The 144179-nt window shown below is 34.1% G+C and overlaps 1 protein-coding gene across 3 annotated transcripts; it reads right to left on the reverse strand.

Moving 5' to 3' along the window:
* Window positions 1-49479: 49479 nt before the first annotated feature.
* LOC105466320 (butyrylcholinesterase) lies at window positions 49480-118428 on the reverse strand. 3 transcript variants are annotated; one of them, XM_011715303.2, is made up of 4 exons: window positions 118311-118428; window positions 110643-112167; window positions 62636-62802; window positions 49480-50086 (listed from the first exon to the last, which is right to left on the reverse strand). In XM_011715303.2, the coding sequence occupies exons 2-4, from the start codon at window positions 112157-112159 to the stop codon at window positions 49962-49964; spliced, it is 1809 nt and encodes a 602-aa protein (XP_011713605.1). In that variant the 5' UTR covers window positions 112160-112167; window positions 118311-118428; the 3' UTR covers window positions 49480-49961. The 3 variants fall into 3 exon arrangements, with proteins under 3 accessions (XP_011713605.1, XP_011713610.1, XP_070947299.1); XM_011715308.2 differs by lacking the exon at window positions 62636-62802 and having other exon boundaries at window positions 49959-50086; window positions 118311-118426; XM_071091198.1 differs by lacking the exons at window positions 49480-50086; window positions 62636-62802 and adding an exon at window positions 80420-81181 and having other exon boundaries at window positions 118311-118426.
* Between the last annotated feature and the right edge of the window lie 25751 nt (window positions 118429-144179).

Here is a 144179-nt window from a genome sequence, read left to right on the forward strand (position 1 = left end):
TGAAACATATTACTATGACTATATGTGATTGTCTCATAACAATGGTTATTCAGTTACCTAGTAGGTAAGGATTAGTTATATAGTCTACCACTGCTACATCATCAACCACCCAAAACTCAATATCTTAGCAAACAAATTATTTATTTACATGAAATCTGCAGGTTCCCAGAGAGTCTACTGATACAGGCTACGCTTGGATAGGTGGTTCTGCTTCAAGTTGTGGGTCTGGTTGGGCTTAACTGGAACAGGTCTACTTTAGTTCATTCTGTGGAGGTAGTAGCTACCTAGTCATGCTGGTTAATTTTATGTGTCAACCACTTCTGGGCCATGGGATGCCAACTATTTGGTCAAACATTGTGAGTGTGTCTGTGAGGGTATTTGTGTAGAACATTAACATTTAAATGCATAAACCAATTACAATGGAGTGCCCTCCTTAACATGTGTGGGCCTGATCCAATTAGTTGAAGGCCTGATTAAAACATGAAGGCTGATTCTTCCACAAGTAAGAGGGAACTCCTCCTGCCTGACTGCCTTGAACTGACAATTGTCTTTTTCTACCATTGAACTAAAATGAAACATTGACTCTTCTTCGGTCTTGGGCCTGCTGGCTTTCAGACTGGAAAGACATGATCAGCTCTCCTGGATCTCTGGCTTGCCAAATGCAGATTTTGGTACTTCTCACCTTCCATAATCCTATAAGCCAATTCCTTATAATAAATCTCTATTTCTCACTTTGTCTTTCTCTCTGTTTCTCTATTCATTTCTCTCTCTATCTCTCTCCACACACACACACACACACACACACACACACACAGAGAGAGAGAGAGAGAAAGAGAGAGAGAGAGAGAGGGATTGACCCTTTAGTTTCTGTTTCTCTGGAGAACCCAGAATCACTTCACAAGATGATGGCAGGAAGATAAGAAAGAATTTAAAAAAAGAAACATATGAGTTTTATTAAGTCATAAGCACACTGTTACTTCCATCTGCATTGAATTCACCAGAACAATCACATGTTCAAACCTGAAGTCAAAGGGCAAGGAAAGACATGATAAGTATTATATGGCCAAGGCAAGGGTGAAAGTTTGAGGTAACTTATTTATTATCATAATAGAGCCAAAATTTTACTATGAATATTCTCATGAGCTTTGATTTAATGTGTGTGTGTTTTTTAAAATTAGCTTCTTTGTTAATCAAGATGATAAACCTGTGAAATATACTTTCTTCATATAAAATGTAAGAATCAGAAGCACAATTCAGAAAATCATACTGTAAATGCCATTTATCTTCAAAATTTAGAATTCAGTCTTAAAATCACATAGATAAAAAATTACTGTAAAATTAAGAGACAGTAGATGCATTGGAGAAGTAGAACACCTTAAACTTGGGGTTTAGTTTTAGTGGATATTTTCAACATGCCATTTGACTATAGCTACCAGTAGTATATATTCAGATTCTAGTTAAACCTGGAAAATAAAATTTTGCATTGGCCTTCACTTAAATCTCAAAACACACATGAAAAATACTTAAATATGAAAGATGTAGACAATGAAAGAGACACAAAAAAAATTTCAAAAGTTTTACTTTATACTGTCAAAGAAAGTAAATACATGGCATGCAAAAACAAGGATTAGACTATCACAAAAAATGGGCATTTAGAGAACAAGAATGAGATTTTAGGAGCTTAAATGATTATGGAGAAATAAAAAATTCCATGTAAGACTTGAAAAATAATTTGAGCAAAGCTTCTGGAAAACAGAACAACAACAACAACAAAAAGAGATGGAAAACAGAAACTTAGAACATTTAAAGCATTGACCCAGGAAATCCAATATAATCTACCAAGATTTCCAGAAGGGAAGAACATAGAAAACAGAAAGAAAGCCATTGTTAAATGATTAATATTTAATACAAGAATATTTCTGCCTCTTTTCCCTACAATTTTATTTTGGCCTTGTGAGACACAGGGCAGGGGACACATCCATGCCATGGCAGCCTTCTCACTTACGAAAACTGTGAGATAATAAACAGCTGCTGCTTAAAGCTGCTAAATTCATAGTAACTTGTTTATAGGAATAGAAAACTAATACACTAAATTAATGCTTATAATTATTGTGGTTTTGTTCTGAGACAACACTTAAATGTTAAGAACTTTTAATCCCATAAAATATAATTTATATTGAATTAAATAAATTTAATGATATGTTTAATTAAGGAGGTGTAATAATGATATTACATTTACTTTTAAGTGAAAGCATAATCAGTGCATGAGCAGTGTGAAAATTTGCCTCTATGTTTAAAGAGGTTTTGCGTAGTAATAGAAAAAGCACTCAAATATCAGTCAAAATAGCTGACTTCAAGTCCTATGCTAGCTGTGGAACGCAGAGCAAATCTCCAATTTTTTCTGTGTGCTGTATTTCTCATGTTTAAAATGGGATTTATGCTACTTCTCTTTCTCTCATGTAGTATTGTGAAATTCTAATGCAATAATGTGTATAAATGCACTTTGTAAAGTATAAAACAGTATGTAAAAGTGAGTTATGATTCTTACTAGACTATTGCTAAGAGAAATATTGTTTATGTTTTGTTAATTCAGAATCTTTTCATAATTTTACAGTAATTAGGTTTCATAATCTAATATAGCTTTCTCAAAAAGATAAGTGTATTCATGAATGGATAGAGGAATAGATAGTTGAAGACATATTTATTTACCATAGAAATAATTCTGTTCTAGGAAAGATTTTAAATATATTTAGAAAACTTCTCTTTCTGCATAAATGATATTACAGGGTTAATATCAATGCAGGCACCTCAACTCATTAAAAACCACGATGTAATTTATATACATTTTAAAGGTAAAGTTGCTCAACCAGCAAATTCAAAGTGACAAGGCTGTTTATATCATATATGTGACATTATTAATTTTGCAGCATCTCCAAGAGATGCTAAAAATAGTATGTCATTAAGTCATAGTTATCCACAGAGTTTGCTGAGGTCTAGCTACTCACAAGTCTAAACTTACAAGGAAAAGATGAAGGTATTAAATAGCTCATTAATATAAATAATAGAGTGAACAAAACAGATTTTGCTTCAGGCAGTACAATTATTGGTCAATAACTTCTTATTGGCTGTTATGTTTCCCCTGCTTTATTTTAATATTTGCTTCTTATCCTTTGATCTAGTAATTCCCCTTTTACATCCTGGGCCCTTTTGTTAATTTCTGGCAAGCAAACTGACCTAGTAAGATTCAACCTAATCAATCTACACTTAAGAAATTTTAGTAAATACTTATATGTAATGATATTGAAATCCTTTGTTTTAATAATACTAGTGGCAACAATGATGGCTAACACTATTGTGCGCTTTGTCTTTGAAGTACTATTCTAAACATTTAAATGTTTTGACACACTTCTTATGTAATAATTGCAAAAGGTACATGTAATTATCATCCTCATTTTAACAAGGAGGAAAGTTGGGTAAAATGAGTTAGATGACACACTGTAGGATTAAAGAGATGGAAAATTTGGAAAGTAAAAGTGACTTAAACTAGGCCCCTCAATTTAATCTACATTTTTTTATTCAGAAAATACTGAGCAGTTACTAGATGCCACATACTCTGCTAGTATTAAGGACAAAAAGAGACCTGATTCATACTTTCAATGTCTCGGTATAGTAGAGACAACTCTGGAAATAAATTGTAGCAATAATTACAGAAAGTAAGCTATGTCCAAGGACCAGAAGAAATATTTAAAAGTTATTATATTTATTTATATCTCAAAATTACTACCCTGAAATTGAAACACATAAAAAAGTAGAGAAAAAGGAGTTAAAGTCACCAAGAACAATTAAGCAAAACACGGACTTAAAGACAGGAACATTTTGGAAGAAATTTGAGTGATGTAAATTTTCCTATTATTCTGGTGCCTGACTGAATTTACTTATTTTCAAATGTATTTTTTGTTGAAATATTTGTACTTCTACATAAAAGAGAAATTTAGAAAATGTAAATTTCACTTAGAAAATTAGTTTGAATAAGAAATCTAACATTTTAGTGTTTCTGAAAATGAGGAGTTTCTCTGAAAATTATTTGGCATATATAACTATGCCAATTATTTTATCACAACAAAAACATATAACAAAACATCTACTAACAAACACATGTGACCCTTACAAAGTCCAAATATTTGTTTAAAATAATTTAATTAATATCAGCTATTCAGTAAAAAAAAAAAAATGTTAAGAATATAGATATAACTCAAAGTAAAAGAAAAAATGACAACTCTACTAGAGATGCTTTTACAGGATTCCTCTGGGGCTACTTTGCCAGTCAGAAATCTCTGCAGTCGCTGCTGCCTAAGCCTGGGCCTTGCTTGGGGCCCACTAGTCTTCTTCTGCCTGCTTGACCCAGTAGGTTGTGCTTGGCTGATGTCCTGGCTTCCTTCCCGCACCAGCTCTGCTCTCAGTCTAAGGCTGGACTGCATGTGCTGTGAGCAGTCTCCAACTTGGGTGCCAGCATCTAGATGAGGGGAACTCAGTGGCACCTGAAAACTTGGAGATGCCAGCAATCACAGAGCCCCACGGGATGTTAGAGGTCTTGCTCATGGAGTCCTGAGGTCTTAACCCCCAAGAGATGTCACAGCACTTCACTCCCATAACTTGGCACCTGGTAGCTGTTATAGCTGTCTCTCCTGTAGGCTGCCAAGTGTTATAGCTCACCTTTATTCCCATCATCCACAGCTTGGCATGTTCTGGGTTCATATCCTGTGACCAAGAGGAATAAGGTGCCTGGACACTGAAGAGTGAGTTAGGCAGAGACGAATTTTATTGAGGGACAGAAGGAAAGCTCTCAGAGTGAGAGAGAATCTGAGAGTGGGTAGCCATCTGTGTGGCTGAGTCCAGGGTTTTTATGGGCTTAGAATGGGTGTGCCGATTGGTCCATGGGTGGTCATTGGAAAAGACACCATCTAATTGGTTAAAAGTCATCCAGAAGAACCAATCGAGAAAGAAAGGGTAAGATGGGGATAGAAGTTCTGTGTCTGCCATTGTATTAGACAGGGTTCTCTAGAGGGACAGAACTAACAGGTTAGATGTATATATAAAGAGGAGTTTATTAAGGAGTATTGACTCACAGGATCAAAAAGTGAAGTCCCACAACAGGCTGTCTTCAAGCTGAGGAGTAAGGAAGCCAGTCGAAGTCCCAAAACCACAAAAGTAAGGAAGCTGAGTGTGCAGTCTGCACTCTGTGGCCAAAGGTGGAAGAGCCCCTGGGAAACCACTGATCTAAGTCCAAGAGTCCAAAAGCTGATGAAGTTGGAGTCCAATGTTGGATGGAAGGAAGCATCCAACATGGGAAAAAGATGAATCCCAGAAGACTCAGCCAGTCTTCTCTTTCCATCTTCTTCTGCGTGCTTCATCTGCCTGGCAGCTGATTAGATGGTACTCATCCAGATTGAGGGTGGGTCTGCCTATCCCAATTCACGGACTCAGATGTTAATCTGCTTTGGTAACACTCTTACAGACATACGCAGGAACAATACTTTACATCCTTCAATCCAATCAAGTTGACACTCAGTATTAACCATTACAGTCACGGACTCTATCTAGAACTGGCGTTTCAGCTTTCAGGCTTCAGGCTGTTTTTGGCTTTAAGGTTGGGTTTTACTGGGGACCTGTCTCTCTCTGCCTAAGTGTTTGCTTGTCTCCTATTGCTCTCAATGCTCAAAATCACATATAATAAGATAATAAGAAAATTCAAATTTAAACTCAAACTACCTTAACACAATTTTTAAAACTATTTGACTCACAAAATTTCCAATGGTTATGACATATAGTGTTGTATTAAAACACGCATTTTCATATAATGATGATGGAAATATTTACTGCTATAATCCCTATGGAAGGAAATTTGGCAGTAGCTATCAAAGTTACAAGATATGAACAGAAAGATATGAACAGAAAAGACGAGAACTGCAGTAATAATATAAGAATATAACATACAAACCTTAGTCCAAGATATGTCAAAATATATGAAGTGAACAAAATATATACATAGATATAACAGACCTAAATAACTGAACTAACAAGGTCAGTCATATATATATTTATGACTATAGTCTACATATATATATAGAAAGAATATGTATGTATATATATAGAGAAAAAGAGATATATAAATATTGATATAGATAAATATAATTTTTTAAACATGAAATAGAATATTTTTCTCAACTATGCATGAAATATTCACAAAAAATGGCAATATACTATGTCATAAATAAGTTCCACAAAGTAAAATGTGACAAACAATATTCTCTTGTTACAAAGTAATAACATTTCAGTACTCTGATTCTACATACTAAATGTAATATATTCTAGTAAGAATAATTTCTGCAAAGAAATTTTGAGATTATTCTGATTGAATTTGTTTTAGATCATGGTATTGAGACTTTGTATGTATTGAATAAATGCATGGCTGTATATTTATATTGCTGGTAAGCACAGTTCTCAATGTGAGAGAAATACAAATATGAAATAGGAGAAGGAAGGTTTCGTGATGCAGGATTTGAACTAAGTATAATTATAAATTTATTTAATAAAATTTATTTTTTTCGAGAAATAATTTAAGTATAACAAGCTCACCACTTCAAAGTGTACCATTCAATGAGTTTTGAGAAACGTATGTAGTCTTATAACAGAATCACAAATATGATGTAGAAAATATTCATAATCATAGTGTATCTCTCCGTGCTATTTAACATGCTAATAAACAACTGTATATTTAACTGTTTTTAAATTTCTCTCAGTAGTATTTTGAAATTTTCAGTTTCTAAGCATTGCACATAGTTTGCTAAAGTCTTTAATCCAATATACTTCGTATACATTAAAGCTATGGCATGTTGTATTTTTAACTTTCAATTTTCAATTTTTTGATTTTACCGTAGTAAAATACAATTGATGTTTATTTATTGGCCTTGTATATTGTGATCTGGCTAAAGTCAATGATTATTTCTGTTGCCATGTGTGGTATACTGTTTAGAATTTTTCACTGGATGTGAATAATGTTTTCCTTGTTTCTTTCTGATCTGTCCCTCCCTACCATCTTTTCTACCTCCTTTTCTTCCCCTCTTGCTGTCTTTCTTTTCCTCTCTTCTGTTTTTTTCTTTCTTTCCTTTCTGACCTTCAATACGATGTGGAACAGTAAAATGTTGAAGAAGTAAATCATGAGATTACACATCCTCATCCTTTTCTTGAGGGAAAAACATTCAGACATTTATAGTATCCTGAAAATTTTTATTAAAGAATTTTTATTTTTGTCAAATATATTTTCTGCATCTATTGAGATAATCCATGGTTTTGTTTCTAATACGCTAATCCAGTGATACATTTTCAAATAATAAGCTACTCTCATCTTCGTAGAATAAATTACATTGTTTTTGATATATTATCCTTTTAATATGGTGCTATTTGTCTATTTTATCTAGATTTTCATATTCTCTGGCATAGAGTTATTCTAATATTTATTATCCTGTTAGAGTCTGTGGAATTTGTAGCATATCCCCTATTTCTTGCTATTGGTAGACTGTGTCTTCTATATTTCTGTTTCTCATTCATCAGTGTGGTAAGAGGATTTTCAATTGTATTGATCTTTTCAAATAGCCAGCTTTTGCTTTATTTATTTTTCTTTATTTATTACCACTTTTATACTTAATTGGTTTCTATTATCTGTATTGTCCTTCCTCTGGTGCTAGACTTTGATTGTAATTTACATTTTCTTTACTTTCTTTATGAAGTAAAACTTTATTTACTTAAGGCTTTTTCTTCTAATATAGGCTCTAAATCAAACTTGTCCAACCTGTGGCCCATGGATTGCATGTGGTCCAGGATGGCTTTGAATGTGGCCCAATATACATTCATAAACTTTCTTAGAATATTATAAATTTTTTTGTGATTTTTTTTTTTAGCTCATTGTTAGTATATTTTATGTGTGGTCCAAGACAATTTTTATTTTTCCAGTGTGGCCTAAGGAAGCAAAAAATTAGACACCCCTGCTCTACATTTTTATTTAAGCCTTATGAATATGTCAAATGTTAGTATGTTGGTCTTCCTTCCCCTTCAATTCAAAAACAAAATCTCTAAATTTCTTGTGATTTCTTCTTTGAGCCAAGTTACTTATAGGTATGTTGTTTAATTTCAAGAATTGAGGTTTTTACATATATCTTTGTATTATTGATTTAAGTTTATTTGTATTGTATTTAGACATCATATTTTATTTCAAGCCTATTAAATTGATTGGGACTTAATTTATGTCCATAATATGTTATATGTTATAATAATTTTTGAGTATTTTTGAAAAGTGAATGTGTAGTTGGTTGTTGTTGAGTGAAGTGTTCTATAAATGTCAACTTGATCAAGTTGGTTAATTGTATTATTCCAGTCTCATACATCATTATTTATTTCTGTCCATTTATTCTATCAATTATTTGAAAAAGAGTTTTGAAATCTTGAAAAATTGCTTTTTCTATCTAATTTTCTTCATGTATTTTGAAGCTTTCTTGTTATGTATATATTTATTTAAGAATGTTACATCCTACTAATGAATTTTGCACTTTGTCCTCATGAGATGATCTTTAGTAGCATTCCTTTTTATGAAGTCTTTTTCTGATAATAATGCAGCTATTCCAACCTTCTCTTGATGAATGTTCACATGATATATTTTTCACCCTTTTAAAATCATATCTTTTTATTTTTTATGTTAATAGAGTGTTTTGTGGATAACTTTTTTTTATATTTTGACAATATTTGCCTCAGTAGAAGCATTTAAATTATATACATTTAAAGTAAACATTGATGTGAGTGGATTTAAATCTACTATATTATGGTTTTGCTTTATTTTTGTAACACATTTTCATTGTTTAATTCCTTATTTCTGTCTATTTTCTGGAGTAATTGAGTCTTTAAAAAGTAATTGCAATTCATTTCCATTATTGATAGTTTAGTTACATTACATTATTTGATTTTATAGTTGTTGCCATAAGTTTGTAGCTTCAAGTGTGACAGTCTATTGTGTCACTTCAAGCATATAATAATAATATTAATAACTGTATATATTTTCATTTCTACTCTTCTCATTTGCCTTATATGTTCATTTGTTGTCAAGTATTTTACTTCAATGTAAATTTTAAAATTACACATTGTTACTTTTGTTTAAGAGTCCCTTAATTTTAAAGACATTAAGATGTGAGGAAATATCCACATATTTACCATTCTCTGCTTACTTTCAGTGGATTCAAATTTTCATCTGATATCATTTTTTCTTGTTAATTAACATTCTTTATAGAACAAATCTGCTTTGACTTTTGAGATACATTTTTTTAGTATAAATTTCTAGGATTAATGTCATTTTCTCTCACCTTTTCCCAATTATTTTTTAAATGAGTACTTTCTGTGGAGAAGTCTGCTGTCATACTGATTTCTTCTCCTTCTGTGTCTTTGATCTCTGTCTGCTATTAAGATGCTTTTTCTTCTTTTTCAGTGCTTTTCAAAAATTTGACTATGATGTGCACTGATGTGTTTTCATTATATTTATTCTCATTTGATTTATTGAATTTCTTTTATTTGTTAGTTCACAATTTTCATCAAATCAGTGTATTCCTTGGTTAATATTTTTTCAAGTATTTTTTTCTCCCATTTAATCCTTATTCTCATTGTTGCCATGTTTTCAAGCACACTGATCTTTTATTTCTGTTTGTTTGTTTGTTTTTAATTTCTGGTATTTTTATTTCTGGTGTTCCAGTAATTTACATCAGTAGAACCATTCCCATAGAATGAGTTATGGGTAGAAATGAAACTACTCTTGAACTCCTTTAAAAATAATAATAATAGTTTTGCAGATATGAATGTAAGGAAGCAGATAACTTGAAAAAGAAAGACAATATAACATCTGCAAATGAAAACAATAATTCCTCCAGCAGAAGATCCCACTCAAAAAGAAACCCACATGACCCTCCAAAAATTCAAAATCATGATACTAAAGAAGCTCAATGACAAGAGAATTCCAAAAAGCAATAATATAAAATATAAAAAACTTCAGGATATAAATGAGAAACTTAACAAAGAGATATGATTTAAAAAATGGAAATTTTGTAACTAAAGAATTCACTGAATAAATACAGGATATGCTATAATACTTCAACAATAGACCAGATCAAGCAGAGGAAAGAATCTTGGAACTTAAACATAGGTCTTTTGAAATAACCCAGTCATAAAATGATACAAATTAAAAATTAAAAAGGAACGAAGTCTTTGAAATATACGGAACACCATAAAGAGAATAAATATATAAATTATCTGTTTCATTTAAGGCAAAGAGAGGATGAAAGAGTTTGAAAATCTATTTAACAAAATAATAGATGAAAACTTCTCAAGTCTAGCATGAGATTTAGACATTAGATACAGTAGGCCCAGTGATTCCTCGATTCAATTCAAAATTTTTTTCTCTTACAGCATATTGTAGTCAAACTGTCTAAGGTCAATAACAGACTAAAAAATTATAAAAACAGCAAAAGAAAAGTGTCTAGTTACCTATAAAAGAGTCTCCATCAGACTAATAGAGGATTTCTCAGCAGAAATTTTACAGACCAGAAGAGAATTGGATGATATGTTCAAAGTGCCAAAAAAAAAAAAAGATCCACATCCTGCCACTCATGGATACTCCATCCACAACAACCTTCCTTTGGAAAAGAAGAAATAAATTCTTTCCCAGACAAGCAAATGATGAGGGAATTTGTTATTACTAAATAGGTCTTGCAAGAAATGCCCAAGGGAGCCCTAAACCTGGGCATGAAAGATGACATTTACCACTATGAAAACACATGAAAGTATAAAACCTACTGATAAAACAAACACACAAATGTGGAAAAGTGTCAAGTAATACTACCACAGAAAATCAGCAAACCACAATGACTAACAATGAAGGAAAAAGAAAGGAACAAGAACATGTAAAAAGCAACCGGAAAACAAATAAGAATATGATAGAAACAAACCTCCCATTTTAATAATAACCTTGAGTGTAAAAATAATAGATTATCTATTTAAAAGATACAGTCTGGCTGAATGGTTTTAAAAAATGTGACCCAACTATGTGCTGCCTAAAAGAAACACACTTTACCTGTAAATATATACTGAAAATAAAAAGATGAAAAATGATATTCTACACAAACAAAAACCAGAAGCAAACAGGAGTAAGTATGATGATATCAGATAAAACAGACTTTGAGTCAAAAAATGGTATTTAAAAAAGAATGAAGGTCATTCTATAATGATAAATAGATTAATCCAAAAGGAAGATATAACAACTTTAAATACATATGCACCCAATACTGGAGGACACAGATTCATAAAGCAAACATGACTATAATAGATCTAAAGAAAGAGATAGACTCTTAATACAATAATAATGGGGAACCCAATACCACATTCTTAGCCTTAGAAAAATCATATAGAGAGAAAATAAACAAAGAAACATTGAACTTAAGTGGGTTTTTGACTAAATGTACCTAAGAGACATTTGCAACATTTTTTATTAAATAATTGCAGAATACACATTCTTCTCATCAGTAGATGAGACATTCTCCAGCAATGGCCATATGTTAGGCCACAAAACAAACCTCAACAAAATTTTAAGTATCAAAATCATACCAAGTATCTTCTTAGACCAAATAGAATAAAAGTAGAAATCAACAGCCAGAGGAACTTTGGAAATTGCGTAAATACAAGGAAATTAAACAAAATGTTTCTGAATAATCATTGGCACATAAAAAATTTAAGGCAGAAATTAAAAAAAATTCTTGAAACAAATTAACAATTCAACATACCAAATCCTGTGAGACACAACAAAAACAGTCATAAGGAGGAAATTAATAGCAATAGGCATCTATATCAAAAAACCAGAAAGATTTCAAACAAACAATGCAATGATACACGTCAAGCAAATATAAAAGCAAAAAACAAAAACAAAAAACAAAACAAAACAAAAAAACACCCAAACCCCAAATTAGCTGAAAAAAAGAAATAAAGATCAGAGTAGAACTAAACAAAATAGACTTAAAAGCAACATAAGGAATATATGAACTGAAAAGTTGGTTCTGTGAATAGATAAACAAAATTAATAAGTCAGCAACTAGACTAAACAAGAGAAGAGAGAAGATACAAATAAACAGAATCAGAAATAAAAAAGGAGACATTACAACTGATATTACAGAAATAGAAATGATTATTAGAGACTATTATGAACAACTGTATACTAACAAACTGGAAAATCTAGAGGAAATGGCTAAATATGTGGAAACATACAACCTACCAAGACTGAATTAGGAAGAATTAGAAAACCTAATAGACCAATAATGATTAGTCAGATTGAGTCAATAATATAAAGCCTGCCAACAGCAACAACAAAAAAGCTCAGTACTAACGGCAGAATACTACTAAACATATAAAGAAAGATTAATACTAATCTGTTTGAAACTATTCCAAAAAATTAAAAAGTAAGGAATTCTCTTTAACTCATTCTATGAGGCCAGCATTACCCTGGCCGCAACCGGATTACAAAGACGCAACCAAAAAAAAACATTGCAGTGCAATATCCCTGATGAACGTAGATGCAAAAATCCTCAATAAAATACTAGCAAACTGAATCCAACAACGCATTAAAAAGATGATATAGCATGATCAAGTGGGATCTATATAAAGGATGCAAGGATATTTTCATACATGCAAATCAATAAATATCATATATTACATCAACAGAATAAAGGATAGAAACCACAAAATCATCTCAATAGACACAGAAAAAAATTGATAACATTTATTACCCCTTCATGATGAAAAGTGTCAACAAACTAGGCATAGAAGGAACATACATCAAAAGACAAACCCACAGGTGAGATCATACTAGAAAAAAAAAAGTCAAAAGTCTTTCCTCTAAGAACTTCTAAAAGACAAGGATGCCCCTGCTTTCACCACTTTTATTCAACATAGTACTGGAACTCCTATCCAGAGCAATTAGATAAGTTAAAGAAAGAAAAGGAGTTCGCATTTGAAAAGTGGGACTGAAATTGTTCCTTTTTACAGATAGCATGACCTTATGTTTAAACAAACAGACAAACAAAAGACTTCACCAAAAAACTTTTAGAACTGATAAACTAAGTAAATTTGCAAGATACTATGTTGACATTCAAACATTGGTACAGTTTTTGTAAAACCATAATGAAATAACAGAAAAAGAAATAGACAAGGGAATCTCATTTACAATTGCTATGTGAAAAATAAAATACCTATGGATAAATTTAATCAAAGAGGTAAAATATCTCTACAAGGAAAACTACAAAACAGTGATGAAATAAATTTTAGAAAACATAGACAAATGGATTGAGCCTGGTGACTCATGCCTGTAATCCCAGCATTTTGGGAGGCCGAGGTGGGTGGATCACGTGAGGTCAGGAATTTGAAACCAGCCTGGCCAACATAGTGAAACCACATCTCTACCAAAAATACAGAAATTAGCCAGGCATGGTGGCTTGCATCTGTAGTCCCAGCTCCTCTGGAGGCTGAGGCAAGAGAAAGAGAATCACTTGAATGCAGGAAGAGGATGTTGCAGTGAGCTGAGATCATGCCACTGCACTCCAGCCTGGTCAACAGAGTGAGACTCCATCTCAAAAAAATAAAATAAAATAGAAAAAAAAGAAAACCATGGAAAAATGGAAAGACATCCTATACTCATAGATCAAAAGAATTAATATCATTAAAATGACTATACTTCTGAAAGCACTCTACAGATTTAATGCAATTCCTATCATAATACCAACCTCATTTTTCACAGGAAAATAAAGATTATACCTAAAGTTTATATGGAACCAAAAAGAGGCTGAATAACAAAAGCTATCCAGAGCAAAAAGAACAAAGCTAGAGGCATCACAGTAAGTGATTTCAAAACATAGTACAAGACTATAGTAACCAAAACAGCATGTTATTGGTATAAAAATAGACACATGGATCAAAAGAACAGAGTCAGAAATAAATACAAATATTTACAACTGACTGACCTTAACAAAGCTGCTAAAAACATACTTTGGGGAAAGGACACCCTCTTCAGTAAATGGTGCTGGGAAAACTGAGTAATCACATGTAGAAGAATAAAACAACTCCTATCTCTCACTATATGCAAAAGTCAACTCAAGGTGGATAAAAACCTAAATGTAAGACCAAAGACTACACATAAAAGTGGTAGACATTCAAGGTGATGGATACCCAACAAACTCTGACTTAAATGTTATACATTCTACACATGTAACAAACAGTCACATGTACTACATAAATACGTAAAATATTACTTATTAATAAAAGAAAAAAACTGTCTTTTTTCTATCCCATTCTACTGAATAGGTCCAGATGTAATGACGTATTGTAGATATAAGAATACCAGTACCCAGGGCTGTGCTCCAAATGCTGCTAACCACTAAAATGAACCAGAACTTCTTGGAGCAATGACTGATTTCAGAAACGAGACAGGAAAAGTAAAAAATCAGCCTAGAAATTTTTGCTACACTGAAAAGAGGAAAAAAAGCTAAAATTTTGATGAAGGCATATCAAAATTTTACAGGTGTCTACACAACTTAGATAGACAATATTTGAACAATTTGAGTATCACAACAATAATGACAGTTAAAATTTTTATAAATTGTGTAGAAAGAAAAAGAATCCTTGAAACTACAATTATTCATAAAATTGTGAAGTGATGAAAATGCTTTTTATAAAAAAAGTTATTTTTAATTATTATGGAAAAAATAGATAAATATTGAAGGAACCATAGAATTAGAATATTACCAAATTGCAATTACTTTTGTAATAATTATAATCCCCCAGGTAAGAAACATCAATGGATAATTTGGTGGAAATTAAGGTGTGTGTTTGTGTGAATTTGCAGATAAGTAATTAATTACAAAGGAAAAATCAATGCTAGTATAAAATGGAAAACAATATGATGAAACCATCTTAAGTGATCAGATTCAGGATCAAAGAGCTTAACTACAAAGAACCACTTGAAAAGCAACAGCTGTAATGGTAAAATATCTGACCAGAGAATTAGCAGCTTCTCAGTCTTAGAAAGTCAGAATTTGAAACTTAAGTTCTGTGCAGTTGGCACATCTTGACAAGCACTTCGGGAGCTCCAACGAAATAAAGGCAGGCCAATGTTTTAGGAGTAAGGGCCTTTCTCTCAATGTAGAGCTACGTTGTAGGTATAATACAGCAAATATAGATTTACCCTAATAAATTCTGAAACAAAGCCTTCACAGTGTAAAGGAGATTCACCAATAATTTAACTTGCAAGTAGAAAAATTCTACACTCTTAAGATGAAGGTACAATCAAGACTTCCTACAACAGATTATCTATAACATTTAGCATATAATTAAAACTTACTAGATATATGAGGAAGCAGAAAAACATAATCCACATCAAAGAAGAAAACAAATGAATAGAAAAAGATACTCAGATACCATGTTCATTGAAATTGATAGACAAAGACTTTAAAATAGCCATGATAAATATGCTAAATAATGTATCAATAAATGAACATAATAGTGAAGACATATGGAATTTCAGGAGAGAGATTAAATATCTTTAAAAACTACCAAACAGAAATCTTAAAACTAAAAAGGAAAAATATTTAAAAGAAAATTGTTCAATGGGATAGATGGCAGATAGGGCATCTCAGAGAAAAGAATCTGTGTTCTTAGAGACGAGTTAACAGAAGTTGTTTAATCTGAAGTATCATGTGATGGTTAATTTATCAACTTGACTGGATTCGGGATACCTAAGTAGCTGGTAAAGCATTATTTCTGGGTGCGTCTATGACCTTGTTACCAGAGGAATCTAGCGTTTGAGTTAGTGGACCAAGTGGAGAAGATCTGCCTTTAATGAAGGTAGGCACAATCCAATTGACTGAGAGCCTGGATGGAACACAAAATCAGAAGGAAGGTGAATTTTCTCTCTCTGTCTTCTGAAACTGGGACACCCTTCTCCTGCCCTTGCACATCAGAACTCCAGGATTTCTGGCCTTTAACTCTGAGACTAGAATCAGCAACACCCACGATTCTCAGGCCTTGGACTTTGGAATGAGAGTTATACCATCAGCTCCACTGGTTCTGAGGTCTTCATACTAAGACCGAGCCACACTACTGGCCTCATTGTTTTTCCGGCTTGTAGACAGCTTATCATGGGACTTCCCAGCCGTCATAATTATGTGATCTAATTTTCCTAATAAGTCCCCTATCTATCTATCTATCTATCTATCTATCTATCTATCTATCTTTTTTTTTTTTTTTTGAGACGGAGTCTTGCTCTGTTGCCCAGGCTAGAGTGCAGTGGCCGGACCCTAATATACATTTTATTTTGATACCAGAAGTGGTTCTAAAAGAACCTAATTTTAAAAGTGAGTGTTTGCAATTCATTTTGGTGTTTCTTGAGTTTATTTTCTAATCTTATTAGACTTTAAAATACCAAAAAAAAAAAAAACTGCTTCCAATGGTACTGATAATCTGTGGCATGCCTATTAATAGAGATACACAAAATGCCTGCATTGAATACCTAAACAGCACTTGTAAGTGGCAAGGAATTTGATGACTCTGTAAATGGAACTTTCAAACATTTAGGAAAAACTAAGGAATATAATGATTTTAGTTGTTTCTAATGTCATTCCACAAATTGATGGAAAAAAAAGGACAGCTCAGATAATCAAATTTCCCATCACATCAGTAGCCTAAAAGCTTCTATGTGTCCTAAGGGAGAATCTCTTTTCCTGTAGCCACAGGGTCAAAATAAGCCTTAATCATGCAATTGGCAGAATTACAATGAAAATTAAGCTCTTAGCCTAGCAGGTGTCTACTATTCAAGACAGGGCATTGGTTGGATAAAAAAGTGATATCTTATAAGTTGAAATGAGATGTGAAAAGACCCTGATGAAGCTTGGAACAATAAATTCCTAAATTCTGATGGCTTTTTTTTTTTTTTTGTCAGTGAAAGTGGCAAAAAAAAAAAAAAAAAAAAATTTCTACCCACAGCAGGAATAACTTCCGCATACACAATGATATCAGCCTTTCCACATCTGTCCTTTGGGATTATATCTGTGTTGCCTGAGGAAATAGGAAGGGCCTTCCCTAAGGCAGTTGACAAGAAAGATAATGCTGATTTTCCTCAGGACCCACTAACATCACCCCTGTTTGCTTCTCTACCTGTAACTAGATTCAAGTCCTAGCAGGTTCCTAAAAGTGAAATACAAAGTGTGACTTATGAAGAAGTGCATAACACTTGAAAAATAAACACTTGAATTTTCTAATTTATGCAAGCAGAAATGGGGGGAACATGTGTGGAAATGGGTATTACAAGTGTGAAATAATAGTGGAAGGAACATAAAGTAGGACCAGGCTGAATTAATTGAAAGAAGCCCACTAAGCAAGAATTCTGCATTTAATTTTGCAGCTCAAGTCATTAGAAACGATGCTAACAGTTTGTTTGGTTGGTTGGTTGGTTAATTGGCTAAAACATGGATGAAAAAATGACGTACTACGAGCAAGGAGAAGATACACAATCTCCTTTGATTTAACGTAGAGAAAGAGATGACAAGGCTTAGGGAGATTGGAATGAAAGAATACAGTTTTCACTTCAAGCCTAGTTACCACACTGGGAAGCTCCAAAAGGCATACTTTTCACCATTACATTAAAAAGTAGATTTCTGAGGGGAACCCCAGAACTCTGTGATTGCTATTCTCCTTAGGCCAGAGTTACAGTGAGAACTGAAGTCACTCAACTGGAAAACTTAAATGCAATGTGAATAATTGTATACCAGGGTGCCAGCAAGCAAGTGGCAGCTTGCCAAATGCAAGGTGGGCATAGTTACCATAATGAAGAGCAAAGGCAAAGCCACAATTAGACAAGATTGACTCACATAGACTTCTTGCATTGGCAAGTTACTCACGGTGCTCCTAAATAGTGAAATAGATAGAAAACCCATTAAATCCTTACTTGATCTGTGTAGCAGCAACCTTTAAGTCAAATGAACAAAAGTCTAACTCAAATCATAAAAATGAAGAATCATAGCCCCTCAAAGAATCCCCTGACTTGAGCAAGTTTTCCAAGTCACAATCTCTTAAATGAAGAAGAAGGTGAGTCCTCTAGAGGAATAAATTTTTGATAGCACACAAGTCAGAATAGGGGGCTATAAAGGGCAGGTCGGCAATGGATTTTTACCTCAGGTATGACTCATTGTGTGTACAATGTTTATTTATCCAATTTCAAAATGCACAATTGTGATAGACCTACTAAGCAGCTGTCAGTTGTCAGTATTCCTACATTTGTTCCCTAACCTGTGGGATGAGGGTTATTATGTTGCAAAAAGCCAAATAGAAGCCATTAGAGCTTTCTCTACCCAGTAAAATAGTAAATCAAAAGCAATATGGCATTCCTGGAGCGATTGCAGAGATCAGTGCTGCCATCAGGAATTTGAAAGGTGCAGGGGTGGGGATTCCCACCACTTCTTCATTCCATCTCCTATTTGGCTTGTGCCAAAGACAGATCGATTCTGAAGAATGGCCTGATTATCAAGAGTTTAACCAAGTAATGACTCTAACTGCAGCTCTGTACCAATTGTGGTTTCATTGCTTGAGCAAATTAACATATCTCTTGGTACCTGGAATGCAATTATTGGTCTGGCAAATGTTTTTCTGTTTGTTTGTTTTTTCCTCCATACCTGTCTGTAAGGTCCACCAGAAGCAGTTTTCTCTCATCTGGCATGGCCAGCAATACCCCTTTACTGTCCTCCCCTAGAGGTATATTAACTCTCCAGCCCTATTATAATTTAATTAACAGGGATTTTGATCATTTTTTCCCTTCCACAGGATTTCACACCAGTTCATTAAGTTGATGCCCTTAGGCTGATTGAACCTAATGAGCAAAATATAGCAATCACTATGGACTTACTAGTAATACATTTGCATGTCAGAGGGTGGGAAAAAAATCTGACTAAAATTCAGGGGCTATCAATTTCACTGAAATTTCTAGGGGTTCAGTGGTGAAATTTTTAGGGGCATGTCAAGATATACCTTCTAAGGTGAAGGTTAAATTGTTACATTTGGCCCCTTCTACAACCAAGAGGCACCTGCCTAGTGGGCCTATTTGGATTTTGGAGGCAACACATTTCTCACTTGTGTGTGTTGCTCTGCCTCATTTATTGACTGAGCAGAAGAACTGCTAGTTTTGTCTAGAGTCCAGAACAGAAGAGGGCTCTGCAACAGGTCCAGGTTGCTGTGCAACCTGCTGTGCCATTTGGGCCATCTAATCCAGCAGATTCAGTGATATTTTAAGTATCACTGGCAGATAAGGATGCTGTTTGGACTCTTTATCAAGTCTCAGTAGATAAATTGCAGGACAGGCCTCTAGGATTTTGGAGCAAGGCCTTCTTTATTTGCCAATAACTACTCTCCTTTTGAAAGGCAGCTCTTGGGCCTGTTACTGGGTCTTAGTAGAAACTAAACACTTAACCACGGATCGCCAGGTTACCAGGCAACCTGAGTTTCTTGTTATAAATTGAGTGTTATGTGGCTCACCAAGCCGTCAAGTTGGGTGTGCACAGTATCATTTCATCATCAAATGTAAATGGCATATCTGTGATTGGGTCTGAGCAGGTCCTGAAGATACAAGTAAGTTACATGAAGAAATGGCCCAAATGCCAATGGTTCCTACCCAAACTACACTACCTTCTCTCCCAGCCTGCACCTAGGCCTCATAGGGAGTATCCTATGATCAGTTGAGAGAGGAAGAAAAGACTAAGGCCTAGATTACATATGGTTCTTTACAATGTTCAGGCACTACCCAAAAATGGACAGCTGCAGCATTACAGCCTCTTTCTGGAATCTCTCTGAAGGACAATGGTGAAAAAGAATATTTTCAGTGGACAGGAGGACTTTGGGCAGTGTCCCTGGCTGTGTACCTTGCTTGGAAGGAAAAATGGTCAGATGTGTGATTATATACCAATTCATGGGTGGTAACCAATGGTTTGGCTAGATGATCAGGAATTTGGAACAAACACACTAGAAAATTGTTGACAAAGAAATGTGGGAAGAGCTCTCTCTCTTTACCCTACTGGTTTTGTCTTTCTGGAGAGCCTTGACCAATAAACACAAATAGAAAGAAACATTGAAAGAAATGTACAGAGCCTGAATGAATTAGAGGATAATAACAAGAAGGTTAAAGTACATGATTTTTGAAAAGGAGAGGAGAAAATGGGGGAAATATTAACACTGGCTAAAATTTTCAAAAATTTTTAAAAACATTTACTCACACATTTAAGGAGAAAGAAAACTCAATTAAATAAATAAAATAAAAATCATGTGAAGGTCACTACATAGTCAAACTACTAATAATAAGACATAAACTTGCATCGGGTTCACTATTTACCATTTTTGGGGGAGTATCACAGGAAGAGCACAGTTACACCACTTTAGACTGTATGTGTAACAGGTCACAACCTACTCTTGTGTGTTTAGATGTGTATGGAACAGCTGTGTATGTTAGTGAAAGCTGTTTGCTGTAACAAAAGGGAAAACAAGATTCCTTACATCTGGGCCCTCTACGGATCACTAAAGAAGTTCCTGTCACTTGCTTTCTCTATGCATGCATCTGTCTACTTGGCTAACTTTTAACATGTATATTTTTAGGTTATGTAAATTCTTAACTGGCTTGTCTCATTGAGATTGTATGCATCATTATATGTGACATTATTGTAACTACTGTGTGATCAGTACAATTCCTATAAGAAATACTGCTTTAAAAATATAAGTAGGTGGGCCGGGCGCGGTGGCTCAAGCCTGTAATCCCAGCACTTTGGGAGGCCGAGACGGGCGGATCACGAGGTCAGGAGATCGAGACCATCCTGGCTATCCCGGTGAAACCCCGTCTCTACTTAAAAATACAAAAAATTAGCCGGGCGCGGTGGCGGGCGCCTGTAGTCCCAGCTACTCGGGAGGCTGAGGCAGGAGAATGGCGTGAACCCGGGAGGCGGAGCTTGCAGTGAGCTGAGATCCGGCCATTGCACTCCAGCCTGGGCGGCAGAGCGAGACTCCGTCTTAAAAAAAAAAAAAAAAAAAAAAAAAAAAAAATATATATATATATATATATATTTTTACCTACATATATATATATATATATATATATATGTAGGTAACATGCTGACCGGTGACCTATATCCCACGTTAGTGTGCGGGTGGTCACTTTATTTATAGAATCTTTAAAACAACTATGTCTTTATGTATGTGCGTGTGTGTGTGTGTGTGTGTGTGTGTGTGTGTGTGTGTATAGAGAGAGAGAGAGAGAGAGAGAGAGATGGAGTTTAACTCTTGTAGCCCAGGATGGAGTTCAATGGCGCCATCTCGGCTCACTGCAACTTCCACATCCTGGGTTCAAGCAATTCTCCTGGTCAACCTCCCGAGTAGCTGGGATTACAGGTGCCTGCCACAATGCTTGGCTTTTTTTTTTTTTTTTTCTATTTTTAATAGAGACAGGATTTCACAATGTTGTCCAGGCTGGCCTCGAACTCCTGACCTCAGGTGATCCACCCGCCTTGGCCTTCCAAAGTTCTGAGATTATAGGTGTGAGACACCATGCCCAGTCAAAACAAGTATATTTTTAACAAATTAAACTGAATAAAGGCACAATAAAAAACTGCCAAAAAATAAAACAAATAAAAACTGTCAAATAGAAGAAAGCATCTTAAAGGAGCCAGTAAAAAAAAGTAAGATAATGCATGCAGTGAAAAAACAATAAACATTTCCCACGAGAAGTAATGAAAGGCAGAAACCAATGAAATGATATATTAAAATACTTTCAAAAATGGGAAACAAACCCATCTACTTTGAATATTTTAATAGTAAAAGTATCCTTCAAAATGAAGGTGACATGGAAAAACTTTAGATTAAAAAGCCCACAAGAATTTGTTACTAACTGACCAGCAGTCTAAGAGCCACTACAGGAAGTTAATCAGGTTGAAGAAAGTGAGACTGAAAACAATTCTGAGATATAAAGTTCTTGCATTGTATGTGAAGTGGTAGGTATTAATTCAAGGTAGATTAAAAGTTAAGGAAGCATATTATAATTTTTAAAATAAGCATGATAAAACTAACTGAAAGAGTTAATAAAATTCCATTTAGGAGGTAAAATGGAATGATAACAATAGTCTATTATTTTAAAATAAAGCAAATAAAAGGAGGAAAAATGAGACAAAGTACAGAGATAAAAAAATAGAAGACAAATAACAAGAGAGTCTAATTAAACCCAAACATATCAACAATTATGTTATTATAAGTAGACTTACTGATACAATTAGGAGTCAGAGATTCTCAAATTGAATAAATAAGGCAAACTCATTTAAAGGCAGTTTATAAGAGATGCATTTTAACTATGCAAACACAGGAAAGTTGAAAGTAAAAACATGAGAAAAGACATACTATGTAAATACAGAGCATAATAAAGCTGATATTACTGTGCTAATAGCAGACAAAGTAGGTTTCAAGACATGGGTTAATATCAGATATTAGGACCATCTTAATGATATCAGTCCGTTTAACACAAGGGTCTAAAAATACTAAATTTTGTATGTGCTGAATAACAGAGCTTCAGCAAAACATGAAGCAATAGCAGGCAGAACTAAAACAAAAAACTAAATAAATCTACAATTATTGTTTGAGGAACACACTGTACAGTTTTATTTACATAACTTTCTAGAACATCAAATATTTATTTAATCTGAGGGAAATCCCAATAGTGGTTGCTCCTAATAGGGGTTTGACTCTAAAGGGACAAATAATATTTTCTCAGGGTAATGCAAATTTTGTTTGGTTTTGATCAGGATGGTGGTTTTGTGGGTCTACAAATTTGTCAAACTCCTCAGGCTATAGATTTATCTGTGAGTTTTAGAGCATGAAAATTCTATCTCAATGTAACCTCAAAGCACTGCTCAGTGTTCTATATAATACCATTTTGTCAGTCACCACATCAATATTGGATTACCTATATATTTGTACGTATAAGTTCTTCTGTTGAAATTTTAGAATCCTGCCAGAGTTACTTATTTACTTTTACAATTCTGCAGTGCCTGGCTTGATTTAGATAATAAGTATCAATTAAGCAAATAAAAATAAACTATAAATATTAAATTAAACATTTGCAATATCATCAACTTTATTTTGTGTTTTAGAGTGAGGTTGGCAAACAATGGTCTGGGGCTAAACTCAGCCCACTGACTGTTTTTGGATGACCCACAGCTGAGTGTGGTTTTTTACATTTTTAATTATTGTGAAAAAAATCAAAAGAGGAAAATATTGTATGGTGTGAAAAATTATATGAAATTCCTACTTAACGTCTATAAACAGTATTTTATTAGAATACAGGATAGTTGAAAATAAATGGATGAGAGAAGTTATACTATGCCAACACTGAGCATGATAAGGACGATATGGTTATACCAGTATCACATAAATATGGGGAAGTTACAAAGGTAAAATTTGAAAGTTCTGCTGACAGTGGTGGGATAGAGCCCAGGAATCTGGATGGTAGCAAGCCCTCAGGTCCTCTGTAACTAAAGAAGAAAAAAACTGCTGTAGAGTAATTGGAATAACAAAGTAATTCCTAATTATGACCCATAAATATAATTAGCTATTTCATAAAATACAATGATCGATGGGGGGGAGTCACACATGGGATTAGCAGGAGGAATATAAGTGATCATTCAGGCTACAAGAGTCGATAGAATTTGGAAGGCTCTGAGATAAAGTGATAACTGATTTCTGCCTACAAGGTTTCAGCAGCTCTGCAAAGATGAGATTTATAAATACTTTATAAATTAAAGAAATTAACTGCAGCATTGCTAAACTGAAAGTGCCACCTACACTACTTGCACAGTTTTCTATTAATAGTGCTTGAAGTATGAGCTGCCAAGGCCTTGGAATAAATTATTATGGGATTAGAGCTCACAGAGATAAGTTATTGCCTCTTCTACGCACATTACTTGTAGCAAGAAAATGCCATATTTGGAGTCAATCTTTTGTAGAGTACAAAAGCTACGTACAGTTACAATGACATAAGAGCTTAGATATACAGTCTTATTAATGTTTTATAGAAACAGGGTGGAGAAGATAAAATGGATAATAATTTAAATAAAGAAGAGATGGTTCTTCTGTACTTCTTGCTTCTTTTTTGAGCTCACATCTATTTCTAAAAGTAGAAGCAGGTATTCCTTGCTTTAAAAGAAAGTGATTATTCGATGGCATTATTTATTAAGAAGGGAATACATTTAGCATTAATTACATGAAACATTATTGTTGAAATACGTTGAGGTCCACATTTAATAAATTCAGATATATTTCTGCAATGCAGGGTAAAGGGAAGTTTAAGATCAGGATTATCTAGCAATAATTAATATAATGATTATAACTCAAACTGGCAAATAACAAACCCACTGGAAATTGCCTAATCAAAAGGCTTTTTTTTTTTTTTCTTTTTTTTTTTTGAGACGGAGCATCACTCTATTACCCAGGCTGGAGTGCAGTGGCCCCATCTTGGCTTTCTGCAACCTCCATCTCTCAGGTTGAAATGTTTCTCCTGCCTCTGCCTCCTGAATAGTTTGGATTAAAGGTGTATGCCATTATGTCTGGCAAATTTTTTGTATTTTTTTTTAGTAGAGATGGGGTTTCACCATATTGGCCATGTTGGTCTTGAACTCCTGGCCTCAAGTGATCTGCCCGCCTCAGTCTCTGAAAGTGCTGGGATTACAGATGTGAGCCACCACTCCTGGCCTAAAAGGACAGTTTATGACTAGAGTGGAATATAAGGGTACTTCATAGTTCATGAGGGCCTCCTGTGGCCAGGACTCAGAAAAATAAGTGGAACCGCTGATATGATTGTCATCAGTTTTTTCTCTACAATTATTACCTGGGCCTGTTCAGTCTTACTGATGACCAATTTCCTCTGGTAGCTGAAAAAAACTGCCTTCAGCTTTCAAGTTTAGAATCCTTTATAGTAGAGGGGTGTCATAACAGAGATTAAATGTCTAGAATCCTTGCTAAGGAACTATTTGGCCTACACCATCCCTAATCTAACCTCAACAGGTTTCACATCCCTTCTACTGTGTCCAGATGGAGAGGTCTTACTGTTCTCATTTGACAGGAACTCACTAGTTAAACTAGAACAAATTCACAAAGCATTAGCTCTCTAAATAAGGTTCCTTCATCCATAAATTAAGAATATTTGATGACCCTGTGGGAAATAATAATATATCTACATAGATATTGGTCTCTGCCCCCAGTCCTTGGCACAGAGCTCCTAAAATTCGTAATTTCCTGAATGATAGAAGTGCTAAGCAGGGTCTTTTTCTCTAATGTTTGGTCTTTAATCCCCCCAATTCCTACACAGAGCTTCTGAGTCCCTTGGAATTTCCTGGATAATAAGAGCATATCTCATTCAAATGGAGCAAATCTTGGTGAGCTCTTGGATATGGGTTTGTTACCAGAAAGACCAAGCCATGATGTGAAGCTTGGAGGTCCCCATTCTCTGGAGAGGGGAGAGTGGCTAGAAAATTAGTTAATAATCAATCATGCCTAAGTGATGAAACCTCAAAAAATCTTTGAAACATGGTATTCAGAGAGTTTCCAGGTTGACAAATACATCTGCATGACAGAAGAGTGACTCACCCCAACCACATGGGAGCAGAAGCTGCTGTGTTTGGGACCCTTTCATACTGTGCCGTATGTATTTCTTCATCTGGCTATTCATCTGTATCCTTTATTAATTCCTTCTTTATTAAACTAGTAAACATTTCACAGAGTTCTGGGAGCCATCATACCAAATTAGTGAAACCCAGGAAGACAGTTTTGAGAATTCCAATTTATAGCTGATAGGTCAGAAGTATAGGTGACAAATATCTCCATGTCAGAACTGAATTATAGGACACATAGCTGGTGTCTGCTGGAGACTCTGCTGTCAAAAGTATTGTGTTGAGTGGTCTGTGAGAATAAGAAAAGTACTTTGCTCTTTTCCCTATCTCTATAACCCCTAGATGCATTTGTCAAGATTCATTGAAAGCAGCACTAAAGATTTATGCATTTAACTTGATGTGCAATTTACCTCAAAAACAACAATGACAAAGTCACTGAAAACAAATATTGAACTCTGGTTAATATATACATGTTGAAGTACGTGTAAATGATATGGACAGGAGGCAGGGAAATATTTGGTAGAAGAGGGTAGACCCCAGTGAGGGCTACACCTTCAAGCCTGGGACCATGACCCAAAGTGAGAACACGAATTCCTGTTTTCCCACTTGAATGCTGTTTTTGGCCTGCCCTGCCTGCATCCTGTACACATAAAAACTCCGGGCCCCACTGGCAGAGTGGTAGAGTGGCAGAGAAGGAGAGAAGAGAAAAAGCAACCAGATGTAAGAGAGAAGCAGCTTGACTTCAGGGGGACAGCTTGAAGGTAGGAATTTGGGGGAGAGTTTGGTGGGGGATGGCCAAACTGTAGGGTAGACCACTTTCCCGCTCCATTCCCTTTCCAGATCTCCATCCCACTGAGAGCCACTTTTATGAGCAATAAAATCCCCTGCATTTACCATCTTCAATTCGTTTGTGCAACCTGATTCTTCCTGGACGCTGAACAAGAGCCCAGGATACAGAGAGCTGTCACACTGAGCTGTTAAATACTCAGCCGTCCGCGGACAGCAAAACTAAGAGAGTGCACTATAACACTCCCTCCAAGGCATCAGGGGTCATGGGTACCCCCCTAGATGTTGCCGCGGGGCCAGCACGGGGTTCCTTCCTGCCGGTACCCAAAGGCACTCACCCCAGCTCTTTTACCTGTTCACCTGCGTGCTTCCCCTCCTGTGAGGGGCTGAAAACTGTGGGCTGAGTAAATGAACCACCCTGTTCACAAGTCCCATGAAGTGGTTAGGGGAACTCTCTCATTTCAAAAATACGTAGACTGATATCTGTAGATTTCTTTGAAATGCATCAAAAATAAAATAAATACATTGTTCCTTAGAGGCATGTTTAGATACATCAAGATGAAGAGATATCTGATAAAAGTAAATACATTAAATGTTAATTGCAGAGTTGACAGTGTATATATGAATTTTTAGTGTGAAATTATTTCAACATTTCTATATTAAAAATATTCTAACGAAATGTTAGAAAACATGAACACCTTTTGAATCAGCACAATCTAACATGAAGAATGCATTTTCTCAGTGAATATTTCTATGCACTTGAGAATTTGGAAGAATCTATTCTTATTAGTTTTATGAAAGTATTTTACATTGCTTTAAATTAATTTAACTTCAGATCTCTAGTTCGATGTATACCTTGATAATTGTTTATAGTGGGCAATCTTAAATGTGCCTTTCAGGTTTTTTTTTGTTTTTTTTTTTTTATTTCACTGTGAATAGGTAGGAATTTTAAAATACAGAGGAGCAAAATTCTGAAATATAAATTATCTGTGTACTCACTACTCTGAGATATTTAGGATAAATTTTTATGAATTTGTTTTAGAAATGCCCTTTTAAAAGTTGAAGAGACTAAAGCAAATATATGGAAAGCATTTATTATCTTTGTCATTTAATTGATTTGGTCAGAAATTTTGCTTCTTAAAATACAAATTTATCATTTTTCACCTGAACTTTATTGTGACAAATATTTGTTTTTATCCTTCATATTTCTCATTGGCCTATTCCATGGGTATTTTGTGTTCTATTGATTTTCTCAGCTAGTATAATATTGTACATGTAGTTTATAATATAATAATATTGGATTGTACTGTCTCCATAGCTTAGAGACTGAAATGTTTATTAAGTACTATTTGTTAGGTACCACTATGAATAGAGCCAGAAAAAAAAAAAAAGATAAAGAGAAATAAAACTTACTTTAAAACATATTAAAGGGCCGGGCGCGGTGGCTCAAGCCTGTAATCCCAGCACTTTGGGAGGCCGAGACGGGCGGATCACGAGGTCAGGAGATCGAGACCATCCTGGCTAACACAGTGAAACCCCGTCTCTACTAAAAATACAAAAACTTAGCCGGGCGAGGTGGCGGGCGCCTGTAGTCCCAGCTACTCGGGAGGCTGAGGCAGGAGAATGGCGTGAACCCGGGAGGCGGAGCTTGCAGTGAGCTGAGATCCGGCCACTGCACTCCAGCCTGGGTGACAGAGCGAGACTCCGTCTCAAAAAAAAAAAAAAAAAAAAAAATATTAAATAGGTCATTTTGTTGAATGGTTGAGATAGGTAACTTCTCTGAGCCCCAGCCCGTTTTCTAACTTTAACAGCTTTAAGAGGCTTAAAATAAAATACTTGTAACACCTCAACTAACATGTGCTCAGTAAATCTAAGTGGTAGTTGCTGTTGTATATTATATGTAATTTATACATTGTTAGGATATTGACAGACAAAAATGTACAATAAAAGCCTTTAAAATAAGTTTTAACATTTTCCCATAAATATTTTTACAGTTATATTTTTTTTAAGTCTCTTTTCACTGATAATGCAATATTGATATTTTCAGCTCAGACAAGTTCTGACTCAAAAACAATTTTTGTTGAGTCTCGGTTAATGAAAACTTTGTTACTTAAGAATCTAAAATAATAAAACTCACCTAATGTTTTGGATTGTTTGGTAAGACATCATTCTTTTACCCCTTTACTGGACTAGGTAATCCAATTGTGTGTAACAAGTCATTAATGAAAGCAAAGGCTAAGTTCCTCAAATTACAGATTTTTTTTAGTTTCTTTTTAAACTAAAAGTTTTCCTTTTGTCACATAATAGCCATTACTAATCTATTCTGTTATTTGTAAAATCCTCACTTTCTTTATTTTTTTCAATCACAAAGAACAAATGATACATTAATTTTACTGTCCTTCTTATCTAATGGAATTTCCCTTCCAATTCACTTTATGTGAGTCATCTGACATGTGGCAAGTACCAGTCTCACAGATGGATCAGTAGTAGCAATCAAACAATTGCTGAGTTTTGCAACACAGGTGCTTGGATTGACTTTGCTTGCCTGCCAGCAATATACAGATTTTTGGCAGACTCCTACAGCTGTAAAAAGAATCAGAGGGAGAGCACATACTCATTTAGTTGGCACTCATCCTTCTCACAGTTGAGCCAAACCCACTGCTATCATTGCCTCTTAGTTTTTGAATTACTATTAGATTCTTGACCCATATCTGCAAGTTCGGAAAAAACATTGTGGTTTAATTACAAATATGTAAATTTAGAATGGAAATAGTTGTTCTTTCATACAATATCTACTAGTAGCAAAGTAGTGGGAACTGACAAAAGTTGAAGATAGTACTTTAACTTCTTCAACCAAAATTAAATGTTTTTTAACAAAAATAAAAAGATACTTATAAAAGATTTGCTTTGAGAAAAGTCGTATTTTTACTCATAGTTTTCAAATCATACCTTTGGTTTTTCAACTATACCTTTGACTTTCCTGCTTGAAGATGTATCTAGGAAGAGTGATTACTATTTTTATATGTGGTGGAACTGAAAATGCTGCTTGTGAGCTATTTTTCAGCATTAGTTCATAGAAAAGATGGCTTTTTGTAAGACTTTATATGCTGAGCTAGTTTCCAGAAATTTTTATATGAATTAAATATTGACTCACTCTTCATACCTTCTATTAGAATGTATAGATAAAGTGAAAGATTGCTGCTAGAGAGAAGCAATTGTGCCTGGTAAGTGTCATGGAAAGCTGAAGAAATAAACTGACATATGCTTACTATACAGGACATGTAATATTCCATTGGGAAAGTATGCAGATGTAAGTAATTCAAAAGAAAACAAAATAACAGTTGATTTTAGAAGATATGGTTTAAGTATCTTTATTGGGATTAACTAGGGAGGTGGTTGGAGAGAGATTCTGGATCAAAATTGAAGATCTAATAATTTATCCTAAGAAGTATGAGGTTTATTTTAATATAAGCAATGCAAATTATAAGCATGTCCAGAACAGAACACTTGAATTACACACTCAGCTAACAGATTTGTTCCACTTCCTGAACTTCCCCATCTCAGCTTCTCTATCTCATCTCACCACAATATCCACCACAATATGCAGTTAATCAAACCAAAAATCTTAGTCATTCTCAAGTACTCATTTCCTTCACACTCCATATTTAATACTTTAAAAATCTTTGATGATTTCACCTTCAAAGCATATTTTATTTCTCTTATCTGAAACTTAACTACTATTCTCTTTCAAGCCACAATTATTTCAGCCCAAGTCATTTCCTATATAGACTATTTCAATAGCCTCTTTATTGGTCTCCTGTTTCTGCCAGGGCTACCTTTCCCAAGAATCTATTTGTCACATAGAGTCACAGTGATCTTTTTGAATCTATGTCAGATCATGTTATTACCATGCTCATTATCCTTCCAATATCTCCACTGAACTTAAAATAAAATAACAAAGCCTAATGCTCTTATACGACCCTACATTATTCAACTTCATCTCCTATGGCTTTTCTGTTTTTCTCCAAATTCCAATTTTTTCTTAAAACACAATAAGTTTATTTTTGTCTTTGTGTTTTTGCACTAGCCTAGAAAGGCTCTTCCTCAGATCTTTGCATGACGGTCTCATTATTGCCATCTTCATCTCAGATTTCAGTGTTACTGACTCCTGACCACCCAACCTAAGGATGTCCTCTAGGTATATGCTATCGCAGTGCCTTTCTAAGTAAGCTCTTTCTGAGCACTGCAGCTGGAAATGGAAATAAGAAATGGGAGCCACAATGTAAAACAAGACACCACTTTCTTTATTGAGAAAGACTTGCTGTATTAGAAAAAAGGCAAATATAATATCTTTTGTGTAACAGTCATACTTCCTTTATTCATAAACTACAGAAGCCACTATGGTGAAAATTCTACAGAGAGTCAGATCTATCTTGATCAGAAAACAGATCTGAGAATCTGATAAAGAACCTGACTGGGCATGTTATTCTGTTTTTTTGCTCTTTGTTATTATTGCCCCTTATTATCTTAATGGAAAAAAGAAGGGAGTCTATGTAAGTAGTATGAAGTTTAAAGGAATTCTGTCTGGATATGGTTATGACACCAAAATTTTGGTGCCTCTTATGAAGTGGGGAAATGACATGGGCTTTAGGCAGGTCCTCACGTCCATTTTGTCTATATTCCAGCAACCTAGGGTATACATAGGTTCAGATATTGATGGGAGAAAACTGTACTTAACATGTTAACATTCCATTATGTAAATTGAAGAATATAAATTGTATTTGTAGTTAAGGGTCCTATTGATTATTTCTCTTTCTTGTGAAAGACCCAGTGCTTTAGTTGAGATCCCAGAGTTCTATACCATAGAGCATGGAAGAGACATATTTCCCTGGAAATGTTGCCAATTATTGGGGAACTTTAGCAAAACCCTTGCCAAATGTGTGATTTTAGGTACCACTGTCTTCATGGGTCCTTCAGGATTAGTTAGCAATGAAGTGCTATTCCTAGTATTTGAAGGCATTAACATGTTGGAAGGAATTATTTAACATTATCTTTTAAAATGCTGAAAAATACCTCCTAAAAGGAACAGTATGGATATTCAGTTGTTGTTGTAATTTTTCCCCTGAGAAAAATTAAACAGGTTTGGCAGCCGTTTTAAAGTTAAATTTCATTATTTGTTTTGAATAGGTAATATATACACATGCTACAAACTCTAAAAAGTACTCAAATAGAGAACATGAGAAATCATTCTCAGTCTCATATGTGTATCACGGCCATCCCATTCGCTACCCACAGGTATTTGTTGTTATGTTATGCTTTTTAAATGTGTGCCTCTAGAGATAATATATGCATTTTTGAGCATATAAATCATGTATATTTTTTAAAATAGAAAGCAAAATACATAAATAATACATAAATATGTACATTGATTTGTTCTAATTTAAGAAAAATCATTGAGATTTTTTCATATTAGCACATAAAGAGTTACCTCATCTAACTGCTGCATGATACATCATTTTATGAGTAAATCAAATTAACTTGAATTCTTTTTCTATTGGTAGACGCTTAGGTTGTTTTCTAATCTTTCTAATAAAGTAGAGTTTAAAGCTTAGTAGAGTTTCTAAAATTTATGTGCTACTATAACACTTTTTTTCCCTTGAGAAATAATGCTCTTTTTAAACTTACAAATAAAAGTTTCCTTTAATACACTTTTTTCTTTAATTACATCTTTATTTTATTTTATTTTTTTGTCCTGCAATTTCAGTTTTCAGATTTTAGTGTGCTGATTTTATTGGATTTTCTTTAAAAATCTTTTATACATATTTTATCTGTTTTTTTTAAACTTTTTTCCTTTTATTTTATTTACTTTACTTTTCAGTCCTGTTATATTTTCATTCTATTTTTATTCATGATTGTTCTAATTTATGTTGCCCCTAATGTTGACTTCATAACTGAGAGTTTTTTTTTTTTTTTTTTCTTTGATGTCTTTCCTATGTTCTGCTAACTCATGCACTGTCACTGGAATCTAATGCCTCTTTCCTAAATTCTTATTTCTGGGCTTTGAATTGCTGATTTATGTCACTTCTTGTTGCATTATTATTTTCTTATTGAATAACAACATATTTGGTCACAATTTATATCTGCTCCTTTAAATCATTTTTCATTTTTCTTTTTCTACTGTGTGTTTTTTTTGTGTTCATCACTTATTTTCCTGTTTCCTTTCTCACCCCAGTATTTTCCTGTACATCTTCCGCCAGTTTCCAAATTTATGTTGAGTTCTAGGACCAACATTTTACAGAAACATTGTGTGAGACAGAAATTTTTTTAGGGTATTATTAAATTAAGACATAATTTCCTAACTTTACTATTGAAATAAATTATTATATTCACAATACACTTTTATATTTAGGTATATGTCTTAAAATCTCTTAGCTTAGTGATCCCACTTGTTCAACTTGACCTTTATCAACCAATGCTATCCTTAAGATAATAAAAAGAAGAGGCATTTGAATATATCAGAGAAAAAAGAACTGATTTGTTGCAATGCAGGGTTAGAACTACCCTTTTTAACTCAATTAAAAAATACTTAAATGAATAATAAAGGCAGTCTTTAAATGCTACTGAACATATAAACATGTTATAAGAAAATAGGTCAGAGTTATTCTGTCTGTTACAAAGAAATAAAATCCTTGGATCCTTGGTAGAAGTACTAGTTGAACTGAAAACTGGGGTAATGTGATTCAGTAAAAATAGTTTTAGAATTCTAACTATTATGTGATTGCGCTAACGTGTATTTTTGGATGCCCCTTTTATTTTTTATTTATTTATTTTTTTGAGACGGAGTCTCGCTCTGTCGCCCAGGCTGGAGTGCAGTGGCGCGATCTCGGCTCACTGCAAGCTCCCCCTCCCGGGTTCACGCCATTCTCCTGCCTCAGCCTCCCGAGTAGCTGGGACTACAGGCGCCAGCCACCGCGCCCGGCTAATTTTTTGTATTTTTAGTAGAGAGGGGGTTTCACCGTGATCTCGATCTCCTGACCTCGTGATCCACCCGCCTCGGCCTCCCAAAGTGCTGGAATTACAGACGTGAGCCACCGCGCCCGGCCTGGATGCCTCTTTTAATAGAACAATTAATACCAATATTATGATTACCTGTTTATATCAATGTAGCCGTATTACTTACTTTTTTTGTGGGGGATATTGCCCTTTGAGATTCTGAAGTAAGACCTCTGACACATTGATTCACCCAAACTTTTTGAGGATATACAGGTTGTATTACTTTTTCCAAGACAGGAATTTCTGCACCAAGTCACACATAATCCCAACATATGTTGCTTCACATTTTTAAGATGTAAAAAAATCTATACCACTGCAGTCAGAAGCTTTTGGACTCTACCATTTAAACTAATAATTTTCCTGTTACTGAAAAGGGAGTTAGGCAAAGAGCAAACAGACCTTGATGGTGATCCCAATGACCATGTTCATTTGAGGCTAAAATAACATGAAATAAAATAAATAATAAAAAATAAAAACCAAAATGAAATGCAGCATTGCTAATGCAATTTTCTGTCTCTCTCACCTGTTTTGGGAAAGAACTCTCTAGAATCCATATAAATGTCTCCTCTGTGGGAGGGCACTCCACTGGGATTTCCTTTAAACACTGCAAGATACTGGATTTCCACACTGATAAATCAGTCATATTAAATATAATCTTTCTCTTCTTCCTTTGCTTGTGCCTGGAGATTTTGACCAAGAAGCCCCAACAATTTTTGCCAAAACTCATCTCAACCTCTATAATAGTGTTAGCATAGGCCTATGAAAAAATCCTTTATTTAAAAGGAATGAATAAAACCTGCCATTTCTCACAGCTATGACCTAAGTTAGGCCACACCATCTTCTCTTGTCTAGAATAGTTAAATAGCTTCCTCCAATCTCACACTTACCCTGCTAGTCTCCAAGGAGCCAGAGTGACCCTTCTGAAGTAACATATAATTCTGATCCTGTTGCTCATCTGATCAAAGCCCTGTAATGGTTTCCTATCTGCCCCTCTCCCCACTTCCTATCCTCATCTCCTACCAGCCTCCCTTGTTTTCTCCAGCAGTATGCCTCCTTGCAATTTTCTTTTATCTTTTTTTTTTTTTTTTTTTTTTTTTTTTTTGAGGCTGAGCCTCGCTCTGTCGCCCAGGCTGGTGTGCAGTGGTGCGATCTTGGCTCACTGCAAGCTTCGCCTCCCGGGATCACGCCATTCTCCTGCCTCAGCCTCCGGAGTAGCTGGGACTACAGGCAGCCGCCACCGTGCCCGGCTTTTTTTTTTTCTTTTTTTTCTTTTTTGTATTTTTAGTAGAGACGGGGTTTCACCGTGTTAGCCAGGATGGTCTGGATCTCCTGACCTCGTGATCCGCCCGCCTCGACCTCCCAAAGTGCTGGGATTACAGGCGTGAGACACCGCCCCCAGCCGCTTGCCTTCTTGAAAGTTTCTAAACACCATGTATGAGAAGAGGCCTCCTAGAGCCTTCTCATTTATTTCTTCTGTTGGAACTGATATTCCCCAAGATATTTACATGGTTTGCTGCCTCATTTCCTTCAGGTTTGGCTGACATATCTGTTATCAAACAGGCTTTGCCCGATTGTACATCTTTATTTTCTTACTCCGCTATATTTTATTCTTGGCCCTCACATTATGCACTTTTACTGCTTCTTGTTTATTGTTTCATTGTGTATCCTATACCAGTAGAATGTCAGTTCCACGAGAGAAGATTTTTCTATTTTGAACACTGCCATATCACAAGTGCCTAAAACTATACTTGGACAATAATAATAATAGCTGCTAAATTGTAAATAAAAACATGTATATATGTCCCAGTATATCCTGAGAAATATTTTGATATGTATATATAATATATATGTATGCAGCTTTACAAAATATAAAAGTTCATTAATACATGCACGTGGGAATATATCATAAAAATAGAGATTATCTCTAATCAGTATAATTCCATTTTTTCATATTTCTAAGATTTTTTTAATGCACACATTTTTAAAATAAGGACATATCTTAGTAACATTTTCTAGAGATAAATGAAAAAGAAAAATATAGGATAATTAATTGGAACATGAATATACAACCATCAAATTGTTTTGAAGATAGAGGACCTAGGATACCTGACCTCTTATACTTTATCAAGGAGTCCTTCTCTAAGGCTGCTTTTAAAATCTGTTCAGTAGGAACACCTTAGATGGAAAAATGAAATGGACACCCTATGCATTGCAGTGGTAATAGTGTTATGATCCATCAAATACTTTTCATTAGGAGTTTAGCATATAATAGTTTGAGTTTTTTTCCTTTCAAGGGGTAGTGGCAGTTAAAAAAGAGATTGAATAAATAGAAGAAGTACTAGAAAAAGTTAGAAAAGTTAGAATGTTTTTCAGGCAATGAAGAATGCATGCAAAATGGTAGAATTTTATATACCAGTGCAAACTGATAATCAAGAACCTTAGATTATTTGGAATTTGAAGCTTTCCTTGGTCACCTTCAATCCACTATAAGTAAATGACTACCTCTCTAACTGGCTGTTATACTATGAACTAGGAGGAAGGGCATGGTACTAACTTCCTGTCTTTGAGAGCTTACAAAATCTGAACAGAGAGAAGGAATAGTGTTCTGTTAGAATTGTCATTTAATATTTTGCACATGACTTCGAAGAGACAACTCCAAGGGAGATTATTAAAATTTTATCTTTCATGGTTATGAGAAAATGTTAATTCACTTACCAAAGAGAATATTATGCACACATTTAGTTTAATATTGAAATGCCACAGCAGATGTTAGCATTTGAGATTTTCATTCACTTATTACCTTGCACAAAGATAGTAACTTCAAAATTATCGTATTACGATGATGTAAAACAAAGATAGCACATTTCGAAAAAAGAAAACCAGGGAGATGGCTTTAAAAGCAATGGGAGAGGAAGCACCCTCTAGGACTAGAAGTGTTGTTTTGTATCTGAGACTATAAACTAAAGACAAATTCCTATTGATGTGTTGAAAAACAAGAGCTAAACCAAGTTTTATGCATCCTGAAACTCAGACTCTTTAAGGAACCCTCTTTAAGAAAAATAATATAAATTTACAAATATATAATTATAGACAGTGCCTTTGAAAGGGGTCTTTGCAAGTCATTATCTCTAAAACGTAAGTTATTTTAGCTTCCTGATAACTCTTTTTCTGGCAGAATGTTATTTTCCAGGGCCTGTTCCCAAAGGCCTAAGATATAATGGAAATTTGCATTACAGATGTAAGTGTAATCCTTTAAATCACCAGTGACTTTTAGACCATGACTCAAGCTCTCTAGCTACTCCTTTGCATTAATGGAAAAAGAAAGAAAAGAAACCCTTTATATAAAATAAAGTAATTAATTTGTTTAGAGTCATTCTGTCAGGAAAACAGTATAACCATGAAAACTTAGATTTCATATAGAAGGGAAGAAGAAGGAAAAAAAAACTCTGACAACATTAATAAATACTAAAAATGCAAATGCCAACAACTTGAGATTAACACAGGTATGCAAATTACTATCTGCCTAGGGTCTAAAAGATATTAGCAAAAGATTACACAAAAAGTAGGTATTCAAGACTGCTTATAAATTCAGGCTCTGCTACTCACTTCATTAGATTGTCAAGGGAATCCCTATTTCTAAAGGAATTCTGCTGTAGGCATATACTTTTATTCTCCTGATATGGTAATAGAAAATCGGTAAAATTTAGAGTGTGCCCTAGGCACTTTAAGAAGTGTTGGATTTTGGTTACTGTCAAAGTAAAAAATGCACCAGATAAAGTTAAACAGGCAAGGAAACTTTATTTAAAACTATTTCAATAGGGGAGAAAGACTGAACTCAACTTTACTGAAACAAAAAACATGGTTTTTAAGTGCTGAGGTGAGCTAGTGGAAAAGTACTAGAAGGCATTAGAAGAGGGTTGATCAATGGAATGTGTAGAGAACATTGAGTAATTCCTGAGTTTGCGAATGTTTTTCACTGTGATTGGGCCATCTGTGTTTGGAAATTGGTGCCCATTGAAGTTAGGTTTTTACCTTCATACTTACATTGGGAGAATGGAAACACTATCTCTTTTGACGTTAAATTTCCCCAGTCCTTGAGAAAAACCATAATATCCTGGATTATAAAACTGGTAAGAGGCTGGAAGAAGATTTCTTTTTGTTTCAAAGGGACAGATACAAAAGTTACAATTGCAAGTTCTCTACAGCAACTTCTCTTTAAGAAAAGAGAAGTCAAAGCCTATGGCCAGGGGGGAAAGAAAAAAAAAAAACCTGTCTAATCTTTGGTCATGTTGAAGAAAGTTAAGGCTATCTTGGTCAAGGCTAATAATTTTGAATTTTTATTTCATGTATAAATTGGTTTAGATATGTTAGTAACATTCTTTTGTGCTTTTTAAAAATCTTTTGCTGAAATTGGATCACTGCAACCTCTGCCTCCCAGGTACAAGTAGTTCTCCTGCCTCACCACCCTAGTAGCAGAAATTACGGGCATGCACCACCACGCACATTTTTTGGTAGAGACGAGGCTTTGCCATGTTGGCCAGGCTGGTCTCAAACTCCTGGTCTCAGGTGATCCGCCTGCCTCATCCTCCAAAAAGTGCTGGGATTACAGGTGTGAATCACTGGGCCCATCTAAAAATATAACTTTTTAGTGAATAAGTCATGGAAAAAAAAGTCTATACTATACATTTATTATAAATAATCAGTAAACTGTGTACATTTCTTTGTTCAGGGAGAAACAATTAGTTCACTAACAAGTTCATTTCTTTCTAGCATAAAATTTCAGGTTTTATAGCTGTGTGCTTGTGAGTACTCTAGCAATATGAATATTCCCCCAGTTCTTTAAATTAACTATCTAGAATGGGTCATTGGTTCCCCAACTTCATTGCATATTGGGACCAACTAGTGATCATTAAAAAATACTGATGCCTGACTCCTACTCTCACATTGTGATTTAATTAGGATGAGTTGTGGCACGAATATTGGAATTTTTAATAACTTCCCAGCTGATTCTAATATGTAACACATTTTGGAAACTACTGATCTAGGACCTATACTTGCCTCTCTGGAGAAAGCATTGCCATTAAACGTGTCATAAGAAATAGTGCTGTCATAGAAAAATAAAACAGAGTCATCTGGGAAACTTTAAAAAACAAATACCAATATCTAGGCTCTGTTCCCAGATATTCTCATTTACTTCGCTTAGTGTGCAGCAGGCCACAATTATCTCCAGGGATTCTAAAGTATGGTTAAGGTAGAAAATTAGGAATCACTGCGTTAAATGCCCCATAAATCTACATAAAATTACTCATTGTATATATCTCCATTTCCTTATCTATTATTTCTTCCATGCTGAAACTCTCAAATGCCTGGACAGCTCATTTGGAGAAACTCAGTTCCAAGTGGCTGCAGTGATATCTCTTCTCCTCTTCCACTACCTTCTACTACTCATTCTCCTCCATCTTCTCCTGTTCCTCCTGCTCCATCTTTTCCTTTCTTTCCTCCTCTTCCTTGGTTCCTCATATATCCTCTTGGCTTCCCAAAGGTTCGCAATGAAATTTTCTTCCCACATAGCAGAATGAAACTCTTTCATATATTATTCCATTCATCCACTTAATAAGCACCAAACACACTTATGGAAGCATTGGGCAAGCATTTAGTATCAACTAGATATCCAGAGATGAATCTCTTGCTATCAAGGCAGTGAAAGCTAACTGCTTTTAAAAGTTGTTTTTTGTTTTTTTTTTGGTTTGTTTTTTTTTTTTTGCCTTTAGAGTAACAATAAAGTATTAAACTAAGAAATTGGTTAATATATGAAAGAGAAATAAGCCTTCTTTTGGTGAGATATATGGGTTTCTGTTGTGCTCTATATATAGGGACATGAGGCAGAGAAATTCTGGCCAGAAGAGTATTGACCCCAAGTAAGGGCACCATCGTCAAGCTGAAAAGCCTGACACCTTGACCCAAAGTGAGAACTTACATCCCTATTGTCCTGCTCAAATGTTGCCTTTTCTAAAACCATTCAGGGCCCGTTCCCATCCCCATCTGGTGCACATAAAAACTCTAGACTCAGACGGCAGAGACAGGAGAAGCAGCTGGACATTGGAGACTATGGTTGGATGTTAGAAATAAGTGGCTTGACTTCAGAGGGTCAGCTTGATGATGTAGCTTCAGAGAGGAACAGACTTCAGGGGAATGTCACCTTACTGTCCTGCCCCCTTTTTAGCTCCCATTTCAACTGAGAGCTACGTTCCTTGGCAATAAAATCCCTTGCATTTACCATCTTCAACTCAGTTGTGCAATATCATTTCTCCTGCACTCTGAACAAGAACTCAGGCGCCATAAGTGTGGGTGCAAAAGGCTGTCACACTGACCCTCCACTGAGCTCTTAAGCCGTCTGCAGATGGCAAAGCTAAAAGAGCACTGTAACATTTCCTTTGGGGCTTCAGGGGTCACGGGCACCCTCTCCTAGATGCTTTTGTGGGGCCAGTACAGATTTTGCTATTACTGACTCCCAAAAGCTCTAGCCTTGGCTCCTGTGCCTGCTCACCTGCGCTCCCCATCCTGTAAAGGGTGGAGCAGCAAGTGAGTGGTGTTCACCCCTGCTGATGCCCATGCACCCCAGTTCCTGCCCATGAAGGGGTCAGGGAAATATCATGTTTCATATGTGTATCTATTTGTATTAGGATTCACTCTAAAACATTAGGCCACTTTTGTTGACTTATTATCTCACTTATTGGTAATTCTATTTTATTTTTTAATTTAAATATTTATTTTGATTTTTTGTGGATACATAGTAGATATATATTTATAGGATACCTTAGATGTTTTGATATCAGCATGCAATACATAATAATCATATTGTGGAGAATAAGGTGTTCATTCCCTCAAGCACTTATCCTTTGAGTTACAAATAATCCAATTATAGTCTTTTAGGTATTTTAAACATATAATTAAATTATTATTAACTACTGTCAACCTGTTGTGCTATCAAATAGTAGGTATTATTCATTCTGACAACTTTTTGGTTCTCATTAATCATCCACACATCCCCCCACACACAAGCCCTACTACCTTCCCAGCCTCTGGTAACAATGCTTCTTCTCTCACTCTCCACAAGTTCAATTGTATTAAGTTTTAAGATTCTACAAATAAGTGAGAACACGTAATGTTTTTATCTCCAATTCCATCCATGTTCTTATAAATGTCAGGATCTCATTCTTTTTATGGCTAAATAGTATATTGTTATGTATATGTACCATGTTTTCTTCATCTATTCATCTATTGCTTACAGTTAGATTGCTTCCAAATCCTGACTACTGTGAACAGTGCTGCAACAAATATAGAAATGCAGATATGTTTTTGATATACCAATTTCTTTTCTTTTGGGTATATGCTCATCAGTGAGATTGCTGGATCATGTGGTAATTCTTTTTTTTTTTTTTTTTTTTTTTTTTTTGAGGAACCTCCAAACTGTTCTCCATAGTGGTTGTACTAATTTCCATTCCCACTAACAGTGTATGAGGGTTCCCATTTCTCCACATCCTTGCCAGTTGTATTTTGTGTTTTCCTGTGTACTCACTATTACCAGTAAATTTTGTACCTCCAGGTGATTACTTATTGTTCATTAATGTCTTTTTCTTTCTGGTTGAAGTACTCCCTTTAGCATTTCTTACAGGACAGATCTGCTGTTGATGAAATCCCTTGGCATTTTGTTGTTGTTGTTGTTTGAGGAAGTCTATTTCTCCTTCACGTTTGACGGATATTTTTGTTGGATATACTATTCTAGGATAAAACTTCTTTTTTTTTTCCTTCAGCACTTTATGTCATGCCACTCTCTCCTGGCCTGTAAGGTATCTACTGCAAAGTCTGCTGCCGGATATATTGGAGCTCCAAAAGATGTTTTTTTGTTTTTTGTTTTTTGTTTTGTTTTGTTTTTGTGTATGTGGCTTTTTGTATCCTTTCTTTATCATTGGCCTTGGTAAGTTTGATTATTAAATGCCTTGAAGTAGTCTTCTTTGGGTTAAATCTGCTTGGTGTTCTATAATCTTCTTGTGCTTGGATTTTGCTATATTTTTCTAGGTTTGAGAAGTTCTTTGTTACTATCCTTTTGAATAAACTTTTTGCTCCTATCTCTTTCTTTAGTTTCTCTTTAAGGACAATAAGTCTTAGATTTGCCCCTTTGAGGCTATTTTCTAGGTTCTCTAGCCATGTTTTATTGCTTTCTTCTTTTTCCTTTTGTTTCTTCTGACTGTATTTCTAAATAATCTGTCTTTAAGCTCACTAATTTATTTTTCTGCTTGCTCAGTTCTGCTATTAAAAGACTTGGATGCATTTTCTTTTCTTTTTTTCTTTTTTGGACGCAGTCTCACTCTGTAGCCCAGGCTGGAGTGCAGTGACACTATCTCGGCTCACTGCAACCTCTGCCACCCAGGTTCAAACGATTCTCCTGCCTCAGCCTCCTCAGTAGCTGGGATTAGATGTGCCTGCCACTGCGCTCAGCTGATTTTTGTATTTTTAGTAGAGACGAGGTTTCACTATCTTGGCCAGGCTGGTCTTGAACTCCTGAACTCATGATCCACCCTCCTTGGCCTCCCAAAGTGTTGGGATTACAGGCGTGAGCCACCATGACCAGCCAACTCTGATGCATTTTCAATAGCCACCTGCATTTTTTAGCTTCAGAATTTCTCCTTGGTTCTTTTTAATCATTTCAGTCTCCTTGTTAAATGTATCTGATAGAATTCTGAGTTCCTTCTCTGTATTATCTTGAATTTCTTTGAGTTTCTTCAGCAAAGCTATTTTGAATTCTCTGTCTGAAACGTCACATATCTCTGTTTCTTTGGGATTAGTTCCTGCTGCCTCATTTAATTCATTTGGTGATATCATGTTGTCCTGGATTATTTTGATACTTGAAATGTTCTATTGTGTCTCTGCATTGAAGACTTGCATATTTATTATAATCTTTGCAGTCTGGGCTTATTTGTACCTGTTTGTCATGAGAAGGCTTTCCAGATATTTCAAATGACTTAGGTGTTGTGATCTAAGCTGTATCTGCTTTAGGGTGCACCCCAAGCTCAGTAACATTGTGGTTCTTATAGACTCACAGCATACCACATTAATAGTCTTGGACAAGATCCTGGAGGATTATCTGGATTACCAGGAAAAGCCTCATGTTCTCTTTCCTTACTTTCTCCCAGATAGTTTTTCCTCTCTGTTCTAGGGGTGGAGTGACACACCCCTGTGGCTACCACCACTGTGACTGCACTGGGTCAAACCTGAATCCAGCACAGTACTGGATCTTAGCCAAGACCTGTTGTAATCACTCCCTGGCAACTCCCTATGTTCATTCAAGGTCCTGGACCTCCACAAGAACTATTCAGGCCTGTGTTTTTCCTTTTCGAGTGGCAAGCTTTCCCAGGCCCTGGGCGAGTCCAGAGGTGTTGTCCAGGAGACAAGAACTAGAGTCAAAAACCTTAGAATTTGACCACTTGTTCTATTGTATTGTGAATCAGTTTGCACTCAAACCATAAGATAGAGTTTATTTTCACTTCTTCCTTCAGTTTACGAGGCAGGAGAGCCTGAACCTGTGGCCACTGCCACCACAGGACTATGGAGAGTATTGCCAGACTATTGCTGATGTTCCTTTAAGGCCCAAGGGTTCTTCAGTCAGCTTGTGCTGAGTTCCGCCTCATCTAGCACTCACTTTTTAGGGCAGTAGGCTCCCCTCTAGCTGAGGCCAGGTCCAGCATCACCATCTGAGAGGCAAGGCTTAAAATCAAGTACTTATTCCCCTTGGCTGAACTGGTACCTAATGAGCAAGACAAAAATCCCCTTTACTTTTTCCTGTGCTTATCTCAAATCTAAGTAGGCTCTCTCCATAGCCACCACAACTGGGAATGTGCTGAGTCTCATTTGAAGCCAGTAAGTCTCAGAGTCTCATCCAAGGCCCTCGACATAGTACCTGAGTATTGCTGCTGGTTATTCAGTACTCGAGGACTTTTCAGTTATCAGGAGATGTATACTGCCAGGACTTGGTCCTTCCCTTCAAGGCAGCAGGTTCCCTTCTGGCCCAGGGTGTGTCTGGAACTGTTGTCTAGACGATTGGCCATAGAAAGGCGGCCTCATGACTCTGACCTATGCCCTATCCTGCTGTGACTGAGCTGGTATTCAAATTGCAAGCCAAAGCCCTCCCTATTCTTGCTTCTCCTCTCCTTAACAGAAGGAAGGGGTATCTTTTGGAGTTATAAACTGTGCAACCTGAGGTTAGGGGAGAGGTAAGGCTAGCTCTCCTTTAGCTGCCTCTCCCCAGCCCCGCATCCCACCCCCGGCAACCAAGTTCACTGTCTCTTGACCCAGTACAGTACTAGGACTTTCCTAGGAGTTGCAGTTCTTGTGGCTTAAACTGCCTTTCAGGTTTATTTGAAGCATGAGAGCTCTTTAGCCTGTGATGGTGAGGCTTGCAAGAACTCAAGTTCCAACTACTGGAATTAGCAAGTCCCCTCTGGCTAGGGCTTGTTTGCTCTCTCTGTAGACAGGCATCAGATGTGCTTTAACTGCTTTTCCCTTCTGCTATAACAGAACAGCACTGAGTTCAATGCCTCACAATTGCTACACCCTCCCTCCCCCAGTGCACAGAAATGTTCCCCACACCATGTCACCGCTGCTGAGGAGTGTGGGAGGGGTGGTGTCTCTATTCAAGACTGTTTTTTTCTACCTCTTCAGAGTCATGTTTAGTTATACAAAACTAAAGCCAGGTACTGTGAGAACTCACCTGATTTTTGACTCTCATGGAAATGCTTTTGTTGTGTAGATGGTTGTTAAATTGCTGTCTTTGTGGGGGCAGGGGACGATCCTATAGTAACTCCTGTTCTGCCATCTTGCTCTGCCTCCTCTTTCTATTGCAAACTCTAATGGATTGATTTTAACTAGGTGAAAAACAGGTCAAGGTAAGTTAACCTCATTGAATCTGGGGGTTAATGGCTAACTGTAGAGGAAGATTTCTCGCTCATTCTCTCACTTTTCAAAAAATTCTGAATTATAGATATTGTTTACTTTGGATATACTATTAAATTTCAGTGTGGCTATATATTTTTATTATTTTTTCCTCCAGTAAAACAGTAATGCCTTCCTATTTTTGTTGATAATATTTTTTACTCAATTACTGACAATGTAATATAATTTTTCATTCAATTAATTTGTAAATAGAAATGTTTTCCAGTTACAGCTGCAGTTGAAAATGACAAATAAAAAATGATAACTGCCCCTAACATGTTATATTGTATACATTATGTATTTTAATTTTAAAATTATATATGTATATAAAATAATTTATATCATTTTACATTATTCCTTAATGTTTAATTAGATGACCTTCACATGATCACCACAGACTGTCCTTTTCTAGCATTCAAAATGTCCTTCTTTTATCCTTCTTTTGGAGACATTTATTGAATGGCTCCTTAAAAATAAAATGCAATTTTCATCACTGTAATCGTGTGTTGGACATTAACAGTCTCCTGTATGTATAAATTATGTAAGTATACATGTACATATGCATGTATACATTTATAAAACTGGTGTCCCAGTTTTATTCTTTTTCGATCTGAAGGTATCACCAAGATGGTGTTGATAAATAGTGCTTCTGATTTACATTTACATTAAGTATATTTAGTCCAAAAAAATCTAATTTTTTTCTTGATCATCTCATTTTAACATAAACTGTTTACAGAGTATATTGAATTTAGTAAGACTACAGCTACAACAAGAAATTGTACTGAGTTTTTCGCCCCTCTTCAGCAATCTCAGGAAAGTTCTATTTATTGGAATATTATTCATAAATGCCATAACTAAAATCATGTTAAAATTTATCTATGAAATTTAGTTTTGGATAGGCAAGAAATTAATTACCTTAACTTTAAAATTTATTCTCTTCAATATTGATTGGATCCAATATTGAAATGTGAAATCTCACGTGATATTGTAATCCTCAGTATTGGAAGTGAGGCCTGGTGGGAGGTAACTGGATCATGGGAGTGGAGTTCCTGTAACTGATTTAGTAACATCCCCCTTGGTACTATATAGTGAGTGAGTTCACACAAAATCTGGTTATTTAAAAATGTGTAAAACTTGCCCCTTGTTCTCTCTTCCTCCTGCTCTATCCATGTAAGATGTGCCTGCTTCCCCTTCACTTTCAACCATGATTGAAAACTTTCTGCATCCCTTCCAGAAGCCATCATACTTCCTGTACAACTTGTGGAACTGTGAGCCAATTAAACCTCTTTTCTTTATAAATTACCCATTCTCACATATTTCTTTAGAGTAGTGCAAGAATGGACTAGTATACTCTTCATGCCAATAACATTCAGCAGCCAATTTCTGGAAAAACACAACCAACTAATTTTTTTTTAAGGAATGTGACTTATGTTAATTTTATAATACTACCTAAATAGCAAATGATAAAGGACGATTACTTTCCAGTACTTAAAATACTGATTGGGCTAAATGCCCTGATACTGGTTGGATTTACTACACTTGTTCTTTTCTAAACTTAGAGCTAATTTTCTCTCACACTTCGAAGAAATATACCTAAAAAGTTTGTCAAAATTAGGTAATAGCCCCTGTGGCTTTGTATGGAATACAAATGCCCGTGGCTTTGTGTATTTATGCTAAGACAGCATCTCACCACAGTCCGTTCTGTAGGTAGGGTTTTATTCCCTTTGGTGTTTTAATACTTATACACTGTTAATGTCTAAATTCACCAAACTTTTTGTCATCTATGCGCCCAGTGAAGTACAAATTTCCAAGGGGAAGCCACAAATACTGACTTTCAAGTTTCTACCATCACTTGGGAGTCCCTGAGTTAGAATCCTCCCTCTAAACTGACCTTTAAGTGGTCATCTCAGTAAGGAAACTCACATAGACTCTGATATGCAACTTTTTTTGTGGGTTTCTTGCTGTTCTTATAACCTTAACCTAGATTTCTGCAACAGTGCTGGGAAAAGTAGCTTCACGTTAGCTTTTTATAGAACAAAAATGGAGAGGTTTACGTGTGGGCTGACACTTCTTGTTGCATTTGACCAAATGCTTTATAAGAAGTCAAGGAATTTCTAGATGTAATTCAAGAGCACACCAATTGTTTATCCAAGATGGGACAAAATAGTTCATGAGATCTTTTCATATGACTAGGACTTGTCATGATTGTGTCCGGAATTGGTGTGTTCTTGGTCTTGCTGACTTCAAGAATGAAGCTGCTGACCCTCGCGGTAAAAGTTACAGTTCTTAAAGATGGTGTGTCTTGGAGTCTGAAACTTCTTCCTTCTGGTGGGTTCATGGTCTCCCTGACAGCAGTGAAGCTGCAGACCTTGGCGGTGAGACTCACAGCTCTTAGAGGCAGCACGGACCCAAAAACTGCGCAGTAACAAGATTTCTTGCAAAGAGCAAAAAAACATATCTTCCACCCCAGTACAAAAACATCTGACGGGTTCCCGCTGGCTATCTCAGGCAGTCTGCTTTTATTCCCTTATCTGACCCCTCCCACATCCTGCTGATTGGTCCATTTTACAGAGAGCTGATTGGTCTATTTTACAGAGAGCGGATTGGTCCATTTTGACAGAGAGCTGATTGGTCTGTTTATAATCCTTGAGCTAGACGCAGAGTGCTAGAAGGACAAGTTCTCCAAGTCTGCACTAGGTTAGCTAGATACAGAGTACTGATTGGTGTATTTACAAACCTTGAGCTAGCCACAGAGTGATGATTGGTGTGTTTAGGATCCCTTAGCTAGACATAAAAGTTCTCCAAGTCCCCACTAGACTCAGGAGCCCAGCTGGCTTCACCTAGTGGATTCTGCACCAGAGCTGTAGGCGGAGCACCGGCCACCCCCAGCCACGCCTGCACTCCTCAGCCCTTGGACCCTTGATGGGACTGGGCGCCATGGAGCAGGAGGCGGCACCCCTCGGGGAGGCAGGGGCTGCTCGGGAGCCAACCACCGGGGCAGGCTCAGACATCATGGGCTGCAGGTCCCGAGCCCTGCCCCGCAGGGAGGCAGCTGAGGCCTGGTGAGAACTCGAACACAGTGCCAGCCCGCTGGCACCCTCTGCAGCTGCTGACCCTGGTGCTAAGCCCCTCACTGCCCTGGGCCAGCTGTGCCAGCCAGCCGCTCTGTGTGCGGGGCCGCTGAGCCCATGCCTGTGCCCACCAAAACTCACACTGGCCCACGAGCATGGCACGCAGTCCTTGTTCCCGGGGCCTCTCCCTATACACCTCCCTGCAAGCAGAGGGAGGAGGCTCCCACCTCGGCAAGCCCAGATAGGGGCTCCCACAGTGCTGGAGCAGGCTGAAGGGCTCCTTAAGCGCTGCCAGAGTGGACGCCGAGGCCGAGGAGGTGCCAAGAGCCAGGGTTGCTAGCACGTTGTCACCTTTCAATATCTAGCAGTTGTACATATGTTCTATGAACATCTGTTGTTTTCCTAATGATTAATCTTAAGTATATTTTTAAAGGATCTTTAATGGTGTTGAGCAGGTGTCTTCCTGTTGTTTTATATATCAGAGTATTCTACATCAAAAGGAGACTCAAGTGATTGAGAGAAACAGTGGAATCTGGAAAGAATGACACCTGAAACAAAGATGGTGGTGGAGAATTGAGAATCTAATAACCCATCTATCCTGCATGTGGTTGTTTTTTTCTCAGAATGAGGGAGAAATTATAAAGCAAATATCTTTGTTTACAGTAACCTCATAAGTAATATAAAAACTGGCTTGACTCTTATTATAACTGTATCTAGGGTACCATGAACTTTGAGTGACTGAGTGCTGATGACAGACACATACTATATCTAACTATAGACACTTTTTGACCAATAAACGATGGGGCATGCGGCAAGGCACAGTGGCTCACTCCTGTAATCCCAGCACTTTGGGAGGCCAAGGCAGGCAGATAACTTGAGGTCACGAGTTCGAGACCAGCATGGCCAGCATGGTGAAACCCTGTATCTACTAAAAATACAAAAATTAGCTGTGTGTGGTGGCGAACACCTGTAATCCCAGGTATTCAGAAGGCTGAGGCAGGATCAGGAGGATTGCTTGAATCTGGGAGGCGGAAGTTGCAGTGAGTTGAGATTGTGCCATTGCACTCCAGCCTGGGTGACAGAGGGAGACTCTGTCTCAAAAAAAAAAGAAAAAAAAAAAAGAAAAAGAAATGATAGGGCATGCTTTAACCGTCAGTATACAGACCTATAAATTCAATTTGTCCTATCCTGAGTGCAAATTTTCAATGCTTAATTAGCATAAATAATATACACTCCTTTGTTCTACAATTTAAAATGTCTTGACTTCTTTCCTTTAGTAAACTACTCAGTGAATTTATTCAATGGCATATATTCCCTTGCCAAGCATGCTAATAAATGCAGCTCTGTAATTTTTTTAATTGCAAAAATAAGATAGTTTGTCTACAGAAAGTACAACCATTTCTCTTCTGGAATTGAATAATTTTCCTACTAATATGTTAATATTTCTGGGTCCAGGCAAGGGTTGCCCTGTCCCCAGTGGTACACAACCTAACTTTAGACTTCTATGCATCCAGGTTTTTAAAATTTTTGAATTACAGGAAAGGTTATTCACATATGTACATGTTTGTGGATAGTTGAGAAAAGAGGTGGTGAGGGAGAGCAAGAGTCGAATGAAGAATATAATTTGAAGACATTACATAAATAATTACATTATTTTACATTTTGTTTCTTGGTAGCAGCATTCTGTTTCTATTATAAAGTGTTTTAAAGTGACTGAGCCTCTCATTTTAAGATTCTTTCTTGCCTTTATATAAAAAACAAAGAGACCAATGATTTTCTGTGCTTATTTTAATATCTCATATTGACATTAAATTCATATTTTAATTAGGAAACATAATATTGTAAACTATGGTGTACAGTGTTTCAAAATTTAATTCATTTAAAAAAGATACCTTTTTACAAGTGGTAATGAAAATACATGTGACTAAAAGCAGACCACTGATAATTTTGGGTGGAAAAAGCTTAAATTTATTAAGGAAAGAAATAAATTGAAGCAGGACATTGTTTTAATATGCATATAATTAATTGTACAACTGTATATTGTGAAATTTAATTAAACACGTTCTAGCCATTTGGATTTTGAAATGCTAGGTAAAATACTAAGTTAAAGATGTGAGGAATCGATATTATCCTTCCGGCATTTTTGTTTCAGCTATATAATAGCTTTCTTAGTAGGTGTGTAAGAAAGCTCCTGATATTTTTGCCTTGATCTAAAGGAAAATAAATGTTCTATAAAGGGTAAATCTATTAATTAGAGACCCACACAACTTTCTTTCTTGCTAGTGTAATCGTTAAATTGATTTTTCCAGTCCATCATGTAATTGCTCCAGCGATGGAATCCTGCTTTCCACTCCCATTCTGCTTCATCAATATTTCCTGTAAAACATAGAATAAGTTGTATTAATCTAAATTTTAATCTGTTTCATTAATTGAAAAACAATTTAGAATACAAAAGCCATTTTCTCTAACTACACTGTACAGCATTATTTTCTTTTTCCACTTATTCTTTATTATTAGCTCTCTGCCTGAGATTTTAATAAAATCTTTACAGATTATGTGAAAATGCAAACAATATATATAATTTATGTAAAGTGTAACATATAAAATGGAAAATGAGTTTATATATTGTATTATGCATAATTACATTACATATATTTTCTTTAGTTTTCAAGAAGATATGTAGATATTATGCTCTTCTCTTGACCCGTTTTAAAATAACATAAATTTAATTTAATGGTCTAATTTACATATAGAGTTATAAAACATAATTATTTCTGATGAAAATTATGTATGAATACAGTCATCCTTAGTATTTGTGGGGAGTTGGTTCTAGGACCTCTCAGGGATACCAAAATCCTCAAATACTCAAGTCCCTTATGTAAAATGGCATAATATTTTCATATAAGCTATGCACATCCCTAGATAATTTATACCTAATATAATGAAAGTGCTATGTAAATGTTTATTATATTATATTGTTTAGGGAATAATCATAAGAAAAAAACATCTGTATATGTTTAGTATAGATGCATTTATTTATCAAATGTTTTTGACTCATGGTTAGGTAAATCCATAGATGTGTAATCCATAAATACAAAGGGCATACTGTATTTATTAATGCATAAGGATAACTTTGTAATTGTCATTCCACATAGATTTTACCCTTATTATAATACATTATTTTATTATTATTTTTTGAGACAGAGTTTCACTCTTGCCACCCAGACTGGAGTGCAATGGCACCATCTCAGCTCACTGCAACCTCTGCCTCCTGGGTTCAAGAGATTCTCCCTCCTCAGACTCCTGAGTAGCTGGATTACAGATGCGTCTCCACCATGCTTGGCTAATTTTTGTATTTTTGGTAGAGATGGGGTTTCACCATGTTGGTTGGCCAGGCTGGTCTCGACCTCCTGACCCCAGGTGATCCGCCCGCCTCAGCCTCCCAAAGTGCTGGGAATACGGTCATGAGTCACCATCCCCGGTCAATACATTTTAATAGGAAACAATGTTTAGTCATTGTTTCAGCCACTTACTGTGAAAGCAGTTTATTAATTGCGTTGTAAAATAGAAAGATGAGTAAGATAATTTCTGTTTTCAAGTAGTTTGCGAAGTATATGCATGTGTTAGGAGAAAGGAGTTTGTAGGCAGGAATAGTGTGAGGTGGTGAACCACAAATGGTCTACATACTTCAAGAACTTTGAAATTCTGATTTATTTGGAAGTGTATTGTTAAAAAATACAGATTATGAACAGTAAAAACTATTAAATTACCATGTTTTAAGACACATATTTCTGTTCCTGATATAAAGGCATAATAAGCATTATATATAACTGTGGTTTTCTTACTTTTTAAACTTTTAGAATGCAAAGCTACCAAAAAATTTTAAGTAATTTCATGTATACTGAAAGTAGGGACTGGCAACTCTTCTAATACATACTTTTCAGTTAGAAATCTTTGAAATTAATTAAACTTTGTAAGATATTACTTTGGAGGAGAAAATGTAGTGACTCATTTTAAGCTAGTACAAAAATAAAAATACTTAAATATTTGTACAGACATTACAATATCCCTTGTAATTTAAGATATATTTAGGTTTGAAATGTTCATAATGCTTGGATATTGGAAAAATATTTGAAAGTTTACATAAAATGTTTCACTTTCATGTAAAATGGCTTTTAAAAAAGTCAATCACTATAATCACTTTTTTTGGTGTGTGAATAATAGAACTTCTATAAAGGGTCAAAAAAGATTACATGTGGAAGAAAGATGTTATGTATCACATCAAATCATCCACTTTTATGGTCTTTTAAAAAATAAATAAATGCTGTTTTCAATGTTACTTATATAAAATAAAAACTCTAAAGTCCAGAAAATCTTTTCTTGATAAATAAATTTTTGGTAATTTAAAATTTAGACCATGAATTTTAATCCTTATAGAAAGTGTCCTAGATCTGATTTTCTTTTCTTGTTCATGGAATAATACCAAATACACTGATTTATATAAATTTACATTTATTTCCTATGTGCCATAATCAAATGTCTATACAATTTAAATGCTTTTAAGTGCACAAATGCTCTATAAATCTAAATACTATTCTGCTTTAGAAATAGGGGGCATTGATTAAGACAATAAACTATGAAACATTTAATTATTTTCTAACAAAATCCAGAGAAAGCGAATATGCCATAAAAGTAAATACAATATTGAGTTTGAAATAAATCAAATTCAAAATTAAAAGTTTTCCTCTTTCATCTTCTTCTTTTTTAAGTCCTCCTCTCTTTCTTTTTTCTTCTTATTTCATATTGGCTTGTTTATTACTAAGATGACAAAATCTAGTCACAACTCAATTTTCATATTATTATCAACATCAGCAATATTCATGATTAAACACCATCTAACTTAAATGGTTGGAACATCATAATAAAAAAGTGAGGGCTGGCACATTATAAACAGAGATTAAACTTGATTAGCAAATTTTAACTTACTTAAAATTTGAGGGAATAAAGACCTTTATGGTCGACAATGTATTTGCTTTACAATTGATTAATTAAAACATAATTATATTGTAGAACGGTCATAATGCTCAAACAATGTAAGTTTCTTAGAATTGTAACCTCAACCAAAATGCAGGCTTCTAACTCAATGTACTTATTGTAAAGGAATCAATATATGTTTTGTATGAATTCAGAGATATAAAGGAAGAATAACGCTGCCACCGATGTTTCTTTTCATGCCTCATGGTGTCTGAAAGTCCATAAATGTAATGATAATAGCAACGTTGATTGTCATTCTCTAAGTATAAATATTTTTTATAAGAAAGGCAAAAATAATCAAATTCTGAATGAGAGAAGAAAAAGAAATGTGTAGAGAGAAAAAAAGTGGAGGCTTGATACTAAATTCACAGGTCAAATATTGATGTGATGTTTTCTTTAAAGAAGATAAAAATTAATTTTAGAAATAAAGAACCCTAACTTGTAGAAAGAGTTTTTTTTTATTATTTTCTCTTCTTTATAGTGGTAACATTTTGTGTTTTGGATACTGTGAACAAAATGGAAAGATTACCATAATATATTATGGTTTTAATTATATTTTATCAAGAAAAATGATGAATCAATTGATTGACCTTTCCAGATTCTTATGTAGAGAGTAAATATAAAGTCCTCTTTATGCATACTACAATGATCATACTATATAATAATATGTATAAAAAGTGTCTTAATTCATAATATCAACAATAGGTCACATAGTATTTATCCATTGACCTCAGCTGATGGCATTTAAATAATACATGTAAAATACAGTAATATAGAGGAGTGAAAATAAAAGAACAAGGGCAAATATATAGCAGAAATGTAAATAAAATAAACAAATCAGAGTTGGCAACATGTATAGCAGGTATGGTAACAATCAAGGCCAAAAAATAAATGCGTAAATAAGTATATATTAATAGGATTTTAAATCTTCAATATTGATAAAGCTTACAACTCTCATAATTATTTTTCAGAGAAATATCTTCATGATTGTAGAATTTCATGCATCTTTATTATTTCTTAAATAAAAATAGAGCAGAAATAATTAGGGACATTGAGGACCTTATTCATATAACTATGTAGTAAGAATATAGTTGATTTAAAGCATATGTAACCTTAGAGATAGATAGTTTACTTTTGTCAAAGAAAAAACAATGTGTTAAAAATAATGTGTTGTTACATTAATTATCACCCCCAATAGAACTTACTAAATTTGCATTTAATACATAAATATGTAAAATAGGAAACTGTATAATTTATTTTTTATAAAATAAATTTCATGTCAAGATGTCAAAAGATCAAATAGACATATCAGTTAAAAAGATTATCTAATACTTAAGACAGTTTGTGAATATTTATAACTTACACATATGTATAGAGATATTAAAAAACAAGTTTCTCCAAAGCAAATCTCTGTGTGCAAGGGCAAAGCAAATTTGCAAGTACAAATGTTTAAAAGAAAAAGTAAAAAATATACACACAGTTGACCTTGAACAACAGGAGTCTGAACTGCACAAATGCACTTATATGTGGATTTTCTTCCACCTCTGTCACTCCAGAGACAGCAAGACCAACACCTCCTTTCCCCTCCTCCTCCTCCTCCTCAGCCTACTCAATGTGAAGATGACAAGTATGAAAACTTTTATGATGATCAACTTCCACTCAATTTATCTTATGATTTTCATTTTCTTTACAACAGCTTACTTTATTATAATAATATAGCATATAATACAAATATTATTCATAATATATGGTAATCAAATGTTTATGTTATTGGTAAGGTCCAGTCAAGTAGGCTTAATTAGTCAACTTAATCAGCAGTTAAATTTTTGGGGATTCGAGAGTTACAGGCATATTTTCAACTGTGCAAGGGTTGGTGCCCCTAATCCCCAAGTTGTTTTCCAGAGTCAACTGTTTATGCAAACATAGATGATATTTCCAAATTTGCATTCAGAGGCAAATTTACTAGTAAGTCCTTTTCACTAAAACAAGAAAAAGCAATTTTAGATTAATTTTTAAAGCATAAATAAAATAAATATAAGAGAAGTGAATATATTCCTGATGCGAATGAACCAGCAAACAAAAGAAGCTATTTGGAAGAACGACCCTACCTCAGAAATGAAATTATCATGTTGATGCCATAATAGTCTTACATACTCTAAGAAGACAAAGGTAAAAAATAAAACTTGTGAATATAGTAAAAGCTTATACATTTATGAATCAATAACCAGAACATGTCAGTTTCCCATTTAAAATTACTAAATGGCTTTACTTAGGATATAATTTAAATTCCTAAGCATGATACACAAGACACTTCATCTCTGATTCCTGCTTATCCACTTTGCCTTCACATTGAGATTCAGTGCAGGTATCTTCTCTTCTTAAAAGCTTTTCATGGTCCTGGGCCCTGACTCCACTTCACTGTGAGTAAGCAGACCCTGTCATTTTCATCTGTGTAGCTCTAGCTGCTAGTGCAGTTCCTGGCTCACAGCAACAGTGTATAGGCTCTGTAAATGTTACCAAATTAGTTGACAAAAAAGATTTTTTAAAAGATAAATTATATTTCTAATAGGTATCTTGTTATACATCTGATAAGATGTCCTGAAAAACATTCAGAAACTAGTTAACTGTCAACTACCTAGGAAAGATGACCCATTTAAAACCACCACAGATGTCTACTTAGAATTTTTTTTTCTCTTTCCATTTTTTATATTTTCATGGATAATTGCTATTAGGAACACTTCACATTAGTTTTCATTAATAAATATTTTGCAAACCAGTCACCCTCCGAACCTGCAAAATGCTTGTGTTGGCTTTAAGAAAAATGTTAAGTGCTATTTTGGAGAGGGGATTATACCAGCATTACTCATACTCATTGTAATTTTGACAACATATTAATCTCGTACTATGGATGCGAGTACATTTTCCACTCTCTAGGAAAAGAAACTTCGAAAATTCTGCAAGGGAAATGGCCTTCGATAAAATTCAACATCCCCTCATGTTAAAAAGTCTCAACGAACTAGGTATTGATGGAACGTATCTCAAACTAATAAGATCTATTTATGACAAACTCATAGCCAATATCATATTAAATGGGCAAAAGCTGGAAACATTCCCTTTGAAAACCGGCACAAGACAAGAATGCCCTCTCTCACCACTCCTATTCACACAATATTGGAAGTTCTGGCCAGGGCAACCAGACAAGAGAAAGAAAGGGTATTCAAATAAAAAGAAAGGAAGTCAAGTTGTCTCTGTTTGTAGACAACATGATTCTATGTTTAGAAAACCCCATCATCTCAGCCTAAAACCTCCTGAAGCTGCTAAGCAAATTCAGCAAAGTCTTAGGATACAAAATCAATGTGCAGAAATCACAAGCATTCTTACATGCCAATAATAGACAAGCAGAGAGCCAAATCATGAATGAACTCCCATTCACAATTGCTACAAAGAGAATGAAATATGTAGGAACACAGCTAACAAAGGATGTGAAAGACCTCTTCAAGGAGAACTACAAACCACTACTCAAAGAACTAAAAGTACACAAATAAATGGAAAAAACATTTCATCCTCATGGATAGGAAGAGTCAATATCATGAAAATGGTCTTACTGCCCAAATTAATTTATAGATTCAATGCTACTCCTATTAAACTACCATTGAATTTCTTCACAGAATTAGAAAAATCTACTTTAAATTTAATATGGTACCAAAAAAGAGCCTGCATAGCCAAAACAATCTTAAATGAAAAGAACAAAGCTGTAGGTATCACGCTACATGACTTCAAACTATACAAGGCTACAATAACCAAAACAGCATGGTATTAGTACCAAAAGAGGCATATAGACCAATGACACAGAACAGAAACCTCAGAAATAACACCACATATCTACAACCATTTGTTCTTTGACAAACCTGAAAAAACAAGCAATAGAGAAAGGATTCCCTATCTAATAAATGGTGCTGAGAAAACTGGTTAGCCATATGCAGAAAACTGAAACTGAACCCCTTCCTTACACTTTATACAAAGATTAACTCAAGATGGATTAAAAACTTGATGGTAAAACCTCAAATAATAACAATTCTAGAAGAAAACCTAAGCAGTACCATTCAGGACAAAGGCATGGGCAAAGACTTCATGACAAAAATGCCAAAAGCAATTGCAGCCAAAGCCAAAATTGACAAATGTGGGTATAGTTAAACTGAAGAGCTTCTGCACAGCAAAATAAACTATCATCAGAGTGAATAGACAACCTACAGAATGAGAGAAAATTTTTGCAATCTATCCATCTGACAAAGGTCTAATATCCAGAATCTACAAGGAATTTAAACAAATTTATAAGAGAAAAGCAAAGAACCCCATCAAAATTGGGCAAATGATACGAACAGACACTTCTCAAAAGAAGACATTTATGCTGCCAAAAAACATACGAAAAAAGGCTTAACATCACTGATCATTAGAGAAATAAAAATCAAAACCACAATGAGATACCATCTCACACCAGTCAGAAAGGCAATTATTATAAAGTCAAGAAACAGTAGATACTGGTGAGGCTGTGGAGAAATAGGAATGCTTTTACACTATTGGTGGGAATGTAAATTAGTTCAACCATTGTGTAAGACAGTGTGGCAATTCCTCAAGGATCTAGAACCAGAAATACCATTTGACCCAGCAATCCCATTACTGGGTGTATACCCAAAGGAATATAAATTATCCAACTATAAACCATGCATGGCCAGGTGCAGTGGCTCACGCCTGTAAGCCCTGCACTTTGGGATGCCAAGGTAGGCAGATCACCTGAGGTCGGGAGTTCGAGATCAGCCTGACCAACATAGAGAAACCCCGTCTCTACTAAAAATACAAAATTAGCTTGGTGTGGTGGCATCTGCCTGCAATCCCAGTTACTCCAGAGGCTGAGGCAGGAAAATCGCTTGAACCCAGGAGATGGAGGTTGCAGTGAGCCGAGATCGCATCATTGTACTCCAGCCTAGGCAACAAGAGTGAAATTTTGTCTCAAATAAATAAATAAAGCCCACGCACATGTATGTTTATTGCAATACTATTTACAATAGTAAAGATATGAAACCAACCCAAAAACCTATCAATGACAGACTGGATAAAGAAAATGTGGTACATATATACCATGGAATACTATGCAGTCATAAAAAGGTATGAGATAATGTACTTTGCAGGGACATGGATGAAGCTGGAAGCCACCATCATCAGCAAACTAACACAACTAACACAGGAACAGAAAACCAAACACCGCCTGTTCTCACTCATAAGTGGGAGCTGAACAATGAGAACACATGGACACAGGGAGGGGAACAATACACACTGGGGCCAGTCGGGGATGAAGAGTGAGGAGAGGGAGAGCATTAGGACATACAGCTAATGGATGCGAGGCTTAAAACCTAGACGACGGGTTGATAGGCTCAACAAGCCGCCATGGCACACGTATACCTATGTAACAAAACTGCACGTTCTACACATGTATCCCAGAACTTAAAGTATATAAAAAAATAAAGAAAATTCTGCAAAAGACCAAATGGCTCAGTATGCATAAAACAGTTAAAAGCTGGCAGATTATAAATTTTTATGTGGTACGAAGAATAATAAAGTTTTTATTTTCTAAAAATAATTGCCTAATGGATGAGTGGTAAACACACACAGAAAATGTGAATTTGTATGATACAATGTGCATAACTAAATGTAGCTACTCATATTGTTGACCTGAGAATTCCTTGGAAAAAGGATAGTACTTTATACCTAGGCTAGTAGTTTTAGTATAAATTTTCAAAGCATATTAATAGGACATAAATCTAATAAGAAGTTAGAGGCTCTACATATAAGTATGAATACATTACATATATATATATTCACCTTGATACATATGACCTATTAATCTGTTATATTCTTATTCTTCAGTTTTCTATGCCCAATTTTAAATCAACAATAATATCCTTTTTAACCAACTCAGTAATATGAATGATTTCACTGCTTTAAAATTATTTCAAATGTCACCAAGTCTTGTGATTGTAAAACAGAGACAACTTGCTTTGTGTGTGTGGGTTTTGGGGCGATAGAAAAGATGGGAATCAGTTTTTTGTTTAATGTCTCACAGGGCAAAGAGAAGGGAAGAGTCATGGAAGGCAATTTGTGAAATAGTAAATTTATAAACATATTGGCATAATTTTTTTAGTTCACTTCTTTGTGATCTTTGTTTTGCATGTATTGTCTTATTTGAAAAAAAAAATTGTTTTCTCTCCTGTGAAAATAATACGTTTTTTTGTGTGTGTGGTGGTTGTGTTTTGTCTAGCCAAAAAGGACACTGAGTAAATTTTCACCAGAGCCAAGTCTATTTAATAAAGTCTAAGGAATTAGAAAATATTTTAGTCCATTCACACTGCCATAATAAAACATCATACACTGGGTAGCTTATGTACAACAGAAATTTATTTTTCACAGTTGAGGAGGCTTTCTAGCAGATTAGACTTCCATCTAAGATCAAGCAACAGTAGACTGGTGTCTGATGATGACCTGTTTTCTGGTTCATAGGTGGCAGTCTCATTGCTATGTTCTCACATGGAAGAATGGGGGAGTTCTCTCAGGATTTTTTTTTTTTTTTTTTTTTTTAGAGCATTAATCCCTTTGGAATGGGCTTTGTCTCCATGAACTCATGACCTCTCTAAGGATTTGCCTTCTAATACCAGCACCTTAGTGATTAGGATGTCAACATATGAATTTTAGGGGGACACAAACATTCAGACCCTAGCAGAAGAGAATGCAGAGGCGAATTAACCCATAATTGCTAGTGGACGTGAAGATAGAAGAGATTATACTGATATTTAATTATGTTTGCCATCATAATTAAGACACAACAACAACATTCTTCATGTATTTGAGTGTTCACTGAAAATCTCGTCTGTCTCCATCACATTATTATTTTTCTGTTTTTGATCAGTTATTAAACTTGTCACGGAATGCATACTTCTTTATGCAATAAATCTCAATCATTAATTGTTCTGTTGTAATTTTGAGTATGGGGTAAGATCATACAGTGAACCAGTATAAACTCAGGCTAGGCTTTGTGAAGACTTCATGTAATTTAAAGTGAAACAGTTAATTTAACTTGATTACTAAGTTATTTAAAGCCACTTGTTTATTTGTTTTGTTTTGCTTTTAATGAGGAATTTATAATTCAGGCATATTAAGACAATAAGCTAGTATCATTATTTTCTCAAAATCACCTTTGCACTCCCTCATCTTTGACTGACAGTCTTGCTGATTAGCAAATAGCAGTAAATGACTCTCAAAGTAACCAGTCCAAAGGGTATTTTGGCCCTTAAATTTACACGTGGTTTTTAGTGTTGGCAAGCACGATTTATTCAAAGGTCAAAGGAGGAATTACTGGATCTGTTTTTTCTTCATTGGGATAAAATGAAGGACTTTTGTTCTTTAAATAAATTTACCCTTCCACTTTTAGTGAAAAAAATATTATTATCCTTGACAATGGGTCATTTTTCTACTTCCTTTTCTTTTTTCAAATAGGTATGAGATTGTAATATTGAATAGTTATATTCTTGTGTAAATCTGAATTTGTAACATTTGAAATAAATATTGTGAATTTTATTTCTTGCAGGTGTATGCAATAACAGCATAGCCGTGTGCTGAAGTATGGTCTGAAAGTAAACGTTAGAATTTGTGTATTTAAGCACGTCTGAAGGATCATTTTATTTGAGAACATTTATTGCTCAAATGTAAACTACTGCTGAGGTGGTACTTACAAAGCTTATTGGGCTTCCATCTTGAGTAATGTAAACATTTTTCCTTTTAAGAAAGCCAGTTAGTAGTTATTCTTTGAAATTTTTCTTTACGTATAAAGTTGCTTTAAAAAAAATTACAAAAACTTTAGCCCAGGTCATCTGAATAACCCATTCTCAAAACATTAAAGATTAAAATATTTGAAGTTTTGTGACTTGAAAAATGTAAGGTATGGCAAGAACATGGGCCCTTAATCTTTTTAATCTGTCCAAACTATTTATTTATAAAACATAAATCCTTGTAACTTCAAACTGACTTTGTTCAAATGTAACATTTTTATTGCTAATGAATACATGTTACAATAATCCTATCATGCATTTACTTTAAAATTATAAAATATATCTAATATGAAAACCTTATTATAGGAGAATTAATTAGAAAAAATGGTATAATACAAAATTATATTTTCAAGACACACTGAACCCAACCTTATGCATGGTCCTAGACCACAGCTAGATAAATATTTCCATAGAGCTCAGTGTTACACAAGCTAGTAATTTGTTCAACATTGTATGGGAAATAGCGGCAGCTGGCCAAAAACTTTGGAGTTTGTTTATTTAATCTGCTTTCTGACAGGTAAGTACTTGGAAACAGAAATTTGTGAAGGATAGTTTTTAAAAATGCTGACATTCAAATTTTATTGTATCATCACATAAATTGCAATAGATCATATATGATTCAACCAGAATGGCTCAGCTTGGCTTATAATAAATAAGTCACTTAAAATAACCCACTATTTTTATCTCAAATTATAACCCTCTCATATAAAAATATTTTAAATAAAGATTAAGAATATGTAGTATGTGATACGATAAATCATAGTATCTCTTTGGGTCTCTTGGCAGATTAATGAGTTACCTCATCGTTATTTACACCCGGAGGACACAAGGACGGCACTGTTGCTCTGCCAAGAGAAGCAGAATCCCATCTCTAGTTATATATTATGTCACAGAACATTTGGTAATACGCAGAGCACTGGTGTATCAGAAACATTTCCTAAGCAGATGGAGTACATTATTATAATTTTGGTGAGTAATGTCTGATGATCCAAAGGCATATGAAACAATCAAATACAGCTCTGAGATGCCCATGTTTGCTGAAACTAGCCCCTAACTTATCTAAACAAGAAATGGAAAACATCTACTGTATTGTGATACCTAACGTATAGCCTGAAAATTACAGAGCATCATGATGAACAGAATAGCAAACTCTGAAGGACCTGACCAGCAATATGTCTGATGGCTGAAAATTACTTTTAGAAAGTACACTTAAGGAACCACATGGATTATAAACAACAGAAATTTTAAAAATTAGACAGTGAGTTGGATATATGTCATATTTGTCAGAGAAGATCAAACTAAGGTGACACATGTTTGATCACTCAAGTGGATTGAATATTTTCTTAATAATGAATATTGAGATAATAAATGAACAAATTTTGATAGTATTTCCTTACATATTTCTCATCAATCACTTCCTGAAGACTAGTTAACTAAATAACTATTTGTTTATAATATGTAATATTATATAATATTATATTTTGTAATGTGTGTGTGTGCTCTTAGATAAATATTTCCAAGTTCAGAATATTTAGAAATTTTTTATTGTGTTTTTAAATATGTAAACTTTGGAGTTTTTTTCTCCCTTTAAATCAAGGTTATATTATTTATTAAAACATTTGTTTTACCAATTTTTGCATACTTTTTTTTAGTTCTATACATTATGATTGATATATTTATTTCTTTGCTCATTAATTAATTCCATAAAGATTTTCTGAATAACAAGTAGGGTTCTATTTTAGTTTCCTTTTTCTACTTTATATTTCCACGGGGTGAAATTTATATTTTAGTTTTCTTTATTTAACTACTAAAGTACTGCTTATATAGTAAGAGTTCAAAACATATCTAAACTTGCTAGAAGAAAGTCTTAAAAATAATGTATTCATTAAATCAAGTTATTTTAAAGTCAGAGATACATACAGTAACTCCATCATCATGCCTTGGAGAGTATACTTCATCCCTTTTTTACATAAACCATCATATTTTAAATAACCAAACACTAAAACACACACACCTGTCATTTCCAAGACTTTTGGAAAAAATGATGTCCAGAATCGGCATTGCTGAGCACGTAGTTTAGTCAATATTCTTGATGACTCTGTATTCAAGGTTAGATATTTTTGTTCAGTGCTTTTGAAGACAGGCCATTTTGTGCTATTATTATGAGTCCCATTTGGATTCCTAAATAATAAAATAGAGACATTATAGTAAAATTGAAATCATTGTTAGATTAAAAAGAATATTGTTTTCTAACAGTGTTCACAAGAGCTTTAAAGAGTTTAAGACAGAAAAAATGTGGATATATATTGATGATATGAAACGTAAGTGAACTGGGCTTAGTGGTTTTAGAACTGAGAACCGCTATGTTATTTAAAATTGTAAGAATTAAAATTTAAAGTTGAATTTTTTATATGCATTTCTACTTAACATATTGGAAGAAAAAATTTTTTATTTCAATAAAATATATCTTCATTCACACTTAAACGTGCTCAAAGGGTGGTGCTACTTTTGTTTCATTCTCTTACCTTATCTTAGACCCAATCATTTCACAATAAGGAATCATATCACTTACACATCTTTTATATCTATTTCATTCTATATACTCTTATTAATACTGCCTGAGTTTAATACCAAGTTTAATTACAAATCTTATTATGTAATAATCTCATTACTCCAGGAAACTTCTTTCAGTCCCACATTTAAATTTGTCTAACATCTCCTAGATCTGTTTACTAATTAAAAATCTTTCAATAATTCTTCAGTGGTTTCATATTAAGGTTAATGAACATGGTACCACCCATATTTCCAAGTTTATTTTCAGATATTCTTTTTATAAACCCAACCAATAGGAATTAGGTAGAGTTCCCCAGTAAATCCCTCTTTTTTTCATTTATTCTCTTTGCTCCAGCTGTTACTTCTGCTTGGAATTCTTTTATTTTCCAATTTTATGTGTCTAAACTCATTCAAAACTTTTATATTATCTTTTCATGATATTTTCCATATTTATAGTTGTGATTTGAAAATGGATAATTGTCGACTTTTCTTTTCAATATCTATAGTGTTGAGCTCATTGATACCTTTATAGCACTCAATAATATATTAATGCCAAGGTCACACAAGTAGGAACTCAGAGTTTTTTTTTAAGTGGCTCTACACAGTCACTACATCTGTAGATTTCCTTATAACATATCTTTGTTATTAGTATGAGTTAGACACAGATCTAGGCCCTAGAAATATAAATATGAAACACAAAGTTTTCCTCAGGGAATTTATAAGCATGAAAAGAACTACAACATAAGACAACATAAGCCAAGCCTAAAAAACAGGCCACAAATTGTTCAGAAGAGGGAGCAGTAATTACATGCTTGAAAGGAAATTACCTTATGGAATGGGAATCTGACTGAAAGAGAGAAAATAAGGAACTGAACTAGAAAGGAAAGCTGGGAGAGCTAGAAAGAGGGATAGAATTAACATAGACATTAATGATTAATCTACTTCTTAGTTCAAATAATAATGAAAAAACTAGTTTTGTTGAATTCTAGGATAAAAGGAGATACCATTGAATTTATGTACTTAACATATTAGTGTTATCACATTAGGTCTAACAGCCCTGGAAAATTGTTTAGAATCGAATTTGTAGGCATTTACGACTCTTGAGGAACTTTTGACTAAATGGCTAGTGTGAGCATAATATTTTAGAAATATTGATCTCAAGGTGAGTATTTAGAATAATCAAGAAACTATAAAGTGTTCCAGCCTTCTCTAACATAAACTAAAGATTAAAGTGACAAAGATAAGTAATTCATTCCTTGCTCTTATTCAACCTTATGCAAAATCATATAAGAAAAACTTTAGTTGAACTTTTCTAAAAGTTCAACACAAAAAATCCTTCATCATTCAGATATCTTCTGTATATTATTAATAGATAGAAATTTTGGAGTAGTATGAGCAGATCTAAGTTTGTTTTGCTTTGTTTTGTTTAGCCAAAGTCTCTGACTCCAGTAGAATTTGGAAGGAGAAGTAAAAGTATGGTTATCAAGAGGCAGATTTTTGCCATCAAGAACTTATATTGAATACGCACCATATATTCATAATTTATCACAGATGCAGACATGTTCAACCATGAATTCAGGAGCTTTAGAGACAAATAGTTTCTTGATGTACTAGTTTATTTTATGGAGGAATGGGATATTTTAATAAGAATTATTAATAATCAGAGCTAGTCAAGCTAAACCAATATCATAGCAGGGTTGAAACCTCCTGCTTTAGGGTATTATTTGAGAGAGATCAAGAAGAAAATTTCTCCAGATCACAGATGGCACACTTGTCTAGGTAAATTATGTAGTCTTTTTTCTTTCTTTTAAAGCTGTAGAAACTAACAAGTACAGCTGCTGGAGGTTGGATATTAAACCAGGAGAACCGATGGTCTGATTCAGTACAGCAATTCTTATGTTCCTAAATTGCCCACTTTTCTTCTAATTCTGCTCCAATTTACTTATGGCACCATTTTAACTGCACATTCATTTCTGTCCTCTGTGAATGGCGACTTAAACAGAGCTGACTTGTACTTGAGTTCAAGAGCAAAGCACTGCCGGTGTTCATTTAACAAACTTTATCCTATGAAATAACTCATGACATACCAAATTGTAATTTAGAGATAATAAAATTCCTTTGCCTGTAGATGTGGATACAGTTTTCAAAAGATTGAAATAGCTATTGAAGTGATGAAGTATTTTATTCTATAATTTGAAGAAATCTCCATGACTTACAAAGTAACAAGAGAGACAATTCTTTCTGTCTGTATCAATTAAACACTTTGTGAAATACAACATATTTCCACTATACACAATTCCAAAGCATTATATTTTTAAATCTCAAAGTCATAAGATCAATTTAAACATCTTGACTTTGCTGTTTCTCAAAGAAGTTTTTGTTCTCTTCACAAAATAAAGACTTCAAAATAGTAATAATTAAAATTTTCCATGAAGTTGTATATGCTCTATTTTTATCAGTATCAGGTTCTTTTTCTACTTTGTAGTATACCAAAATGCTCTATAGATCACCCCTTAGAATTTTCTTCGTATGTAGTTTTGAAAGGTTTTAAGACCCAGCTAATTTAACAACAAAAAAAGCAGAGAGTATCTTTCTTTAACATCTGTGTTACAGAAAATTACTTGCTTGCCATTGATATTTGAGCACACAGTTGATAACTCATTTTATGAACAGATTAAAGGAAAAGACATCGATTGATTCAGGATGCCCTGATATGAAGAAAAATTTTGCATCTAGCTTCAAAAATAAAGTTTTCTTGGAATTATAGAATCCTAGGATTGCCTACCCACGCCTAAAATGAGAATTAAAACTATCCTTAGGAATTCAGAGACAGTTATTTCTAAGTAAGCTATAGTAGTTTTTGAGAGAATGTATTTTAATTAGCTTTAAAATCTAGTAAAATGAAGCTATAGTTAATGGTTATATATTAAAAGTCTAGATGAAATCTTTCACTGCCATAAGAGGTTTGAAGAAAATATATTGAAAAAGTTTTAAAACGTTAAAATATTTATAAATTCCATTCCATGTCACTTAAATGAAATTCTATTTTAATATAAGGAATAGAAGGGCTATAAGAAGACCTAAATTTAGAAAACATATTCATTCATTCGTTCAAACAATATTTATAAAGTGTGTACTAGGTCAGGTATTATTTGAGTGATAAGAGATTCAACAAATACAAAATAGAAATTCGTTTATCTTGCCATTTTTATTTGATGAGAAAGACAAGAAATAAGATCAATAAAGAAATGATGTAATATGTCAGATGATACCAAGTGCTAGTGATAATAAAATGAGGAATGGGGATAAATAGAAATGGCAGGTGAGTAAGTATCAGTGTTTGTGTGGCAGGGGGATGGTGAGGGAGTCCGTAATAAAACATCTGATTGTCGTTTATCTCTTGTTCTTGCAATGTAATCTCTAAACACTTGGAATATTGTGTTATACATGATAGCTTATGCTAACATGATGCCTTATGGTGAGTATATAATAACTGAGGCTCATGAAATGACTCAGGGTGGGGATGGCCACACTGATCATCTTAGGGTAGGAACTAGCCCTGCCAGAAATACCGTCCATGTTATTAGAGGGATGAGACTTTTAGCTATGTGATATCATCCCGACCTCCACAGAGGGGAAGGAGCTGAAGAGTGATTTTAACCATGCGAGCAATGATTCAATCCATCTTGCCTATACATAATAATAAAATCCCAATAAAAACTAGAGATGCAAAGCTCAGGTGAGCTTCTTAGATTGGCAATACTCCATAGATACATAAGCACAATAGATGTCGTGAAGATAATAGATCTCTGAGAACAGAGAAGTTCTGCATTTGGAACATTCTAAGTCCAAGATGCTCTACGTGTCTCATCCTCAGCTAGTTCTAATTTATATATTTTTGTTATAAGAAAACTGTAATTGTAATTACAGGGCTTTCCTGAGTTCTATGAATAGCTCTTGTGAGTTATAAAATCTGATGGAGTCCAAAGGGACTCCATATTTGTAAACAGCTAGTCTGAAGTGAAGGTAGCCATGCGGACCCTAAACTTCTGACTGGTGAGAGAAATCTTGGACCAATTTCGCAGACTGGAAGATTAAACTTGACTTTCTGTAGCTCTGGGTAAGGAAGCTTTGTAATATTTAATAGAAAATGAAGTGAAGAGGAGAAAAGGGATGAGTCAAACCGTTGTTTGGGGAAATAGTATTTCAGCAGAAGGGATGGAAAACAATGATCATGAGAAAAATGTTTGCTTAGAGTTTTCCAAGGAAAGCAGGGGGGACAGTGTGACTAGAATAGAGGCAGGAAGGGAATGAGTGTAGGAGGTGAAGTTGGAGAGGGGACAGTAAGGTCACATTACTTAGTGCCATGTGTGTCTTCAAAAGTATTTTGTGTCTACTCAGAGTAAGAGAGGGAGGAATTGGAGGGTTTGCACAAAGAAAGAACAAGATTGACCGGGCATGGTGGCTCACGCCTGTAATCTTAGCACTTTGGAAGGCCGAGGTGGGTAGGTCACGAGGTCAGGAGTTCAACACCACCCTGACCAACATAGTGAAACCACGTTTTTAATGAAAATACAAAAATTAGCCAGGGACAGTGGTGGGCCCCTATAATCCCAGCTACTCAGGAGGCTGAGGCAGGAGAATGGCTTGAACCCATGAGGTGGAGGTTGCAGTGAGCCAAGATCAGGCCATGGCACTGCAGACTGGGTGACAGAGCAAGACTCCATCTTGGGGGGTGGGGAAAAAAAGGAAACTATAAGATCTCATTTACATTGTTTAAAAAATCATCTGTCTGTAGTGTTGGGAATAAACTACAGATGGTTCAAGAAGACCAATTAGGAGGCTACTAAAATAGTTTATGTGAGAGTTGATGGTTACTTGAACTAGAGTAGTAGTGGCAGAAATTGAAAGAATTAGATCTCACATATATTTTGTAGGTAGAGTTGTTACTAGGCCGATAGATTAAAGAGGAAAGGAGCAGGCAAGGTTGACTTCAAAGATTCTGGCCTGAGAAACTGGAAGAATGAATGTAGTTGACATTGCTGAGATAGGAAAGACTGCAAGAAGAGCATGTTTGGAATGCAATATCAAGAGTTCATGGCTGGGCATGGTGGCTCATACCTGTAATCCCAGCACTTTGGGAGGCCAAGGCAGGCAGATCACTTGAGGTCAGGAGTTCAAGACCAGCGTGGCCCACATAGTGAAACCCTGTCTCTACTAAAAATACAAAAATTAGCCGAGCATGGTGGCACATGCCTGTGATCCCAGCTACTTGGGAGGCTGAGGCAGGAGAATGGCTTGAACCTGGGAGACGGAGGTTGCAGTGAGCTGAGATCTCACCACTGCACTCCAGCCTGGGTGACAGAGCAAGACACTGTCTCAAAAAATAAATAAAGTAAAATAAAATAAAATAAAATAAAGAGTTCACATGTTAAGTTCACGTGTTAAATTTTACATCCAAATGGAGATGGTAAGTAGGCAGTTGGAAATTTGCTGTTACTCCTGATTTTATTGATAGAATCTCTGCATTTCAATTAGATCCACAAGTTTTTATTTAACTTGTATTTTTTATTGGAATGACCTTGTCTAGAATGTGACACACATTCCATGATTAAAAATGAAAAAATAACAGAAGTTAGAATAGCTTTGTACTGAATAGGAGATTAGACAATATTATTTCAAGGTAACTTCAAATTCATTTAAAGGGCATAATATTACTTTTGACCAAAAAAGAAAAAAAAAAAAAACTTAAGTCACAGAAATTTTCTTTTAGGAAAAATTACCCAGAAAACAGTTAACTGAAACAATTTAAGAATAAAAAAATCTTTGATCATAAAATACTTCTGATCATATGCTAATGAAATAAAATGCTTCCATGAGAAATATTTGAGGACTGAAATGAGACATCATAAAGCTTCCAAATAATAGAAAACATGAATGTGATATTTTTACTTAGTAATGATTAGTAAAATAATTGGGAGAAAAAAATTATTGAAAAACAACATTCCATTATGTGAGGAAGGTAGCAAGCATATCTTTATTGTTACCTCTCTAATATTAATATAGATTTGAAATTATTTTGGTCAAAGGTTTTCACCAATTAAGATTCTGAAATGGATTACTAATATAAAATAGATTATTTTGTATGTATCACCATTTTAATGGTTACAAATTCAGTGTTCTTAGATGCTCACTTTGAAAAATTCATTACACATGATATAGGCTCAATTCTGTATGTATGTGTATTGCAATAAAAACTGATTTAAAATGTTTGTTGTGCTGACATCTTCCTCCAAAAAGTAGTATCATTGCTGTCTGAGCACCTTAAAGTGGCATATTTGGTTGTTTTATCTTACTTTTCCTATAAACAATGTCTTTTATTGATTTTCAAATACTTATTCACATTCTGGAGGTTGTGTCTTTTCTCTGTTGATTGTTTCCTTTGCGGTGAAGACTTTTTTAGTTTAATACCGTCCCATTTGTCTAAATTTGATTTTGTTACCTGTGCTTTTACAGTCTTAGCCATAACATCTTTGCCTACATCAGTGTCCTATAGTGTTTTCCTTATGTTTTCTTCTGGTAATTTTATGGCTTTAGGTCTTAAGTTCTTAAATGTAATGTTCTCCCAGTTACATTAACAATGTTACTCAATTTACAAATTTCAATACAGCTATAATATTTAAAAACACACATAATGCAATATAACAATTCATAGGATATACAATGCCTATATTTCCCCAAAGCATAGCTCCTTGTCCTATTCTCGTCCTACCATCTCTTCAGACAGACCTTCCTCGGGAACCAAATTGAAGTAGTCAGTGTTTATCACCTCATATTGTTCTATGTACTTTAGCTGTCCTTTTTCCTTTTTCTCATGAGAGGCTAAGAAGTCTCATTCAAACTATCATTTGATTGTTTTGTTGACAACCTGAAATTGTGCCTGACTCATAGTGTGCAGATGGGTACAATAAGTAAGAAACATCACAACTGATGTGTGGTTACCTCTTCATCCTTCACAGTAAATGTTCATGTTTAAAAACTACTACCACATGGGAAATAGTTCACAGATGACAATTTCTATACTTTCAAGAAAAACAGTACTCCAAACCAAATAATGTGAAACTCTGCTTCCAATAAACTATTTGTTGTGGCAATCAGACACCCTGGGATAACTTTTCATTTTCTCACATGCAAACTATTTTTTACCATGTGCACTCCTGTAATCCCAGCACTTTGGGAGGCCAAGGCGGGTGGATCGCCTGAGGTAAAGAGTTTGAGACTAGCCTTACCAATATGGTGAGACCCCATCTCTACTAAAATTACAAAAAATTAGCCAGGCATGGCGGTGTGCACCTGTAGCCCCAGCTACTCTGGAGGCTTAGGCAGGAGAATTGCTTGAACCTGGGAGGCGGAAGTTGCAGTGAGCCGAGATTGTGCCGTTGCACTCCAGCCTGGGCGACAGAGTGACACACCATCTCAAAAAAAACCAAAAAAACAAAAAAACAGATTTATTAAATTAAATTAATTATAATATTTATTAACTATATACCCAAATAAAATGAGTTTAATATCCATTGAATTTTATTAGAGCAAGTTAGTATTAACTCACGAATGCATTACGAGTAATTTAATCATGCTGGTTCCATTTTAATCCACAAAGCAATGTCCTGGGTAATTTGTTAGTTTTATAAAACCTTGTATTTCATGGTTTTCTACAAGCTTCTAAGACAAATCTTTAAAGATAAAAGAAAAATGTATTTTTTCTTTGGATACTTACACATATACGCAAGCTATCATAGTCTGCTTGGGATGATATAACAGAATACCATAAATTGGATAGCTTACAGACAACAGAAATTGATGTCTCATATTCTGGAAGCTGGGAAGTTCAAAATCAAGGCACTGGGAAATTTGGTGTCTGATGAGAGAGCTTACTTCTTGGTTCATAGACAGCAGTCTTTTTGCTGTGTCCTCACATAGAAGGGAGAAGGGAGCTATTTTAGATCTGTGATATAAGAGCACTAATCTCACTCATGAGGACTCTGCCCTCACCACTAATCACCTTCCCAAGGCCTCACCTCCTAATGACAGGTGACAACGTGCTAGCAGCCCTCGCTCTCGGCACCTCCTCAGCCTCGGCGACCACTCTGGCAGCGCTTGAGGAGCTCTTCAGCCCTAGACGGCACCGTGGAAGCCCCTCTCTGGGCTGGCTGAGTCCAGAGCCACCTCCCTCTGCTTGTGGGGAGGTGTGGCGAGAGAGGCGCAGGTGGGAACCGGGGCTGCGGGCTGCACTCGCGGGCCAGTGCGAGTTCCCACGGGCAGGCGCGGGCTCGGGGGCACAGCACACGGAGCGGCCAGCTGGCTCCACCAGCCCAGGGCAGTGAGGGGCTCAGTACCCGGGCCAGCAACTGCAGAGGTTGCACCGGGTCCCCCAGCAGTGCCGGCCTGCCAGCGCCGCACTCAAATTCTCGCCCGGCCTTAGCTGCTTTCTGGCGGGACAGGGCTCGGGACCTGCAGCCCGCCATGTCTGAGCTCCTTCTCTGCGGTGCCCCGTGGCAGCTGGTCCCATCCACAGCCCAAGGGCTGAGGAGTGCAGGGGCGGCTCGGGACTGGCGGGCAGCTCTGCCGGCAGCCCCTGTGCAGGATCCACTGGGTGAAGTCAGCGGGGTTCCTGAACTGGATGGGGACTTGGAGAATGTTTATATCTAGGTGGAGGATCGTATGTGCACCAATCAGCACTCTGTATCTAGCTAACCTAGTGGAGACTTGGAGGACTAGCACTCTGTGACTCTGTCTAGCTCAAGGATTGTAAATGCACTAATCAGCACTCTGTGTCTAGCTCAGGGTTTGTGAATGCACCAGTCAGCACTCTGTGTCTGGCTCAGGGTTTGTGAGTACACTGGTTGGTGCTCTGTATCTAGCTAACTAGCACTCTGTGACTCTGTGTCTAGCTCAAGGATTGTAAACACACCAATCAGCATGCTGTCAAAATGGACCAATCAGCTCTTTGTAAAATAGACCAATCAGCAGGATGTGGGTGGGGCCAGATAAGCAAATAAAAGCAGGCTGCCCCAGTCAGTCAGTGGCAATCTACTCCGGTCCCCTTTTGCAGCGTAGAAGCTTTATTCTTTGGCTCTTTGCAATAAACTTTGCTGCTGCTGTTTCTTTGGGTCCACGCTGCCTTTATGAGCTGTAACACTCACTGCCAAGGTCTGCAGCTACACTCCTGAAGCCAGCGAGACCGCAAACCCACTGGGAGAAACTAACAACTCCAGAGGATGCTGCCTTTAAGAGCTCTAACACTTACAATGAAGGTCTACAGCAGCTTCACTTCTGATAGTGAGACCACGAACCCACCAGAAGGAAGAAGCTCCAGATACATCTGAACGTCTGAAGGAACAAACTGCGGACACACTGTTTTTAAGAACTGTAACATCGCGAGGGTCCGCGGCTTCATTCTTGAAGTCAGTGAGACCAAGAACCTACCAGTTCCGCACACAGTATTACCTAATACCATCACATTGGGAGTTAGGATTTCAACATACGAGTTTTGGAGGCACACAGGTTTTCAGCCTATAGAGCAGACAAACGGGTGTGTGCGTCTATGTGTTTGTCTATGTATTCTGTAACTCGAATATTAGAAATACCCAAAATTACTGAACAAATATCATTTATATAAATTTTTATTTTATAAGATACAAATGAAACACTGCTAACAATGCCAAATTATATAAATTAAAAACTTATATTTTGAGCTTCAGAAAAAATCAATCTTACCTATTTATTCATGCCCAGTGCCTACAATAAACCTAGGAAAATATACATTGAAAAAATGCTTTTTGCAATGAGAAGTGAGTAGCTTTCAGAACTTTGGATGTATGTTGGATCAATTCACTATCAGTTCTAAAACAAAAACTTCACTTTATTAAAAAAGAGAAATTCACCTTTTCTCATGTGTTAAGTTAAAGTAAAATGTCTTGTAAATATTAATTTTCTAAAACTCACATTGACTAAAAACTCACACTGATTCTTCAGGTGCCATGAGATAGCAAAACGTTTGACTTCAACTTCCTTCCTTTGCTAATGAGGCGTCATTTTATAGATGAATTTCTCTTGAGCCTGTTCACAAACTAAAATCTAACTCAAGAGTTTTCAAGGCCCACTTACATTCTCCATCTTGACTTACTATGGTTTGTTAAGAAGGTCTTTATAACTGTATTCTTTTTGTTTTCTGGAAGATGTAATAAAGGCAGAAAAAAAATAGTTACTAAAGCAATGTGAACTGTATTATAATGCAGCTATGGATAGAGACTATAAGAGGATTATTTACAATTTAGATTATATTTAATGCAAATATCTAAATCTTCACTTTTATTAGTTGCTTCCTCCCATCTCCAGATATTTCTATTGCTAACAGTAGAAATGAGAAAAGTGATTACTGAAAAACAATTCCCTAGATTCATTATAGTTTGTTCAGTTTTTTTTTCTTTGTTAAATAATAAGGTTTGTTATTTTTAGGCAGGAATCAAGGTACCCAGAGGGACAGGATTATAATAACATACCTTAGAAATTTGCAAAAATTCAGAAATTAACTAAGGAAGATTTCTCGTATTTAAATATACTGTGCTATAAGAGTCCATGGCCAAGCGGCTTATTAAACTTTTACTGTTTCATCATTCCTAACTTGTGGATTGGAATACATTCTCAGCTTCACGGAGAATTTGGATATAGGTTTTTATGAGAAAAAAGAAGGGAAGAGAAAGGGAGAGGAGAGGAGGAGAGAATAACCCTACAGGAAATATATAATCTGTATGATCCTGTACACAAATTTGATCAAAGGCAAAACATTTCAATGTGCTAAACTTTCTAGGAAATAAAAAAGAAGACTTATTTTTATTCAGCTCTAATAAAGAGGAACAAATTACACTTCAGTTAAATACTAGGAAGATGACATATCAGCTGCACATAATTTTCAAACTTTAAGAAAAATTAACAGCTGTAGTTCACGCAAGAATATGGGATGAGGCTTCATCGCTAGAAATAAGCAAAGACCAATTAAGATATAATATAGCTTGAAATGTGTTATCAAAGTGGATGCCTCGTAAGAAAGAAAGAAACATTTTGTTTTAAGGGGAAATAAAAACATATACACAAAAATGCAAAACTGAACCCTGCATATAAGGTGAGACTTCTTGAGTGATTTCTGGTATCAGGAGTCCTGCCTTACTCTAATCATTTGTTTTATTACTAGGTCCTAATGAAGAGTCTTGTTCATGTTGTCAATCAGTGTTGTTAAGCTCTGTTCTGCTCAGGAAATAAAAAGGAGTAAAAAAAAAAGCCTTAAGCACACAGAAATATGTTTCTCTTTTTAATCCAAATCAAAATCTTCATGTAGATTTGATTTTAATCCAAATCAAAATTTTCACCGTTGCTGAGATGTACTGTGTTTTTTTAATCCTAAATTTCTAACTGGGAATCAAGTGCCCACTTAAAGCACATTTTTATATATTATGAGAACATTTTAAAATTAATAAGTATTTAAAAGAGGCTTGTGTACTTAACCCACTCTCCTAAATACTTCACTAAAGTAGTTGGATAGAGTCATGAAAATAAATTGATTCTCAGTGCACAGTTCTCTTCTAGTAATTTCTTTGTATTGCACATCTTCAGTTATTCATCAGCTGAAAGGTCAAAGAGTCGCCAGACAAAAGATCTCTAAGATCTTTAGTACACTGTTGGTATGATGGATGAACAAACCTTTCATGGTCTGGAAGATCATTCTGTCTTCTTTCCTCTGCATTGTTTGGATATAAAGGTTTGCATAATTAGCTGGTGAGTTAAAGAGGGATACTAAGCAATGTTTAGCCGCCTCCAACTCCAGAAAATGAATTGGGCTGAATACTAAATCGTGTTACAGAAAATTAGACACTTTTTCTTTTCCTTCCTTCCTTCCTTCCTCCCTCCCTTTCCTTCCTTCCTTCCTTCCTTCCTTCCTTCCTTCCTTCCTTCCTTCCTTCCTTCCTTCCTTCCTTCCTTCCTTCCTTCCTTCCTTCCTCCCTCCCTCTCTCCCTCCCTCCCTCCCTCCCTCCCTCCAGTCTCTCCTTTCTTCCTTCACTCCTTCCTTTATTCTTCCATTTTTCCCTTTATTCATTAGCTGAGCAAGTGCATCCAGATGTCTTCCCTAATTTCAAAATGTGAAGATGCATTATGTTTGTACCCATTTTCATTTTCTAGTGATAGCAAAGCAACTGTTATCATTTGGATGTGATCATATGAATCCCAGAGGAGTGACAGCCTAATGATCTGTAGAGAGCTCAAATGTACTTTCAAATAATGGCACTAGAACACTTATTTTAATAAGGGGGCAGACTTTGCATTAATTATAGATAAGAAAATAATCTCAAACTTGAAATAAATTGGCTTCTTTTTTGAGTCTTCCAAATTCTATCAGTTTTGCTCTTATTCACGTCTGTTTGCGTTAGTCTGTGCCACAAAATTGATGGCAGCAAGCCCACAGTTTCAGGAATGAGCCTAGGAATTGCCAAAAAAATGTCCTGGAAACTTAGTTTTATAGTAGCACATACAAATCTTAAAATAGCTTGATTTTTAAATGAATACTTAAATATTAGAAAAGACCTGGGAAATAATACTCCAGGAAAATTATATGAAAACTTAATTGTGATGTTTTTCCTTAATGGGTAGTTTCAGCATATCAAATAAATATTCTTGAATTCAAAGTTATTGACTTTATATCACTATTCACTGGAGGTCCCTATATTTGGCTAATCACCTCCATTAGACTTTAAGGCTCCATAATAGCAGACAAAATGTCTGTTTTGTTGACTCTTGTCGCCTTGCATAGAGTCAATGTTTGATAAAAGGCTGTTTGGTAAAGGTTTTACCTAAATAAGTAAGCCATTAGACTAATTGTATCAGAATGAACTTTTAAAGTGATTAGAATTATACGGTATACACTTGAAACTACAGTGTATCCTTTCAAACGAAAAAACAAACTGTGTGTGTGTGTGTGTGTGTGTATTTTCTCTTCTAAACAACTGGTGTGGATGTTGGCTATGATATTTTGAGGTTGTTTGAGATCTGTTTCAGAGGTATATGAGTAAATTTAAGAAGAATATACTTGAAAAACATTTATTAGAAATTTTGTATCTATTAGACACTGAACTAAGCACTTTTTATGCAAAAACTCAGTTAACATTAACTATGATTATTTGAAAGAGGCAATTTTATTATTCAGATTATATAGATATGGAAGCTGAGATTGTCCAATGTCACACAACTTGAATGGCTGAGGTAGGTGAATTTTCAAATCTCAAAGCCTACAATGTCAAAAACATATATCTGGTGTTTTCATGGTTTCAACTAAGTACCTCAACATTAATATTAAAAAAAATTACTGTTTCCCAATAAAAAGCAATTTTTGCTGAGTGTTGTTGTGTATGCTTGTAATCCTAGCTAATTGGGAGGCTGGACTGAGTTAGAAGGATTGCTTGAGTCCTAGGCTTCTAGATCTGCCTGGGCAACATAATGAGCTCCCCATTCCAACAAAAAAGAAGAAAGCAGTCTTCTCATGCAGATTTTATAAAACAAAACAAACAAACAAACAAAAAACTAGAATATATAGTTGCATACAGAGATACAAACGGAACATAAAAAAATTTCATTTTCAATGATAGAATTACAAATAATACAGTTTTTAGGATAATATCTGTGCCTGTGGGTGACTATCTCGTCTCGTTATTTCTTTTCTACTTATTCAAAACACATACTTATATCATCTTACAGATAACTTGGTAAACTTTGATAAATAAAACATTTTTCAACTTTTAAGTTGAAATATTTTTTTTTCTATTTTATTTGAAATCTTTACGAAAATCCTATCCAATTTTCAAAATATTTTCTCTGTATTTAGCATTGTGTTTCCTTCCGAATGGCACAGATCTCATCTTGGAATAATGAGAATATAATTGCCTTACATATTCTTCCTGCTTTAGAAAAACTGTATGTTATTTTAGTTGAAGTTCCTTTTATGAACCTACACTCCTGCCTAGTAGTGAATTTAGGTTAAAAGTTTTAAGGTATTGAACCTACTGTCATTTTGTGTATAATACAAAATGTGTCTAATGTGCGAAGAGGGGATTTTAGGTAATATGATGAATTTAGTGAAGCTAAAATTTTAAATATATCTATGTGTATTTAATTTTATTTGTAGATCTACATAAAAGATGTTGCATATAGGGAAAGTAAGATGTAACAACCAAATGTGCCACATTAAGGTCCACAGACAGCAATGACACTATTTATGGAGGAAGCTGTCAGCACAACAAATAAACATTGGAAGTCAGTTTTATTACCATAAACATACATACAGACTCGAGCCTAAATCATGCTTAATGAATTTTTCAAAGTGAGCATTGAACATTGAATTTGTAATAATTAAAATAGTGATACACAAAATAATCTTATTTCATTTTAATAAAACATTTTAGATACTTAGCTAATTGGTGAAAACCTTTAACCAAAATAATTTCAAATCTATATTAATATTAGAAAGGTAACAATAAAGATATGTTTGCTACCTACCATATAAAATGCCATGTTATTTTTCCATAATTCTTTTTTCCCAATTATTTTACTAATCATTAGTAAGTTAAAAATATCCCATCCATATTTTCTACTATTTGAAAGTGTTACAATGTCCTATTTAGCCTTCAATTATTTCTCATGGAAGTACTTTATTTTATTAGCATGCAATCAGAAATATTTTATAATCAAAGATTTCTATTCTTAAATTATTTCAGGTAGCACTCTTCTGGGTATTCTTTTCTCCAAACTTTTTTTCTGTTACTTGAATACTTTTTTTAATCAAAGATAATATTAGGCCCTTTCAAAGAATTTAAAGTTATCTTGAAGTAATATTGTCTAATCTTCCACTCAGTGTTTTATTCTCTCTAGAATATCTGCACAAAGCTATTCTAACTTCTGTTTTTTCACTTTTAATAATGGAATATGTGTCACAATCTGAACAAAGTCATTCCAATCCTTGATAACTTTATTCATTACTATATCTAGTTGGAAAAACAGACCTGCACTCAGGCCCTACTAGAATTCCAGGCCCTGGGGCTATTTTTGTTTTTTTTTTTCTCAAAGAGAACTGTGTCTTTATTAATAACAAATATAATACTAAGCTAAACAATAGCTCCATAAATTTTACCCAGGATTCTCTGTTTTTCCTGTAGAATAAATCTAAATTCTCCCTATGACATAATTTTAGTTGTACTTGACACCAGATGTATTCACTATTGCTACTCTCTCTCCATGTATATAGACCTCAAGACCTAAGATAACTTCTTTATTGTGAAAAAATTAGATTACTCTTTTCTGGAGAAATAACTTATGAGGGCCAGTATTCTGTTGATTTTTTAAAAATCCACAATAAAAAAACTGAACTGACTTTTTTTCAGGAAGCTGTTTGTTATTCAATAATTGAATTTTGTTGCCTGACATGTGCCAGGAATGTGGGCAATGGATATAACAGTAAACAGAACCTATAAGTCACTGATTGCTGAGATCCATCAGTTTAATGACTGGAGATAAATAATAAATTGATTAATAGATATGAATTAAGGTAGTAATATCATCTATGAAGAAAATACAAGCATGATAACCAAATTTTTTTAAAAATGTGGTAATTTGGAACTGACTATTGAGTCATAGAAAGGAGTTCTCAGCTGAACTGAAGAAGGGTATTGAAAAACAACCTTCCTTCCTGCCCTTTTTGGCTACAGCTTTCTAGCTTTTCCAAACAAATAGAAACGTGAAAAAGATGAACAGACTGGACTTTGCAGCTCTCATGCGTGCTAAATATAGCACAAGCAATTCCTTCTAGACTCTTCTGAAATGACAGTGATGAATGTGATTTCTGAATGACTTGCTAATTGCAACTAAGTCAGTCACAGGATTTCGTTTCTTATGTCCAAGGCAGATGTGCCATAATGAAAATGGCAAGGGTAATTATTTTATACTGAAAACTATTATTTAATAACTTATGATTTAAGGGCAGTGTACCTTGGAAACAATCTCATGACTTTCATTCAAAAATGTATCTGAGGGAATGCTGAAGAATCGGAAGCATCTTGTTTTATTAAATTTTATACCGCTTTATAATTACAGCTACAGAAATATTGTAATGATAAGATTTGTTTTTTGCATTTTGTATAAATACATAATTATGAAATATGGAATAAAACATGTAATATATGTTATAAAAATAAATAAATAGAATGATTTTGAAATTAGAAATTAGAAAATGTCTTTTCGGATAATGTTTACTTACTACACCGAGCATGGTAACTTTATAAGAAAGATGAGAAGTATCCCTGCCAACAGTATATTCATCTTATGTTTAACTTTTGTTTTTCTGATTTTAGGATTCCTAAGGTATTATTTTAGGTACCACAATTTAAAATAATATTTTACAATCAAGACACACAGGTGGAAAAAGTAACCCACAAAAATTAAAATACTTAAAAAAATGTTAGTTGTGTGACCTAAATTTCCAATCATCAGTTGCTTTATTTGTAAAATAGGGATATTAATGCATTTTACACAGAGTGGTTATAAAAACTACATGCAAAATCTATCTGGAATACTTAGAACCCTGCTTGGATCTTAATGAAACATTTAATAAATGGAAACTATCAAAGGAAGAAGAAGATAATGAAGCAGAGGAAGGGACTTTAATGAAGACAGCTACAATACCATCCTATTACCAATCTAGCTGTTGCTTACAGACTCATCCGTAGGTATACCCAGATCTATTTGCACACACAACAAAATACATATATACATATTACTCACTGGGCAAGTTTACACAATAACCATGTGAGGTAGGTTTTATTAGAGAAACAGAGACATAGAGGGAACAATTAGCTTGGCAACTATGTGGCAAGCACACATTCAAAATCAAGCTGTTTTCCTCTAATGCCGTGCTCTTTTTGATGCATCATATTATGTTGGAAATTCAATTTAAGTCAAGGTGTTTTCTTTGAAAGTGAAAAAGCCCAAGAAATTCATACTTAAAGGTGTGTTTCGGTTTTTTAACATCTAACCTGAATTGTTTTAATATTTTTTGAAACTAATAAAACATATTTTTAGAAATTTAATTAAAAGTAATTAAAGTAAATAGTATTACATTTTAAAAAATGTTTATAATTTTAAGAATCATCATTCCAGTTCTTTTCTAGGAAGTGCATTCTTTCAGACATGCATTTACCAGTAAGTCACACTATTTTTTATATTGTTTATATAATGATAAGAGTTTTAGCCACAAAATAGTTTTTAGTTAAAGTACTTATTTATTTTTAGGCTGTACCTGTTTTGCTACTACCATTTTAGCCAGTCATAAGCTGTTGGGAATAGGTCTCTGAACCTTCTTCTGTTTTTGAGTGCTGACCAATTCATGAATCATTATTTGCTCAAGTAACCTCTGTTAAATTTAGTTTTCCTAAAGCATTTTCTTTTAACACTATAAATCAATGATTCTCAATGGGAAGAAAAATTAGAATGAGGAGAAATTTTGGTAATTAGTAGACACATCCATGTAGCAGATGGTACCAGACTGATTTTCAGGACTTTTAAATTTACCAACCAGAGATTGTATTAAAGATATATATGTACCCTTTTCACCTTTAAACTTACTGTTATTTTGGCCTGGTGTGGTGACTCACACCTGCAATCCCACCATTTTGGGAGGCCGAGGGGGGCAGATCACCTGAGGTCAGGAGTTCAAGGCCAGCCTGGCCAACATGGAGAAACCCTGTCTCTACCAAAAATACAAAAATTAGTCAGGTGTGGGAGTGGGTGCCTATAATCCCAAGTACTTGAGAGGCTGAAGTGGGAGAATTGCTTGAACCCGGGAGGCGGGGTTGCAGCGAGCTGAGGTAGCACCATTGCACTCCATCCCCTGGGCGACAAAGCAAGACTGGGTCTGAAGAAAAAAAAAAAGAAAGAAAGAAAGAAATTGCTGTTATATTGACCTAGTATTCCAGAAACAAGTAAGACCTTAATACTTAAATGTTGTAAAAAGTAAAAAATCAAACTACGATTCAGATTCTGAGTTCCCAAGACATAACCTCGCCCCAAATTTCTTTTCTCTATACACTATTTTGACAAATATATCCGTTTTTGTTTCTAATTATACTTACACGTGGTGATTCACATCTGTGTCTCCACATTCTTCCTGAGGTCTAGTCATAATATTACACACACTGCATATACACCTATGTTTAGCTATTACCCACTTCAATGTTGCAGAACCACGCTATATTAACCTTCACTGTCCCCAGCCCATACATTTTATGTTCTGTAATTTCATTAATGTCCCCAACTTGTTTCCAGTAGCACATTACACTCTGAGGTGAGAACTGTATGCTGCATGGTTTGGAATCACCAGCTTTGCAACTGGAGTCTGCTACTAAAAGCTGGTTGAATTTGCATGAAGTTATTCAAATTATCAGAGCATATTTATCCATTAATTTGCAATAAGTGATATGAAGGAGACCAAGTTGGTTGGAGTATAGTGAGCAGAGAGATTATCTTATCAGAGATTGTCAAAGAATTTGTCATATGGGCCCATTTAGATAATGATAAGAAATTTAGATTTTATTCAAGATAAAATACAAAAATCACTGAAGAATTATTAATCAGGCAGTGCTAAGATCTGGCTTATATTTTGAAAGGATCGCTCCAACATAGGGAGGAGAATAAACTATGAAGAGAAAAGGGTGGGACCAAGGAGACTGGCTATTGTAGTAAACCAGAAAAGATCCCTTGGTGGCTCAGATTAGGCTTTTAGTTCTGAAGATAACGAGACCTAAGTTACTTTCAGATCCATTTTGAAGGTCAAGATGACAGGAATTTGCTGATGTGGAATGGGGAAAAATTTTAAAAATAGCAAAATTGGGTTTTTTTTGTAACTTGTTAATGAAGGAGACATTTACAGAGATATAAATTCATGAGCATTTACATGATGTTTAATATCATAGAAACAAATGATTTAGAAACAAATGATTTTGTTTGTTTGCTTGTTTTTGTTTTGTTTTGTTTTTTGAGACGGAGTCTCGCTCTGTCGGCCAGGCTGGAGTGCAGTGGCAGGATCTCGGCTCACTGCAAGCTCCGCCTCCCAGGTTCACGCCATTCTCCTGCCTCAGCCTCCTGAGTAGCTGGGACTACAGGCGCCCGCCACCACGCCTGGCTACTTTTTTTGTATTTTTAGTAGAGACGGAATTTCACCGTGTTAGCCAGGATGGTGTGGATCTCCTGACCTCATGATCCACCCGCCTCAGCCTCCCAAAGTGCTGGGATGACAGGCGTGAGCCACCACGCCCAGCCAATAGATAATATATATATATTTTATATATAATATATATATAATATAAAATATATATTTTATATATAATATATATATAATATAAAATATATATATTTATAATATAAATATATATATAGTTTTAAGGAAGAGTTCAGGAAAAGAGAAGAAAAGAGATCTAAGAACTTAGCTCTGGGAAGATTTAGAGATTGGGAAGGTGGGAATAATCCATCTAATAAATAATTACTCATATATTAAAAAAGTATTCATTGACTACCTATTGTGTGCCTAATAATGTCGTAGGTACTGGGAATATAGTTGCAAACAAAATAAATGAAAAGTCCCATCTTTTTAGAGCTTACATTTTGGTGAAAGAGAGAGAGATGAGCAAGATCAATCAGTTAAGTAAATACATGCTAAGGAAAAATCTAAGTGTGTAGGAAGTTGCAATGAGTTTCTAACTCATTCTATTCACTTGTTTAATTCTGTAGTACAGATACTATGATATTGTACAGCTAAGAAATTTAGTATGCACGTCTAAAAAAAGGTCATATTCTTACTGAGCCAAAACAACACTCTCACACTTAATCAATGTATTTAACAATAATCTCTTAATATCATCCAATACCCAGACTATATTTCTGACTATTCTAAATTACTAAATATGTAATGGGCATAGTAATTATAAACAATGTAAACTCTTAAAGAGAATTCTGACTTGGTTATTTTTCTAAAGGTCAAGTTGACAGAATTTACTAATTAACTGGCTATGGAGAATGATGATCAATATTGATCTTGAATTTTTTGGCATAAGCAAGAGAAAGAATGAAATTGTTTTTTTAACTGAAGTGGGGAAGTATATGAGGAGAATATTAAAAGTAAATTAAGAATATATAAAGTTTGAAATGCATATTAAATACTTAGGTAGATAGGTACATAAGGCACAGGGGTTTAGGAAGAGACCTGGGCTGCAGATATAACTAGAAGTCATCAGTATGTAGAAGTTAGCTAAGGCAGTAAAACTGACTGATATCACCCATGGAATAAACATGCACACGAAAGAGTTGTCCAAGGACTGAGCTGCAGTACACTACAGTACTTTGACATGAGAAGAAATCACAAAGGAGACTAAAATGGTAAGACTAGAAAGGTTAGAAAAAAAAAACTCTGATGATTCCTGGGTTTCCATGACTCCACTGAAACAGATGCTTCAAGGAGAAGAGAGATTACATGCACATCAAATACTGATGATAGGTTAAGATGATTCAGAAATAATTAAGTGACTTGGCAACATGGAAATACAGACCAATATGAGAATAGTTGGAATCAGGTAACTGGGATAGTGAAATCGTTTAAATAAAGAATGAGAGGATAAAAGTGGGCAATTGGTAGAGGTAAATTATTAGTGAGTTTTGCTGTCAAGAAGAATATGAAAATGGGAAAGTAGTTATTAAACAGTATGAGGTCTTTTTCAGATTACGCATTTTTTTTTTCCCAGCAGTAAAACTACATGAATAATTAAATGGAGGGCAAAAATGATTTTTAAAAAAAGAAGAAAAATACTTTTAGAACTAAATTCTTGCATAGTCATGCGTGAATGGGCTCTAGAGAATCCCACCGGCAAGTCTAGATGGGAGACAAGGGCATAATTGACATTGCAACTGGAGGGAGTTAGAGAGGACTTGGCCGTGGTTTTTGATAGGTTAATCGATTTTGTGATCTGATTAATTTTGGATTTTGTTTTCTTGTGTGTGACTGCATAAAAAGCAAGTTTGTAGCTGTGCGAGTAGGGAAGAAATTTTTGAGTTTTGGGAAGACAGAACAGGTATAAATATCCTTTAGGAGCGCTGAGGGAATAAATTGGCTAGAGACATTAATGTCAGGCAACATTAAAGAATCTCTTGAGTTTAAGGTCTTGAATTTATTAACATAGTGTGCATACACGTTTATATCCAGACACATTAATTAAGCTGTTTGATAGCAATCACATATTTAAACATAAACAAGTTTGTGATTCTTGCAGGTGAGAAAGATTAGATAAAAAGGTCAAAGCATTGCATAGTTTATTTGTATAAACACTGAAATAATTAAAAATGTTTACAAGATTTTTAGCAGATAGAAGGAAAATGAGCTAGATGCTAAAACATCTCCAATGGATGAGTAAGATTCAGCAGGCTTTAAGCAGATGAATGCAGCAAGAATAAAATGTAAATCGTATACTCTGATATAATCTAGTAGAATCTATTTCAAGAGAGTTTATTCTGTGGAGGAAGGAGGAATAATGTTTTGAAAACAATGACGAGCTCTTAGTAGGCATATATACGTATATATGGCTGTATGTACATGAGTAGTGGAATAAAAAAGCCATCACTTGAGAGGGGTGAAGATGAAATAGAAACTTCACGATCAGTCACGCATCAGTTAAAGCCAAAAGGTAAAATAAGTGTTCATAAATTGAAACTGCAGTTAGTTTTGCTGCCAGATTGCAAATCCCAAAAGAAGAGTTGAGGGCTTTAGAAGCTTAGAAAATGTATTAGTTTGACTAATGTAGATTTCAGTATAGGTTACTAAAGGTTACTAACAGGTTACAAAAACCTATTTCCAAAGGACTTTCAAACATGTTTCTTAGTGGCTTACAAGGTTTTGTTACATATTTTAATTATTTAACATGGTATTTGCACACTCATATGCACATAGGCAGATGGAAAGACATGTCTCTTCATATGATTTGGTAAGATTTGAGATACAGCACAAATGGATGACAGCAATAACCTAAATCATTAAGCATAACGATCATATTTTTAATCTTTACCAATCTTTCACTTTTATTTTGGTTAAACTTACTTTCTTTGCATTTAGAAATGCCACAATTCTTTTTCTAATTTTTAAAACACTTCGTCTTACTTTAATTTTCAGTCCTACACACGTTCTTAACTCATGAAATAGCCCTGGGTATTGCTAAGTAAGAAAACTGAATCACATTCATTGATTTTCCTTTCTTCTCACACACTCTTCATATCTACCTGATTACCAGAGCTCATAGATAATATTCCCTGAACATCTGAAATCCATCCTCTGGTTTGTCTTTTCATTCCCAAAGTTACTCCCCAGTCTACACAATTTGTATTGCTGCCCCGGAATGTGACAATGTGTCTCTTCTCATTCTCCCTGTCAGCTTTCTAACTCTCTTCTATGCCATTCTCTCTTCTGCACACAGAATGATTTTTCTAAAATTCAAATCTGATAGCATTCTCCCCTCACATTAAAGAAGAATTTTCGCATGGTGCTCTTGGCATGTGATCTGAAACAAGCTTGGTTTACAAATGTACAATCTGGTTTCTTCATAACTCCCCAGATCATGTCTCCTCACACCTGACCTTTTACTTTCTCTTTCTCTATCACCTCTCGGTCTTTGCCTGTACTGTTTCATCTTCCCCCAAAACTTTTTATTTTTTTGAGAAAGGTTTCTGTAAGCTTCTAGGACTGGACTGGGGTTCCCCTATGTTTATTTCCTAAGCCTGTAGTTAACCATAGTATAGTTCTCATTACGTGGTTTGGTAAATTGCTTATTTGCTGTGATCTGCCAGCAGTAAGTGGTAACCTCTGTGATGGTAGGCCTGCATTTTATTCTACGATATACTCATACTGACTCCATAGCACTTAGCCCAGTGCCTGGCTCACAATTGGTGCTCAATAAGTATTTGTGAAATAATTATAGTAAATCATACAGATGTGAGGTAAAATTTAATATAAAATATCAGATATTTTATGATCATCATTTACATTCATAATGTTGGATAAAACCAAAAGGTCTTAGAACCAGATACACAAATAATGGTGTAAACACATCTTTATAATAATCATTATATAGTTTTTAAAATCTGCCTAAATAATAGCCAAATCATAAATGAAGTATTATTCTAATTGTTTAATGGCTATATTTGGTTCTCTTTACGACAGTGTTGATTGACTATGCAAAACTCAGTTGTTAAAGGAAGAAAACAGCATGACCAGAACACTATAATCTTACAGAAATAATTATAAATCATGACGCCATGTCTTTAGGAGGATATGTTAAATAAATACAATCAAAATCTCTAACTTTAAAACAACTATGATCTATCATATTTTCCTTAAGAAATTATTACCTTTTTGGGGGTTGGTGGAGTGGAAAAGGAAATGTAAATTGTATCTAATTTTCATTTCCTTTTTGATTTTAAAGCTAAAAGATTTCAAAACTGAAGAAAATGTTTCACTGAGTTCTTCACGTTAATTCATTTAAATTTTTCATACTGGTATTTTTTATAAGTTCAGTACAAAAACCTTGCAGATTGAGGTAAATTATAATTGAATTATAATGTTTGTCTACCTTTCTGACATAATATGATTTTTATTTTTTCTGTGATCTCTCATGATAAGGGCCATTTTAAAAATCAAGTCATATTTCCTGGAACCTTATTTGTCTAGTAAATTTCCTTAGGAACTATAGCTAAAGTTCTCCCTGTTTGGAATACAATAATACTATAATATACCTAAAACATAGTTGTTTTCAACAACCAGTTACTATCAGCAGCATAGTACACTCAGATATTTACTTAATAATGACTGAGATAAAGATAAAGAAATATTATGAGATTTATTTATTTATTTATTTATTTATTATTTATTTTTTATTTTTGAGACAGAGTCTCATTCTGTCACCCAGGCTGGAGTGCAGTGGCATGATCTTGGCACATCACTGCAACCTCTGCCTCCCAGGTTCAAGTGATTATCTTGCCTCAGCCTCCCGGGAACCTGGGACTACAGGCACATGCCACCACGCCTGGCTATTTTTTGTACAATATTTTTAGTAGAGACGGGGTCTCACGATGATGGCCAAGCTGGTGTTGAACTCCTGACCTCAAGCGATCCGCCAAACTGATCGTCCCATAATGTTGATATTACAGGCGTGAGCCACTACACCTGGTTGAGATTTTTTAATGCAAAAATTATTTACTCATAGTGAAGTTTTTATGCTTAACATTTGTTCAGTTGAATTTCCTTTAATAGAAACTGACAACCTGGTATATTGTTGCGTGTTTTAAATAATGTTAAGTGTTCCAACTCCAGCTATTGAAAAATAGTGACAGGTTCTGGTCATTAATTTATATATGCTGATGGAAAACATATTTCAAGATTTATTTTATCATGTCAAATACATACCTAATTTTTGCATACCAGATACCTATACCATATGAAAATAATGAGAAAATCATATATTCCTTTTAGTAGCTGTTGATATGTTTAATTTGTAATACTTTAGTGACTTTTATGAACAAATGCTACACAGTCTATGATGTTGTAAGATTATCTTTTTTTTTTTTTTTTTTTTTTTTTTTTTTTTTTTTTTTTTTTTTTTTTTTGAGACGGAGTCTCGCTCTGTCGCCCAGGCTGGAGTGCAGTGGCCGGATCTCAGCTCACTGCAAGCTCCGCCTCCCGGGTTCGGGCCATTCTCCTGCCTCAGCCTCCTGAGTAGCTGGGACTACAGGCGCCCGCCACCTCGCCCGGCTAGTTTTTTGTATTTTTTAGTAGAGACGGGGTTTCACCGTGTTAGCCAGGATGGTCTCGATCTCCTGACCTCGTGATCCGCCCGTCTCGGCCTCCCAAAGTGCTGGGATTACAGGCTTGAGCCACCGCGCCCGGCCTTTTTTTTTTTTTTGAGACGGAGTCTCGCTCTGTCGCCCGGGCTGGAGTGCAGTGGCCGGATCTCAGCTCACTGCAAGCTCCGCCTCCCGGGTTTACGCCATTCTCCTGCCTCAGCCTCCCGAGTAGCTGGGACTACAGGCGCCCGCCACCTCGGCCGGCTAGTTTTTTGTATTTTTTTTAGTAGAGACGGGGTTTCACCATGTTAGCCAGGATGGTCTCGATCTCCTGACCTCGTGATCCACCCGCCTCGGCCTCCCAGAGTGCTGGGATTACAGGCTTGAGCCACCGCGCCCGGCCAAGATTATCTTTAAAATGTGTTTTACTTAAATACCAATTTAGTCTTCTTTTATAAACATGACAAATAAATATTTAATTTTAAAGGCTGTGACTATAGACCGGGTGAGGTGGCTCATGCCTGTTATCCCAGCACTTTGAGAGGATTGTTTGAGCCCTGGTTGGTTGAGGCTGCAGTGAGAGCCGTGATTGCACCACTGCACCCCAGCCTGGGAGACAGAGCAAGATCCTGTCTTTTCAAAGAACAAACAAAAAAAAGGCTATGACTATACTATGGTTACTTTATTTCTGCTACAACTCAAAAAGACTAATTTTGAATCACATCTATATTGCTATAAATGTACTTCTAAAGAGCCATACATATCTACAAAACATGGGCATATACTGCAGAAAAATGTTAAATATAATTTTCTCTCTGGATAAGTTAAGAAAGTAAAACATAAGAAAAAAGAAAACTATCAATTATGGAGTAATATACTCACAGTTTTTATCCCTTTTGACTTTATATATTATATTAAGTTTAAAAAGGAAGAAAGCCAATGACTATGCTTACTTTATTTAAAAAGTAAATGATCCATATGTATTTATCAAAATATTATTAAAAGATTTTTAACGGATGTCATAATGTTATTTGGTATTTAAATTATGGAAGAAAAAGTTGTTATGGCCCTCATGTTTCTATATTGCAAAAATGTTAATTTGTATTTTATGTGGTCTTTTTGAGGGATTGGATGGACAACATTAAGCCAATATAAGCAAAAATATTTAAATCCAGGTATAAAACCATAGCTAAACCCAAATTCCATATGGTTTAAATTTTAATCATGTATGAGTGTTTTCAGCTGTTGTGAACACATCACTATTGCCAAATTTGAATGTTCATGTATTTTTTTTTTGTATGGTATTCTGAATAAAACTTACTTACTGTATACTTTTAATGCATTTATTTTTATGCAATAAACATTTAGGATGAATGAGTAGATTTTAAATCTTTTTATATCCAATATGCTTTAAAATGTTATTTTTCACTATGTATATGTCTATATAATCCTACATGTATAACTTTTTAGATCCATTGCACAAATTTATCAGAGGTATATTAAAGCAAATGTTCGTTAGGTATATTTTAGTCTAATAATTCACCCAAATTTCCATGCATTTTCATAACACAAGGGTAGCATACTTTCATGATATAGTATTTCCCAAAGAAAAAATACATACTATGATAATGTACACAAATCAACTAAGAGAAGTGTCATTGCTTTTATAATGATTAAACTTACAGTAACAGCAGCAGCTCACTTTAAGGGTGTCTAGTAGAGCATTGTCTTAAATTTCTTTAACTGTCAAACTTTTTAAAAAGTATTATCATGCTAAGAATTATGTTATCATAGTTTATGAGAAAATGCTCCTATTTCCAGTCTTTCATTAGTATTTTACAGTGGTCAGAATTTTCTACACTCCTAGGAAACTTTTATACATTTATGATTATTGGTAGTATAAGTTATTATTAAAATTACTATTCTTAGTCATGCTTACTAAATGATAGACATCATATTACATGATTCACATAATTCTTTAACATCAGTTACAGAGTTGAGATTTATTTTGTAGACAAAGTAGTATGTTTCAGATAGGCTATCTTTTGCTTACTGAGTTTTTAAACATAAATATCTGATAACAAGAATTAGTTGTGTCATCTTTAGTTACATTCAGTGTGAGGTAAGGATATTCGTCTGTTCAAGTTCTGATATTCTAGCAGCAGATTCTAGTTCACAGAAAGTGTCTATGAAAGTTATCCCTATTATCCCTCCTAGGAAGATTATGCCCACTCAAAATATCTCAATAGACATTACATACGGTGTTCCAGAAGAATGCAGATTCCCAGCACATACATTTCCTTCCTGTGTGTGTGGATAGGCATATTTTAAGAGATTCACTGAGTACTTTGCATGGATTCATCACTTAACATTGGTTCTTATTTTATCTTTGGATATGCTGTTTTATTGCCAGATTTCTACACTGAGGCTAGGCTAGGATATTGTGCCAGCCAAATCATCTACTAAAGGCATGACAAACATGATAGGAAATATGCAAACAAACACCACTAGTCAAAGTGCTGCTGGGAGTGGGGATGCATTGTGCTCATTAGTTCTGTTTTGTGGCTACCTGGAGAATTAAGTTCCTCCATTTGAAATGAATGGTAAGTTTTTCTACACTGGCTTCCTTAGCAGTATTTGAGGTAAGCTTGCTGTTACTCTTTCTGTCTCTTTCAAAATGTTTTGGTCTTTAGTATACTGTTAAATGAAGAACTGGTGTGGTGCTTTCACATCAAAGGACACACCATGACATATCCAGCTGATAAAACTGATGGAGAACTTTTAGAAGAACGGAGGATTTGGCTCAAGATTAATATATTACAACTCTAAAATATGTAGTAGAGTGAAGTATCCTTTTCCTTCTGCATTTTATTGGAGTTATAAGTTAAAGTGACTGAAATTTATTGCACAGTGATGATAAAAGTAGAGTTGTGTTACCTAATTGATATTTAAGATGCAAGAAATCATTATTTTAAAAAATCGGTCATGAAAATAACAGTAATGTTATATTTTAATTAGTAGAATATAAAAACCCAACAATTGAAACTCTCTTGCTCAGAAGTGAAAAAGTAAAACTGTAGGTGAATTTAAAATTGAGGATTAGACCTCTCCATTTTGTAGGCAGTTAGATTCTTGACAGAAGGGTTAAATTTAGAAATGATCTCTAAAGATGCAGGTGCAGGTTTAAGGCTTCTTCTATCTGAATTTCCATTTGATACCTAAGGAAACCAGTCTGACAAAAAAAGTGAAAACATGGTTGCCCACATATTAATGAATGGATAACAAGTTGTATGTAGATGTGCCTAATAGAGCAGTGTAAGCGTGTGTGTGTGGAATGCAAGAATGTGTGATAAATGAAAACATAATACAATTATTTTAAACATAAGGGAGGTTTTGCATGAACAGACAATGGTAATGCTCTAGGAATAACTGAATTCTCTTTGTCTACCAAAAAAAGTCTAAACTGACAAAAAATTAATGTTATTTGCTCTTAGAAAATTCTACTTTTGGAATTCTGTTCTCAGTATTATTATTTTTAATTTATTAATTTCAAAGAAAACAATATAATAATTTAGATATAATATTTCATCAGCAAGATGATAGTGTATACAGATAACCACAGTTTTACCTTCCTAATGCATAGAGTTAGAACCTAACAACAGAAATATTATTAATAATAAGTACTGATCCTAGTAAGGATTAAGAAATAATCAAAAACAGTAAATTTAGAGTGACAATGTGGCTAGGTGATCTAGTGAAAAGAAATGGGCCCTGGTGTCAGAAAATCTTGGATACAGAAGCCCATTTCAAACCATATCTGGCCTTTTGACTATTTTTCCTCCTTTTTTTCCTTTCTGTTCTTCTCATCTTTCAATCTCCAGAGATTCCTTTTAGTGTATGTTAGTTCAAGCTCAAAATATCTGAAGGCTGGATATGAAAGACTGTGAATACTGACCTTCAAGAACAGAGGACCATCTGAATTACATCAGGAACAAACAAGTTTATATACATAAATATTTTTGATCTTTATTCATTCTCAGTATTTTAGTACCAACTCTAAGATACACAATTTTATCAATAGCTGAACAGTTTGGAAGTATTAAAAATACTATAATATCCTTATCCAACTATTTCTTAGACATGAATCTATCAATGAAAAAAATGGATCTCATGAGTCTTTTGATTTTTTTTGTGGTCCCACTACAAGAGTTTCTCATGTATTTTATCAAATCTTTATCACATACTTTATCAAGTATTTATCCATACTTATACTCTATATATAATTTTAGACATTATCTGTTATTATTGGCATGATAATCTAACCATTTATTTTGCATGTTACACAATAAAATGATTTTAGTGTACTTTCAAACAAATGGAATGTTCCATGCTTAAACTGGATTTAGCATGGGCATTTCCAATTTTCTGTATGATAACATCTTTATTTCATTTGAAAATTTTTCTCTTGCTTGTATTTAGAACTTAACGATTGTAGAACAACAGAAAAACAAAAAGAGAATTAAATATTTTACACAAAAATGTCCATTTTGTTTTTCAGTTAGCAGTGGCATAATTGTTATTTATTTGGGCTGTATTTTAATGTGGTAGTTTCTCATAATGAAAAAGGTTTAATCAATATTCTCTCAAAGGAAGCATAATACAGTGAATATGCATATACTCTAATCATGTCTGAGTATTGGAGAGGTGCTTCCTAAATGCCCCCTCAGAAATGAAAGTATAGTCTAGTCATTAAAGGACTGTGGTCCATAGCACTTTACACCAGCATTAGTTCTTCCAGAATTTTTTTCTATACCTCTTTCTCTGTGTCCTCATTGAAAGCTACTAGAAATGTTCAATATCCTTCATAATGTAATAGGACTTTTTACATTTTTCTAATTACTCTATCATCATTACTTTTGGTCTGAAGCATTTCATGAGGGTCCTTTTTTTTTTTCTGTCAGGATAATTGTTTAAAACTTTTTTTAACAGAAAAATATATCATAAAACGAGAGACTACTGTGGATTTAGCAGCAGAAGTTGCAAAATTATACTAAACAGTTCTCTGCATCATACTGTTAAATAAGACTAATTACTAATAAAATTTACAAGATAATTTAATATGTAGTTGAAATCTTTCTATTGCTGAACTAATTTTTATATTATGTATAGGTGTTAAATAATCAAGTCATTATGTTTAATGTTTTACAATAATCATCTATTTTGTTCTCTTTTATATTTTTCTTCTTTGTTACATGAATAGTTTCCAGTTCTAAAATTACTAAAGATTGCATGTTCATCGTCTTATTCTTTTCCATTTGTAGATATTTGATTATGTGTTTATACCTGAAGTAGGTTCACACTTCCGGTTTATCAACATTTTGTAAAGTCAATACTATTGAAATCTCATTGAAATGTTGATTACAAGCAGATTGTGTTACAACTGTGATTGAACTTATGATTTAGATTCTTTTACTTCAAAATATTTTCTAGTCCAAAAAAGAAGGAAAAAATATTGAAACACAATAAAAATAAATGTATGATTAAAAGCGTATTTTCTGTAGAAATTTCAAGAATAACAAAGGACAATTTTAAAGATAAGGTTTAATTTTATATTTAGTAGATAATTATCTGACTCTAATATTATTTTTTCTTTATATATAAATGGTCTGCATTGTACTAAAGGAAGATAAATAATGTAATTAAATTAAGAAAGATTAAAAAACAACCAGTTCAGCTATCACCTATAATTTAAGGTAGAAATTAAAAAAAAAAAACTGCCTTAATTTACACATACTCTACTGTAAGTATGAGTAACTAACAGAATATCTGACCCCAAATTTGATGGAGAAAACAAGATTAGGATTTATATGTACTAGAAATTTAGTAATTTTTCATAAGTGTTAGGTTTCTTTGACTTCCACAATGATTTCATTTTAATAAATACAAGTAGTATCCCTCATATTATATCTGAGTTAATCGTATACTAAGTATATAAGATTATTGTAAGTAGTAAATTTAGTAATAAATAATTTGCACATGAAATCTGAGATTGCAGTGTAGTGCTGTAAATAGAATTAGTTTAAGGTTTTACAAATAACGTTTTCTGGTTTATTTTATTCTCCTCTCATTCTCTATTTCAGGGTTCATTAATATGATTCAAAATTTTTATGACTGTCTTCTTTGAAATATTTATTCCCTAGATGTTACCATTTTTTTAAGAAGATAAAATGAAAGAAAAATCCAAAAACAATAAAATAAATGCAAATACATAGTTATAACTTTAGAGATTCAGGTTAAAGGAGAAGGCAAACTTAGTTTAGTTATAATATCAATAGTTTAGTTTTTGCTCTTTTTTATGATGTCAATCCTTACTTTCCTCAGCTCACTAATCCTTACTGGAAACCTGAAACGTGCATGCTGAGCCCTGCCTAGCCAAGAGCCTATCTTCAGGAATTCAGCTAAATTTTAGAAATGCAGCTTGTCCCTTGAGTCCCCATTCTCCAGTTCTTGCTGGCCTGATTTCTGTTCTGCCTACCAACCCCTGGGCCCTTTGCTGAACTTCTCTAAACTTCTCTCTGACATATTTTTCAGCTTTTGTCAAAATTTTTTTCCTTCGGGCTACTTCCTGTTCTCTGTAGTCCATAAGCTTGCAGTTAGGTTTACCTCATTTAGTGAAAACAAAGCAAAACACCCAGTTCAATGTGAATTCCAACCAAAATACAAATAATGTTTAGTGTAATTATGCCCCATCAGATTTACGGGGCATATTTATACTAATATATATTATAATTAGTATTATATTTATACTAATTTTTAATTTATACTAATGTTTAATTATAAATATTATATTTATAAGTATATTTATAATACATATTAGTATTAGTATTATATTCATACCAATATATGCTAGTATTGGTATCATACTTACATATTTAAAATAATATATATTACATATGTATTCCTGGTTTAGCTTATTTTCATATTTAACTGAATGTTCTGTATTTTATCTGGCAATATTACTTAGAGTATGTATCTGGAATAATGTCAGGCATATTACATATAGTTTCTCAAATTTCCGTAACAGCCAAGGAGATAGGTATTAACACTTTGATTTTAGAAATTAAAAAAAAAAAAAAAAACTAAGGTCAAAGGAGATGGAATTTTTACTCTTTTCCTTTCCTAGTGGTATACAAAAATTCTAATAAAGAGGGAGCAAAGTTTAGGGAAGATGGATCTGGGTTCATCCATCACACCACAAAGTTCAATGTGGAGTTCTGTTTTTCACTAATAGCTGTGGAATTCTGAGCAGCTTCAGCTCTGTAAGCCTCAATATCCTTATTAACACCTGTTGAGGATGATGATACTTCTTTAGAGAATTGCTATAATCATGAAAGTGAAGTCCTGAGCAAATGTTAGCAACTAATAAATTTAATTGATGTAATTGTTAATATTATATATTTAAAATTATGACTCCAAAGGCTAACTGGTTGGTACTTTCTTAAGACTATCGTACCTACACAATAGGCTGAATTATTATTATTCTTTACATATTACATGAGAAGTATATTCTTTAAGGACTCAATTATTTTTATCATAACATTCATTATATTTTAACAGATTAATTTTCTATTAGACATTACATAATACTTCTATGAATGTTCAAGGACACACAGAGAGCAGCACGTACATGTTTTGTGGCCTCAGGGTCAATATTTTGTCACTACTTATACCAGCTTTCTTATGAGAAGTTATTTTCCCCCTGTTTCTTGTCATGCAATTAGACTGTGACCTCTCAGTTCTGTTGTAAGGTTACTTGCCTTCTGCCTATGCCTTCTTAGAAATTTTTTGTTTCTGATTTGTCTTTCATCAAAAAAAAAAAAAAAATCAATGAGTAATTCTCTTAAAATTTAGGGCACACTACAAGTTAATAGGTTTCAATATGACCTTTTCTATGGAATACATATCAAATAAATATTTGTCATACTTTTTTTGATGTTCAGAATATCTAGGATGTTGCCTATTTTTCTCTTTGCTACCTGTCTCTTGATTCCTTTTATTTGAGCTCCACATAGTCTTAATTACTGATGACCTAAGTTCTAACCATGTGGCTTGCATTATATTAATGAGGATAGTTTTCTATAAATAAAGCAAATAAAATTAAGTAGACAGACACGACGCTTACACAAAACCAGATTAATCACTATAATCACTATACCATTCCCATCAGTTCACAATCATGTTGCAATATTCCCCATGAAAAAGCAAAGTCAATCAAAAACACCTCTACTTTCTCTTGTCCAGACATCCCCTGAGTTGACTTCCTGATCCACTTTTGAGTGATGCTCTTTGAAGGAGTTGCCTCAAATTGCAATTACTGATTCCTCTCCTCTCATTCTCATTTGCATCTCTATTAAGGTTTTAGTTCCCACCATCCCATCAAAAAACCATATCTTTGCTACCAATATGTCCACATTTCCAGACCCACAATCATACACGATTTCACATAATTTTCTTTGCATTAATTCTATATTTTATACGGATATTCCTTGCCTGAAATAGTTTCTTTACTTAGTCTTGAGTGGATACCATGTTCTCCTAGTTGCCCTCCAACTCATTTGGCTGCTCCATTCTCTCTCTACAGTTTCCTCTTCCTCCTCCCACCCTCTAACCTTGGGGTACTTAGACATGTGTTTTATCTAAAACTTCTGTAAGTGAAATAAACCTGTCTCATGGCTTTAAATACAATCTTCATACTTTTAGATACCAAATTTATAACTTTAGCCCCCTTTTCTCCCTTGAATTTCAGATGTCTTGGCACAATAAAAATTTAAATCTAAATTAAAGAATTTAATTTAAATATTTCTGGAAAAACAGGTCCCTTAAACTTGAAACGTCTAAAATAGCACTTTTGATTTCACTGTCCCAACCACATCCTCCAGTAGTTGTCAATAGATCAGGAAATGGTACCTCTACTCTTCTGGTGGCTTAAGTCAAAAATTTTGCAGTATAGTATCCTTGTCTCAATTTATTCTCTTATATTCCACATCCAATATCTCAGCAAATATTGTCAGACCTTCCTTCAACGTATAACCTGATTCTGATCATTCTTTCCCACTTTTACCCAATTTAAGATATATCATTTTTTAATTGGATTGCTGTAATAACTTCCTAGTTCTTCTGTACACTTCATTCTTGTGTACCTACCAGTCAGAGATTTCTTTATAATGTTTGAGCCAAAATATACTACTCGAATTCTTGAATATTTCATAACTAAATGTCTCACTCAGGAAAGATTTCAGAAACTCATCTAAGCTTAAAATCATATATCTTGGCTCTTTGTACTTCTCTGACTTTACCTCTTATCACTTCCCCTTCACATACCTACTCCAGCCGCACTATCTTTCTTGCTTTTCCTGCAACATCCCAAATACTTTAGTCTTAGAGGAGTCTTAGAGGTTGTTCTCTCTTCTGGGAAAATTTTTCCCCAGATACTCACATGATTTACTCTGTCCCTCTATTTTAGTACAACTTTGTCAGAAGCTTTTCATGACCGCCTTACAAATGATAACACATTCTATCTGCATCTTGTTCTATGCTTCTATGTTTTACATTTCTTTTCAGAACTCTCACCATGATAAGACACAGCATGTATTTGTTTCTTGTCTTTTTCCTTCTTCAGATTGTAAGGCCCTTGAGGGTAAAAATTTTCTCTCTGTTCTCCATGCCTCACTGTTTTTTATTTGCTTTGTCATCTTTGCCTATTTATGTTGTGTTTACCACTGCATCCCTATTACCTCAATAATGCTTGATGCATGTGGGCTTTCAAATATATTTGTTGACTAAATAAATGAAAGAATGAATAAACAAGTCTCCATAATATATGACCTAATCATACAAAAAATTTTAATATACAATTACAAAGTCTTCCATCAAAATTGTAGACTTTTATTTCAAGCAGCTTGAGAAAGCATATATGTATGTATATATGTGTGCGTGTATGTGTGTGTTTGTGTGTGTGTGTGCGTGTGTGTATGTGTGTGTGTGTATACATATATATATATATATATATATATATTTATTTATTTATTTTTTTTCTTTTGAGGCGTAGTTTTGCTCTGTCACCAGGCTGGAGTACAGAGGCATGATTTCGGCTCACTGCAAACTCCGCCTCCTGAGTTCAAGCGATTCTCCTGCTTCAGCATCCCAAGTAGCTGGGATTACAAGCGAATGCCACCACACACGGCTAATTTTTTGTAATTTTAGTAGAGATGGTGTTTCACCATGTTGGCCAAGTTAGTCTCCAACTCCTGAATTCAGGTGATCCACCCACCTTGGCTTCCCAAAGTGCTGGGATTATAGATGTGATCCACCACACACATCCAGAGAAGGTATAATTATAAGGCTTCCAGAAACCTTATCGAATCACCCAAAGCAAGACTAGTATTATGGCTCCTAAGCATAACCTAAAATTTAACACTCATTACATCATTGGGTTATGATGTTTCTTTTTTATGATATATTAAAATATTTTTCCAATTAATATTTTGACTTGTCATAAACAAATATTATTTGGATATCAATTCCTAGATGTTGATATGCCAAAAACTGTTCAATTTAATTTTTATAAGGTAAAAATTAACTTGTTTTTAAATAACAGAGATTTGTGGATTGGTTAATATTAACATTTCATGTACAATAAGTGTGTGGATCATCTCATCAAGTTAATAGTACCTATTATGGTAAGATAAAAGAATACTAAAAAATATTAACATATAGAAAATAAAGGTGGTGGGGTTCTGCTTTTTAGCACTCTGATCTTGAGTGTTATAGACAGAGAAAGAAAATTGCAGCAGGTATAATTTCTTAAAACTCATCAATCTGACCATAATTATTTTATACTGAAAAGTATTATTTAATAACGTGTGATTTTAAAAGCACTGCACCTTGGAAACAATCTCATGACTTGCATTCAAAAATGTCTATCTGAGGGAATGCTGAAGAATCAGAAGCATCCTGTTTTATTAAATTTTATACCGGTTTATAATTACAGCTACAGAAATATTGTTATGATCAAATGTATTTTTCACATTTTAAATAAATACATAATTATGAAATATGAAACAATGCATATAATATAAACTATAAAAAATAAATAAATAGATTTTGAAATTAGAAATTATACAATGTCTTTTTGGATAAAGTTTACCTACTACACTGAGAATGGTAACTTCATAAGTAGGATGAGACATATTTCTGCCAACAATATATTCTTCTTATGTTTAACTACTGTTTTTTTCTGATTTTAAGACTACTAAAGTATTATTTTAGGTACCATAATTTAAAATAACTTTTTAAAATCAAGACATGCAGCTGGAAAAATTAACCCACAAAAATGAAAAATTAAAAAATTAAAAACAAATGTTAGTTGTGTGACCTAAACTTTCCAATCATCAGTTGCTTTATTTGTAAAATAGGGATATTGATGCATTTTACAAAGAGTGGTTGTAAAGAATACATGCAAAGTCTATCTGGAATATTTAGAACCTTGCTTGGATCTTAATGAAACATTTAGTAAGTGGAAACTATCAAAACGAAGAAAATCATGAAGCAGAGGAAGGGACATTAGTGAAGACAGCAACAATACCATCCTATTACCAATCTAGCTGTTGCTTACAGACTTATCCATAGGTATACCCAGATCTATTTGCATCTACAATAAAATACATATACACGCATTACTCACTGGGCAAGTTTTCACAATAACCATGTGAGGTAAGTTTTATTAGAGAAACAGAGACATAGAGGGAACAATTAACTTGGCAACTACGTGGCAAACATGGCTTCAAAATCAAGCTATTTTCCTCTAATGCCATGCACTTTTGATGCATCATGTTATGTTGGAAATTCAGTTAAAAGTCAAGGCCTTTTCTTTGGAGGTGAAATAATAATAATAATAATAATAATAATAAATACTTAAGTAGTGTGTGTTTAGGTTTTTAACTTTTTTTTTTCCTTTTTTGAGATGGAGTTTTGCTCTTGTTGCCCAGGCTGGAGTGCAGTGGCACAATCTTGGCTCACTGCAACCTTGGCCTCCTGGGTTCAAGCGATTCTCCTGCCTTAGCTTCCCGAGTTGCTGGGATTACAGGCATGCACCACCACGCCCAGCTAATTTTTGTGTTTTTAGTAGAGATAGGGTTTCATCATATTAGCCAGGTGGATCTCGAACTCCTGACCTCGGATGATCCTCCCGTTTCGGCTTCCCAAAGTGCTGGAATTACAGGCATGAGCCACCACGCCCGGCCTAGGTTTTTAACTTCTAACTGGGACTATTTCAACATTTTTAGAATTAAAAGTAATTAAAATAAAGAGTATTACATGTCTTAAAAATGTTTAAAAAAATATCATTCCAATTATTTTCTAGGAAGTACATTCCTTCATAAATGCATTTACCAGTAAGTCACTCTACTTTTTATAGTGTTCATACAATAAGAAGAGTTTCAACCACAAAAAATAGTTTTTAATGAACACACTTATTTATTTTTAGGCGCTATCTGTTTTGCTGCTATCATTATTTTCTTTTATGCTGTTAACCTTGTCTTCTGTGTTTGTAGTTTTAAAAATATTTTAGGTGTGTTTCTGTCCTTATGTTTTTGCTAAATTCAATAAACAGAGAATCATTAGCCTGAGTCATATCTGATTGTGGAACAGAAAACCCCATACAGAAAAATATTTAAATTCACATTTTATTTACTATGTTTTGTTACTTTGTAATATTTAAGCTATTATTTCTGACAGGTCTTTTGAAGCATTATATCAATGTGTACATTCCTGAAATTATTACTTTGATTTCTAAAAAAATGATTTATTAATATCAGACTGAACTTAATATGTACAAGTGGACTGAATGTTATACTTTTTCCAACTAAAAAACATGTGTGGAAACACAGAAAACAAATCAGATTATTTCCAAGTAAATCGATCCTATAAATGAGATTTTCCATGTTTTAATGAGCCATTTTATACTAAGAGTGCATTAGGTGTTTTTTTGCGCTGCACTGTGAGAGAGTATTCTGAAATATTTGATCAAACATATCTTAGCTTTATAGCTCTCTTTATAGATTTGCCCCTTTGGGGGACATCTGATTTCTCTATCTCATTCCACTGTCATTCATTGTAAAATATTGCTGCACTCTGAAATGGTTCTGAAAGTGGTCTTATGTACAGTTTAAATTGTCTCATAACACAATTCTTTCTTTTCAAATACATGACACTAATGGGTATCAGGTTTTTTTTAACCTACATTAATACTCTATCTGTTAAAATAAGGTAAGTTACAGGAATACTGCAGTTGGCATTTTTGCCTTATTCATTTCTGAGTAACTCCTAAATTAATTTCTAAGGAGAAAAAAAAGGATTTAAAGTGATAGAACATTGATGCTATTATGATAGCAATAACATAAATTCAAGGGTATTAAGCGCTGATTCTTTTTTTGTTGTTTGTTTTTGTTTTTGTTTTTTTTTTTGAGACGGAGTCTCGCTCTGTCGCCCAGGCTGGAGTGCAATGGCGCAATCTCGGCTCACTGCAAGCTCCGCCTCCTGGGTTTACGCCATTCTCCTGCCTCAGCCTCCTGAGTAGCTGGGACTACAGGCGCCCGCCACCGCGCCCGGCTAATTTTTTGTATTTTTAGTAGAGACGGGGTTTCACCGTGGTCTCGATCTCCTGACCTTGTGATCCGCCCAAAGTGCTGGGATTACAGGCGTGAGCCACCGCGCCCGGCCTAAGCGCTGATTCTTTTTCAAAGTCATGAAAATGTTCCATTGGGTTAATTATGATAATATACCACAAATAATTATAGAATCAGAGGGTAAAATTTTTTTTCTTCACTCTGGAAACCACATGAACTATTATCTGTCAGAAAATCTAATTATAAGTCTGATAATAATTGGACTAGATGGCCAGATGACAGTCTCACAAACTTAAACTTGCCTCTAAGTCTCATGATGTCTAATTTTAGTCTGTTCTCTGCCCTTACCTCTATAACATTAACCAAGCAGGTATAAGCACACTAACATTTAAAATTACAAGTTTGCAACCAAATGCATTTTGTAAGCATACTTAATGACTGCTTTAAAGAATTCATGGTGAAGGCAGCCTGGCGAATGTATAATACAAGGAAATGAAAGTTAATAGCCTTGAGTCACAGTTAATCTTTGTTCTGTCACCTATTAGTTGCAATTCACTTTTCTTCTGTGGAACACACTTTTCTCACTTAAAAAATGTTAGTCTCATCATTTCAGCATTTTTAAATTCTAATAATAGAATGCACAACCTCACACCTTATTGTTGTGATAGTACACTGTTCATGTTAAGAATATCTTTAACAGATATTATTTTGATATATTGAAGACACCTCTAAGAATTGTACTGTGGTGAAGTTCTATAATATTTATTATTTGAAAAACATAACAAAATGTAAATTCAATTATACTTTGCAAGTTAATTTCTTGGTGAAGGGATTTGCACAAATACTATATAATAAGTATAAATATATGCTAAATTCCTATGCAGACATTTAGAATGAAGTAGCATGATTTCTCCACCCATAATTTCTTTGACCTTTACCCTGTTTTTCTGTTGTCCTTTAAAAACATGGAATGGTTCCAATAAAAAAAAAAAAGAGAGAGAGAGAGCGCACCAAGAAAATATACCCATTTGGGAAATAAGTGATGTTAAAATACTATTATTTCAATCCATTTTTTATTGTGTCATATAAAAATATACAAATTAAACGTTAAATATTATTAAATTAAAACTACATTAAAAGCTTTAGAGAATAAATTATTGAGTGTATTTCAGGTATTTTAATGACATTATGGACATCTATATGGCCACCCTTCCTTCAGTGTGGGTGTGTGTATCTCAAATCAGAAACAAAATTGATTCCTTTAGGAATCTGTCAAATCTGCAATTTCTGATTATTACAATTAAAATTTAGTAAAAAGGTGAATATCTATTTTCAAACTGTCCCGATCATTTTAAAATATCTTGTGTATTAACAACATTTGGCTTAGCATGTAATTTAGTCTTACCCACTTCCCATTACAAACATCAAGAACTGTTCTCATTTACTTTTTTTCCAGATCAGTTAACTTCAGTAGTGAAAAATGTATTAATACATTTTTGTTCAAGTTTAATAAATTGCTCATTCTGTGATAAATTTCCTTAAAGTGTAAGGGAATAAATAATAAATAAAATATTTTGATATGAGAATAGCAGCTGGTGTCCTATGATGTTACTTTCAAATTACTTTGTTAAGTAGCTTGTGATTTTATGATATCAAAACAGGACAAAATAAAAGTGACATGTCAGAACATTTATTCCTGGCAAAAAGCATTAGAAAATATTAATCATTTCAGAGAGGTTCTGAATAAATAAATGATAAATAAGAGGCTCTGAATGAATGAATGAATGAATGAATGAATGAATAAGTATAGAAGCAAGTAAATTGCCTCAATATTGAAGTTTACCTGTATTTATTTGAAAGCTTAATTGATTAATTAAGTAGTTTTGAGTCAGGAAATTAAACAATTGTACTTTTTTTTGGCACAGAATCTAAGTTTAATCTTAGATGAGATTAGAGCATGAGAAATAAATAACTGATTTTTTTTAAATAGACAAGAGGAATACAATTTTCTGTCAACAACAAGTTTTAATGGAAATGAGATAGTTATATTTATATTCCCATTTTACAGATTAGAAAAAATACCACGGAATTTTAAGTAGTTTGCCTACGTTTACATATACAAAGGATCTGTAGAAAGATTGACACTGGGCACATTACATTGGCTATCACACATGATCTGGAAGGCCGTGTAACTGCACTGTGAATGGTTTTCTCTGAGATTTTACACTGAAGAAGCTCTGAATGAAGATAGTACCAAGGGAGGATATTGTAAAGAAAAGATTATCTGCAGGAGTAGAAAGAAGCTGGAGGGGTTTTGAAATAATGATAACCTCCATTTTATACTATCTTACTAATTACATTTGGCATATTTTCCTTCTTTAGTGCTCTAGTCTTTCTCATAACCCAAGTTTAATTTCACCAATTTTCTGTACCATTGGGATAGTATTGACAATATTTCATTAAGTTCTGATAACTTAATTTTTTTCACTATCAAGTTATTTCTTGGATGGGTGATTGGTAGACGTATTATGTTGTACTGATATTTTTGCATATATTATAATGTAATAGACATAATGCACATATAGACCTGTGTGCTATTTAGGTAAAATTTTAAGTTCATTTCTACAGGTAGCATTAGAGGAAGAACAAAAGCAAATAAAATATATATAGGTAGAAATTCCAGTTAGCAAAGGCCTAAATTATATTGTGACTTCTATTTTGTAAGAAATCTTAAAACACCCAAACTGAAGACACCAAATCTGAATATCCTTTAGTGTTAGCTCAAAATAACCTTTAATTTTATTAAGAAATCGAATTTGAAAACCTTCCATCTCTTTCATAATTTATAAAGTAACTGAAAAATGAGTTTTTTATAACTGAATGAGATCTATAAAGGTTAAGATGCCCTTAAAATACCAATGGAGAGGAAAGTGTTGGACTTTCACCTTCATCCATGATAAGGTGAGATTAGCCTTCTCATCATAAACAATTATAATACTGGACAAAACAAACAAGGCAATGAATTTCAGAAACTGGATAATGGGCAATGCAAACCTATGACAGTTAAGAGAAGAGGAATGCCAATTGATAATGGAATAACTGGAAAAATAATCCTTGAAAACTATAAACTATCAGTACTGAATCAAGAAGGAATAGATGTCTAGATAGCTCTATATCCTATGAAGTAGTATATTTATAATAAGATATTTTCCCATCAGGAAAACTCCAGATCTAAGTGGTTTCATTGATGAAATATGTTAAATATTTAAAGACTTAAATAATCCCAATGGTATGCAAACTAAAAAATCTTGAGGCAGAAGGAAGATTACTACATTTTTTTTTTCTCAGAGATGAGATCTGTTCTGTCATCCAGGCTTCAGTGCAGGGCCATGATCATAGCCCACTACAGCCATGAATTCCTGGGCCCAAGTGATCCTCTTGCCTCAGCCTCCCAACATTTTTTTTTTTTTTTTTTAAATGTAGAGATGAACTCTCTCACTTTGTTGCTCAGGCTAGTCTCAAACTTCAGACTTCAAGCAATCCTCCTGCCTTGGCTTCCCAAAGTGGCAGGATTATAGGCATGAGTCACCATGTTCAGCCTAAGATTATTTTTACATGAAAGCTTTACAAATAAATTAAAATAAATAAAATTATATACTGATATTCCTCATGAATAAGAGGAAAACATCAATAAATTGTATTATTATTAGAAAGCAATATAAAAATGACACTGTATTATGACAAAGTTGTTTTTATTCCAGGAATTCAAGATTGTTTTAATATAATTCACCACACTAACAAAATTAATGAGAAAACAAAGCAACAAAAACACGATGGTCCTTTCGATAGAAGCAGAAAGAGCATTTGTCACAATTTAATATCTATTTATAATAAGGACTCTCAAGAAATAGGAACAGAGGAGAATTTCCTAAATTTAATATAGGGCAAAACTATAGTTAATACAGACAATACTAAAAAGATGAACTCATTCCCTCTAAGATTTGAAACTATATGCTTTCACATCTATTATTTAATATTGTGCTAACAATCCTAGAGAATGCAATGACAAAATCATCAACAAGAAAACAACAGATATAAATATTGAAAAGGAAGAAGCCGACTGTCCACAACCATTCACAGAAAATAGCTTATGTAACCCCCAAATTAAAAATATTAATAAATCTACTAAACTTTATACATGAAATTAGCAAGGTAGCATGACATAGAAAATCAAGTGTATAGTTAGATACTAGCAAAATCTAAATTTTAGAATACATAAAACTCTTAGGGATAAATTTAGTTAAATATATTCAAGGACTGTACATATAAAACTTTTAAATATTTATAAAAACTAAAAACATAACAAAATAAAAGGAAAGGTAAACCATATTCATGGATTTAAAAAGCAGTAATGTTAATATAAACATTCTCTTTATATTAATCAATAATTTCAACACCTCATCAGCTTTTGTGAAAACTGAGAAACTGATTCTAATCTTTATTTGGAAATGCAAAACTAAAATAGACATAAGTATTTTGTTTTTTTTTTCAAATCAAAAGTTTTGTTTGTGAAAACAAAATGTACTCCTTTAAACTCTCCAATTAAAAAAATACTGTGTAGACATACTATATAAGACACTCCAGTACTGGCATAAAAATAGACATAAGACCATTTAGTGTGACAGAATAAAATGTACTCATTCATATCCACACATATATGGTCAGTTGATTTTCAAGAAAGTAGCCTAGGTAATTTAGTAAGTAAAGAAGTGTCTTTTCTAATGAAGAGTGATGTAATATCTGAATATTTATATGGGAAATAATGAACCTCAACCCCTACATTGAAAGTTCACAGGTATGAATTTAAATATATTATGAATCAAAAGTAAAAATCTAAAACCATAAAGCAAAAAAAAAAAAAAAAAAAAAACAGAAAAAAAAACAGTCTTTACAAATGTTGGTGTAGGGAAATACTTATTTGATAAGATGGAAATAAATTAATAAGCTGAGATTCACTGAAATTCAACATGTCAAAAATCAAAGTAAGATAAAAATTGGGGAAAAATACTGAAAGTACATAGGATATGTATCTTAAATATATAAGAATTCTTACATGTCAATGAGAGATAAACCCAGTAAAAAATTGCAAAAGATTTAAACATTTCAAAATAGAAAAAATACCAGTGACCAGTTAGCATAAGAAAAGATGTTCCACATCTATATCCATCAGAGAGAAACAAAGTAAAAGCACAAAGAGATGTCATTACAAAGCCAGAAGAACAGCTAAAATTGAAGATTGATTAGTTGCGAGTGATGCTGAAGATGTGAAACAAGTGGGGCTCTGGTACGTCATTGCTTTTGGGAGTATAAAGTTCTCAACTAAGGAAAATGGTTGAACAATTTCTTTAAAAAAATAAGCATGTGCTTATATATGTTCCTGCAATTCCTCTCACTTTTACTCAAAATAAGAGAAAAACAAAATCTTCTACAGATTTTGTACAAGACAAAAGTCTTCCAGAAAAATATTCATAGAACGCTAGTCATAATACCCCCAAAAAGAAACAACGCATGGGTGAATGGATAAACAAGCAGTTGTACAATCATCCACAGGAAATAGTACTTAGCAGTGAATAACAAATAAACTCCTTACACATACAACACAGATGAATTGCGGCTCTGTTATGCTGAGCAAAAGAAGCCAGACACAAGATTATATAAGCTATGATATCATGAATATAAAATTCCAGAAAAGGTAAAACTAATCTATAATAAAAATAGAATCAGTGATTGACTGGACATGGGGCGTAAGAGGACTGTTTGCAAAGAGGTGGGGGGACTTTATTCTGAGGCAATGGAATTATGCTTTATCTTTATGGAGTAGTACATATTGGCAAAACTTACTGATCTGTATGTTTATTATGTATATTTTTTATAGTATGTACATTATATTTCAATGAAGATTATAAATAATGCACATAGATTTACTAATTAAGAAGAATTTATCAAAACATTTCATGAATCATGAACTTGAAAACTCATTTTCCTAAATGATAATCATAGCTCCAATTCTACTTTTACTTTCTTAATAAGACATTTTGAAGTTCTGAGGAAGTAGAGACTAGCAGAGTTTCTCAATCTTGGCATTATTTACATTTTGGAAAGAATAATTATATCACTGTGGAGTGCTGCCCTGTGCATTACAGGGTGTTTCGCAGCATGCTGGGCTTTCATCTGTTCCCCCAATAGTGACACTCAAAAAGGGCTCCAGACATTGTTAAATGTTCCTGGGGGGTAGAAAGAAAGGGTCCTAGGAGGAAAGTCTTTGACCTTGGAAATTACAGATTTGGGACATCAAGTCTGTAGTCAGAAAGATGTGGATAGATTTCCAGACTTAACAGTTGTCAACTTTGTTTTCACTGCAGTTCACTTAATTATTCAACGCTTCTATATTAATTCACATGTATACTTTGAAAATAGATAATGAACATCAGGATATTAACATTATGCTTGACATCAAATCAACCCTTAACACGAATATATAGTGTTATTATCTCTGTTCAACTGTGCAAATATCGTCTGTGAATAAAATTACTAAAATAACATCTTGTTATTGCTACACTACTTTACAGTTTAACTTTTTATAGCTTATGAGTTCCATTACATATATTTATTATTATTAAAATGTTAATTTTTATTTATTTCCCATTATAAGGCTAATATTAAATAACCTTATTAAATAATTAATAAATAATTAAATAAATAATTATTAAATAATTAATCCTATTGTCAAAGATTTTCTTTTTTGGTCTGTTATATGGGTGCCAAAAACAAGGCATTTAACACATCTGATTCTTTGTGTTCTCCATTGTGAAACAAGAAAATGTAAATTCTTTAATTATTGCAACATGCGAAAGAAATGAAGTCTTTTGAAAAATTTAGGTTTCAATAATTTAAAAAATTATCCTTAAATCCTTAAATTATTTACAGTCCCTAGAATTTAAAGAAAGAAATAAAAACATATATAAATGATGCAATATGGATAAAGCCTCGAGGGAGAGAGCAGAATGAGATATAAGTAATTCTAATATAGCTCTAAAAATAAGCTGATGCTTCATTCCTTGAGCAGAAATTTATGCTGATGTTGACAAAGAATTAAATATTTTACAGCCACAGGTAATATAATAACCCACATATCTTGAAAAGGCAATATAATATTTTTTACTCATACTACCTTTTACCAGCTCTCATTCAATCATTAGCCAAATATTTGTTAAGTATGATAGATACCCATCATAGTAATTCAATGAATATCAAATCAAAACCACAGATTCTGTTTCAAGAGGGTAGTTTAGTATAGTTGAGGAGGAACAGCTTACAATGAAAGAGGAAATAGACCAGTTACAGTCAACTTCTGTGAGAGTGAACAATAGGTCTGAAGCAACTGCACCTCTAGTAATTAAAGAAATGCTGCATGAGATGTGTAGTAGATTAAGACTTCAAAAATGTAGCACTTTGTCATTAAAGAGGAAAGAGGTGTTTTAAACAGGGCATATTGCTAGAAGAAAGTTCTAAGGTGCAGTTAAGCTGAGAATCTTTAGTATTAGTGAGATAACGGGCTCACCCAGAACCTGGTGTTACTGAGTAATGTGAGTTGCAGCAAGATTATAGAGGCCTTTCAATGTTGGGTGGAAGAATTATAACTTTTTCCACAGTGAATAAGTATTAAACAATTTGAAAAGAATTGTACAATTGATATTGTAGAAATATACATACAGTGACATGAAGTACAAAGAATTCCAAATGGAGGGTGGAAAAGAACACCAGAGAGCAGTAATGTAACTATCAGCGTTTTGTTTAGTTATAAAAGATAGTGTGAAAGACTGAATTACTGCATCAATCAATTTATGATTTATGTAAACACTTCTTGTATAAATAAATTTCTAAATTTCTGTTTTTTAAAAATTATTCACATTGGTACAATTTACTCCCATGTATAAAATGTGGTTTTGGTTTACAAATGTAGTGGAAGGAAAAAAAAATATTTTCTATAGATACATGCATGCATTTAAAAAATATATTGTAAATGGTTATTTTCTTCTGACTCTTGAGGACATAATATCACAGTATTTATAATATGTGGGGGAAATATGTTATTTGTAATGTCTCTGACTATCTAATATCAGCCATAAGACTGCTCGGGTGGAGAACAGCTTAGCTAAACCCTCATGGCCCCAGTGAAACACAGGCTGCCTCAAATCTGAACAGGTCTATTAGGAAAAAAATAAAAACCAAACAATACAATGGCAAATGTTGTGTATTTTGGGTAATCTGAGGGCCAATTGCATCACCACCATGTTCCTTCAATTTCCTAAGCAGAGATGTATTACTTCATGTATCAGGTATCATGGTACCAAGCTGAAGAACTTGGAAAGAAATAGTCCTACTCTGACCTCAATCTGTGAACTTTGTAAAATTGCAGGTTAAAAAGTATTCTCACATTAATTTTAGTTCTCCAACTAAGCATCTTTTTCTATACAAACTTCGGCTAACATTGTTGAAATGCTTTGAAATATTCTGGAGATAAAATCGGAAGACTTTTTAAATAAAATTTCTATGATGATGATTTCTTTTAAACACTCTGACACAGGGAGTTGAAATGCACTTCATAAGAAAAAATAAAACCAGCTTTGGTACAAATAGAATAAATAATTAAAACATTTCTGTGTCTTTATAATAAAGTTTTCCCCAGAGACCAAGCAAAACTATGCAAAACAGATCAAACCAAGTCAGAGAACAACGACAAAAATCAGCACTTACCCATATTTTGCAAAATTTGCCCACCGTTTCACTATGGATCTACTCAAAATTTCCTCAGCTTTTGTGTAATTAACTCTTCTTTCCAGAGGTAAACCAAAGACAAATTCAATTTCATAGCCATGCATCACTCCCATCCATTCTGGCCACGGAAGTTTGGAGGATCGGTGTTCAAAATAGTAGAAAAAGGCATTATTTCCCCATTCTGAGAACTTCTTGGTAAACTCCAAGGCAGGGCATATGATATTATAATCCCCAACAACATCATCCAACGCCTCACGGTAGTTTTCAGGTCTCTGATCATCTACCCAGTCTGTGTAATGAAAAAGGATGGATTCCTTTCCAAACTCACTCACGCCTGGAAAAAATATTTTTAAACCTTCCTGAAATTCGTTTCTAGTTATGATACTATCGTTATCTTTGCTGAAGCCAGGAGCACCATAGACTAAAAAAGCTGTCCCTTCATCTTTATTAACACCCACCAATATCTGGGTTTTTTTAAATTGTCCAAGTTCAAGTAATATGTCTGGCATTTCAGTGAGAAAATCACCATCCATGGTTGGACCGAAATTTACTGACAAGAGAGTCCCATAGGGGACAACAAATGCTTCATTCAGAAGAATTTCGTGGGGATCTTTATTTCTAAGGCACTTGACTATTTCAGTCTCATTATCTCTAGAGCAACCAGTCAATTTAGCCAAGGTCAATGTTCTGTTCCTAGCTTCATAAAGAGATGTTACTGCCCAAGGAGCATTAGAGGATCCACTTTGTAGAATGGCTCTGGTGAACAACGAATGGCTTCCAGGAGAAAGCAAATGCAGGCTAACTGAAGCTGCTCCTGCACTTTCTCCAAAGAGAGTTACACTTTTAGGATTTCCACCAAAGGCTGCTATATTTTTTTGAACCCACTGAAGAGCCAACTGTTGATCAAATAAACCCATGTTCCCTGGAGCCTCAGGATTTCCTGGCAAAGCTAAGAATCCAAGGGCACCCACCCTATAGTTCATTGACACTACAATAACTCTTTCAACTCGAGCCAGAAACTTGCCATCATAAACATGTAAAGATGATGTTCCAGTCTGAAAACCACCACCATAAATCCATATCATTACAGTAGCATTTTTTGGTTTAGGTGCCGGAATCCATACATTTAGATATAAACAGTCTTCACTGAGGTCAGTGTTTGGGTTCCACATCTCTGATCCATGGAAGCCTGGAAAACTTTGATCTATGTTCTGATAGCAAGAATTTGCATATTTTGTGGCATTCCAAATATCAGACCACTTGGTCAGAGATTGTGGCTTTTTGAATCGAAGTCTACCAAGAGGTGGCTGTGCATAGGGAATTCCAAGAAAGGCTGTTACCGTGCCACCAAGAACTGTTAAGTTCATCCCTCTGACTTTTCCATTCTTTGTTGCAATTACGATGTCATCTTCAGTATGTGACTTTCCAATAAGCATGCAGAGCAAAAGAAACCAAAAGAGTAATCTGATGCATATGATTGTGACTTTGCTATGCATATTGATTTCTGAAAGAGAGGTAAGTATAATGTTTTATAAGCCTTCTGCATACAGCATATTATACTTTACTGATGATAATTATCTAAAATATAGTAGTTAGTAATTCTACAAATTATGAAAACAAGAGATATTTTAGTTTTCAATTTAGAAAAAAAAATAGTGGAATGGAAAATAAAAAATATTCATTTTGGGGATATTTATTGCTAAAGCTTTGTAAGGAAGAGCTAGTAGAATGTTTGTCCTAGTCAAATTTACTATTACTTCTGACTATATGTACAGTTCCACCAAAAAAGCAGTAAACAGTAGTCTACCTACATCAGATATAATTTCTACCTTGGTAAGAGGAGAAAATACAAGTTCATATATTCTCTGAAATATCATGACTGGCTGGTTCTTGGCAGCACTGTTAAGTAGGTTAAGAATTTTTAAGGATCAATAGATTGTCATTATTGTCCTTTTCTGTTTTCTTTGTCTTTTCGGTGGTCCCTTTTGCCAAGTGATATCTTCCTCTGTACGATATCTTCCTCTAGTATATAAACTGAAGATAATTTAGACAAATTATTCATAGAATATTAAGCAACGAATATATGGTAGTCACCATTATTCTACAAACTGTGAAAGCTAACAAACATGCCACCACTGGTAAGGGCTATGGAAAAATAAAAAGTGAAGGCTGAGGATATATTCCAGGTAATTTCTCTAAAATTTAATAAACATGAGGGACTCTGTATAACATTTATAATGTCAATAGAGAGAAGCAGGGGCTAGTATCGTAATGTCTGGGAGAAGACTGTGGCTTAAGAGGAATTTTATACTCAGTATTACTCAACTATGTATTAAGATTTATTATAGCAATTTGTTAACAGATTAAAGTATATGCAACTAGTGAAGCTAAATGTGTTAGCACAGTCAGAATTACTTGCATTTTTACAGTGGAAAAAAATGACTGAAATTACAGGATCGAAGCTTAGAAACTGTTGGGCCACATGGCAGAAGCAAAAATAATCTTTGTGACCTACAAAATCATAAGTATTTGACATTTATGAAATATTAAACAATATTTAATGGATGACATAGACTATTGGGGAGATCAACGTTTTATCAGAAATTCATACTGCAGACATGAGTTTCTTTTCAATAAGAAAGAAATTAAAAATCAGATTTGGGAACTGTGACAAAAAGGGACAGCAAAATGTAATGCAAATATCATTTAAAAGAACTAATGTCTCTTTTTTTTTTTTTTTTTTTTTTGAGATGGAGTCTCACTGTGTCGCCAAGCTAGAATGCAGTGATACGATCTCAGCTCACTGCAACTTCCACCTCCTGGGCTCAAGTGATTCTTCTGCTTCAGTCTCCCAAGTAGCTGGGATTACAGATGTGTGCCACCACTCCCAGCTAATTTTTGTATTTTAGTAGAGATGGGGTTTCACCATGTTGGCCAGGCTGGTCTCGAACTCCTGACCTCAAGTGATCTGCCTGCCTCAGCCTCCCAAAGAGCTGGGATTACAGGATGAGCCACCACGCCTGGCCATAAAAGAACTAAAGTGTTTATGTAACTGAAAGAAACCCGACTAAAATAGTCAATTGCAAATACTGATTCTCATTCACATAATAATAACAAAGATCCATTAATGTACAAAGTCTTCCCTTTATTTTTTCTCAAGTTGCAATCCAACCTACACAACCAATGAACGAATCCTACAAACACTAAGCATTTGTATTAGTTTTTTTCTTTATTTAATTTAGATTTCTCAAAACAAAGAGAATAACCATTCTAATGTCTATGTCCCAGACCTAGGATATCATATTTCAAATCAGCCTAATTCACCAATGGTCATAGGACATCTGGTGACCTACAAGTATTTTTTATCCCAATAAATATCTGAATTGATTAATTCATGGTCTGGAGCATTTGGTTCAGGGCTTGATACTTAATGGATATATCTATATCTATATCTATATCTAATTTTAACAATATCCATATGTATATGCATATATATTTACATATAAAAGGACTGCTATAATAATAAGGTTTAAAAAAATCAAGCTACAAGATTATTATTTTTTCAGTTCTGTTTGGTAGAATTAGATGTGTGCTAAGATCAATAAAACATAATTAAAATATATTTTTAACAGCATTTCTACATTCATGATATTTAGGTACTACTATATAATAATAAATGCAATTTGTTGTACAGTCAAATGCCACTTAATGAGAGGGATACATTCTCAGAAATGCATTGTTAGGCGATTTTATCATTGTGCACATATTATAAGTGTACTCACGTAAACTTAGATGCTATAGCCTACCACACTTTTAGGCTATATGGTATAGGCTGTTGCATCTAGGCTACAAATCTGTACAACATGTTCCTATACTGAATACTGTAGGCAATTGTTAGAAAATGGTAACTGTATGTGTATGTATGCACAGAAAAGGTACAGTGAAAATACTATATTATAATTGCATAAGACCACCATTATTGATTGAAACATCATTGTGTATTGTATGACTGTATCATAAATCGTAGTAAATAAATAAAATATAACAATGAGTTAAAGTTTCCTATTACCTGACACTAATAACATTTCAGACATAATCAAAGTTTTAGAGGCACTACTGCTTCAGTTCTTTTTTCTTTCTGATAACCACTAATCCCTTTCTCATAAATAAACGCAGGAGAGCACCCGGAGAAAAACAAAGTGCTAGTATGATTTTTTATTTTCTTTTTTGAAAACATCCTCTAGGAAGAAAAAGTGAATAAGGTGCAAAGCTGATTGGACTGTTCATTCTAAGCTGCAATTTAATAAATTAATTGCAGCATCCCTGGTTGTATCCATTCTCCCTCTTGCCTAGTTCAGTCAATGTTCTTCTAAGTCTAATGCAAAAATCATCTGTTTTTTTTCTTGATTTTAGTTGAATATTAGTTTGTCTTTAGAAAGCAAACTCCGAATTGTAATAAATTTTAGTCTCTGATAGTTTTCAAACTTGTTCTATAAACAGTTTAATAATCTTATTGCAAAGCAAGTACTATAGTTATTACAAAACTGTATTTGTGTTTTGTGTAATTATGAAATGTGGTTTCATTGTTTATGTTAAATAGTTGCTATAACATCTAAATGGTTGTAATATCTTCCTAAGTCACTTAATTTGATTTAATACAAAATTTGTTGTATGTTTATATTTATAGTTTGTGCTGAGTAAATCTTGTTATATAACAATATATGAATTAAAATCTTTAATTTTTTGGTAATGATACTGAGTCATCAACTTGCAAATAAAGTAATTAGTAACAAGCCAAACAATCCTTGTAAGCATATATTCACTGCAAGAATGACAGTGTAATGCCAACTCATATGTATTGTTGCAGAGTGTTATATGACATTTAGTGTGTACTTTAATGTAAAAATATGCAGATGTTTATATACTTACTGTTAGTGTATTGTAGGCTAATATTTTTATATTTAATTGTAGTACTTTATTTTTTAAATAAGCATCACTTTGCCCTTTTTATAATCTGGTATTCTCTATTCTAACATGCTGCTCTGTAGTTTTGACATTAAAAGATTTTACACATTTTAATATGTTTATCATGTAATTGAGCAATCAAAAGAGAAATAAATGAAACTAGAACAAAAATATTGAGTCTATATCTCAACATTTTTATTAATGATTAATATATTCAATAAAACCTTATTTTTCTTTCAATAAATTCTGGTGCAATTGGATACTGTCTCATTAAATGATTCTAAGAGAACATAATATGTTTATCATAAAGAATGAGGCACATTTTCACAATTACAGCTGTATATCTGACCTTAGAACAATTTGCTTATCAAAATAGTATTTAATATTGGAAATAAAGACAGGAGTTTTTGTTTGGAATTGAAAAAATTACAGTTTTTGAAGAATTGAGTTTTTGAGGTAACTGAGTTTTGGAGGAACTGAGTTTTAGTTTGGAATTGAGAAAATTTACCGGCAATTTTTGAAAATGCTAAACTGTTAAAACAATAAATTTCAAATAAAAAAGGTGACAAATCTTTTTTTTTTTTGCATTTTTAGTTCAATTTTGAAGGTACTATCACAATTGCCTAGCTGACATTAAGAAAAAATACGAAATGTTATACTATAAGATATGAGTACGATAAAATAATTTGTATAAAGAACTTTTATTTGGGATACTTGACTATCAAACAGATTTTCAAAATAATGGGCCAGCCAAGAATTTTTATGGGATGGTCAAGCAAATATTCATAATATTTTCCCTGTGTATATAGTAATTTCCCTATCTTTTAAAAAGTTACAATTTAATAAATATTTATTTCTACTTGGAAATAAACCCTCTTAAAATGTTAGAGAAAGAGCCATCTAGGTAATATTAATATGATCTAGAACAAGCACTATTAAATGTATTTGATGAAATTAGAACAACAATATCTTATATCAAACTTAAAAGCTTGTTTTGTTGCAGACTAAGTGAAATGGGGAATTGAGGAAGTCTGTTTATAAATAGACTACATCACTGTCTTTCAGGGATTCTTCAGCTATGCCTTAGGCATGTATACATACAGAAGACACTACATTAGATATAAGAAACTTAAGATGTGTATCTTTCCTCAGTTAGGAAGAACATTCACAAACTTCATCGTGTGAATAATTTGAACATTTGTTAGAGATTTCTTGAGTCTTCTTTGAAAATTAAATCTTCTCTTAGGTTGCTATCCAATTACAATTCTCTTAACATCTGGGACCGTCTAATTTCGGTAAGAGTAAACAGATGCTGGCAAGAAACCATCGAAATGAAGATAATATACAATATAAATATGCATTACACTTATCAAGAAATGAATCAAAGAAGGAACCAAATTTATAGATAACATGTGACTTATTTAGCTACTATTAGCTTATATTTTATAAAAATGAAATATGGAGTACATCCCAAACATATTTTTACAATTAAAAAAGTGGGACATTTCAAACAAATGATAACCAAAAAAATTAGGAGAATATAACAGAACTTTGATAATCCAATTAGAAATTTTATTTGGCATCCAAAAGGCTACTTTATTTCATATCCAGAGAAAATTCTGAAGATTTTTATTCAAATGTTAAAGCCACACCTTAAAAGCTCAGACTTATCCTTAAACAAAGTAACTATTTATGTAAGTAAACTGTCATTGTATTTATTGCAACTATGAGTTTATATTAAGAAAGGTATTACACAGACTAGTGACAGGAACTCCTAATCGAGTTTATTATCATGAAATATATTCATAAAAACATAGAAGACATACTCATAAAAGTATATAAAAATAGAAGTCATAAACAATGAAATCACATTTCAGTTTACTTTTAAACATTCATACATTTTATATCCTTAATATTTGATTCCCTTGTTAAAGTGGAACTGATGTTATCAAAATAATAGTTTTACAAGATTATAGGATGAGCAGAAGGTATATTTGCTTACTATTTCTATAATAGCAAAATAATAGCAAATGTAAAACATTTTGCCGCAATTTAAACAAACATATAAAAAGTGAACAAAAAGGGCAAAGGGGACATGTTCATAATCATCGTAAATCAAATTAGAAAAGAGGTTTTCTTTTTTACATAAAATAAATTTCAATGTTTCATTTGTCAATTGTTATTGTTACAGTTTTAGGTGACAAAATGTTGACTGAGAAAAGTTCAGCAAAAAATAAGTTAACTATTAACTGTATCCCACTTAAAAAGAAAAAAAATAAAAAAAACAAAGTAAGACTAGTCGAAGATTACTTTTACAGAGAGATTCAATAAACAATGCATTTAAGGGTAAACCAGTATGGAATGTTTTTTCTTAGGAAACTCACTTAGAATATATATCACTGTGATTCCACACGCACTATGGTCCTTTATACAGAGTTGAATAAATTCATTATTTTCTCAGCAGTTAAATAAACAAAGTCTGCGTTCCCTGAATAATAGGAAGATTTCATGCATGTGCCTGCTGGCTCGCTTCCTCTGTCCCATTTGCAAGCTTCAGTAACTGTTCCCCACAGAGCACCAAAGGGACACAACAAACACGTGAAGAGATCACTCTTATCCCACAGAATGAGCTTTACAGTAACTTGGATCTCTATATGACGGTGTAAATTCAGAGCAACTTACCCGATTCTCTGCAACAAAGGTGGTAAACTTTTCAAGGAGTGAAAATCATGCAATACTTCAGAGAAATGCAGGATGCAGCTGCTGCTCCAGCCTGTAAATTGGACTGCACTGACATTCAGTGTTACTGAATGTAGCAATCAACTGTTACTGACAAAGCTCGCGAGAGTTGGCAGCAGCAACTTGATCTAGAGGCAGCCAGTCTTTACTTTCTGACATCTGTTCAGAGGCTAATGGTATGAATGCAATAGTGATTCATTTACAGTAGTATTACAGGATTCATGCTTTACAATTGCAGGTACTCTTCTAAGAATGAAGAAAAAAAACATAGAAGCTTCTTTAAAATAATCTGAAATGTAACAGAAAATGCATGTTTCTTTTAACACTATCTAAACTTTAAAAAAATTATTTTTTAGAATATACATATTTCCTATGCTTGTCTTAATATTTAAAGATGTATATATCATTCTAAAGAAGTGCTATTATCGAAATCCATTATAGCTTCAATCTGTGCTAATTATGCAGCTAGAGAAGATAGTAAAAGAGAAAATAGGAAACAGAATTCTCCATATAGAAGCTATGCAAATCAAAAACTTAGTCCTACTAACTGAATGAATGTCTCTGATATGTATCTCCTTTCAACCCCCACACTCCAACACTTATTTAAGTCATACAAATTTCAGCATTGGTAATTTCCTATTCAGAAGACCCTGCAGGCAGTCATATATGATGAGAAGCCACAATTTTCTGGTCGAGACAGGAAAAAGAAAATGAATAACCTTCACCAAACTCTATAAAAGAGACACATTTGTCAACTGGCAGTGCACATGCTCTGGGGAATATATTTATGTCTTTGGCGCTCATCTTTCTTGAAATGATGTTCAGGAAAATAATTAAAAAAAAAAAAAACCTTCAATAAACTCTTTAATCCCTATCTTCTCAATGCAGTATATTCTGAATCTTCTGTAAGTGATAGCTTTCACTTTTAAATCTCTTACTTTTGGGCTCACTATGGAGTAAACAGAAAGCATATTTGCAGGTGAGCACTTTTTTTGCCTTTTGACAGAGTGTTAAATTTTCAAACAAACAAATATAATTGGCATTTGTTGTAATTCTAATTTATGCCATTCGTTATAATTGACAATTTACATTAAATCTTTTATATTATTCCAACAAATATGAGAGTTATTATTATTAACCACCTCATCAGATGAGAAAGCCAAGGTTTATACAAGTCAGACGCTTGCTATATTTCTTACCACTAGTACCCGCTGGGAAACAGAATTTTAATCTGTATTAGTCTATTATTTCATATCAAATGCTTCCAAGAGAATAGCCATTTTGGTCTTTTAAACTTATCTTTTCTGTGAAAATTGTTACTTAGGCAGTATTGACTCAATAATAAATATCACGATCACAATTTATCATGATCATAATTTATAATGTATTTAGAATATAGTTTATGTAATAACAACTTAGTTACACAAAAGGTACAGAATACATAATCTATCTAAAAAGGAGGAAAAGGAGGTGGAGCACAGTGGTTCACGAATGTAATCCCAGCATTTTGGGAGGCCTAAGTGGATGGATTGCTTCAGTCTGGCAGTTCTAGACAAGTCTGGGCAACATAGCAAAACTCCGTTTCTACAAGAAAATGGGTCAGGCATGGTGGTGCACGCCTGCATTCCCAGTTACTTGGGAGGTGGGTGAGGTAAGAGGATCACCTGAGCCTAGGAGGTCGAGGCTACAAGCCATGATTGTGCCACTGCACTTCATCCTCGGTAACAGAGTGAGATCCTGTCTCAAGAAAATAAATTAATTAATAAATCAATTAAAGCAGGAAAAGGCTTTTAAAATGGAAGTATACTGACAAATTTGCAATGATCTATATAGTGATGGCATTTCTGTTTAAAATATAGTAAATCTGATGTTCTACATGAGAGTTCATGGGTTCAATATACATGATTTTTAAAAATCCAAATGTCAAAATTCTTCTCTCCAACACAAGTCTACTGCATTGTTTCCTGTGTTAACATACAGTCAGCCTATCAAACCTGGCAATTATTAAGGAATGTTTTGTGATGTTAGTGAATTCAGCAGAGCATTTTACACTCTTTCTGTATCTACTCACTGCTAGGTAAAAATATGTCACATATATACACGTATTTCATTTTCATCTTTAAACAGGAAGCCAAACAATAAAATAATTGGTTTCAAGCAGATCTTTATATTTAATGCATGTTTAAACTGGCTAACTAGCAACATCAACTGATTACACAAGTTGGCAATTTTTCTTCTGCTCAATGTCTTTACTTCAAAGAACCATTTTCTGTTACTGCCGCTGTAGTTCTTTTCCTCACATGACTTCACAGCTATGCCACATTAGTTCATTATTTCAGTGCACCTCTAAAGCATTTCTTCCTCCTGTCTTGGGAGTTTCTTCCTTGTGGCTCAACTTACAGCAGCTGCTTTGCTTCTGTGAGGTCATCCTTTTCTCACACACATCCAGCGGAAGGATGTAGGTCACACACAGTGAGCTTGTTTTAGGGTTAGTAGGCAAGCACTATTCCATTACCTCACAACCTGGATGGTTAATGATCCTGCTGTTAAATGTTGAGTATGCCTTGTAAGCGACACTGATGAAATACCACAAGACACTTGACACGGCACTAATACTGCTCAGATTTTGCAACCATATATGCTGAAGTCTGGGCAGGACAATCATTATGGTCTTGGCTCTGTGATCACTTTCAGTTAGCCAGTCACAGTGGTTTTTTGCTTTTATGGTCCCATTGTAACTCAGTTAACACTGTTTTCTAGATAGCAGCATTCAGTAAGATTTGAGATGGTGTGAAAAACATTAATCCTGTATTACACATTAGTTTCCCTTAGGCACACTGATGCCAAAAAAGTGCTCTAAACTTATATTAATTTTATTCATTTTTTACAGTAGCACTGTGTTCTCTGAAATAAATATGGATGTAAAGAAAAGTGTATTCATATATGTGTGTGTGTGTGTGTGTGTGTGTGTGTGTGTGTGTATATATATATATATATATTTTTTTTTTTTTTTTTTTTCCCTGAGATGGAGTCTCACTCTGTCCCCCAGGCTGGAGTGCAGTGGCACAATCTCGGCTCACTGCAGCCTCTGCCTCCTGGGTTCAAGCAATTCTCCTTCCTCAGCCTCCTGAGTAGCTGAGATTACAGGCACCCACCATCACATCTCGCTAGTTTTTGTATTTTTAGTAGACACAGGATTTCACTATGTTGGACAGGCTGGTGTCGAATTCCTGACCTCAGGTGCTCCACCCGCCTCAGCCTCCCAAAGCGCTGGGATTACAGATGTGAGCCACTGCATCCAGACCAGAAAAGTATATTTCTACATTTTACATATCATAGAGAATGAAAAGATCATTTTGTGTATTCCAGTCAATTTTTAAAAATATGTGTATGTGGTTATAGTTACACAGAGAAATATAGTAGTAGTCAAATGGCTTATTATCATTCTTCTTGCTTTTTATCTTATAATATTAATTTCCTATTCAAATATTTTGATTACTGTATGATATATTATCATATGGGCATATTATGGTTCGTTGTATCTCTTGTTATTTATATGATGATAATAATAATGTTAGGTAATAAATATTATTTGAAAGCACTATTCTATCCACTTTGAATACATGAATTCATTTAAAACTCATGACTACCTTTAAAATAAGCACTATTATTATCCCTATTTTACAGTTGAGAAAATATAGCTACAAAGGGTTTAAGTAACTTGCTCCAAATCATACAGATAGTGAGGTTAGTTTCTGACTTTTTTAATGTAAGTGTTATTACAATAGGCATTTTGTATATTGATATTTGAGTGCATCTTTTAATTATTTTCTTAATTTATTTTCCCAGAATTGGAATAACCAAATATGATGGGGACAAAGTACATATACATATATGTGTATATATGTGTGTGTGTGTATATATGTTTATATATATATGTATATATATATATATAAAGTCTTCTGGAATCCTACACAGACTGTTGAATAGAAATAATTTTCCAACAATTCTGGCACAAAAGGGAAATGTTTTTATAATCAGACTGAACATGTCTCTGGAGCCCAGGGACCAGACCCTCACAGCTGGATGTGGCAGGTGTTTGAAGGTGGATATCTCCAGAGATATTAGAAGTAGGTCCAGCGTCATAGGTAATAAAATTCTTTAGTGATATTGTGGCGACTAATATGGAAGGCCTTGCAGGAAGTGATATCTGCAAGGGATAACACATAGATATTTTGGGGTTAAGGGAGAGTGAGTGATGGGAGGTCTGTGGTGCTTTTTACATGAAGATACAGATAGTTTGGGTAAAGGAATTATGGAAAGAGATCTACAGGAAACAACAATTTGGTTAGACACTAGAATATTAGATTCTAAGAACAGAAATAAAATCAAGAAAAAGCAACAGCTTCTAAGGAAATGTGGTGCCAAGTGGATTTTCATGAATTGGCAAAGCCAGGAGAATCAAAGTAAGAAAAAAAATTCTGAACTAAACTGTTCAGGGCTTGAGCAAATAAAAGGAGAAACTCATTATTTTAAAACATAAACCAAGAGAGAAAAACAGCAAGCTTCTTTGTTTATCACCTAATTTACTGAATTGGCTTAAATTTACTCTTCCCAAACCCTTGACTATTCTTGGAGTCTCACTCTCAGAAAAATTGCAAAGTAGCATGTTATCAAATTAATCAAAGTGCTATTTAAACATCCAGATTTCTAGGCCACATCCCTGGACTTTGGTTTCAGTAGACTTGAGGACAGCATTATTCTACTGTCCTCTGTGAAGCTGATAGAGGAAATTCACAAACTACACACTAAGAGGCAAAGTCCTGGAGCCTGGATACTAAGGACATTTTTGTGCTACCATATATATATGCTTTTTCTTTTTTTTATTCCTTATTCTCATGCACAACTGTACCTTTTGCTTCAAGCTAATTTGAAAATACATCACACATAGTCTTTGGTAGCCTACTTTCATATAACCTATCTTAAATTTTTCCAAAATAATGCTACCAAATATTTTTTAACTTCATTTATATGCCTATATATTAATTATGTGTATAGGTACAATATAATTTATCTAACTTGCTTTTATTGTATATGAAGACTATTTTAAATTTTTCCTGGAAATAGTAACATAAACATGGACTTAATAATTACAAATATTTTTAAATGTTTCTTATTTTCTGTGGAAGAATTACTTAAATCAGAATTCTTCTAAAGGTATCTATGCTTTTATGACTAAGATATATCAACCAACTACCTTCACAACACATCAGCAATTTATACTCTTACCAGCTGTCTAGGAAACTGTATGTTGTTCTCATGCCCCAAAACACAATTTAGTGTTACATATTCTCTCTTTTGCCATTTCATTTGATAAAAATGTACTATTTTTAATTCATTTGCTTATAACTGTGACCACCCATATTTCAGGTGTTTATTCATTTCCTAAAAAGTAACTTTTTATTTCTGTACAATTTTAAATTTATGGAAATTTTCGAATCAGTGCAAACAACTTGTATATACTATTTACTCAGATTCACCGTGTGTTAATATTTTAAGCCATTTTCAATTATGTCTTCCTTTACACGTAAGATAAAATATGTGCGTTTACAAATTAATTTTTCTGAATTATGTCAGTTATTTGCAGTACCGATGTCCTTTATCCCTCAACACTCTGGTAAGATCTATGAACATTTCCTTCTCTCTAGCTGTAAATATAGTAAGTGAATTCAATCAACAATCTGGTAATAGAATATAAGACTATTTGAGAGGAAAAGCCCTGTTATTATGGAACAGCTCTAATTTAAAGAAGAAAGATAATTAATATATGTAGAAGGAATAACACGGCAGAAAAAAATTTTCAAAACTTGATGAATATACTCATTCAGTTAAGAATTAACAATTGTGTTAAGACCACTAGATGTATGATTGAAGGAAAACTAGATAGATGATGTTCTTGAGAAACCACACATATTACAATCCAAATTTTATAACTAAAGCAAACGGTAAATCTTAATGTCACAAATAGCAGAATCAGTAAAATGTTAGGTAAACAATATCACCTAGTCTATCTAAAAACTTTGAGTCTTTTATTATCACATTTAGATATGAATTCCACTTTATATGAAATAAAGAAAACAAAAGAAAGAAATAAATTGTATCTCAATGGAGCACCCAGACAATTCCTGAAAGTGGAACATTCTGGCTTGGTCATTTCAACAAAACAATGAAAGTAAAGTTCTATGAAAGCCTGGGCAAAATGCAAGAGACGTAATCACATGCAGTATGTGGTTCATGACCGGAAATGGGTTTCTTGGGGGATAAATTTTGGAAATTTAAATAATTTGGGGGTACTAGCTTAGAAACAAATAACAGGTGAAAATTCTTGAAGAAGTGGCTTGCAGAACATTATGAAAAATATAATCCCATTGTGGTGTGCACGTATACAGACACACACACACATACACACACACACAGAAAGATTTGGAAGAATAGAAATTAAGACTTTATGCTCAGATGATTTGGCAGAGATATTTATACAAAATTATGGAACCAATTTATTTTTATTTTGCATATATTTAAGAAAATAGGAAGAGATGGATCTGCCAAATTTTCATTATTGAAATGATATAAACTTCATGTCAAAGCAAGTTAATAATAATAAAATGCCAGCACTTTGGGAGGCCAAGGCGGGCAGATTAGGAGATCAGGAGATCGAGATCATCCCGGCTAATATAGTGAAACTCCGGTCTCTGTTAAAAATACAAAAAATTAGCCGGGCGCGGTGGCGGGCGCCTGTAGTGCCAGCTACTCACGAGGCTGAGGCAGGAGAATGGCGTGAACCCTGGAGGCGGAGCTTTCAGTGATCCAAGATCGCGCCACTCCACTCCAGTCTGGGCGACAGAGTGAGACACCCCCTCAAAAAAAAAGAGAAGTTGGAGTTTGAAGAAACTGAGGCAACAAGATTTTAAGGGGAAATGGAGTAAACAAATTGAGAGGAAGACTAAAGATAACAAATTAAAGAAAAAGGAGCAATTTGGGAAACCACCCTAAAGAATAGAAGTTTTGGGAAGGTAGATGCATAATAAAGACTTCTAGAAGGATATTTGTGGTGAAGTGTAATTCTCTCCTGAGAATCTTCAAACTTGTTAGGAGAAACCAACACTGTTTTTTAAAAGTTCTGGAGCAGATGTGCATGTGGGTTTTTGTGTTTCTGTGTATCTGTGTGTGTGTATTTGTGTACATGTGCTACAGAGACAGTGGATACAAAAGTATCCAGAGTTGGGCTTCCAGGGAAAAAATGGTACAGTCTCATTTAATACAATGAAGCAGCTGAATATTAAATATATTAATTAATTAAAAATTGTTATGCTATTATGTTTCTGAGGTAGAAAATTGTACCATTTTATATAATTTCTTCATTTCTGTAATTTGAAAAGTTTCCAAGTAAAAATAAGCTTCTTATAAAATACATTTGATTATCATAAGATCACATTTTGGAGCCAGGCAGTCATTTCAGACGTGAGAGTTAAAGGAGAGCAAACCAGTGGTCCCCTCCACAGCAGGGACTCACCTTCAAAACCAGGGTCATCTGGTGCTGTCTTCTCAGATTTTTTTCTCTGTCTCAATGTTTGTCTTCAGACTTCTTTCCCTTTATCATCTTTGCAACATTCCCAGATATCTGTCTTTCTGTTATTTTTTATCTTTTTGTGAAACTGTATTTTATTATTTCAGAATAGCTTTGTAAATGCCAAAATTTAAATCTTATTTCTTGCGGGGAGTCAAAAGCTACAATACCGAAATTGTGAAGTGCTGAGATTCACCTTTGTTTTGGAACTGGATCACCAATGTAATGCCAAATAATCTGACATTTAGCTAAACACTGTATTGCTAGTATATGACTGCAATTACTAAATATAATTAGGCAAATAATAATTAATCTTGATATGTCTTAGTACAATCTGTATCTTAACAATGTTTTTCAGTCTGCTCATATTTGGTGATTATATTCACAGCATGATTTTATCATAAAAAAGAGATTTACTCAGGGTGTATTTCTAAATACATAGAAGCTTATTTTGCTGGCCATGAAAAAACATCAGTATAATTTACTGCCTCCAAGTAACTGTTTTATTCCTGACGTCCTCTTTAAACCCAATTATGGTACTTTAGCTGTTTTCTGTATCATCATTGTTCTGAAGTCAGATTTTTGGCTCTGTTTAAATGATCAACATGACATAAAACATATAGATTAGTGTTACAAATCCCCAGAAACATGACTGGAAAGGACAACTTATTTGCAGGCCTCACAAAGTATTCTTCTGCAGATAGACAACCATATCTAACTGATTTGTATGGACAAATTGTTAAAACTATGTCTACATGAACTTTGTAAATTTAAATCAGTAGTCACAGAAAAGGCATGTAAAGCTGTGTGATGATTATGTCGACTTAACTGAGTAAATGAATGCCCTAATAGCTGGGAAAACTTTTTTTTCTTGGTCTGTCCAGAAGAGATCAGCATTTGAATCAGTAGACTGAGTAGCTCTCACCAATATGGGCAGGTATCATCTAATCCCTTGAAGCCTCACCTAGAGAACAAGAAGACAGAGAAAGAGCAAATTTTCTCTCTCTTCTTGAGCTGAGACATTAATCTTCCCATCCTCTGCTCATCTTCTGCTCCTGGTTCTTGATTCTTGGACATATATCATCCCCACTCAATTGTCGAGCCTTTGACCTTGGACTGGAAATTACACCATTGATCAGTTCTTCTGGATCTCTGGCCTTCATATTTAGACTGAATTACACCAACAGCTTTCCTGGCTCTCTAGCATGCAGATAGCATATTGTGGGAATTAGCCTCCATAACCATGAAAACCAGTTTCCATAACAAATTACATCTTCTCCATCTCTACATATCTTGTTGGTTTTCTTTCTCTGGAGAACCTTGACTAATATGAGATCTCAAGAGAGAATATGCATTTCTGTCTTACCTATTTCATTAAGTTTTGGGGAAAAAATCACATGGAGTAATACACAGATGTCTTGTTATGATATTGCCAAAAGTTTCGTTTATCACCTACCCCATCTCTTATCCTATAGATATTTTATGATTTTCACATCTTTCTAAAACACAGAAGTATACATATTGAAAACCACTTATAAACTATTTCTGGATTTAAAAAGAAGAATCAAATTGATATTACAAAATAATGTATAACAAAAATACTGCATATAATCCACTGTAACTTGCACCTGAATAGATATTATTATTAAAAGTAAATTGATAGATGTAAATGCTTGTTGGAAAAGAAACAAAATTGTAAACGGTGAAGAATCCCATGCAAGATCTAAAGAAAAGAATCATGAAGAAAACCAAGAGAAAATATCACATTAGAAATTGTAGTAATGAGAAAAGAAATTAGTAAAACAGAAGATGGGGGAATGACAATGGGAGCACCAAAAGCAGAACTGAGTTCTTTGAAATATTCCTATCAAATATCTGGGAATAAATATAACAAAATATACACTTTGTATGATAAATATTTTACAGTTTTATTAAATTCATCAACAGATGACCTCTTCTCCCCCAAATAGGAAACTATATCTTGTTCACACATGAGAAATCTCAGGCCTGCAAGATGTTCAGTCTCTATTTGTTACACAATTCCAAATAAAATTTCCTCCAAAATTTTTAACAAACCTAAAAATTCACTTAAAACGTTATGAAAAGTAATGAGCCCAAAATAGCCAATATATTTTTAGAGAAGAAAAATAAAGAGAAATTAATTTGTCTCATTTGATATATTTAATAATGCACTTCAATGATTAAAATTATATAGCATTTGGATATATTGCATTTGGATAGTGATAAATAACTTTGTAGAAGAGAATAGAGATTCTGTATCCTCAGTTGTATATAAGGATATATTATATGGCATATTAGAGGGATATTAGAACATGACCTATGTAATAAGTGAAATGAAACAATTGTTCATCATATAGAAAGCATTTTGATTAAATTTCTACTTTATAAACCATACACAAACATATTTCTGCATGAATATGAGACCTATGTGTGAAAAACATAAGGACCAGATTATGACTAGGCAAATTTTCATGGTCCAAAGTAGAATAGCATGTAATAATCAAGAATGAAGATAAACATCAATACCAAAGAGTTTAAAGAAAACATCAACATGTGGAATGGCATGATGTGTTTTTAATACATTTTAAGTACATACTAATTTTTGTTTTGTTTACCGCTGCATATGCATTTGGTTGGATGAATATAATGTTTGGATAGTTGCTATATGTGGAGAGAGAATATATTTGTAATATATCTATACTATTTATTGAACTTGCTGACGCTTGACTCCTCACCACAGCCCATAGAAAATTTTGAATTTTAAATGTATTTGTATGTTCATTAACAGTTTTGTCTTTTTCTCCATAGTTATGGGTTTTAAAATGAGAAGAAGGACCATGTCCAGTTCATCACCCACTAGTGCTCAGCCCTAACAGTGCAACTCTGGTGTTCATTAAATAATTATTGAATGAATAAATCCCTATATTGTATACTCCCAATCACATTTGATATTATCTTTTTCTAATAATTGTATACTTATTATTTAAAAATTATCTTTGAACATTCATTTATAAGATTTATATACTCTGAAAAATTATTCCACTCCATTTCAATCTTAATATATTTTTCTTCTATTATAGTTTTTTATTTAAAATAGTAGCATGTGATTATTTCCCTCTCTAGTGTGAAATAGAGAATAATTATAAATTACTAAAGTTACTAAAAGGTATAAATACCTTTATATGCTTAATTTAATCATTATTCTCCCTTATTTATATAGTATGTTCATGCTATAAAATAGGAATTTGTCGATTCCATTTTGTGTTCTATTACTGTATATTTTCTTCTTTATATATCACACTATATTTGGATTTGCATGTTTTATGTTGAGGGTTTTTTTTTTTGTAACCATATAACATGAACTTTTTTTTTTCAGCCTTTATTTTAATTTCTGGGGTACATGTGCAGTGTGTCCAGGTTTGTTACATAGGTAAATGTGTGCCATAGTGGCTTGTGGCACAGATCAACTCATCACCTAGTTATTAAGCCCAGCACCCATTAGCTATTCTTCTGGATGCTCCCCCTTCCCCTGCTCCCCCAAAAGGCCCCACTGTGTGTTGTTCCCCCACAATGTGTTCATGTTCCATGTATTCTCATTGCTCAGCTCCCACTTATAAGTGAGACCATGCAGTTTGATTTTCTGTTCCTGCATTAGATTCCTGAGAATAATGGTATCCATTTCCATTTATGTCCCTGCAAAGGACATGATATCATTTCTTTTTATGGCTGCATGCTGATCCATGGTATATATATACCACATTTTCTTAATCCAATCTATCGTTAATGGGCATTTGGGTTGATTCTATGTCTTTGCTACTGTGAATAGTGCTGCAATGAACATATATATGCATGTATCTTTGTAATAGAATAATTTATATTCCTTTGGGTATAAACCCAGTAATGGGATTGGTGGGTCAAATGGTATTTCTGCTTCTAGATCTTTGAGGAATCACCACACTGTCTTCCACAATGGTTGAACTAATTTAAACTCCCACCAACAATGTAAGTGTTCCTTTTTCTCTGCAATTTCACCAACATCTGTTGTTTCTTGACTTTGGACCTTTATATTTTTCTAGATGAACTGTCATTTAAAAAATAATAATAATAATAGTATATCCATCCATTAGAATTTGGCTTATAAAAAAACAACAGAAAGCCAACTCATATTAGCTTAAGACAGCATGGGTTTTATTTTTCTTACATAAGGAATCTGGAGGTACATGACCATGAAAGGAAACTAAAAAGTGAAGGTGTTTTTAGTCTGCCATATTGCAACACTGAATATAATTTGTATTTTGTTAGTAAGGAAAAAGCCAAATTTGCATAGTATAGAAAACTATTAATATTTACCATTGTGTAGTATTTTTAAAAGTTCCATCAGTTAATTTCATTAATTAAGGAAAAGTGTCTTCTTATAAGTAAAATGGGTATCTCTCAATTTCTTTATCCATGTGCCTAAAAGTTAATGTAAAACAATTATGATATATTTTAAAATATGGTTTATATCCTATGTATTTTTGTATGTCTTTAGTTAACTTTTCACTAATTGGCAATAATTTGCAAATATATGACCAGAAAAATATTTTTATTATTTTTTTTGGAGATGAAGTCTCACTCTGTTGCCCAGGCAGGAGTGCAGTGGCACGATCTCAGCTCACTGCAACCTCCACCTCCTGGGTTCAAGTGATTCTCCTGCCTCAGCCTCTCGAGTAGCTGGGATTACAGGTGCATACCTCCACACCCAGCTAATTTTGTATTTTTAGCAGAGCTGGGATTTCACCATGTTAGCCAGGCTTGTCTCCAACTCCTTACCTCAGGTGATCTGCCTGCCTTGGCCTCCCAAAGTGCTGAGATTACAGGTGTGAGCCACTGCACCCTGCCAATATTTTTATTTTTATTGCTAAGCATATTCTGTTTCCCAAAGCACAAATTGTAGTGCCAATAGTGATTAGTCTTATTTCTATTTTCCTCCTTTTAATCTGCCTAAAAAAATAGGCATATTTTTAAGCTTAGTTATACTCAGTGCTTAAGTCAATTAAACATCTGAAAAGGCTGGGGTAGGTAGTCACAGAAAACAAAATGGATGCACTTAGAGTAAATACCTTATGGTTGCTTACATGTTAATTTTCTTATATCACAATCCTATATTTGAATTTATAAAAGGTACCTAATTTTGTTTGATTTTGTGAATTTACAAAGATAAAATTCACCTTGCTAATTTCCTGGCACATAATATCTACTATATAAAAATTTGGTACTTGTTTGACTATATTAACAAAGTATACAATAAATCTATTATTTTTCTTAAAACTTCTTTCAATGTACAGTGTGCCTCTTTCTCTAAGAATTTCATTGTTAAAAAGAGAAAGCACACTTAAAAAATGCTCCTTATCACTGGGGATATTTTTTGAAGCCATTCATCTATTATAGGTGGTTATCTACTACAGGGATTTGTCAGTACCTTTCCCCATGGTATTTTCTCAGCCAGCTTTATTTCAACTGGATGCACTCATAGAAGCAATTTATCTGCAGGTTGAGCATATCTCTTTTATCTAAGGAAGGCAAAAGAAAATCTGGAACATCAAATTCAGAAAGACATTCCTGAATTAGTTAGACACGTACCGAAGGTGATTATGCCAATGGTTGTAGTCATGAAATACAATGGCAAAGGGAGACGTCATGGAATGTATACATGCACGTAGGCATTGGTAATCATGGCTCCAATCAAAACCTTACTGTTTTTGCTTAGAGGAAGATTTGTATAAAATTTTAATATACCACACACAATCTTAGTAACAGCTGATTATTTATGACATTTTAGAGGCAGATCATTAGCAGTGTTTTGAGAGCTACTTTAATCAGAATTTAAGCTTTTACTTAAATTTTACAATATTTAATGGGGCTCAATTTCTGTAATCGAAGACTTGAAGTACATTTATCTGGGAGACTTCCGGTATATGCCTGTTTTCTCTGTATAATTATTAATAATGCAAGCTTTCACTCTAAGATATTTAATGACCAATTACATAAGCCCCTACTGATGGTAAAAGGAAGTCAATGATAAATACTATAACATATTTCTATGTGAAAACAAATATGAACTCATAGTAATATATTTTTGTGTAATGATATGGCTATTAACGATTTATATATATTCAAGAGAAAAAAAAACAGTATCCTTTTTTTGGGAGATCACTCTGTAAACAAAGATCTTCAAAATCTCACTGGCATGATAACTTTTCATCATATTTTCTTAAATTACCAAGGCATTTCATCACCTGTTAAGATAAAGCAGTTCATAGTATCAGCCTGGTACAGAAAGGATTTATTGACTGTGTAGTCTGGAATGTTACATAGTGATGAACATAAACCCTGCTTCTTGCCACTCACACTTCACCTTACAGTGTTGCAGCTGTGCTTAGCAACAGAATGCCAGATGGCACGGAGACATCAATTGATTACTACTCAAGAACAATGTCACTTATCAGAACAGATGACAGATAAATTGACAAAGACAATGCTATGTTTGCAAGCCTGAATAAAGAAGCACTTTAAGTAGATTTATGGCTGCATTTTAAAACATATACTCTTTGGAAACTTTTGTCTAAGGATAAAGCAACAAACAATTATATGCATATTCATGCTTTGCTAGAATCTTTTTTTAATGCTTAGATTTCTGTACTGGTCTACACATGTAGAAGATAATATAACATATCAAAGCTCTTTGTTGTATGCTATTGCAAACACCAAATTATCTAAACTCTGTTTTAAAAATGCATTCTTAACTATCTTTTTGTGCTGATCAGTTAACATTACAAACTTGGGCTGGAGAGAAAAGCAGTAGAAAAACTGCCTAAAGAATTCTGGAATTCACAAGCTGTCAGCATGAGTTATCTGTTCACAAAGAATGGCTTTTATGAGTAAGCCTTGTTTTTGTAGAAGACATTTATTATCACATTTGGCATCACTTTATGTAGCATATCTTGGATTGTTTGCACTCAAATCTTGGCTGTGCAATATATCTGATGGCCTGGAATGGATGTCAATGCTGAAAAACACACATGCCAGGTTACTCAACTTAGCTGTGGTAAATAAGTCCTATTGATTTTCAAAAATAATATTCCTTAGAAGCTTCTTGATTATTGTAGCTTCTCAAATTTATTTGAAGAGATGCTAGTATGATAGCAGAAATTCCATTTCAACAAATACAGTTTATTGCTGCTTTTATGCAGTGCATGAATTGCTGATAACTATTGTTCCTGATAAAGAATGTGCATTTACTTAAGTTCAAATATAATATTGCTTTGGACAGAAAATTGATCTACTCATCTGAAATGTTACCAAAGTGCCTCACTTCCAAGTAAAAGAAGAGTTACTTGGAAGACCTAAGAAGACTATTGGAAAAGACAGCTCCGTGGATCATGGCGCCTTCTGTGTTGAGTTATAATTTTAACTCAGCAAATGTAAATTTATTGTCCATAACCGACCTCATTGTCTCTCAGAACACACTTTCTTGCTGATGGTGGTGGCAGAGGAGTGGATCTTACGCTTGCTTCTTAAAACATAATTTGATCTCTTCTGATTTAAAACAGTTATTTTATTTTCACTTAAATATTCTGTCGATATAAAGTTGAAACACATTATCAGAACTATTTTCTGCTTCAAAGGGTCTCTTTCTGCCATGACTTTCTGAAGTTCAGTGCCTTGCTTCAGTGTGAAGCATTTTAGTCTTTATCAAAGGTATTATCCATACACATCATCTTGTCCTCACTGACCTTTGCACTGGCCATCAGTCCTGAACTGATGGCTGCAGGTGTGCCCGTAGTTCTGACTGGTTCTAGATTATCAGGCTGGCATTCACTGAGGATGACTGTGTAGCCCCCCGCCCCCTCCCCCCGCCAGTCCCAGATCACAGGTTTATCTGATTATGTTCTTCTCTGATTCTAATTTAGGGTGTCTTACAGGTCACAGGTCTTCCTGGTATTGCCACATATCCAAGAGAAAATGAAGAATTTCTGCAGCTCTTGCATGCCTCAAGCAAGCTGAGAGATCCTTGTGACACCGTTTTTGCCATTCCTTCTGCAGGTGCATGTCAGGCGCTATTTCTAGTCTTCTTGGTTATCACATACCTCAGGGATAAGGTCTCTTTCAGCTCACCCCTTTCCCAACCTTGGATTTATTTTATCTTTTCTCAATTGAAGGCTTGGGGCCTGGGTCCTTATCAGAGATCTCAAGACCTTAAGTATCTGGATATTTATATTCCTAGCACTGTTCAAACATTTATTTCCTTTCTAAGTCACAGTAAAGCTGCCATGATATCATTTATCTATTATGTCCTCTATATACTTTGGCTTTGGAAAGAGCCATGCTCAGATTTTTAAGTTCCATCTAGATATTTGAAATGAAATTTCTAAAATGTAGGGGGAAAATTAACAACACCTATTATCTTTCTGAAAATGAAAAAAGACATCTAACTTAAAAGTAAAAGTTGAACAATAAATACTTTATTTAGGCTGTATTTGACCTTGCTCTAATACAAAGCATGCCATTATTTCAATAGGTATGGAAGCCGGAGTACAACCCAGTTTATTAGGAATAGAGTTCTATTGCTTTAATCTACAAAATATAATCTCGATTTCATCCTACCTCAGTAAGACTTTCCCTACTGGAAAAGACAAGTACTCTTACATAAGTGTGCCATTTAATCCTAGAAGTTGAAAGCTGAATATTATCAAACTTGATTGTTCTACCCACTTGCCATTTCTCAAAATTTGGCTATATAAAATCTGGAACCTAACTTGTATTATCCCATATGAACACTAGAGGGAAGTATGCCTTTCCCTAAAACAGTAGTACTTAAAACAGTACTACCCTAAAACAGTAATTGTGCCTCAGAATCACCTAATGGGCAAATTAAAGCATATTGCTGACCTCCATCCTCAGAGTCTCTGATTCTATAGGGCTGAGATGGGCCCATGAATTTACATTTTCTTCATTAGTAGCTTTGCCACCAGCACAGGCAGCGCTTTCTTTGAGCAACTGTGCATCATTATCCTGTTGTAACTCACAATGGCATCTGGCTCAAGAGTGATGGAGATGTCCTCATATCTTAAACAGTAACAAAACTCAGTGTGATATTCTTCTCTGACTTCCCACTTCGCAAAAGTGGCATCGTGTCCACATTTCCAGCTGAAAATTTTCTTTCTGGCCTTCATATTGGCTCTGGTCTTTTCCAATAAATCCCACCCCTTTCAAATATTCTCTAGGCCACAACACTTAGAGCTTAAGATGTTGCTCTGGGTATGTTCATTCTGTACCTGAAAAGAGGCTCAATATGTTGACAGTTCAGAGTCCTAGAAAGAAGATTTACAGGTTATTTTATAATTCCCTCTTTTCCTTCTTACTTTCCCTGAATAACCTGTTTCTTCCTTGGTATGCATGTATATATGTTTGTTTTCCTAAAAGATAATGACCTTGAGCTCAAATAACTAGGCTTCTGGTTTTTATTCTAGGGATTGGTAATGATTCTGTGGTGTGGATATAAGTCCTCATGAATAACAGATCTGGGACTGGACTCCATAGTGCAATCACTAAGGTCTTTCCTGTGTGTATCACTGTAAGTTCGTGAATTCTCTTCTGATGTTCAAAGGGCCTACAATTGTGCAAGAAGTAAATATTGAAGTGTCCACATTGGCAATTTTGAATAAAGCTCAGAAAAATCTCGCAGCATGTGTGAGAATCACTTCCATGGGATGATTCACAGGCAACCTGCTGGAAATTGTTGATGAAGACCTTGCCGAACAACAATAAAAAGCATAAGCTACATGACTTCTCAAACCAACTTACGTAAGGCATGTGCTCATGTGAGAACTGGTACACTTCAAGCCTTGGCTTGCCTTCCGTGGTGCTCAGTGAGAGTGGTAGGGCTCATGCTGGCCAGGCTTATGATGCTGTATTTGCTTCTTGACACATGGTCACTGTAAGTTTCAGCACTCACTATTGCAGGTTTCATTGTCTTCTTCTAAACTCTATTTCAGGCCAGATGAGGTATATCTTCTAGGGGCTAAGCTTCACATCTTTACCTCATTTCTCCAATTATTGATGTGAGATAAACATATGTCCTGCCATTTAAAAGGACTTCTCTTTTGCTTTTCGAGAATATTTTTGATATGGTTTGTCTGTGTCCCCACCCAAATCTCACCTTGAATTCCTACATGTTGTGGAAGGGACCTGGTGGGAGGTAACTGAATCATGGCAGCAGGTCTTTCCCATGCTGTTCTTGTAGCAGTAAGTCTCACGAGATCTGATGGTCATTATAAGAGTGAGTTTTCCTGCACAAGCCTCCTTCTTCTCTTGTCTGCTGCCACGTGAGACATGCCTTTCATTTTTCCACCATGGTTGTGAGGCTTCCCCAGTCATGTGGAACTGTCAGTTCTCCATTAGACCTCTTTCCCTTGTATGCTGCCCAGTCTCAGGTATGTCTTTATCAGCAGTGTGAAAGCAAATTAATACAATTTTATTCTCTTACAAAAGCTAAATTTTATAAATCAAAACTTGACTTTAAAACAGACCCTTGAAAAGCCTATATTGTAAGGGCTTTTCTTCTTCTTTTTATATTCCTGCTATGTTAAATTTCCTTGAGGCAGCATATATAGCCCAGATGCACCCTGGAACTTGAGCAACTCGAGCACTGGGATCTTAGGTGTAGGAAGGCAATAACTTTGACTTAGTGCTATCATTTCTGCTAAAGAATAGCTAAGGCAAAATAATTAACGTAAAAAATACTGAAAGCACTATTCAGTAAACAATGTTTTGTGTCAGAAACATGCTACAGTACCACAAGCGGGTAACGCCCCTTTATTGATTAGTGTATAATAGCTCCAGGACACTATTTTTTTCTGATACAGACATGGGGTTTTACAGACCCTTTTAGCCCCAATGCTTAGTACAATAATTTGATTATTAAAATTCTTAATATATTTTCACTGAGTAGGATAAGACAAAAAAAACAGGAGATCCTAGTCATTTTAAGTTTTCATATTCATAGAGAAAATGGCAGTAATCTCTGGAATTGTAGATTAATCTAGCACGGAAGTTTTCAAAGTTTTGAGATTTTGGACACCTTTACATATTTAAAAATTATTGAGGATTTTAAATATTTTTAAAATATAAATTATACCTATTATTAAAGCATATTGCTTTGATAGACCTTTAAAAAAAAAAAGCATGTGTGAGAATCACTTCCATGGGATGATTCACAGGCAACCTGCAGGAAATTGTTGATGAAAACTTTGCCAAACAACAATAAAAAGCATAAGCTACATGACTTTAAAAATTAGACCTTTGAAAATTTTTTCAAAAACTTAAGAATTAATTTACTTAATTCAGTAGTACACTTATGTGTTAACGTAAATACATTTTTATATAAAATAACTCTTTTTCAGATCAGCAAACAGTATAATCATAAGAGTATCATTGTTTCATATTTTTGAAAATTCTTTTAACTATCTACCTTAATAAAAGACAGCTGGACTCTCATATCCACTTGTAAGTTCAATCTGTTATGATACCACATGTACAGCCTCTGGAAAACTTCACTATACATTATTCAGATAATAAATGTGAAAAGGCAAACAAGGTCTCAGTATTAGGAAAAGAGTTTGACTTTATGAAAACCCTGAAAGGGTCCTTGGGAAATAGAGGCATCTCTGATCACATTTTAAAAACTGTTGGCCTCATTATTCATGGATGGTTCTGTAGTTTTCTTATAGACACTAAATACAATTCTCAACAATTAAAAAAATGTAAAAGTAAATAGATAAGCAAAAGAAAAAAAGGAAATATAGGGAAAAACTATTCATTCTCTCTACGTCTATTTAAGTCATACCCTTATAAATTTACCTATATGTTTAAAAAATTTTCCTAAACCAGAGTATATTTAATGTGAAGTACAAATTGAAGGAAGAAAAACACAGTTTCCACATTTTTGTATCGATTTGTTTTGCATGGTACATTTACAAAGGTATGGTTAAAAAAATGTGTATTATATTTTTCTTAATGAGAAAAATATGACAACTTAGGACCACATAAGAATAATCAAAATATCATACAATTATTAAATTTTAGTTTTGAATGCTGTCATTTATTTCAATAAAAGTTCCAGATATATTGAAATTTTAATAAAATGGAGACATCAAAACACTTGAAGCAACTCTCAAATGTGCCTAGGTAAAAAGTGTTTGTAATTCAGTTTTGAAATATAAAACTGAAAGATAGGTGGCACATAAATTGGCATATAATTCATCAGCTGTGGTTTGTAGTCTTAAAGTTCAATAATGACTGCCAGTATAATACATATGTAGCTAGGTGAGAATAGTTATTTGTAATATCGAAATACAAAGCATACAATGAAATTAAAACATTCAGAAATATTTGTGTATGTTTGACATGGTCTCGTATCTTCTTCCACTGAGTTTTTGGAAAGTGTGTTTTTGTAAGCAGAGTGGTAAATGAGAGACATACACAAAACAGAGAGTAATATAAATAAGCTAGGACCTAAAATATGCTAGAACCTTTGTGTCTTTCTCCATACATAAATCAGAGAAACAACATTGATGTCAGAATTGAGACTCAGACATTCAAATATTAGAGATTTAATATCTCAGTATTAAAGAACTGAGAAATATGCCATTATGATCTGTGTTTCTGCCAGTTATTTGTATTTACATTATATGTGATTTATTTGACTTCCTTGGGAATTATCACTCAAGATTCCAAGTCACTAGCTCTCTATTTATATTATCTAAAGTCTTTGACAACTCCAGTTTGATTAGTCTTGTTCCTTTGAATAACAGCTTTTATTTTTTCCTCAATGGTTCATTTTACCTGTTCTGTAACCTGTAGTTAGAGAAGAATTGGTATAGCACCTCAATTCATATATCTTAATATAACCATTTATTTTTCACTTGAAATAATATTTTTCTTCATGTAAGGAAATGAAGTTATTCTCAAATGATAGACTGGAGAGCTCTGTGGTTAAACAGTAAAATTGTATGGAGATCTAGAAAATACCCTGGGCTTAAAGGTATTTACAAAACAAAAGGTGTTTGTAAAACAAAAGGTGTTTTGTAAACACCTTTAAGCCCAGGGTATTTTCAGCTTCTTTTAAAATAAAATGAATAAACTTTAAATTGATACATTCCATCAAAATCTTCTCTTGAACATATTTTACCTCAAAGATTGAAACCACCAAACAAAATAAATATATTCACTGGGGAATACATCATCCAAAGCAGTGCCACTAAACATTTCTAAAAAAACTCACCACATAAGCTTCTTTCATAACAGAAGGATCTGTTATTCTCTGAATGTACAAGTAGTATGTGATCATGAACATCTCATTATAAGCATCTGTGCAAAGTTTCCAGATTCATGCCATGATTCCTACATATTGGATAATTTATCATAGTGCCATCTGCTTAAAAAAACATAGTTGCCAACATGGATGGATTATCAGAAAAAATAAATTATTTTGTGTCTTTATGTAAATGCTTTTGATGATATATGCATGAACATTCTGCATAGATCATTAGCTTTTCAAAGCAAAATAACGTTGTAAACATGGAAAAACCTTTGAAAATAAATTTAATTCCAATCAAAGTAATAACTCTTAACCAAAATGATAACCAAGTATCAGTTGTTCTGGTCAGTTCATGAAAAAATGCATAGAAATAAGCAAAGTAATATTTTGAGAAAAATGTTCCATCTCTAAACATTTGTGTTAGTCTCATATAGTTACAAACTTGTTTTCATAGAAACATAGTAAATACATATGGTTACTTAATTTGTATGTAAAATTTCCTATTGCAATTTATTTGTAATTACAATTATTGTCCTTTAGAACTAAAGAACATATTTTAAGTGATTAACACTGGAAATAAAACGCAGTGCATCCGAGCTTTGCTATATCACAATTTGTTGAGAAAATGACCTAAAATTGTAGTTCACAGACAATCTGGATGCAAGGAAATTTGAAGTCAGCTAGTCAAACTCCTTTATTTTAGAGATGGGAAATTATTATTCACAGTGATTAAATGTTCACTGTTACAAAACCAGTTGTATTAGTCAGAGGGATAGAATACACACACACACACACTCATGTAGACAGAGAGATAAAAAATTATTCTAAGGAATTAACTCATGTACCTTTAGAAGTGAATGTCCAAAATTTGCAGGGTTGGCCACCAAACTGGAGTCTCAGGGAAGAGATGCAGTCTGTATTCAATGATAGTGTGCTGGCAGAATTCCTTCTTGCTCTGGAGAGGTCAGTCTTTGTTCCATTCAGGCCTTCAAGTGATTGAATGAGACCCACCCATATTAGTAAGGTCGTCCGCCTTATTTGGTGTCCAGTGATTTAAATGTTAATCTCATCCCATAAACTTTTTCACAGAAATATCCAGAACAATGTTTGATCAAACATCTGGGCACCATGGCCCAGCCAAGTTGATACAAAAAATTAGCCATTCACACTACAGTTTACATTGCACTTTCAATGTTCTATTTCCATTGCTCAAGGAACTCTTTGGGTATTTATACATTTCCTTTCATGGTATTTCTTACACATCACTCTCCCTTCACAGAATTTAATATATACGAAATTGCCATTACAAAGTATATTCTAAAAATATACTGAGTATATGACTTCCCTATTAAATGGACTGAGATGTCTGTTTGGGTTCAATAACAAGTTTCAGATGTTATATAGATTCTAGATAATAAGGATCTATAATTTCTAGAATTTTTCATGCTGGTTATACTTTAAGTAGGATCATAACCCTAAAACTATTTAGAAAGGAGAAGGGACCTTAAAACTAAGTAAAAGTAATAAACTAAGAGGTTTGTGCCACAAATATTCAAAGCGGTCTTCTTGAGTATACCTAACACGAAGAATTTCAATAAAGGTACACATCAGCCCTTAATATAAAATTATTTTGCACTTCTGTGTCCTTATTTCTGCTATTTCTTTTCTGATTTTCAGCTCATTCTCATTCTCCAAAACAAAACTGAACCATCACCCAATCCTCTATTTTTTGGTGGCTCCTTCCTCTGCTCGCAGAGCGACTTGTTGGTATTTTCATATTTCAATCCAGACAACTTCCTGTAACATAGTTTACTCATTTAAGTGAATCAATATTATTTTCTATAACAAAATTCCAACACATTTAGCATTTAGTTCCCTGTAAGAAGCATTTATATATTCAAAGTTTCTTTTTTTTTTTTTTTTTTTTTTTTTAGACGGAGTCTCGCTGTGTCGCCCAGGCTGGAGTGCAGTGGCGCCATTTGGGATCACTGCAAGCTCCGCCTCCCGGTTTCACGCTATTCTCCTGCCTCAGCCTCCCAAGTAGCTGGGACTACAGGCGCCCGCCAACACGCCCGGCTAATTATTAAATCAAAAGTTTCTGGAACTATGAAAGGAAATCTTTTCATCATTTAGGATTGGTCTTTAGCAATTTTATTATCCGAAACAATTCAACTTCCTGATGATTTTCACGATGACAACAACTATGCAGATATTTGTTAACATTTATTTTCTTTATTAAAAAAAGAATATAGTCGTCTTTCAGTATCTTCAAGGGATTCATTCGAGGACTTCTTGCAGATACCAAAACCCCGCAAGTTTCTTACAGTTGATTCTGTATATCCATGGCTTCTGCATATATTGACATGGAGGGAACACTGTAATGTCTTCTGTAATGTTACAGTTTTAGATGTAATATCAAAGTTTCTTTCTGGATTTTCTCATTTACTAATTGCTGAAATATTTGCCTTTAATTGGATCATTAATTTTAATCATGGTTGAATCATAAATATTTAAAATATATAATATTTTCATAGGTGTGAAATATTTGACAAAAGGTACTGTGCCTATTCACCCCTTTTTAACTTTTTTAACCTTTTTTTTAATGTTGTGGGTATATAGTGGGTGTATATATTTATAGGGTACATGAGATGTTTTGATGCAGTCTTGCAATGTGAAATAAGCACAGAATGGGGTATCCATCCCGTCAAGCATTTATCCTTTGAGTTACAAACAATCCAATTACACTCTTTAAGTTATTTCAGAATATTCACCACTTTAGCAATGGCACCTGCCATCTTCCATAATAGGTACTACTAAATAATTATTATTTTAAAACAATAAATACATCAGATACACTATGTGACAGCTATTAAGGTAAACTGATTTTGGATTTCCATTAAGACAAACCATAATAAAATTACAAATTTCTTTTTATGCTATTCTTAACCTTTTATTATGAAAAGGCTCAAACATATATAAAAGTTGAAATAGTTATATACTGAACACCCTAATATCTACCACCTAGATTCTACGATTACTATTTTGCTATATTTGTTTTATCCCATATCTATCCATCCATCTACTTATCAATCCATCTTAGCTTTTTGATACATTTCAAAGTCAGTTGCAGACCTCAGTACACTTTATCCCTAAACACTTTGGCATGCATATCATTGACCTGAGTTCAATATTTATTTGTGGACTTTTTTGAAGTAAACTTTACCACATATCACTTGTTTTTTTTTGTTTTGTTTTGGTTTGTTTTGTTGAAAGTACTATGCCTTTCCTATCAAGCTCTTTAATGTAGAGAACTGCTTCTTACTCACCTCTATCCCCACCCACCAAATATCTAATAATGACACTGGTAATGAGTGATAAACAAAATGAAAATAATCATGTCTAACATATATGAAGTACTTTCTTTGTTCCAGGCACTGCTCCAAACATTTCAAATGATTTAACAAATTTATTTTTCTTTACATTCTACACCATTCTGCTATTAGCACACTTTTGCACTTTACTAAATTCAGGAGCCCTATACTGTCTTCTCTTCCATCAGAAAAAACGTTAAGATTTAAAAAGCTCTTACTTGAGAGTGTTTAATAATATAAATGGACACATCACCAAAGGTTTTTCTTTTTTTAAATCCATCTAACATGGAAACATCAACACAAACCGGAAGAGATAATTATAAATCCATGCTGGCTACACTTGACATTTAGGTACATTTTATTTTGAAAGTCATAATTAAAATGAAATATTAATATCTTATGTGTGGGTAGAGCAACACTTTATAGTAAACACATCCACACGCACTTTCAAATTTTATGCTCTTTTTAAAAACCTGTGAGACATGTAGGACATTTTTAAGTTCCAACTGCATAAAGAAAATCTCATTGGTCTGGTTCAATTTTCAAGTGTGATCACTAAGGCCAAAACATCTCTTAGTTTAGGAACTGGCAGTTGCTAAATCCTACTATAATCAAATTTTGTTGGAATAGTAGGAAAAATGATCTCATCTGATAAAATTCAGGGCTCCTATGGGGTCTATTGATATGACAGTATCCTTTAATGTCTTTAAAATGTCTTTTTCTTTTTTTTTTTTTTTTGTCATTGGGAAGCCACTAGGTCTTAGTTCTCTCGTGCTGGGTAACAAATTATCACAAACAAAAAAATAGAAGGCTTAAAACAACCAGGATTCATCCTTTCACAGTTTCTGTGGGTCAGGAGCCTGAGCTCAGCTGAGCTTTCTTGTGTGCCTAGCATTTCATAAGGTTGCAGCATAGGTCTGCCAGGGCTGCATTCTTATCTGGATGCTTGACTGAGAAAGGATCTATTTTCAAGCTCACTCAAAGTTTTGGCAAGATTCATTTTTCTTCACAATTGTATGACTGAGTGCCCCAGCTTCAGACTGGGTAATGGATAGAGCTCACCCACAGCTGCTGTAGGTTGCCCCCAATTACTGCAGGTGGCACCTTCCTTGTCATGTTGAGTTTCCTAACATGTCTGTTTACTTCATCAAGCCACTAAGGAGTGTCCCTAGAGCCAGTCTGAAAGCAAGATGGAGTCTTACATAATATGATATATCCATACGAGTGACATCTCTTCACCTTCCTTTGCCAAATTCTATGTATTAGAAGCAGGCTACACCTCCTGTCCACAATCAAAGGGAGACTATTACACAAAGGTGTGAACCTCGGAAAGACCCAAGCTTGTTGGGTGTATGTATTCCATAAAAACAGGTTTTATCAGTCCTAGATGAAAACAGCAGAAATAAAACTTTCTCTGAAGTTTTAACATCACT

Source organism: Macaca nemestrina, chromosome 2, assembly GCF_043159975.1.
Source record: "Macaca nemestrina isolate mMacNem1 chromosome 2, mMacNem.hap1, whole genome shotgun sequence".
NCBI classification, from domain to species: Eukaryota; Metazoa; Chordata; class Mammalia; order Primates; family Cercopithecidae; genus Macaca; species Macaca nemestrina.

Bases quoted from the DNA above. Each gene is read 5' to 3' on its own strand.
- LOC105466320 (XM_011715303.2), bottom strand. From the start codon at position 112,159: ATGCATAGCAAAGTCACAATCATATGCATCAGATTACTCTTTTGGTTT. The intron at 62,803-110,642 runs GTAAGTGCTGAT...TTTATTATTTAG, and splicing joins GCAAATTTTGCAAAATATGG to GAATCCAAATGGGACTCATA. The intron at 50,087-62,635 runs GTGTGTGTGTTT...TATGTTTTACAG, and splicing joins AAAAGTCTTGGAAATGACAG to GAAATATTGATGAAGCAGAA.